This window comes from Argentina silus (assembly GCF_951799395.1).
Source record: "Argentina silus genome assembly, chromosome: 4".
Taxonomy (NCBI): domain Eukaryota; kingdom Metazoa; phylum Chordata; class Actinopteri; order Argentiniformes; family Argentinidae; genus Argentina; species Argentina silus.
The window spans coordinates 6,295,049-6,437,286 of NC_139658.1; the positions used below are offsets into that span (position 1 = coordinate 6,295,049).

Consider the following 142,238-nt stretch of genomic DNA (forward strand, 5'->3'; position numbering starts at 1 on the left):
TTTTTTTCATATGACGTAATCTAACAGATTTATATGGTGTGTCCGATTTGTATCACCCAGTGCACCGGGTGCGGGATTTCCAGTTATTTAACCGCTCCATTGGTCTTAATGGCATGTCTATCTTTGTTTTGAAATAAATATTTAACAAAAACATACAATTTTTTCAATTTTCAATTCTATCAAAAATATTTGATTCCAAAATAAATATTTTGCAAAGAATACATATTTAATAATATATTATATTATATATTATAATATTATATATGAGGTTAAAGTAGAGATTCTCAACTTTTATTTGATGGTATTTGTGTAAATATTGGTTTCACCGTTCAGAAATTACACCACTTTTTAATGCATAGCCCCCTTTTTCAGGGTACCCAAAAGTAATGGGACAGATTTATCAAATGTAAAAATGAAGCACTCATCTTTAGTAATTGGTCAACAATCTTCTGCATGCAATAACTGCCTGAAGACTGCGACCCATTTACCCCACTGGACGCTGGGTATCTTCTCTGGTAATGCTTTGCCAGGCTTGTACTGCAGCCATCTTCAGTTGTTTGTTTTTAGGTCTTTTTGCCTAAATTAAATGCATGTTCAATTGGATTTAAATCTGAAGACTGACTTGGCCAGTCAAGACCTTTCCACTTTTACACCCTGAAAAACACCCTAGCTGCTATGGGTTATTGTTTTACTGTACGATGTAGCGCCATCCAATTAATTTGGAGGCATTTGCTTGCACTCGAGCAGACAAGATGTTTCTGTACACTTACAGAATATATACTGCCGTCAGCAAGTTCTAGTGGCAGCTATACATGCCCAAATCTAACACCCCCTGCACCATGTTTCACAGATGAGGTGGTAATCGAATCTAATTTTTGATTCCAAAATAAATACATATTTCTATATATTTCATTTTTTTTATTATCCAATATTAAGATATCATTTAAATATGTAATTTTTGCTACATATTTATTTCAAAAGACAGATTTAAGATTGTATGTAAATGTGTAAATATCTTAATTAAAAAGACCCGGCGCACTGGGCGAACTTCCCAAACCTGGAAATGACTGTACTGTAGGTTACACTGTATCTTAAAGGTAGATATGACGTCACGACCATGAAAACAGAACAAATATATTGTAGTGAACAAGAGCGAACGAGAGCATCCACTCATTTCATTGGCCTCCGACATAAGATCGCAGAGCGCATGTGCTAATCGCATTCAAATCTATTTGCTCTATTCTTTAGCCTATTGCATCTAGATTTTTAAAGCTAAACCTTTAATGAATGATTTGTATTTATTTCTTATGAGTATCCTACAAGCAGACTACTTTTGGGTGTAAACGAAAGTCATTCCGTAGGTGTTGTAGTACCCCCACCCACCCCATCCCTCCCACACCACAGCACACACCCACATTCAGGCATCACATATTCTCGCAGCGTACTTTATTTACTGCACAGTCTTTTTGCACAGGCGATGTCTCTAACCTAAACCCATGATCTGGCAAGCTAGACTAAATGCACATGAGGGCCTCTTGGCATAGAAGTTTGGCACAGAGTTCATTGTCTACTGCAGATCATTAATCATCTATGACATACATTTTAGTCTATACAGTATAACAGCCATGAGAAGGGAAGGCGTGTAGGAATAATTTGTGGGTAACAGTGAGGGTGTATTGTTGAATTTTTGAATAAATGAACTGAGGTATAAAGAAAGCATTAAATGGTCTACTGTGCTAGCACAGCCAATTAACTAATTATATACAGTAGCTAGTTAACTAATCTAAGAAAAGAAGAATTATAAAGGAAATCTTTCTGTGTAATATATTTAGTTGTATGACAAACTGGTCAGCACAATTTGTCACTTTTCATTTTCCAACAGATTTGTGTTTGATTTGTAAGTACCCACTAGTTCAAGTTCACTCTCTTATACAGTGCAGGCCTACTTTAATTAGTACCAGCTGACAGGTTGATGAACATGAGATACACATGAGAAAAAAACACACATCAATGCACACACAAAGAGGGGATTTTAGTTGTTAGGCTTAGTCCATCATTCTTGCAGAAGCTCTGTAGTGTGTGTGACACTTAATTATTATACATTTGTGGTGTTTAGGTGTGATGATGACCTGAATCAGTGACTAGGATTTTATTATGTGTGTGTGGATATCCACTCACAGTATTTATTTGATTTCACCCTTATTTTACCAGGCAAGTTGACTGAGAACATATTCTCATTTGCAGTAGGCCTACATGGTATTATATATGATGTTTAATGTATTTATTTGTATGTTAAAAAATATGTGTGAGGTTATAAATATGAGAGAGTATGTGTGTGTGTGTGTGTGTGTGTGTGTGTGTGTGTGTGTGTATAATGTATATAATATTGGCCGATGTGTCACATCATTCGTTTTAGTGTCGAGAGTGTGTGTGGTATGTGTGTGAGTGTTGCGTTGTGGGGCTCATGATGTTCTCAGTGATGTATGCCACCAACAGGCAGATGATGACCAGCATCACGCAGATGGCTCCTCCCACTGTTGTCATGGCAATCACAATGTCCTGCATCCCCAGGGGTGAGACAATGAACTCTACACAGTCGCCCAGATCGTTCCTCTGGGTGGATCCTGAGGAGGCCTGTGGAAGGGGTACCAGGGTTGAGGTCAGGGGATGCAGGCAGATTCTGTAGGGAACATTCTCATGCAGCTCACTCAGCAGGAAGTCTCTGCAGCCAGAGCCAAGATGGATACCAGTGCACTCAAACTGGGTGTAGCTCCCGTTCCACCAGCAACGTAACTCAAACCCACCTCTTCGGACCTGCCATCCACTGGACACCTTTGATGGGGCAGTCAAAAACCTGTTCTCATCCCTGGACCCCGTCCTAGGGGCCCTTCTCTGTCCCTCCACTCTTGTTTCTCTAGTTCCTGTCCCTTGTTTTTCTAGCTCATGTCCAGCCGTGTTCCCTTTGGTTTTCTCTTGAACCTCTCCCCTAAAACTGTCATGTGCCCACTGTAGCAGCACACTGCCATTGGTCAGAATGTTTGCCACTAGGGACCCTCCTATGGACCTCACAGTCTGGCAATCTCCATGACACCTGAACCCCACCTGAGTGTGTTGAAAACACAGCCGTCCTCCAATGCCCCCCTCCATCACACGGTAGGCACACATTGGCGCCCCTCCTCCCTCCATGCTCCACCCTGCTCTGCTTCCCACACGGTCTGGTCTTCCAGATATCACAGTGGTGCTGGTGTTGTCTTTGCTGGTGATGATTGAGGATGTGCCATTCACATGCCTCAGGTCCTCCTGCAGTTTTGGTGTGGTCATGCTTTCATTCATATGAATGCCAATGGTTTCATTCTTGTTGAAATAGTTGTAACTGTGGTTATGGTTTGGGGACACACCCATTTCCCTCTCGTTCCCAACGTCTGATGAGGATGCTGATGGTGAGGATGATTGCGCATCGCGGCCGCCCGGGGTCTGGCTGGAGACCCCGACTGTTTCGCGGCATAGACAGAGCAGCACTGCCCAGAAGGCGAACAAAGTCGGCCGTAGTTGCCTTGTCATTTCTTCCCTTTTTATCGGTTCACTCGTATGTTAAGTGGTCAGATAAAATGGACAGCGTATCTAGAATCTGTCCAGATCGGAGGCGAATAAGAGAGCTGGTACGGGGGAGGGTGGCTGCCATAACAGAGAAGTAGCCTACTTCAAGGAGCGGGCTGTCATCCCTTTTCAACTTCATTAGGTTCCCAGAGCGAGGATAATCTGCGATAAAACAGGGCAAAAAAACAAAACAATCAATCATCCCGGTAGAACGTTACGCATAATGGCCTATGCACAGAATAGGAAGAAGCAAGTCTGATGCATGGCTTTAGGCTATCTGTTTACACATCTAATCATTCTGCACTAAGCTAACCGACGAGCCTATATCAAATAGCCTACATCACTTCAATCACTGTTCATCATTCAAGGGAAAACGAATATAAGCGCCTTTTTGGCATATGAACTTACGCGTCTGCAGTTTTTCGTTCGAGAGCGATCGAGGGACTTACGCGGTTATCTTTTCAATCGCATTTGTATCTTGTCCTCCTTTAAAGCTTGTCTTGAAGGTGAAAGTGTGTGTTTTTGTCAGCGTGTGTGTGTGTGTCTGTCAGAATGTTTGTAGTAATTGCAGTCAATTACATGAGTCCTTCTCCTTCCAAGTCCTCACTGGTCCATTCCAATCTGCTGTCACACCATTTTTGTGTCATATTTTCCCTTCCATCCAAGCCTCCATCCGACCTTCATCGTTGCGCTTTCTCTCCTTCATCCCACTTGATTTTTGTGTGGGCTGCTCAGAGCGTCAACGCTGCCTACATCACAGAGCTTTGGCTACAGCATTTTTGAGGAGACATAGTCTGGAATTTTTTGATTATTATTTATGAACTAAACCACTATTATTTTCAATAGCCTAACAATTTATTGTCTCAGCAATTGTTTTTTTTTTAGGCCTAGTCGTTCAATAACTATCTGTAATGCGTCATTAGGCTCATGTTATTGATGTAGCCGAACATTTGGATCATAGAATCTTGTAGAAAAGTCTACATAGAAAAGTCTTAAGTTAGGAGACAGTGACCTCACGTGGCAATGAATAATAGTCGCCCCCCCATGTCTATCAGCATAGACGTCATTAAACACTGAAATGTCTCCACTGTGATCAATTTGACTCAGCAGTTCTCATTTGAGGTTATCAGAGGCAATGATTATGTACTTTCACAAAAGTAAGAAATAGGCAAGCCAGCAAACAAACTGTGCCAAGGGAGCGGATAGTCCCTGCATAGTTAATTCGAGAAAGTGCAGTATCAGTGGGTTGATTTTAATGAGACCCCTGGGACTCTGAGGTGATGATGGGGGAAATGTGTCTAATGACAATGAGAGCCAGCATTGAGGGGTGGCAGTCATTGGACAGCAAACAAGTAAAACATAAGCAAACACACATACAGTACACACACACACACACACACACACACACACACACACACACACACACACACACACACACACACACACACAAAGGTAATCTTCCACATAAATACTGCCATGGTTACATTTGAAAGGAAGTCCACATCCTTTATTTGCAGATTTGTATGAAATTAAATGTGACAAAGGATAGATATCTAGATTCTGGACTCAATCTGACATGAACAGAATACATGGATGCTCTCATCAGTGTCTGGCCCAATGTAATCGGTTTAATTAGAGTTAACAAGAGAGTTGTGATTGCTGCTGATCACTGTGCGAAAAATCTGCATACCAGATCAGGACAGGATATCTATCTAGGGAACAAATTGTTGGGGTAAATTGACCCTGAGCAGGGTCAGCCCCAGTGAGGGTGCTGAGTTTGTTCTGGGATTGGTTTGTTTGTGTGTGCCTGTGAGTGTCTATAAAAACAGCCCACGATGGACAGGACTGAAGCAGAGGTACAATGGAAACCCTATAGTGTAGTGGTAGAGAATGAAGAGTTACTCTCGCTCACGCATACACACACATATACACACATATGGAATGACTAACAAAGAAACGGTGGCGCCATGCTGAGGAAGATGCAATGTCGGAGGTCCTCACTATAGATGCTATTCTGTTTGGGCTTCTGGTCTTCACTGGAATTCTGGGAAACATACTGGTCATCCATGTGGTAAGGGGAGAAACATCAAAACATGGAATGTTTCAGCTAGAGATGAATTCAACAGTGTTTTGTGATAAAGCTAACATTACAAGTTTATGCCACCCCCCCCCCCCCCCCTGCCCCCACTTCACCCTCAGGTGCTCCAGTCGGCCATTGAGAGTCCGTCTCGTCGGCTCCCTCCCTCTGATACCATCCTGGTGAACCTTTCATTGGCCAATCTCCTGACCTCTCTTTTCCGTACCGTGCCCATCTTTGTGTCTGACCTGGGCCTGGATGTGTCCCTGGCCCCAGGCTGGTGCCGTCTCTTCATGCTGCTGTGGGTGTGGTGGCGGGCTGTAGGCTGCTGGGTGACTCTGGCGCTCAGTGCCTTCCACTGTGCAACCCTGAGGCGCCAGCATGTAGCCATGGGCCCCCTGGCTCAGCAGCGGGAGCGGAGGCGGGTGTGGATAGCCCTGGGGCTGGTCTGGGGAGCCAACCTAGCCTTCTCCCTGCCGGCGCTGGTGTACACCACCCATGTCCACGGCAACGCCACAGTGGAGCTGATGGTGATCAGCTGCACCACCAGGCCCCTGCTAGGCTGTGTCTGGGAGTTCCCTTCAGCGGAGCAGGGCTCTGCCTTCGCCTCCACCTCACTGGCTCTCAATGAGGTGTTGCCTCTGGTGATTATGGTGGGGACCAACCTGGCCACGCTACATGCCCTGGCCAAGCACATCCGGGCTGTCACCTCCGGAGGGGAGGCAGGGGGAGGGAACCAGGGGGAGCTGGACAGGCATGTGGCCAGTGAGAGGAAGGCTGGCCACGTGATCATGTCATTGGTGACTCTGTTTGTTGTGTGCTGGGCGCTACAGGTCGCTGCGGTGACGTACTATAACCATGACGGAGGACACCATGCGGAGGGACTGCTGACAGTGTCACACTTCTCAGCCTCGCTGTTTGTGGGGTTCAGCCCCATGGTGGTCGCCCTGGGACACAGCAAGCTGAGGAGGAGAATCGTTGGAATGATTCTTGGTTGTGCCGATAGGGTCAAATGTCGACAGGAGGATCCAGAGGAGCAGAAGGAGAACAAAGCCCCAGAGACCAGAGGGAAAAAGCTAAAACAATCAGTTTTCGCTGTTCAAAAGGAGACAGAAGTTATCAAAGTAGAAGAGAGAATTAAACAGAATATCAAATGATGAGAAAATGTGTGAATGCATAGCTTTGTATTGAATCATTAAACAAACAACACATGCATATTTCATCTCAGTGTTTGAATCTTCATGTTTGAATAGGTTATAATAAACCAGAGCTTTTTAAGGACTGGAATGTTTAAATAGCTTCTTCATGTGAATATTTGACCTTACAGTGATGATAAGCTCAAACATGCAAGTGAACATTCTCCTTCAACAGAACATCCTGTACAGTGATCTTCCTTAAAATGATACCTTCATTTATTCAAGCCTTAGGAACAAACAATCATGAAAACTGGGCTGTCATGCAAAGGCATTTAATTTGACTTTTTTCAAAAACAAACAAGTCAGAACATGAAACGAAATCTACAGCTAGGAGTGCCCTCTCACATACAGTACATCAAACATGTTCTCTCACTCACAATATGGCAGCTTGCCAGATGGAAATGCCTTGTTGACATATTCTTACTTAAGTACAATCATCATACAATACATTAATTTACAATTCAATAGCACTGCACTTTCCATCTCACTTAATTACAAACAAAAGTAAAACAAGCTTCTATTTTGGGTTTTGATGGGGTAAGACAGTTGAAATAAGCTCATGAGGCATTTACTATATTTTGTATATTCTTCAAGAATCAATGGCTATATGTCATTCATTTCAAAGTAAACATTGTAATTGTATGTACCAATCCCAGATTGCCCCTTTAAAACAGTCCTAGGATGAATAGGATGAAAATGGTTGCCCATGTTAATCTATTGCATTTCAATAGTGTGAGGGATAGACACATATGACTGTAATGTTGAGTGGGAGAATACAGACTTCCCCTTTGTGTCATTTCTGATGAGGATGCAGCAGATTTGTCAGTAGGTGAGTAAAGACCTTATGGCTGAACGTAGCCGTCGGTGACCCACTGTCAGCACAATGGGCGACATGGCGATAAAGATGATGTTGGCGAAGCGAGCTATAACAAGGAGGAAGTCAGTGGAGGAACCACGGTTGTAGTTGAAGTAATTGACAGAGATGATGCTAGTTCCCCAGGAGGCAATGAAGAGCATGATGAGGGCGAGAATCACCTGGAGCGAGGGGGAGAGATAAGATAAGATCAACTTTATCATCCCAGAAGTGAAAATTGTCTAGTGCTGCTCCATAACGTATAAACAATTTATAATCATACTCATGATACATACATTGCATACTCACTATTGTGAATGACCGTACTGTATAACAATGTAAAAGTTTGACATGTAAAAACATGTTTTACTTTTCTCTAAATGTATGTACACATTATAATATCTTTTAAATTTTCAATCCCCTCCTCTCTCCCTCACCTTGGCAGCCCGCCTCTCTGCTGGTACCCTTTTAATGACAGGCGGGTCAGTGGTCGTAACATCGGCTTTGCGTGCCCTGCCATGGGCATAGAGTGTATAGAGGGAGCCCAGGTTGGTAAAGGCCATTAGGAGGATGGGCAAGGTCTCGTGAATCACCATCGAGGAGGTGGCATAAGCAAGGCCGCTGTAGCTGGAGGGGAAGTTCCACACACAGCCCAGCAGGGGGCGCGTGGTGCTGCTGACCAGCATCAGGGTCTACAGTTGAAAGGAGAGGAGCGGAGGGGAGATGAGGAGAGGAGGGGAGGAGAGGTGAGGAGAGGGGAGAGAGGGGAAAAGAGGAGATTGGAGAGGATTTGAGGTTAAATGTGGGTTACAAAAACATAGAAACAATACAAAGAGGGAAAGATGTCATACTGCTTTTCCGCTGTGCTGTTGTTGTATTAGGTTTCCTACCTCTGTGGTGTTGTTGTATTAGGTTTCCTACCTCTGTGCTGTTGTTGTATTAGGTTTCCTACCTCTGTGGTGTTGTTGTATTAGGTTTCCTACCTCTGTGCTATGTTGTTGTATTAGGTTTCCTACCTCTGTCATATTCTTGTCCCCGTTGGTGGAGTAGATGTGTGCAGGGATAGCGTAGAGCAGGTTGATGAACCAGATTAACCCCAAGCCCATCAACAAGGACTTGGGGGGACCACGGGGGCCGTGATGGTTCCCAGTGGGAGGAGCCACACGCCTCAACGTCTGGAAATGGAACGCACTGAGGAAGAGTGTTGACCACACATTTACGGAACGAAGCCACACCCACACCCCCATCAGGAGACGACACCAATCCCCGGAGGAGTACAGCTAGAGAGAGAGAGCGATATAACTCCTACCTATAAATCTAAATCTAATCAGCATATTGAATTCCACAGAAATGAAACATGGTAGGAGAATGTAAGAAATCGGACACAATGATAGACACAGATTCCATACAGTACATGAAACACAGATGTCTAGTCACAGACCACTATGCCACCCATCTCCACCCTCACACTTTTAACAACCATTCCTTGTAAACCTGTCCCATATCTCACCACCAGTTCCAATAATTCTAACCCCTTTACCCTGTAGCACAAATCACACAGCCCAGTCTGGCTGCCTTCCTCCTACTCATATCTCCAGGACCTACTCCACCCGAGACCTCTGCCTCTTTTAATTGCCCTTACCCCACCCCCCCACCGTACCTCCAGTCCTAGGTCTGAGATGACTAGCAAGGCATTCCTCAGCACAGACACCAGCAGGTTGGACAGTGCCATGTTCATCAGAATGATGTCCGAGTTACGCCCTCTGCTGGGATCTTTGAGCACGCTCTCACCGATCACGCAAACCACCGTGGCGTTGCCCACAATGCCCATCAGTACCAGGATGATGTAAAAGGTGATTTGGGTGGGATACACGTTTATACGGAGCCCCATCCCCACGGGTTCTGACACTACTACATTGTCGACCTCCATGATGCCTGTCAGCCAGCGAGTTAGAGATAACCTAAAACAAGACTACTTGAATCTATGTATCATAACACTGAGTCCTGTCCGAAACGTGTGTTTTCAGTAATTGTACTCCCATTAATGGTGTGAGCCATTCAATCAGCATCCTCTGGAAAAGCCATCAGCTCTGTTATTCCAAATGTGAATATCTCTTGGTCAGACACACATACACAAACACACTCATAAGTACATATAAGACACACATACACAAACACACTCATAAGTACATATAAGACACACATACACAAACACACTCATAAGTACATATAAGCCAAAAAGTTCTTTCTGTGTCTGTTCCCCATCTTTTATAGCCACTGCCACTGGTTTAGACACTCCCCCTCTGTAGTTAACAAAGACCCAGCCTCCTGCAGATTTAGGTGTAAAATCACCATGGACACCAGACAATGTTATTCCTGCCATATCCACCCACCTAAAATGACAGCAAATCTACCTTTTATCTGCTAGCATAGCCTCTATAAGGTCACAAGTAATGTATACCCAAGGGTGTGGGCGTTTCATTCAGAGCATCTCAGGACTTAACCTTGGGGAGCTGAGTATGCACACTAATGGAACACAAGAGATTAATTAGCTAGCCTAATTGAAACATGCTTCCTTAGCAGTTAATTTATTACAATCCCACCCTACCTTCCACAGGGAGGAGAGATGCGTGTGTTTGTTTATAGGTGGGTGTTGAGGCTAAAATTGTCACTGGATAATGGCTTATTGAAATTCCCTCTATGACACTCACAACACTAAACAGTTCACATAGGACTTGAGGGTGTCACAAACCTTTAAAATAATACAAGACGAGAGATCATCTAAAATGCACTTTTAATTCAAAAATATCATTATCACATTTCCTACTATGATCTTAGAGCATAGTTTCCCAAATCAGAATGAAATACAAACAATGTACAAAAGTGAAAACTTTGAAAAGTCTAAGAAAAGGGCTTGTATTTGGTCCATGATGAGTTGTTCCATGTGTCATTCATTGTGTTATCTTCTACGTGACGAGGAGTATCCATCTTTCCTTCCTCTTCCCCGCTCTCTCTCACGTTCTCTCTTACGCTCCCTTTCCCTCTCTCTATCCCTGTGACTGAGTTGTTTTTTTCGGTGGATGGGAGAGATGGAGCGAGACTGAGAAGAGACACTGCGACTGCGTCTGAAAGAGAGAGAGAGGTCAGTCTAAGAGAAGACTACAAATCTGTCTGTTTAAGGAATCCACAGACGGGCTGGGTGTCTCTGCTCTACCTGCGTCTAGGAGGGCTGATGGAATGCGTCTCTCTCCTTTCATCACTGCGACTGACCTTGGTCTTCCTGAAAGAGACAAAAAGGAGGAGAGAAGGACAATCAAAAAGAGCCACAGCAGCAACATTTAATCCCTTTATTTAGTCAGACCTTCTAAGATGCAAAGAACAACTAAACAACTGTTCAACAACCTTCAACTGAGAATTGCTGTCCATTTCATTGATTCATGTTGATGGCCAGAGCAAAAACAAACAAACACGGTAACTGATCAAACCCTAAAGAAAGGACATACCCATCCCCGTTCGTGAGTTTTCGGCACACATTTTTCAGGGCAACTTGAGAAAGAGGTGACTCTCGATTGGGCGGTGCTACAGCAGGTGATGCTAGGGAGAGAGAGAGAGAGAGAGAGAATGAAAAGTAGGACTTTAAGGGGACTTAGTAGAAAGAGATGCTTCAAAACTCAAAAGGATGCTACAGAGGCTGCAAGAGGATATGAGAACAATAGAGAAAAGAGAGCCGTAAAAAACAGGATGCAAAAGCAAGGGGCAGAGAAAGAAAAAAATATTTCTTTGAATAGAAAATGTATCTAATCAATTACATAGTGTGTGACACTTAAGACATACTAACTACAAGGGGAGTGGGAGTCAGAAACCTATGTCTAACCTGCTTTGGAGGCAGGCGAGAAGCTGGAGGGCGCATCTTGGGTCGGGGTTCCTACGGCCAGAAGTGACCCCCCTTTCAGCTTGGCTTTAGCAGTGACAGCGTCCAGTGCCAGACGACACTCGTCCACCTGCCGCAGGAGGCTGGAGAGAGAGACGGGCGGCAGGGAGTACAGCCTCAGGATCCGGCCACCGATCTCCCTAAGCTCTTCCTCTAACGCCCCAAACAGCAGGAACCACGGGGGCTGGTCCGGGAGAGGGATCTGCAGGGGAGAAAGGAGGAGTGTCACCCATGTCTGTGCAATGGAAACCTGTGGACTACTGCACATCAAACCTGAGTCAAACACTTGGAAGTACTGTTTGAGGTGCGCTTGAGAGTTTTGGGTCTACTCCATAGGTTTCATTGTACAGAGCAAACTACATCAAGAGCAGCTCAAGTATTTTACATTTACATTTAACCCAGGTTTGCTGTGCAGAGCGATGCCTGGCCCTATTATAATTTTTGTATAGTAAAATCCGTATTACATGCATAACTTCATTATGTCTGTTGGTGTATGTTAGAGAGTGTGTGCTTCTGTGAATGTTTTTGAATGACTGGTGCCAGTGTATACATACTGTACATTTGTATGGCGAGCAGAGGAATATGTACCTGTAGTGATCTAGAAGACAGGTAGATGCATGCACAGGCCACTGTCTCAGCACTGAACCTCAGAAACACATCTGTCCTCAGACTATCATTCATGTAGTTCCTGATAGACAGATATGATGGCATTGAGAAAAAGTCAATACATACAAAACGTCCTTTGTGTAAATCTAGAGACATTGAGCATGGCAAGAAAATACCCACCAAGCAGTCTGAACCAGCTTCGTATCCTTCTCACACTCAAGCACCTGAAGGTACATCACGATGATCTGTGACAGAGGAGGAACAGAAACCACTACAGTTAGTTGTAGCAATAAAAACCAGACGTTTCAAACTGACATGAGTAGAAAACTTGCTGAATCAGCCAATGCTGCAGAGATTGGGTTTATTTGATTCATCGTGTGAGGGGTGATACATTGACTTGCTCCAGTGAGTGTATGAAAGCCGGGGTAGTTGGGTGGCTCGCGCTTGCCTTGTGGGGGTGTTTGACGTGCACACAGAAGCCCAGCTCCTTTAGCACCCGCCTCTCTGCTTTGATCACCTGAGCCTTCTTACTGATGTAGCTGGCATCCAGAGGCATGGCGACCTGGGCCCTGAGAGAGACAAGAGACACAGAGGGTTAGGGGTTCACATGAGGCAGACAGAGTTAAGATGGTTGGGCTTGTTAGAGACAGAGAAATCCATTTGGAGAACCTACCTTCCCCTGCTGTGCTTGAGATGGTAGAACACATTAAGCACATCTCGTACCCTCCGTGGTTCCTCCTCGATCTTTGAGGCCAGGTGCACACATGCCATCGCAACCATCTGGAAGGGACGACCAGCAGGGAAAACAAGAGGGAGAAAAATGGGCATAAGTTGCAACAGAATGTAAAAATATCAACAAATAATTAAGGGCTGAATTTGAGTGTATTTAAGAGTACTTCTTAAGAATGTTGACAGTGGCACTGTGAATGGTAGAGCAGGACTTTTACCTCTGCACAGTGCCGGACAAATGACTTGCAATAGTAGAATCTCTGGAAGAGGATCTGACCCGTGGCCATGGCTACCTGGAGGAGGGAGAGTAATCCTATCATGATTAAACCATTGAATTGGCATGACAAAGTAATCCCTGTCTCATTGGTAAACAACTACTACCATATATACCTGTAAGGTTATGTTTATGTAATACAGATATCGCTGAACCTTTGGATGCCAACTGTATGTGGTTACAAAAATGGTTACAGAAATCCACATGGTTATTGGCCACCGATTTTGAATGAATTATGATCACAACCACGAACAGCTCTATTCGATTCTAGTCATTGTTTGATCCGCTACCTACCACAGAGCTAAGCCACTCAGATCAACTAGCTAATAATATACTGAATTTGGCTGTCTCTTAGAAGGTATGAATTTATGATATATTATGCCATGCATGTCTCCACACATGGTTCTCGACACAGTAGTACCAACCTGCGGGAGCTTTAGTAGTATCCCCGCGGCCTGTATCGTCTCACAGCCCCGCATCCGCAGCTGCTCTTCCGTGTCCGCGGAGAGTCCATGTTCACCAGACGGACTTTTCTCCAGTCGCTCCGGTGACAAAAGGCAGTTGTCTAAAGTTAGGGACACCCCAGAGTATATTCTATCTCCTATAAGAATTCCCTCCCCGGGAATTCTTAAGTCTCCAGCGGCCATCGCATTATCAACAATTGGTTGCATTATCAGGCAAGACCGAGGCTAAATCCAGGCCAGCCCGGGATACCATTGCTATCTCTGCGATTGGCTGAACTGTACATTGAGCCCGCCTTGTGCTGATTGTGATTGGATAATGTGGTCTTCAAAACCAATCAAAAAAATACTCTTCGAACCAATCATGGAAATGCCTTTCAAAAGTGTTCGATTTAGTTAATTGCAAGTCCCGGTGGCGCACAGCGTCGAGTAATTTGCGCTCATATTTTATGGTGTAAAGTAAAATGTACATTTATGCAGAGGGGCAAATAAAGACACACATTTTGCAATGATTAGAAATGTGTCTGTTCATTCCTTTTACATTCGAATACAAATGTTGCCAATTATCACGTAGGATGACATATGTAATGAAACTTGTTTGTAAATATTGTATTTTCCATAAAAAATAACATACATAAATCAGATTATCACGTCAATTGATCGATATGCCTTACAGCCTTCTGTGTGTTCGACGAACGCATTGCTTGAATTAACTTAATTAATTGAAAATATACTGTAATTAATTACACAATTGATTTACCACTCTAGTACACCAAACCAACTGTTTATTACTGTCGCACAAATACACATCAGTATAATATTGACAGTGAGCACATAGTTTACAACAACATATATTTTATTTAACCTTTATTTTAGCAGGGAACCCCATTGAGACCAAGGTCTCTTTTACAAGGGAGCCCTGCATACACACAGTTTACAATAATAATAAAACACAATAAAGAAAAACAAGCACATTTTTCAATAAAGAGATCCTTAATCAAAGCTTTAAACTGCCCTAGCGGCACCGGAGCAACCAATTGAAATGTTCTTCTGCAGATTGTTCCAGCAGTGAGGTACACCACAACTAAAAGCGGATTTTCCCGATTCGGTGGGTACGAGTTGGGTAATTGATGTTTTTTAATTTCTATAATGATGTAACCTGTGACTTTATGCAGTAAGGCTTTATACACAAAAGGGAATGTAATGCAAAGATCTACGGGACTTTAACAAGGTCCAGACAACTTTTTGATAAAAGTATGCAATGATGAGTATTAAAACTATCACCTGTGATAACGCGAAGGGCGCTATGGTAGATGGCATCCAAAGGTTTAAGAGTAGTGGCTGCTGCACATCGGTAGATTACATCAACATAATCAATCACTGGCATGAAGGTTGCCGCTGTCTGCTGTTCAGGGAAAGGCAAGATATATTCCTATATAAGCTTTTTAACAAGCTCCTCTGTATGTTTTCTGAAAGTCAAGTCTTTGTCAAACCAAATGCCCAGGTATTTATAAGCAGGGACACGCTCAATGGGGGCACCATATGATAATAAAAGGGACGTTAGTCCTATTTGTGTGATATTGTCACTGATTTATATATGAAACCAATACAACCAAACCAATCCATCAATGTTAAATTAGACCATGTGCTTAGTTCTTGCATTTTATTGTAAAAAGTCCAGTATTCCAAAGTAACTGTAGTAATCAATGATCTACATACTGTAGTAATACTGTAATAATCTGTGATAAACATATGGGCCACTAGATGGCATTATACACAAGCATGTTGACAGTAACCACCGACTTATGTGGTTAAGACTGTTGACTGTATTTGTGTGAGACTGAGAGGATGTGCACTTTGCAAGTAAATCGTTGAGCTCTTGTTCATGAATTGTTGAAGTCTCTTCAAATCAAATCAAATCAAATCAAATCATTTTATCAAAAACAATTAAAAAGTCAGTTTTATCATGTGCAATGATTATGCTCAGTCATTATGCTCATGAATAATACTCCACTGTCAGACCAAAATCATTATTATGGTTAATGCAAGAGAATAGATTTAGATAAATCTAATAAATAATCTATGAATTTTAAAATAGTTTATTTGATGTGGTTATGTTCCTTTTCTTTATCCAACCAACTCTTTTTACGTTATAGTCCACTTGATGTATTGCTGCAGGTTCCAGCTCAGGCTATGAAGGCTGAATGGTGTGCATACACACAAGTGGTTTGATGAGATGACAGGAAGTGCCTGATTCCATTATACCGGGGATGCATTAAAACACCAAGAGTTTCCCTACTTCAGCTCCCTGATTGCTGTACAGTCTCATCGACAGCCCCGGTGTACTGCCTCTAAAGGAGAGGGTAAGAGGGAGAGAAAAGGAGAAACAGAAAGTGGTCTATTACTAACTGCAAGTGTGCTCAACATGAATTAGCACCACACGAAGAAAGCAAACCTCATTAAATGTATAATTAATGTACATTGTAAGGGTTCAATAAATAGATCAGTCAGGGTTATTTAATAATGGAATGCAGGACTCTGTTAGGGATAACACAGGGATATAGTATAGCAAATAACCGAAGCAAATTATTATCATTAAGGTATGTTATGTCTGGTTTTTGTGGCATTTTTCTTTTTATACAATATATTCATTTTGTTCTGTCTATTTGAGGGTTGGTGGTCGTAATTGTGTTTGTTGTCTTGGTTGTTGCTGTTTTTATGTTTGTTTTTGCTTTCTCACACAAACATTAATTCTCATATAGTACTGATATTCACTCCGTGGTAGTAGGTCAGGGTGTGGGAGCAGAACTTCTCAGCGACCCAGATCTACTGCCGTCGGAGGTAACACATACTTATACAGGGGGGGAAGGGGTGTTTTGTGTTTGTTTAATCTATTGTATGTGGAAAAAATTGGAAATAAAAAATAAATGCAAATAAAAAACAATAAATTGGTCAGTTTAAATGTAAGGCTGTAAAACCTGTCTATGTCTGTGTAGTGCAGCATATCCCATCTCCTCGGGCTGATCTGTAGATGGGGGACACACACACTCGACTGCTGGGGGCCATGTGTGTTAGCTGTGTGGAGAAAGAACCAGGGGGCAGGTACAGGGAGGAGGATGCTGGGTTTGAGGGGTTCTGGCTCTCGTCCCCCTCCCAGCTCAACCAGTACCCCCGCAGCCCCTCCTCATGGGCCCGCCACTTGACCTGCACCGCATTACGCCCCACCATGGTCAACTGGAGGTCAGCCAGGGCAGGGAGCACTGGGACAGAGAGATTTCAGAGATTTTGTCTTTCATTAAAAGGACAATATCATTATTTGACACCAGAAAACAAAATATAGTTGAACAATGGCAAAAAATGCATGAGTACGCACGCACGCACGCACGCACGCACGCACGCACGCACGCACGCACGCACGCACGCACGCACACACAAACAACCTTACCCTCTTAGCCCAATCTTACCCTCTTGAGTGCAAGCCCTGACAGACATGGCCCTCTCCTTGCCACTCGAGTACAGGGCACTGACTGTGACCAGGTACTGAGTGTCAGGCTCTAGGCCAGTGAGCAAGGTGGAGTTCTGATGTCCATGTAGCGTCACAGTCTGGACAGTTCCTCTGGGGATAGCTCCATACTCAACCTTATACCTCCGAACCCTCTCAGGCTGCAGTGGACCCCAGCTCACACGCACTCTGTCAGGACCAGAGTCTGATACTGTGACAACTGCTGGGCTCAACACTTCTGAGATGAGCAAAGGCAAAGGAAGAGGGGAGGAAGATAAGAGATGACAGAAGATAAGAGATGACGATATAAATAGTAGTAAATATGTTTCTACATGTTGATTTTCAATAAGAACATTCACTGTTTTATCTCTGCTCTCTTATTTCTATGCAGTGGCTCAATAACTCAATACCCTTCCCACTCTAACACCTCTATTCCTCTCATTCTATTATGTATCCCTCCTCCTCTTCCCTATATTCTCCATCCCTCTCTCTCTCTCTCTGTCTCTCTCTCTCTCTCACCAGGCAGTGTAGTGAAGCTGACAGTGAGTGTGTTGAGGTAGTTCTGGTTGGACTCAGGGGTGATGGAGGCTGTGTATGTGGTGTCTGGCTGCAGGCTGCTCAGCTCCACCCAGCTGGAGTCCCCTGGGAGGGTGCGTCTGTGGTACTGTCCACCACTGGTGCTGCTGTCAGGCTGGGTGTCTCCTCCCATTATCCATTCTGAGTTGTAGCGGAGCTCGTAGAACCCAGAGTCGGCACTCAGGACAGGACGCCACTGCAGCACTGCATTATGAGAGGACACCTGCACCACCCACAGTCGCTCCGCACGGATCAGCTCTGAGAGAGATACAGAGAGAGAGAGAGAGAGAGGGGGGGGAGAGAGAGAGAGAGAGGGAGGGGGGGAGGGAGAGAGAGAGAGAGAGAGAGAGAGAGACAGAGACAGAGAGACAGAGAGAGATGCAACTTAACAGTGGGGTAGAGTCATCACACACTCTACACACTCTATCATCTGTGATTACACTGCTGTCTAAAAATACTCGAGTCTGACGCCTCTGTTCGGTACCTCACTAGCAGCACCATCTCACCTCTCTTGAAATGTTGTACTTCTGTTATGTGCTTATTTTATACAACCCTTTGGCATAAGTTGGGATGAAGGATGGTTCTTATCCTATCAAATATTTCCTATTGATCAATATTTCCTCAATATTACCACACTGTATTATATATATATATATATATATCTTTTAAAATATAATATATATATATTTTTCTCTTTCTTTCTCTCTCACACACACACACACACACACACACACACACACACACACACACACACACACACACACAAACACATTTACACACCAATGATGGCCTCCCTCAGGTCCTCTGTGATGATGTTGATGTCATCGATGTCCACAAAGTACAGGTGGGACTCAATGGGCGGGGTCACCACCCCCCGCAGCACCTGGTAGTTCCCATGTCCCATAGAGATGGCCAGCACGGATACTCCCTCTTTTCTCAGCTCTGCCATTGGTCCAGCCACAGAGCCGGGCTGCACTCCATCTGTTAGCCACACCAGAACCTTTGGGACCTCCGTCTCACCCCCAGCCCCAGCCCCTGTCCCTGGCCCAGCCTTGGCCAGCAGGCCCTGGGCCAGCTTCAGGGCAGCCTCTGTGTTGGTGTCCCCCTGGAGCTGCTTGGTGCTTAGCAGTGCCCTCTGCAGGTCTGTCTGGGTACTGTAGGTATCCAAGACAAACTCCAGGTGTGGTTCTGTGTCTACCTGCAGTAGAGCTACCCGCACCTGGCCCCGCCCCAGGGAAAAGGGGCGGAGCAGCTCAGACAGGAAGCTTTGCAGGCGTGTGAACTCATAGGATGACACACTTCCTGAGGAGTCCAACAGGAGCAGAATGTCCCCCTCACAACAGTTTAATACTGAAAGAGAGAAAGATACATTGTTTGCCATTGTTATTATCTGGTGTGGTTCTTTCCTTTCCTAATCTCACTGACTTCAATGAAAATATTAGCATGTACAATGATCATGCATGTGAACCATGACTGATTTAGACCAAAATTAGGGAGCAGAGCTATATAATACTGGATGAGAAAGGATATAGAGGGATAGAGAGACAGAAAGAGAAAGGAAGAAAGGAAGTGAGAGATAGGGATAAAAAAAGAGGATGCGAAAGAAAACTGGCACAGATAGAGAGAGGGAGGGGGTGGGGGGTGGAGGGGGGGGGGGTGGAGAGAAGAATGTGTGCCAGTCTGCTATCTTTTAAAATACCTACATATAGCATGGTAGACAGATCCGATAACATTCCGATCAAAATCCGACTTGATCGTCTAGAACTGTCTGAAAAATGAGACCTGGCTAGAATGGGGACACAATGCCCATACAGGCAGGATTCAAGTGACAGGTGTGAAAAGGCCACTTACTGTGGACATAGTAAGATAACTTTCAACACAGGGCATCCCTGTAAGATCACGATAGACTATGTAAAAGCACGATGTGCTAGCTTTCCACAGACAAGCATTGGTTCTGGAAGTGCTGCAGGCAATGGTCCTCTATGGGAGAAGGCAACTGCTGTGAAGAGTAAATTCCACATGGTTAAGTGTACACTTGAGTTCTATCGGTAGGGTATGCTGGGCATGTACATAGTTGAATCATGTCTAGCCTGAACCGTTTTGAAGATGTGACGCACATCAAATACAGGGAAAGGCTTCAAAAGCAGCCTACTTAGACCCCGTTTACACCTTGCATTTAAATGTGTCCTGTGATCGGATCACATATGATCCGTATGATAACAATCGGATTTGGCCAGCTCGCATGTCTGTCTACGGTAACTTAGTAGAACAATTTTTTTTTAACTGTTTCCTATAAGAGTAGGCTAAAAAGCTTAATATGTATTTTTAATGCATATGCAAGTTATCTATCAATTAGTCTATTCAAGTGTCAGGCAACTTCTGACACTATCTCAGCTGGTTGGGTTTAACATTTGACACTACAAACCACAATTCCTTTACAATTACTTGTAATGATCTACGAGTGTGGGAATTTCAACACATTCAGGCACAGCATAGACATTCACATAATATGAAGCAGTAGATTAGATTTTATGTCAAAGGTAACAAACTGGTTGACTGCACTCACTAGCCTTGACTACCATTGTGAGATTCCAACGCTCCAGCTGACCTAACAAATGCCTATGTTGTATAGGTTTGATATGCCTGTTGAAGGAACGGGGGCATTTTAAAGTGGTGTTTTAAAATGCTGTTTTTAAAAAAACAACAGCCAAGAACTGGTTTATTTGTGTTTGTTGGGGCACTGTGCAACAGCCAACCGCACATTGGGAAGCATCGCGACAAGGTTCTGCCCATAGAGTGAGTAGCATGGGCATGCTACAAAAATGTGCAGACGTGCAGGTAAAGCAAACCTGCTTTAAATCAGGTTTTTGAAACCTGCAGTCATGCAGGTAAAGCAAACCCTGCAAAATACAGGTTTATGGGTGTCTACCTACAGTATACGTGCTATTTGCAGCTTCCATTCATGAGGTTGCGTTGCGTGTGCAGAACAGCCTTGATCTGGGTGATGATCACATTATAATGGTCAGTGGACCTCACATCTCATTTCTCAAAAACAATTGAGCCCCATTTTCTCTTTAAACCATCTAGATACAAATACTGTTTCCAATGGAAATAGAGTCACTTCTACTAACCATCTACACAACACACGTGCAATTGGATATTCATGAACTTTAGGTCTGAGGGGTGGTACTCTTCCTGACAGCCATGTTACTAGTATGACGCAAAATAATAGGCTTGCCATACTGGTGACATGATGCTGTCAAAGCATCTGACACTTTGTGTAACTTACTACTGCAATTTACTGTAAAACAGCAGATATATCTCAGGCCTGTTATAACAGGCATATAACCCTTGCAGGAATGTTAAGCAATATAATGGGGATGAACTGACATGCTCTGCCATACTGCATGTGCTCACACACAATTTTTCTTTTTGTTGGACATCCTAATATACATATCATGCATCAGGGGAGAGGCGCGTCAGCCAGTGGCTGAAACAATGATTATAATAACTAACAGAGATAGAAGTGAGAGAGAGAGAGGGAGAAAGAGAGCAAGTGGTTAAAGAAGGCAGAGACAGAAGCTTCAATAAAAAAACATATCAGGATAAAAAATAAGCTTGAGAAGAGGATGGGGACTTTGAAAGTGTCAGAGTGTTAGCCATTTAGGGAGAAAAAGAGAGGGATAGGGAGAGAAAAAGGAAAAGGGATTAGTGTTGACACTTAAGACATAGAGATGTAGAGGAATGCAGCTCTGTAGTCGTCTCTGCATTCCAGACAGAGAAGTTGTGGGTCTGTGTGTAAGAAAGAGAGAGAGAGAGTGCAATGTGATAGGTAAGAAATATTGCATTCCCTCCATTCAAGTTAATTAAAGCTGCCAGAATTGAGGTTTGTTTCTACCTTTGACCTGAATCGTCAAATGGCTCTAAAACCTTTGCTGAACCACTAAGTCATAGATCCAAATATTTACTTTTAATTAGTTGGGCGACTACCATGTTACGTCTGAATATATTATTACAGCTATTTAACTCAAACTCTGCAACAAAATATTAGGCTACGATGTTTCCAGGCAAAACGTTGCCAAAGTCAGCATAGCAAATGTTTTCCTTGGCGATAGCAAGTCAATTGTTTATTGCCTTTCAACTATAATCCAAACAGCTCTCGAGTCTCTCACGCACACACACACACACACACACACACACACACACACACACACACACACACACACACACACACACACACACACACAGAAAAAAAAAGTAATTTTATGGACAGCGTCTACCTGTATGAAAAACAACATAAGTCTAAATGTCACTAGGCCTACTGTGCTTCTCGATGATCATATGGCAAAAATGGAAACATTCAGTTAGTACACATGTTTGGCGACATCTGTATGTAAACACGGGCATTTAATTAGTAATCTTGAGATGTTACTGATGTTAATTAGTATCCAAATTGTAAGCGCTCTATAACGTATCAAATCGCAGGAATTACGCACAGGCATCCTCCAGACCGTGACTCACCTGTGTTAGGTACTGCGATTTGCGTGTTGCACGGCCGCAGTAATATGCAGAGCAGTAAAAAGGCAAATCCAAGCCACTCCATCATACGACAGATCTCATCTATAAACTTTAACGAAAACAAACAAACAGTTAAACACCTGAACGGGATCTTCCCATGCCAGTGTCGATAGCATTGCAATTAAGTTATCTCTCCCTAACATTCCTCAGGGATCCATGGTCAAAGAATCCGTCCGACTTGAGGTACTGTGCTGTACTGCATGGATCTACAAGGCTGAGAAGTCACACAAACTGTACCTACGCACGCGCCACACGCACGCGTGCGTAGGTACTCGCGCGCGGGTAGGCTATACACACACAATCAATGGTTCCCTGTTAGTTCTTCAACGGCCCTTCACAACAACAAAAAGGGTTAGGTTTTACCAGTTTCATTGTTTACATTCTATCCACGTTCGGTTGGAGAGAACAACTTCTTTCAGACAAAGTTCAGGGACACCTGCTTCTTGCGCAATCACCGACGGCTCTGCCACAGTCCCGCGCATGGTGTAGTGTAGTATAGTGTATATATACCCCTTCTTCGTGAGATCAACTGATAGTGCTTTTTCTCTCGCATTTCCTTCTCAGCTACTGTTTCTCTCCCTCAAGAGACTTTTGATCGCCTCCTTCCCTTCTCTCTTTCCCTTTCTCCAGCCTCCTCCCCTCGCATGTCAGGATTTTCGGCGTCACTTTTGCTGGACTTCAGCCGAGTATCGGACCTTGTGCAAGGTGATGAACATCACGGTGATACTTGCACTGTTCTTATTTAAAACTGAAAACAGTACCGTCATTCCTCAGCCCCCTTGGGTGAGAGTTATGCATTTTACTAAGGACACAAGGTAGTGTCTGGGCATGTCCTGTGTATAGACAATGCACCAGGCCTTGAGTGGCAGCACAAACCATTAATTCAAATAATCAGTCAATTACCATTAATTACTGTAAATACTACAGCTGCTGCATATCAGAGAGGAGATATCTTCTGGGACCACATATGCTTAGTTGAAAAAAGTTACAGATGCATTTTGTGTGTGTGTGTGTGTGTGTGTGTGTCTGCGTGTGTATGTACTGTCTGTGTGTGTGTGTGTGTGTGTGTGTTTTGCCTTCCCTCAAACCTCATCTGCTCTATATTATCAGCTCATTGTCCTTGGAGGACAGTGAAAGTGCAAGTTTCATTTAAAGACAGGAAAGAAGGGAGAGCGCAGTCCCCTCTCACTTTCACTCATAGCGTGAGACTGGCTGTTACACAGTTATATTGAATTTAATATCACTTTCATTTTATCATTTTATGTGTGTTGTATAAATGCATGTTTATGTTTGTTTATGTTTGTGCTTACGCCCTTAATGTATGAGTATGCATGCACTCATTTCTATTCTTGCTGTGATGTCTCTATGAAGTGAGGTTAGAGAGTTCAGCCAGCAATCGATAGGTCGCTGGTTCAGTCCCCACCTCAGGATGGAGTCGGATGTGAGCTGGTGCTGGGGGGTTGCGCCAAAGTGCCTATCACTGCCTGCTTTATTTGTATTATTAACATAGCATTCCTGTATCCAAAGCTGTTGTACTATACTGGGTGAAACAACCTGAGCTAGATTGCAGAGCATGTACATAGTAGAGGAAGATATGCTGTTAAAAAGCCATTTTATTATTAACATGTTGATTAGGTCTCCTACTGCAAAGGAGTCGTGATTAACTTTCAGATTAACGTGCTGTCATCTTTGCTTTCTCCCCTGTCACCATGACAAACGAGTAGAGGATTAGTTTTTCATATAAGCTAAATTACACATGATGATTTGAAACAGTGTGACCTGTTTGACGATGAGCTTGAGGATTCAGAGGTAACACATTGAAGATTTTTGAGGCAGCACACATAGTGATATTGAAGCCATTTGTGTTGTTTCCTTTGGTGGTACCATTACAGTATAAAACAAAATCTGTATGAATTGATGTAATTTATTTTCTAAGAGGACACACTATAGCATCCTCATATTAAATGTCACTGACTTTGATGGAGCCCTGAAGGTAATTTCTGAACAAAATGTCCTTGTTAAATTGGAGAGAAATACCACATGCTCTAGTGAGCGCTTATGCCTAATCACTGGTTAGAGGCAATGGCTCTGAAAAGAGCATTGCCTAATGGAGGGATAATGGAAACTTCCTACTCCATCTCTCCATCTCTCCATTTAATACCTGTCAGGGCCTGTAGAAACCCCACCCCTTCCAACACTGGATGGAGGATAGAGAATGTGTGTGTGTGTGTGTGTATGTGTGTGTGTGTGTGTGTGTGTGTGTGTGTGTGTGTGTGTGTGTGTGTGTGTGTGTGTGTGTGTGTCAGGGGATAGGGGTGCAATGTAAATGCTATTAAGACAAAGCCGTCATTGACACTAAGTTATTTATGTATATTTCCATGCAAGGTATAAGATAACTGACATCTTCTTTATGGTATGTTGTAACTGATGTTTTTGTTAAGCTACAGTCACAGTTCCATTATCAGGGTAGCATATAGACTTACACTTGCAAAAAGAAAACAATGGTAGTGTTCCGTGAAGTTTACTTGGAAAAACAGAAATACACATAATCCTGCATTTCCTTTTAACACAGCAAGGAAAAGAAGGGAGAGGCAGGGGAGAAAGAGAGTGAGTGTCAGTGTGAATGAGAGAGAGAGAGAGAGAGAGAGAGAGAGAGAGCCTGTTGTGAAAGTCATCGAAACACTTATGCCATTTCACAGCATTGGCATCTGTACTCACTCTCCCGATACAGAGGGTTGTTGTATTGGGATTGGAAAGATCCAAGGAATCTCCAGACTGGAGAGAATGAGTTTTTTCCGGGGCACAAAGCCCTCATTGACACAAACAAACCATAAATGCAACCCAATCTAAATGTCAAAAGTGTGAAATAATTCAATCATTAGTAGCTGGCATTAGTGGAAACACAATCACCATTTTCAGGGCTTCAAATGAGGACAACTCCATGGGAAAAAATGACGTCCTACTCGTGTCAGTCCAATGAACATTAACCTTCAGCTGCCTCATAAAACCCAGCAGAACCACCAAATGTGTTCACTCTTGGTTGGTTTGTTCGCTTGGAGTAGTTTGCTAAGTTATTCACACTGCTTCAATGGCACACTTGACTCTTGACTCTCTAGAAGGCAGATTTGGTTGAATAAAAGGTGACAGATAAATAGAAGGCTTTTGATGGACATTTAGGCCGTGGTGCAGTTGAAGTCATTATATTACATTTTTGATCAGATAGATGAGTAGAAAGATAAACATCACGGTGGAAAGAGAGTGTCTGAAAACAGGGTCTGGAAGGAGATGAAAACGGAATAGAATGGGAGAAAGGGAGTGTGTTAGAGGAAAATATGGAGGAAGAAGAAAGAGGAGATGACTGAGTTGCTCTCCTCTGATGTCATTTAGACCTGTGAAGTCTGGCAGAGCAGGGGAGTGGGAATGGAAAAGATCAGCGGAGGAGGAGAAGGAGAAAGGAATGCTCCAAAGAACTGTGTCAGAGGACAATATGGGATTGTATGCTTTGTCATTCTCGGTGGACTTTGCCGTGACCTTTATTAAAGGGCAGATGACATGCAGAAGAAACTTGTGCTTCATTGGCTATTATGCATTCCTGTCACTGCATGGTCTGGTTATGTATCATTGGCAGGCCAGAGGAGGCTGATGGAGGTAGAAATCAGAAGACAGGTTCATTGTAATGCATGGAATGGAATGAAGAATGATATCAAACATGTATGGTTTGATACCATTCCTCATTCCCATTCCATGCATTACAATGAGCCTGTCTTCTGATTTCAACCTCCATCAGCCTCCCCTGCAAGACATAGACTGTTCACTTGCCCATTGTACCCCTCTTCATTCTAAGTCTTCATTATCAGGGGTTTAGGCGACCTGTTGTGTTTCAATGCACTAGTAGATTCACCCTGAGCAAGGGCTACGCTGTTAGATACTGTGTGCATGCGCGCGTGCACGTGCGTGTGCATGTGCATGTGCACTCCTATGATACCATTCCTCATTCCATTCCATGCATTACAATGAGCCCATCCTCCCGTTTCTACCTCCACCAGTGTCCTCTCAGACATTCATTGTGAATAAGCTAATTGGCTTCAGAAAAGAGAAAAATCATTTCTAGAACACCATCACTCTCACTCTGTCCCTATTGTATTCCAGAGGGGAGCATAGGGTTCCAGACGCTGATGGCAGGCCTACGGCCCAGTTTCCAATCCAAACTGTCCACGGGGTAAGCATACCTTCTCTCTGTGGTTTTTCCATAGGAAATATTCCAAAGTTCAGACAGATAGATTACAGCAGATAAAAGAGGGATGTGGAGCTTGTCCACTTTTCCCATTGATGCTCTTGTTTTCATGGTTGTTGTTCACATATTATTCATATACATTCAGCCACTTCAAATCACATACTTCTTTTTTTATCAGTTTATGCTTGAAGAAAATAGAAATGTCCATTAAAAGCACACTCGGTAACCAGAATTCAGCAACATTGCTATAGATGAATGAATTAATACTGTATATCACAGTGGGAAAGAGAGATCGGTTTAATGATATCAGTGCTGTATATCTCACTGCTCTGGGCTGTTTGCTCTCAGAGGACAAGATTGTAAGGTTGCACAGATTCATTATTCAGTTGAAAAAAAAAACCCAGGAGATATCTGGATGGGTAGTAGAATACATGTGTCTCTAACCATAACTGTCATACAGTAAGTACATTTCCAATTCTCAGCTTGCGTTGCTGATGCTATTTCACTCTGCTCTACAACAGAAATAAGCATGTTCTATATAATTATATAAGGCTTTTGCTTGTGCCAGACAAAGCGCTGAATGTCAACTAGATTCAGGTTCAACTGTTCAGGGGAGATTCTACACTCGCATTGAAATCGTTATCACCTAAATCTGACCTTTTTCTGTTGTAGGCATGCCCACCTTATTTGTGCCCTACACACACACACGCACACACACACACGCACACGCACACGCACACGCACACACACACACACACACACACACACACACACACACACTAAGCAAATCAAGGCTGCTTAGGCAATGTTTTACAAAGCTTTGTGAGAAATGTGGTGTAACAACCATTAAGAGCATAACCATCAATAACATCATAATGTTCTGTCATGCCCTGTCTACATTAGACACCCTCATAAAACTGATTGATGTGTCAACAGAAATGTTTGATGATTGTGTTCAAGTACATATACTTGCACTGGTTTGTTGTAGGAGCGGGCAGCCAATCATGTTCAAGGCAGTGTTATAAAACGACAGCATGCCCACTCCACCACCTGTGACACAAATGAAGCAGAGTTTGAGATGTACAGGCCTACACTGGGCAGTCTATGGGCATCAGTGCATATGTGTGGATCTTAACATACTAATCTTGTCTTTATTCTGAGAGTGTTGTTGCATGTGGTTGCTAGGGGTGCTGTTACACAAACCAGTTACACAAACGCATCTGTGTTCAGACTCATAATCACTCTGACCTATTTGTGTCAGACTGTCCAGTCCAACTTATGGACTAATAATGACCCCAAAGGCAAGCGCATTGTGATTCCAATATTCAATTGATCATACTGTTAAGAGGTGTGAGCTGCAAACAATGTATGAATAATTGATTATTATGTCCTGCTCCCACTGTTCTCTGCCACCTCTGTCCCTGTCTCTCTCTCCTCTCTCTGTTTTTGTCTCCTCTCCTCTGTCTCTGTTTCTGTCTCCTCTCCTCTGTCTCTGCCTCTGTCTCTATCTCTATCTCTGTCTCTGCCTCTGCCTCTGCCTCTGCCTCTATGTCTCTCCCCTCTCTCTGTTTCTGTCTCCTCTCCTCTCCTCTGTCTCTGCCTCTGCCTCTGCCTCTGCCTCTGTCTCCGCCTCTGCCTCTGCCTCTGCCTCTGCCTCTGTCTCTGCCTCTGCCTCTGCCTCTGCCTCTATGTCTCTCCCCTCTCTCTGTTTCTGTCTCCTCTCCTCTGTCTCTGTCTCCGCCTCTGCCTCTGCCTCTCTCTCTCTCTCTCTTTCTCTCTCTCTCTCTCTCTCTCTGTCTGTCTCTGACTCTGGTCACAGACATCTGTTCTGTCCAGCCATTATAGTGCACACAGCCCTCCTCAGGTCCTTAATGCATTCCTGTCATTTAATTTCCTCATGTTGGCAGTTTGTGGTCTTGTTTATATGTTTCATAAGCCCTGTGTTTATTTGTTTTGTGCTAGCCCCAAAGTTTCAGATCTGCTCTCCTCTTCTTGAATTGTTGTCTGTACTTACAGTGGCACACTCTTGCCAAGTTTCCTCTAGGCAAGTGCCTGTGCAGATATAAGGAAACTAGAAAGTCACTTTAAAGTGTTTTCATACACACTTTCCCCACCTGTATCAGTGCTCCACACTGCATTACGAGTTTGTGTTTACTTTGTATCTATGCACATGGGAGAAGGTGTGTTATTGAGTTGTGGTGCTTTCATGAAACGTATGCGTTTATGAACATACTGTATGTCTAGCACTGAAGTGTGTCCACACAAACAGACAGCATAAAAGCAGTATGAGTGTGTCTACACACGCATGAAAGCTGTGTGTGAGTGTGTGTATGTGTGAGAGAGGTTGCAGTAGGTGTGGCACACCTGCTCTTGTCTCCAGGTGTGTCCAGGGATGAGGAGTGTGAGTTGTGTGCATACCTGATGACAGAACGATGACAGGTTACCATCTGGTGACAGACGGGACTCTCTCATCCATCCTTTCACTTTCCTCGACTTCGCTCACTTGCTTCTGTCATCCATCACCTCCTGTTGTCTCTTCTCCTCTCTTCCCCCTTCTGGCCCTACGCTCCTCATCTAGTTTTCTCTTTCATCTTGTGCTCTCTTCTCCTGGGGGGCTGAAGAGTCTGGCACTCCTCTCCTCTCAGAGTGACAGCGCTCAAGTGGGATATGGCAGGGAATGGATGGTGTTTGTGTGTGCATGCATGCGTGATTGTTTATGGGTGTTTTCTGCTTGTCTGTGTTGTGTTAGTAAGGATCTCCCCAAGGCTGTGTGTGTGTGTGTGTGTGTGTGTGTGTGTGTGTGTGTGTGTGTGTGTGTGTGTGCGCGTGTGCGTGTGCATGTGTGTGTGTGTGCGTGTGTGTGCGTGTGTGTACCTACAGACAGGCAGGCGTGAGTGTGTGTACATTGACAGGACTCCCCTTTGGGCTATGTTTATCCTGGAGTACATGAGCAACTCCCTTGTCAGTCTACCTGTCCCAGGCTGCACCTAAATACACACTGCCAGTCTGTGTGGATAAATCCTCAATCACTGACAGTTCAGCACAATGGGCTCTATCTACCCTCGGGAGAATTTCATAGGAGTGTTAGGGTGCTGTAGTAAAGTTCTGGTGGAGAGAGTTGTCTCTCTCTGTATATCTGTGGGTGTTCGTGTTGGCGTCTAAGACAACATTCTGCACGTCATGTCTGGATCTGAATGTCATTATGAGAGAGGAGCCTCTGAGCCTCATGACAGGTAAATATTATCATGCACTGTCAGTCATTGAACCCAAATGAGTTGGTCGATTCACTCCAATCACCTCAAATGATGGTCCCCAGTGTCTAGTTATATCATCACTGTAATGGTAAATGTATCAGTCTGTATCAACTATTTCCTCTGTATATTTCTTTGTAGGTTTGTACTATGTGCATTTGTGTAAGGTTGTAAGGTTGTGGCTGTTTTTAGATTCTCTGGTTCAAAGTGAATTACAGTACAGTACCTCATTAAAATTCCAATCGTTTTGACCAATGCCTCTCTTCAGTCTCCCTGTATCTGTATGCGAGGCTTTACATTTCATCCTAGCTTCATATTGGGTTATCTAGTTTTAAAATTAGAAGAGCTCAAATCATTTGTGATTGCAATATTTATTTGTCGACTGCTACATGCTTGTACACTGGAGCAAATCAGTAACATTTACGTTAAGTTGCTTAAATACATGGGTAATTATTCCATAATTACTCTGGTAATGACATTATACTGTATGATGTTGTTACGTAGTTGTTACTCTGTAATTGTATGCTATGGGCCTGAGCAGTTTCTGGATTTCTATCTTAACGTTAAGTCTAAAAGTCTACAACTCGACAACATCATGTAAAGAGGGTGTTGATATCTCAGATATAATCCTCTTTATGTCGGACATCAGGATCTTCTGTGCAGTTGAGACTGCAATGAGATCCTATTGAAGCTTCTTTTTGACAGCCAAGGTTCACCTGCTGAGAGGCAGATTAATGGCACCTATCTCTCTGACAGGCTTGTATGCTTGTCAAATCTATTCATCTCAGAGCCACAGACGGTAGGGAAAAGCTTGTAAAAAAGGGACACTAAAAATTGATTTTAATTTTCAGAAAACGGGCTAGAGAATGGATAACATTAGACTGTTTCATAAAGGGAGTCAGTATTAAGCTGTAAATTGAAAGCAAGTGATGAAAGGGACATTATGAGAAGGAAGGAGGAGAGAGGGATTACACAATATAACAGTGTGAAAGCCTTTCTCCCTTCGGTGGGGGGTAATGAGAAAGTGAGCGTGGCAGACACAGGGGGTTGGATTCCATTGTGTTTCCAGGTATAATTGTGGGTCTAAAATCAGGAAATGGCTGGCAGGGAGGCAAGCACATGGACAGCAAGGGATATGTGGGCAGAGAAAAGATTCTGCAGGACAAAAATCCACATTCTCTAAAATGAGGGAGGGAAGATGGAGAGAGAATGGGCGAGAAAATATAGCAAAAGAGGTGAAATTGAGAGAAGGGGTGCTAGGTGACTGAGAACAAGAGAAAGAGGTGAGACAGAGGGACCAAAAAAGCAGTTGCGGTGTCTGTAAGAGAGAGACAGAGATAAAGGGAGAGAAGAAGACTTTTTGAGAGAGGAAGGTCGGTAAGGAGAGAGAGTGGGGATGGGAGGTAGGAATGGTAAATACTACAATAACAGTAATTTTCTGTGCTGGGAAATTGGAGGATGGGGGCAGAGAGCAGGCAGGAGTGGAAAATGGAGTGACAGAGCATTCTGTACACAGCCCACATGGCAGATTCATTTTCTAAAAGAGAGCAGTGGAGAGAGGATAATGGGGAAAGGGAGGGAGGTGGAGAGGGAGAGAGAGCAATAGAGAGAAAAAAGGGCAGAGAAAAAGAGAGAGAAAGAGAAAGAGATGGAGCTGGGGAGATGAAGGACACTCAGCAATTTCCAATCTGTTGGACTTTCCCATCCTTTTCCATAAAGCTTTTTGTTTGTGGTGGTGATGAGTGATTTTGAATATCTTTCCAGCTTATACCATGATCTTCCTGTAAAACCAACCATATAGTAATATATACTATAATTGCAGTCTGAGGTACATGAAAAGCGTTACATCAATTTGTCTCGCTGCTATCAAGTACAGTACAGCATATCATCATTACTTGGAATTGTGAGAATTCTGACTGCAATTTGCAACACCTTTGTATCCTAGAAGCTGAACATGATTGCCTATGATTATCGCCTATAAATCAGAATAAGATCAGCTGATACTGTGACTGCAAATCATAAGAACTGTAAGCATAATCCGCCTGAGGAAGCATCAGTGTAGTTCATTATTATGGGATGTTGGATGTTCTCAGCAGTGATTGCAGCACAATGTTGAAACAGTGTGTATATTATCAACAGTGATTGTTAGTTGACGGTGGAACACAGGACCTCAGTACTGTAGGTATGGTTGTGACTGATATTTTGTGCATCACTGAGCAGAGTGAGCAATGCCTGTGCTGTGACCTCTTTCATACAGTTTGATACTTGTTGCAACTGAGTGAGCCAGGCACTGTATCTTGGCAGTTCGACTTTGCCTTTCGCAAGGTCTCCCTCAAGTCCCCAGGGTGGATCTATAGTACTCCTACATGGCATGAGTGCAGAATTGCAAGAGTGGATACATAAACGGGCCTCCATCATTATCCCAATTAAGACTATTATATATATATATATATATATATATATATATATATATATATATATATAATAGTCTTAATAATATCCCCCAGAAAGTGTTGTCTCCTTTGACAGCCTGACAGCATGGCTCACTGCCTATCTGATTTACTAAGGTAATTATCAGTATGTAGCACCAGCCCATTATCAGCCCTTCAGCACCACAAATTAGCTAGCACTGCATGTGCAATTTCAGAGAAAATGGAATTTGAATTAAAATGTGCATCAGTGCTGGTATACATCTGTGTACAGACCCAGAGGCTTTACATTTCACCGAGGCTTTACACCCAAACGAACAGGTACTACACACACACACACACACACACACACACACACACACACACACACACACACACACAGACACAGACACAGACACAGACACACAGACACACAGATACACAGACATACAGATACACAGACACAGACACTGACAGCAGCTGGTGGGAAATAGAAGAGAAATAGAGAGAGAGAAATAAAAAGTGAAATAGAAAGAGACTGAGAGTGAGAGAGAGAGAGAAAGAGGGAGAGAGAGCAAAAGAGAGCTTTAGAGAGAGAGAAAAAGAGACAAAAGAGAGAAATAAAGAGGGAGAGAGCGCAAGTCTAAATTATAATAATGAATAGCGCCAATGTTTCCTGCTGCAATGTGTTCAGCTGAAACGTCGTCGTGAAAGATACAAAAAATAGCACTCCACCCCGAATACAACACAAAACAAAACATGGCTTTAAGCAAGAGAACGGAAAAGTCCATTGTGTGAGAGGACAAGGGAGGGTCAAGTGAAAATATTTTTAACGTTGGGGAGGGGGGTGCATTGTTTTTCATGACACCTCGAGTTGGACCCTCCTCCCCAGTAATGATTATGTTTTAATTTTTCATTACTGAGACAATGATAACTCCAGTGTATTACAGATTGTATTGTCTCTTGTCAGACTGCCATTCTACTCATTCTACCCATTCTACTCATTCTACTCATTCTACTCATTCTACTCATTCTTGTCAGTCTGCCATGTCAATTTCCTTGTCACACTAATTCACAGTGTTCCAATGTGTTCTGATAAAAAAACAAAAACACCTGCAGCCTTATTCTTTTGTTTAAATGACAACACAGACAAATACTCTGGATGGTTCCTTTTGTTAGTGCACGAATCACTTAAACTGTTTCAGGAACCGAGATATCCTGCCTGCTTCTACTCTTCAGTACAGAATGTGTTGCCATGACAAAATGGTTCAGTGTTAGGACGCTGTACAGCATGTTGCTTTACGTGTTACCAACGCGTCAACTTGTCTCCTGATCTGTGCTGTTTTCATTCTTGATTGCCAAGCTATAGGGGTGGTACTGTTCCTGGCTCGGCTGTACTGTTTGTACTGTGTGTTGTGGTGCAGTAAGCTATGGCAGCAGACATCTCCAGTAGAAATCTCCATTATTTAGAGCCATTTGCTGATAGCTGTGCTTCAGACAGCTGTGATATAAAATGGCATGACAGCAAACACACACACACACACACACACACACACAGACTCTTCACACACACATACGCACACACACGTATACACACACATGTACGCACACCATAATCTAACTGTTTAGCTCTCATGAGTTGACATGCCCACACCAAAGACAGTTCAGATCCCAAATCATTGGAATGTGCATGCTACTCTCTCTCTCTCTCTCTCTCTCTGTAACGTCTCGCCCTGTTCCTTAGTTTCTGTTTGTCTTTGTTATTATGTTATTAATTTATTGTTTCCTGTTTTTTTTTTTAATTATTTGTTTTTTTTGTCTCTCGTTTCAGACACCACTTCCTGCCCCGGTGTGTTTCCCACCTGTGTGATGTCTACCCTGCCCTGATTGGTGTCACCTGTCCCTCATCATCCTTCCCTCTCTTATGTATTTAATCTGTGTGTTCCCCTGTCTCTGTGCCAGTTCGTCTTTGTCCTTTGTGCCAATGGTACCAGCGATCTATCCTTGTGTTATTTGTTTTCCAGTTTTTTTTTTTTTTATCTCCGCTATTTCCCTGACTCTGCCTGTTGTCTTCTCCTTATCGGATTATATGCCTTACCCTTTGACTGCCTACCTGTGTACCGAACCCTGTTTTTGGTAAAGACTTTTGTTTTGATTCAAGATTTTTGTCTCTGAGTCGTGCGTTTGAGTCCTCTGCCTGCGTACTACAGTCATTAAACTCTCTCTCTCTCTCTCTCTCTCTCTCTCTCTCTCTCTCTCTCTCTCTGCAGATGTTCAAGAGTGTGACAGGGGGGTCAAGGAGAGGAAATGCAAAAATGAGCTGCAGTATATTATGTGTCAACCATTTTATCAGTATCAGTGGTGGTTATTGCATGTTAATTTTGAAATCATTAATCAGCATCCACATACCCCCCCCCCCTCCACACACACACGCCATCACATGACCAAAAACTTCTTTCCTTCCCATATAATTTTGTTGCCATGGCAAGTGGCCAATGACTCTCAGTCGCCATGGTGACAAATCAGTGTGGGGTCTGGATGGAGAGGTGACTTCAAATGTATCCATGTATTCACAATAAATCCCTTGGCCTTGTAATGAATAACATTTACATTTTTAGTCATGTACTGTTCTTATAATAAATAATATTAAAATGTTTTGCCATGTCACTGTTCTTACAGTTAATTAGTCCACACTCTATGTGGTGATGGCCAGAAAGCACTACTTGAACATTTTCACTTGAATTATGTCCTCTATATAACCCTTCATAACCATTATTCAGGCCAGAGAACAGTCTATTAAGCTACTCAGTCATCAGAAAATGGGTCATCCTAGTTAATACGGAAACATCTGGGGAAAAATGTATAAGTGCGTGTACAGTACAGTACAGTACAGTCACCATAGAGTCACCCAGAGTTTGTGTGTGTTTGCGTGTGTGTGTGTGTGTGTGTGTGTGTGTGTGTGTGTGTGTGTGTTTGCTGTCAGGCCATTTTATATCACAGCTGTCTGAAGCACAGCTATCAGCACAGCTAACACATTCTGTACTGTAAGTATATATATATATATATATATATATATATATATATATATATATATATATATATATGTAAACAGGCAATAAATATAATAGGCAATAAATATAGTGGCAACCACAACAAAAGCATTTCTATTCTTTAATACTTAGTGTTTAACATGAGTTTACACAGGTTGGAATCCATCAACTGTTCAGATATACAATTCAATGTTCAAGAAGTAAAGTGAATAATCAGTTCACTTTAAAAGAATGAGATACTTTACGTAGTTGAATTAACAAATATACACTATGGCTGGCACGAGCAAGTGTGTGTGTGTGTGTGTGTGTGTGTGTGTGTGTGTGTGTGTGTGTGTGTGTGTGTGTGTGTGTGTGTGTGTGTGTGTGTGTCAAAGAGAGAGCATTTGCATGGAGAAATCTCATGTGACAGCTGGATATCAGTAAAGGCATCTTTCACAGAGTAGCTTCTTCAGATCTCTAATCATCAGTGATTATCATACCATCTAATAAATGACTTAAAGCAGAACATATTGAGGGGAAAAGGGGCTCTATTTATTATTGTCATGTATAACTGGCTCCCAAGAACAGATTCTGGAATGTCTGGACACACACAAATGGTGCAATGTATCACTAATAAGAATACCACACATACCCAAGTCTAAGCATTGTAGAATTATATTAAAAAGGCTATGGGTTTTAAACTGTATCTCTAATCTCAAACTTTGAATTTAGCCTCCATTAACCTCCATTATCTTTTAAATTAATCCTTTGAGAGGTAATCAGCCAATAGACCCACCCACAGTCAAATCAAAGGCATTGCATTTTGTTTTTAATTGCCTTGACAGTGGCCTCAATTACTATAAGTATTGCTCCCAATTACTGTTTAATTAATTACATTATATTAATTATTATTATATTATATTACATTATATTTATATTACATTATATTATATTGGCTTACTGGTACATAGATTTAGACTTACTGTAGAAATGTTATCATGACCGGATTTGATACACAAGCAGCCAATGGGTAATAACTGCTCCCAATGTAAATGCAATGTACTTATTATATTTCGAAGGGAAACGAATGTCCTACTTTAAATGTGCAATTGCACTCCAAGACCAAACAAACAAAACAAAGCAAACATGAAAATGAGTGCTACCATTCTGTTTCATTCCATTCACACAGGACTAATTACATTACGTATATCCATACCCTTGTTACTGTAGTTATATGTAGGGAGCTTGTATGGCAAGGAAAATGATTTTAATGAACAAGATCTATCAAATATTAAGGCTTGTAAACAAACATATCTATGCACTCTTTTAATTTTAAACATTTGAGAGTGACATTTTATTAAATATCTAACAATTCTGCTACATCAGATACACAACCATTTCCATAAGTTCATAGATAATGGAAAATACATTACCAATACAAAGAGAAGAAATGCTAGTCCACTGTCCATTCCTTTCCACTGTCTCCTCCTCTGAAGTTTAATACATTCCCTCTGTTCAGCTACCCTCTTGAAGCTACTGGCCTATGTACATGTAAAGCTCCTAGTCTTTTAAACAACTAGACTGGATCGCATTGTACCCACATGATCGTAACACATCCATTACTGTTAGGAGGTGACACTGCAATTCTTCACTGGACCCTTCCCTGACCTTTGACCTCTTCACCTTTACTCTCTCCCGGTTTTGTCAAAGCTTCGGTCCATCAGACCCAGGCACGGACATCGCCCTGCCAGTTCAAGCCCTGCCCACGGTACCAAGCACGTGTGATTGGCTGAAACAGCAGCAGGAGTCTCAGCTTCCGGAGAAACCCACAGAAAATGGCCGCCGCTACCACCACCAGTGGTGACATCATCACGAAGCCCAGGATGATAAGAGCGGAGCAACTGTTGTCATCAAGGTAACGGCAGATAGGAGAGGGAGAGTCTAGGACCTGTGGAGGTAGACAGGGAGTTACATAACATTCAGAGATAGAGATACTCCAGGGATAATGACGTTTACATTGATAGAGTACAGTATGGGTTTGAATTGTAATTGTTAGTGGAATGAAACAAAAAGCAAATGTTCAGGCTTTATCTTTTACTGAACAGAACTGAGGGTGTGTGTGTGTGTGTGTGTGTGTGTGTGTGTGTGTGTGTGTGTGTGTGTGTGTGTGTGTGTGTGTGTGTGTGTGTGTGTGTGTGTGTGTGTGTGTGTGTGTGACCGTGTGGCACAGAGTAGTGGGGTGTGACAGACTTTCTACCAGTTCAGATAAGAGGCAGCCCAGAGCTGTCAATAAAACCCCTGAGCTGTCAATCACCTGTGAGGGCCAGAGAGAGAGAGGGAGGGAGTGGTAGGGGGAGAGGGAAGAGTGAGACAGAGACAGAGAGAGGGAGCGAGAGAGAGAGGAGAGGTTGAGAGGGAGATGGAGTCAGAGAGAGAGAGAGAAAGAGAGATAAGAGGCCTTCCATGCAAGACTGGATTAAGAACCTGACAGCAATGCTAATAGGTGCCATGTACAGCCATTATCACATTCAGATACATGGGACATGCATAGAAACTGTATACACACATACACACACAAACACACACAAAGAAACACATTTGTCTATTAAATACAAGTATCCCACACTTAAGTATTGTCTTATTAGGGCTGAATTCTCTGAGAGCCATTTGCCTAAGCATTCTCCTATTGTCAGCATTTTCAAGAGGAATTTCTCCTCCCATTTCTCCTCCCCCTCACACACTACAAATAAGCCTATACAAATAATACACACACACACACACACACACACACACACACACACACACACACACACACACACACACACACACACACACACACACACACACACACACACACACACACACTATATTCCATTCACTGTGCACATTTTCTCCTCACCCCACTCATGATATATTGTCTGTAGGCCAAGGCCCTGCTGGGACTCGCTGGCACTGGCACTGACTCCAACTATCATGTCTTCTCATGAGTATGGCCTCTCACTGTCCCATCCATCACCACTAGAGGAAACTGATGACTAAGATCCCCTACACTGGGAGACGAAGGGCATGTACTGTACATACACCTGTTGTACTCTACAGAAACTATAGAAATTATTCACACCCTTTATTGGCTCACAAAGGTACCCTATCATTTGGCATTTTCCACATTTAAATCACTTTATGATTGTTTTAAGTGCTACTTCTACTACTACTGCAAAGTTATATAACTGGTATTAAGAACTTATTTTCCAAACCAAGAGGAAAGAGAAATCAGAGTGAGTCAGCGTTTTGCCTACAAAATTCTGCCAAACCTTTAAAAAAAGTGAGCAAGTGAGCTGTAAAAGAATACATACAATGCAGAACCAACAACAGAGCCACATTTCATTGTAACATTCATAATCAGGACTTCCAAGCAAGGCCACTGGCACAGAGCCAACTTCACCCGATGAGGAGGTGAGGAGATATGGCCACTGAGCGCTGTCAAAAGGTGATTTGGGAGGCATGCTCAGCGCCAAGGGCAACAGCAGCTGTAGATCTTAGGAGAAAGTTTGGCATCAGACTGATGACTAGCATTCAATGATGCATCAGCTTCATCTACTTGGTCTTCATGAGGGGCATGAGGGGAAGACCGCCTCGGAATGCAGAACATGATCCTTTTCCAGACATTCTAGAATCCAATTCTGTCTAATTGCATTCCAAGACAACTTTTTGTTTTGCTTTAGGGAGGCTTGTGTGTTTTTTTTATTGGGCACAGCGTAGGGTAGAGTGTTTTTTCCCTGGTTATTATTTACCCTTTTGCAGGTTTTTCTATGAGTAACATAAAGTGAATGAATAAACAACAGACAGCGAACCATCAAATTGGTGAAAAGGAAAATATGGCTTCTCCCTCGCTCCGGGGCTCCCATCTGCTGCTGTGTGTGAGTGAGTGTGCTCCTCCCCCTCGTCCTCTCAGTCAGCATTTGAGGGGAGAAAAAGCGCTCTCTCTCTCTTTCCATTTGTCTCCAGGCGATTTGTATATTTTCCCTTCCCATGCTTTGTCTTGTCTGAATTAATATATATATATATATATATATATATATTATTCCTCTGTTAGATGAGTGTTCGCTGATTTGCTAAAGAGTTGCTGTTAATGGATAAATGTTCAGTTTTATGAAGATGAGAAGTGTGTTTTGGTTTAGTTAACTCAATTAATTTTTTACAAGGGAAGGGTCATGAGCAAATATTTTCAACGTTGTATTTACCAGTAGCCAATGGTCCCTTACCAACTTTCCAAGGGAATAAGTTAAACTACATTGAAGCACTCTTGAGAGAAATGTGGTTTGTCAAACTAAAGCTACTTTGAAAAAGTATTTTGCAACATCAAAACTACTTCATTCAACACACAGTCCATTCTGTCCATGTGACAAAAACCGGAGACTGAAAGGCTCTGTGACAGAAACTGGGGACTGAAAGGCTCTGAAATCAGAGAGAAACACTGAGGCAGTGAGGGAAGACATTTTGGGAAAATGTTTTGAGTAGTGACAGTAGCTTACTACACCGCTACATGGCAAACTACTGGAAACAATAGTAGGATTTGAATTTAGTTTAACTATCACCACACTACTGCAAAATGCAGTTAAACGGATAGTTGAACTACTCCCAACATTGCAAAAGAATGTGACTCATGTTAGCAGGGGCTTCATCTCCCTGAGATGTAGGCCTAGTGATGTGTCTGCCTTTGACCCAGGGTGTTCCAAGTGTCTATGCCATGATCTCACCATTTTTTAATGACTTGGGCTTGTTGTGCTTTGTTGAGTAGGGAGGGGCAGGAGCGAAACATCTTTCATGTAAACTCATGTTTAATAACTTACATGTTGGGGCACAACACTTATTTGCACGTGAGGTTCCTTGACACACACGTAAAGGTTGTTTTAGCTCATTTCATATGCAAATCAGATGTTATTTACAGACAGAGGGTTGCCGTTGGTAATAGGGGCTCAACCTCAATGTCTTTGAGATGGTTGGCCAATCAACGGTGATCCTGTGTCTCATGTGGTTCCCTGACTGACTTACTGAGTCGGTGTTCAGTTAAGCATCTGGTGACATATAAACCAGGGGTGGGAGTGGCTTGGTGTTGACTGCAGTTGCTCTGTGACCTGAATTTTCAGAAATGAAAACCCACCAAGGATCAGAAAATGGCTGCCATGAGAGCTGGCAGCCAATTCCACTGTTCAGTCTCTCCAGCCCATGATCTCATATAGCGCTGTTGTGCACTCTGAGGAGTTATGCTCTTGGCCTCGGCAGCAAGGCAATTAAGGACAGAATGGGAATTCTTACCACAGCACTCTGATCAAACATACACGTACATCAGACATTGGGAGTAGGCAAGGAGTGTTACCTGACCAGTAGAAATGTCCACTCCCTTGTCATAGGCTACTAACTAGGGTCAACCATGTTTCCTGGTCAAGTCACATGGTCAGGAAAAAGGTGTACAGTAGTGGTAGCTACTCACCCGAGAGTGGCAGAGGAAGCCAACATAGAGCAGTAGAGAGGCAGGCAGCAGTACAAGGGCAAACACTATAACCAGAACCACAACACACACCACCGCCACACCAACGTTCCACAGCAGTAGCCCCACACCGCAGGCCATACAGGCACACCTCCCCCTGCGGCTGCCCCATGCACTGCCCTCGCTGTGAGCCGGAGGAGGGGGCAGCATCCGCACCCCCTCGCCTATCCAGAACTCATCCTCCTGCTCCTTCTCCTCGTCGCCAGAGCCTCCCTCATCCAGATCCACGTCCACACCACACATCCTGATAAAGGGAGAGAGAGATAGAAAGGAGAGAGAGAGAAGATAGAGAGAGAGTGGTAGAAAGAAAGGAGACAATTTATTGAGGTTTTATCGTGTGGAAGGTGGATGGTCCAGTGAAATTCTCCATTGACAATGAATAATCCCGCAGTTCCTACAATCACATCTATGTTGTTTGATTTCCCACATCATCACTCCTTTACCCACGGTCCAGAAAGGAAATGGAGAAACCACACAGTTGTCACGGAGCAAAAGTCAGATTTGTGACTCATCTGACTCATTTGGTGGTAAATCATAACGAAGGGTGTTCCACAAGGATAAATTCTTGGTCCGGTTCTAAACAATATTGGATTATCTGTAAATAATTGTAAACTGCATCTATATGCTGATGACACTGTTGTATATGCTATTGCCCCCACGACTGACCAGGCTCTTTCTGAGCTACAGTCTGCATTCACTGTCCTGCAGAGAGCATTTGTTGGGCTGAGGTTGGTGCTTAAATATATGTTATTTACCAAATCACAGAAACATTTATCTGATTTATGCATATGTACTTTGGGTGGTGCCCCCATTGAGTATGTCCCCGCTTATAAATACCTAGACATTTGGTTTGACAAAGACTTGACGTTCAGAAAACATATGGAGGAGCTTTTTAAAAAGCTAAAATTTAAGGTGGGCTTCTTTTATAGGAATAGATCGTGCCTTTCCCTGAACAGCAGAAAGCAGATTGTGCAATAAACCTTCATGCCAGTACTTGGTTATGTTGATATCATCGACCAAAATGCAGCAGCCACTCCTCTTAAACCTTTGGATGTGCCCTTCACCCTTCGCTTTATCACAGGTGATAGTTTTAATACTCATCATTGCATTCTTTATCAAAAGGTTGGCTGGACCTCGTTAAAATCCTGTAGATCTCTTCATTACTCCCTTTTTGTGTATAAAGACTTACTGCATAAACTCCCGGTTTACCTAACCTCATTATTAAAAATTCAAGGACATAAATTACCTAACCCATTCTCAGAATTGGTTAAGTCTTGAGGTTCCTCGGGTCTCCACCAAATTGGGTAAATCCGCTTTTAGTTATGGTGCACCTAACATGGATATACAGCTTGTTAAACAGTCTTCTCAACACTCAGGACAAATTAAGTATAGATTTGGTGTAAATTAAGTATAGATTTGGTGTAAAGCTGTCTGAGCTGATATGACATATGTCCAAATTAGATCAGAGGGGTTTGGGAAAACCTCACTTTCCTCCTTTTCTCTTAGGCAACCTTTCTAGTGATTTGCAATTCAAGCTGATTTTTGAATCTAACCCTAGCCAGGCCATTTGGACGATGTTTGCTGCTGTTAATGCAGTTTCTCATTGTTTGGGTTAAGTGCCAGTTACTGGCGGGAGCTGTGCATAAACTCCAACATCAATATTTCAAATCTCATTAAAACACCATCAAGCGTATGTGTGGACTGATACTCAGCAGGTCTTTTTCATATTACAGTCAGGATCCAACTTTGTACTTTAGATGTTATATCCTAACACATCATTGCCTGACTTATTAGTGCTCAGTTTGAATCAAGTTAATATTTTCTGTCACTGCTCTACATCATTTATATATTACCTGACATTAATTAATCAGACAAAGCCTCCATTAATTTTGAAAAGAGAAAGAGTGAGAGGATCAGAAGTGGAGGGACTCTTGAGAGACATAGAGATGAGCTACGTAGGCTTACGTACAAGTATGTACAGTAGGCATGTATGTACTGTATATATACACTCACTTAACACTTTATTAGGAACACTATACTAATACTGGGTAGGGCCTCCCTTTGCTCTCAAAACAGTCTCAATTCTTCGTGGCATTGATTCCACAACATGTTGGAACCATTCCTTTGAGATTTTGGTCCATGCAATTCCTGTAGATTTTTCAGGTGCACTTTCAAGCTGTGAATCTCCCGTTCTACCACATCCCAAAGGTGTTCTATTGGATTCAGATCCGGTGACTGGGAAGGCCACTGAAGAACACTGGAACTCATTGTCACGTTCATGAAACCAGTTTGAGATGGCTTTTGCTTTGTGACATGGTGCATTATCATGCTGGAAGTAACCATTAGAAGATGGGTAAATTGTGACCATGAAGGGATGCACATGGTCAGCAACAATACTCAAATAGGCTGTGGCATTCAAGCGATGATTGATTGGTATTAACAAGTCCAAAGTGTCCCAAGAAAACATTCCCCACACCATTACACCATCTCCACCATGAGAAGGTGTACAGGTGTTCCTAATAAAGTGTTCGGTGAGTGTATTTGTATGTATGTAGGCTACAGCATGTTGGCCTTTGTATAACAGTATAGTGGAGATGTACAGTGAAACATAGAATAGGACAGCAAAGTGCTTGAAATAATTTAAAGTGGACACAAACAGTTTAACTTTAATCCTTTCCCTACAGAGATTGATAAAATAATACCTAATCTAATTTGAATGATAACATCACCCAAACACGCACACGCACACGCACACAGTAAGTTAACACATTACAGTAGGTTAAAATCCGGACATTATTGTGCCTCATCTCCCCAGGTAACAGATAAGATGCTGTTTGCTACCGGTGCAGCTAACCCATGCATATGAATAAATGCTTCCTTGTTTTGCAATATGCTAAATAATGAATAATGGGAAGGAGGGCTGAATGTGTGTCAAAGGGGGCACTAGAGAGAAAGAGAGAGAGAGAGAGAGAGAGAGAGAGAGAGTGGGAAAAAAATAGAGAGAATGTAGCCTAATATCAAGTTTGTTGGGCCACAAAATGCAACATACCCGTGGCACATATGTAGATCAAATAGCATGTCCAGTGCAGTGTCAATAAATATTGATAAATAGGCAAACAATAAATTACCGGCCCCAATGCCTCCTCTCACCCCCATCCTGTCCCATCATTGAATCAATAACGGAGATCGATCATGACTCTCCTACTCGGCCAAGACTGATTGATCTGTCATTCTGAATTCAATCAGTCAGACACCTCTACCGACCCGCCGAAGGACCGGACAGGATCGCAATCGCATCACGTAAAACCGCTACTCATTCTTGGCATAGTCTGAACTAAAATAATTCACGGGCAAACATTGTGATAATAATATTTATAATAGTTAATAGCCTAATATCCCCGATTATGTTTGTGTAATTAATTCATTTTTTTTCCCCCTGCTTCAAACAAACTCTATTTTACGTTTTCCTTTTATATTATTTCTCATATTTCTCAATATAAAAGCATCAGCTGTTTTCCGTAATTACCAAATACTTATACATATACATATTTAATATGAAAATTGCACAAACCTACCTCGAAATGATTTCTCGGAAGTGTCCCTTACAATGGTTGACTTCTCAAACTGGTGCTGATGAAGTAAACTCAGGTTTGTCAAAATATTTGTTCGAATCCCGATGCGTCCATTGCTTTGCCTACGCTACAGTGTCAGAGCGGTGCGTGCGTGCTGTGTGATGGTGTGTATGTATGTGAACCAGTGCTGTAAGTCTGTGTGGAAGTCCTGTCCACATCAGCACTGTTGGACACACCGCGGTGTCCTCTCCCACATTAGTGACTTCACGCAGGCAGAGTGAGAGTGTTTATTATGGGGACGCACGACGCATACCAATGATTCCATTATTCGCCCGTTTTAATGATTTCCCTATTATAATTCCATGAAGCCAACTCTTTCACAACAAATCCTTTTTTCCATTTTATTAACGTTTTACCTCATTTTGAAGGCTCATCTTTGATATTTTATCCCACACATAAATATCCTTTTATCTAAGTTTAGCTCCCACCTCCTCCCCCTCCCCCAGCATCTCATGATCATCATCATCATCACCATCATCATCATCTTTCTCATCACTACATCATCAGCACCCTTCACACATCTTCCTTCACACATTTTTTTTAATTTAGATTTTTTTAATTAAAATTATGAGTCTTTTATATTTATTTAATGAAAACCCTCAGCAATTGTACATCAGACACAGGACCAAGAGCCAGGGGCAGCACAGCACACACCCACCATACAGACATCAGTACTGAGGGGGGATATGGAGGCAGTGCTTATTTATCACTCTATTTATCCCACTGCCACATCAGCCAAACATGAAACAGCCCTACCCATCATCCCCATTCAGTGGACAAATAAACAAGCATGCAAGTAGGGTATGACAAACAGGGCCTGGACACTCCCCATATGTCACAACATAACAGCTTCTAAACAGCACTGAATGCATCTCTGTCCTCTTCGCACATTCCTCCAACACAAACACGTCAAACACAAATACAGCAACAGAGAAAGTTGTCTCTGAGGAAAACTATGCTGTGAAGGAATACTTCATTATGGCATGATGGAGGCTATACAGTATATTCCCTAACAAACATCTGGATGAATAGAAAACTCTCTGTATGTATGACCTCTCTCTCTCTCTCTCTCTCTCTCTCTCTCTCTCTCTCTCTCTTTCTCTCTCCCTATCTCCCTCCTCCATTGACAGTCAGTGTGAGATAAGGAGTTGATCGATTTGTTTTGCACCAGAGAGACAGACAGCCAACCTTCCCATTTTATCTGTGATAAACCTAATCAGATGGAACAGAGAGGAGGAGGGGGGGGGGGGGGTAGAGGAAAAGAGAGGAGATGGAGATCAATAAGAAAATTAAGTGGTTTCTCTTGCATCTTGTTTTTGAAGAGAGTAATAAGAGGTAGGATTTGAGATAGAAGATGGAGATAAAGAGATTCCGAGATTAAGTAGGTTTAAAAATACCGTTTACTGTAAAAACAACTCAGGTCAGTCTTTCCCACTGATATTGATTAGAGCTCCATGCAGTCATACTGACATCTGCTGGTATTTTTGGTTATCATCTAAAACATTGTATTTCAGGTCTTTTTTGCTCACTCTAATTATGGCGATAACCTGCTGGTTCATTCATTGAAAGGTTTCAGATCAAGGATATTAATGACCTTATCCTTCTCTCTCTCTCTCTCTCTCTCTCTCTCTCTCTCTCTCTCTCTCTCTCTCTCTCTCTCTCACACACACACACACACACACACACACACACACCCCTCTCCTAATTCAAACCTTTTCTATATCGGCCTGCATCTCTTGTCATGGTAACTGCCACCGCCTACAGTAACTGTGGGCAGCCCACTTCATTAGTGTCCATGTTTGGAGCCATTTGAGTTCTCCCCACAGACCAGAGAGTGGACCAAGCCGTACTAATGCACCACTGGAGGCTGGTGGAGGCAGAAATCAGAGGATGGGCTCATTATGATGTATGGATGGAATGAGGAACACGTTTGATACCATTCCTGATTTCATTCCATGCATTACAATGAGCGCGTCTGCCTCCACCAGCCTCCACTGGTGCATTAGTACGGCTTGGTCCACTTGGTCCAGCCTCCCCTTTAATGGACCTGCATTCCCGTCTCTTTCTCTCTCTCTCTCTGATGCTCTGCTCAGCCAGGCTTTTAGAGTCAGTGGAATGTCTCGTCCTCTTTCTTAGTTTATGTTTGTCCTTGTTATTCAATCATTGTTTCCTGTTTATTTTTGTGTTCCTCACCTTGTCTCTTGTTTCAGACACTTCACCACCTGCCCTTGTGTGTTTCCCTCCTGTGTGATGTCTACCCTGCCCTAATTGGATTCACCTGTTCCTCATCATCCTTCCCTGTGTATTTAGTCTGTGTGTTCCCCTGTCTCTGTGCCAGGTCATCTTTCTACCTTCGTGTCATACGTCCCAGCAATTTTCCTAGTTAAGTATTCCTGGTTTTTGATAGACGATTGGTTTTCGGACTTCGCCTTTTTGCCTACCCCTTACTGGATTATCTGCATACTCTTTGACTGCCAACCTGTGTACTGAACCCTGCCTTTTTGGAATTAAAGACTATTCTTTTGGAATTAAGTTTTTGTCTCTGAGTCGTGCAGTTGAGTCCTCTGCCTGCGTACTGCAGTCATTACAGTCAGCCCCATCTATTTACAGATGGTCACTAAGGGTTGCCATGGCATCTTGACATATCCCTTAAATGGCTTAGATCAAAAGCACTTTGTCATGAAATGATCAGATGGCTTATAACCTTTATCTAGAAGTAGAAAAAGGTATATTAGCGTTATGAACACACATAATGAACACAGATGACAGAGCAGTTAATGGATGAGAGGGTGTTCTGTAATATTAATACTGTGACGATTGATACGTTGTTTATTCAATCTCTCTCTCTCTATGTTTGTGTGTGTGTGTGCATGCATTGGAAAGAGTTTTTAATGAGCACAGTAGTGTGTGTTGGTTTAAAGAAAGAAGTCTTGTTTTAACATGTTTGATTTGTTTGTCATTTGCATTAATAATCTTTTCCAGAAATTATAATGTTCCAATATTACTGGTGTCCATGGTGACCACCTTGGGCTGAGTGGAGCTATGACACAAATCATAAGAAACACAAAGGTGTATAGTCCACAGTCAGTTTATAACACACACACACACACACACACACACACACACACTAAGCCTCTGGACTTTTGTATACTTCAAAAATGCCAAGGTTTATTGATGTAAGTTTTTTCAAAAATGAGATCAAAAGTACTTTATATTACTTCATATGGGGTTTTTACACTTCTGAATCAAAATGCTCTTTTAGCTTCTTACAAAGTCTCTTTCATCATTTAACTATCCAGTATGAAATGTCTATGCTTAACCCAACAGCAGACACTCCACCACCATGAAGCTGTTTTCTTGCAGTACATCTTTGCACCAGCAGAGGGCAGCATGATCTATCAAATTAGTGTCTTGGAACAGATGGGCAGCTGACTTGTCCTGGACCACGTTCCCACCACATGATGATATTACACCACAATGCCTTAACTGCATCACTGCAGATAGAGCTCTATTGATACAAATGCAACAACAAAAGCTTTATTCTTTTGGAAATATCAAACATCAAAAGGCAAACTCCAATATGTCAGAAATAGCAGTCATAGTCTTGACATAACATCAAAGACAAAGCATTTGATAACACATTGAGACAATAAAGTTTTGTCTGTAGCTCTATGATTTATTGTGTCAAAACAGATTTAAAGGAAATAGACTACAGCTTCAAAAGTCTATAGTCGTGTCTGGGTGCACGTGTATGTGTGTGTGTGTGTGTGTGCGCACGTGCGTGTGCGCGTGTGTGTGTGCGCACGTGCGTGTGCGCGCGTGTGTGTGTAGGTTTATCAGAAGGTGGATAACAAATAGTGTAGGCCTAAACAAGCTAGTGTGTTTGTGTGTGTTCACCTATAGGTTTTGTGGCGTTTGGAGAGTGACAGCATGAGTGACCATCTGGTTGTGTACATGTGCATTTATAAGCCTATAAGTTTTCATTTTAATTATTTACTTTCAAAGTGCTTTAGAGTGTTGAATTAAAAAAGAAAAGAAAAAAAGAGGTTGGATGGGAGAGAGAGGGAAGGAGTAAATGATGTTCTGTTGGACAGAAAAACCCTAAGGACTGGAGGAAGAGTTTGGAAGATCAATAGAGAGAGAGAAAGACGAAAAGCACACACACCGGGCGAAGGACCTACCCTCCGTCAGATGTGTGTGTATGTGGGTGTGGCTCTGAGTGTGTGTGAGCATGCTGAGAGTGTGTGTCTGTGTGCGGGTGAGTGTGTGAGTGAGTGCCACTGTGACCCCCAGGTAGAGTTGAGGGGTCCACTGCACTCTCTGATGGGTAGAGCTGCATCAAGGCCCCCTCCTGGGCGCCCTCCTTACTGCAGGACTGGCAGCTGCAGTGGAGGATACGCTCCACCAGTTTATCCACACGGGGAGCCTCCTCACTGCTTGGGCAATCCAGAGTTACCTACACGCGCACGCACGCACACACACACACACACACACACACACACACACACACACACACACACACACACACACACACACACACACACACACACACACACACACACACACACACACATTTTAAACAAAGTCTCATCATCCTCAACAATGTTCCCCTGTTTTCATCCCAAATGATCAGTATTTGTCAAGCATGACACAGCTGGCAAATAAACAATGATACTGTCAAGGCTGAAAAACATTTAGAAAATAAATAAATTCACACACTGTTATCCTCCCAGAAACAGTTTAGTCAAGAAAATGAAAATCCTCAGAAATGCAATCGGAGACAGTCCTTTGATATTAGGGTTGCATGAATTGAGAATAGATGGACTCACGATCATAATCAAAATATGGACTGATCTGGAACATGGACTGATCTGGAACATGGTCAATTCATTCCCAATATGTAGGGGCAGATGTACTGTACAGTGTATCAGGACTTTTCTCTTGAGGCATGAAGTCACCTCACCTGTGGTCCTACCCTCCTATCCAACCTGGCTGCTCTCCAAACTACATACACTTCAACACAAGGCCTTTGTTGTTCCAGGACTCTGGAATCTCTGGCTATTAAACAGTGCAGTTTAAAGACAGAGGACAAGGGCAACCTCAAATAAAATAGATGTCATGCAGGACATGATTTTTTTTCTTTCTCATCCCACAGGTTAATATATTGTGTGTGTGTGCGTGGGTGTGGATGTGGAGGGGGATTGGGGGTTGTGGTAGAACATGTTTATACTGAAAGGTTAGCGTATGTGTACATCAACTGGTGTGTGTGTGTGTGTGTGTGTGTGTGTGTGTGTGTGTGTGTGTGTCTGTGTGTATTAAACTTACCACTTCCCACTGTGTCTGTGCAGGCATGCAGGAGTCACAGTGCACCAGAGACTCAGTTGACTGCGGGAAGGTGTTTGGGACGCTGTAACTGAAGCACTGCCCCAGACAAGCCCTTGGAGGGGAGAGGGTAGGGAGAGAAAGAGTGTTGAATGCCTGTTGATTCTCTTTGGAAGTGGTCCAGGTACTACAGTTCAATCCAACTGTAGTACTTATCAAGTTGCATATAGGCTATTATATTGCTGTTTAGTTAGTAAGTGACTCTCCTGGAAATTAATGCCTCTGCACTTGTTAGTTGAATAGACTTTAAACTTTGCATTTGTATCAGAGGTGTGTGTGGGTGTGTGTTTGTGTGTGTGTGTGTGTGTGTGTGTGTGTGTGTGTGTGTCTGTGTCACAACAGTCAATGATGGGAATGAGGGAGAGAGAGAGGGGGGGGGGGGGGGGAAGAGAGTAGGGAGAGAGAGAGAGAGAGAGAGAGAGAGAGAGAGAGAGAGAGAGAGATAGAGCTCTCCATACTGACCTGTTTTGGATAGAGCGAGGCTGGCAGCCCGTGTGCCCGACTATCTGTGTGATGTTCTTGGCCTCGCACCAAGCGCTCTTGTCAGGGAAAAGCGCCAGACGGTTGATGTGTGCGGGCGGTGCCGTCGAACACAGCGCAAGTAGTGCGCAGCAAATCAGAATTCTTTGCCACATGACTTCACCTTAAGGAGAACACAAAATATATTGTTTTCATAACCACCTGAAGTTCAGTTACATGGACTTCTAAACCTGATGTATCAAAGTGTTGGATAATCATTTGGACCTATAATTTACGCGCCCAAGAAACCCAATTTTAACTGTCGTAGCCCTAATTTGGAGGAAAAAAGTGTGTATTAATAGCCTGCTCTATGCTGCTTTGTCCCTTCGTATATCCGCTTCTTCACTCATCCATTTAAACACAGAGGCGGTCATAGTCTACATACATACTCACATGGCTGAATTGGCTCCTTCTAACTAACCTCACTGACTGGAGAGGAGGGGTGTTCCATACCACCTGACTCTAATAAACTATCAACGTCCACAAAATCCTCTCTCTGTTGTTTCTTTTGAAAACTGCTCAGGCCAGTCACGTCATTTACAAACTTCTGGGCCTACAAAATCCTGTCTCTTGGCTCATATAAAAATGGTTGGTCACGAAGCCTAACAAGGTTTCCCCCATAAATACCGTAGACAGATTGAGTCTTTTTTCTTGTGTGTTACTATTGAGGATGTTTTGCAGTGTCCTAGGGCAAATAACATTCCAGAAGGATTCAATATCTCTGTCAACTAACGAATGCCCCGTGGCTATAAAACAGAGCGTGAGAGGCGATTGGAAGGGGAGCACGGAGCGTAAACGCTGGATAAAGAGAATTGAGTTAGGCTATAATTCCATGACGAGCCATTTCAATTCGGCCATACAATGATATCAATGATTTTGCTATGCACTATTATTGCATAGAATTAATTATAACTTTTTGGCTGTAGGCAGTTTGTAATAATTATAACCAGGTCACATTGATTAAGTCAAACGCTTCCAAAGTACTGCGTAACGAATATAATTGTTTGTCTAGATAAAGTAGGCCTACTGGATTATATTTATATTTGGATGCTGTGTTGACAACATCCAAATGTACATATAAATATCGCTTAATCCTAGTCACAGATGGGGCTAAATTAAACCATAAGGAGTTTACCAGGTGACATTTTGTATTGAAACAGTTGAAACACTTGAAACAGTCTACCATCTCTCTGGAACAGTATAAGGAATAAAAACGAGATCGTTAAATGTCAAGGACCATGCTTACCGTTGCGAACTGCCGAAATGCCTGTTGAGTTGACCGAGGCACTGTATCCCGCTGAGACTCCCTCACCAAAGCTTCAACGCAGTCTCTCCCAGCACTCTCGCCACCCGCCCAGCAGGAGACCGGAGAGACGATGGGGAGATGCGTGGAGTCGAGGCGCTGAAGATGATAATCAAATGGAAAATATAACTGGTTTAGGAGAGGCGAGGATTCTTCAGTTTTTTCTCCAGATTTAGGCTACCACAAAACAATTACATCATCCGGTAGAGAGAGAGTGAGAGAGAGAGACGGTCAGATGAGAAGAGTGAGGAGATAGTGCGCATTAGTAACCCAATCTGTCTCTCAGTCCATCAACCCATTCGGTCCCTCCCCTCGGTCCTCTTATCTCTCCTGTTCTGTATGTTTCCACCTCTTCTCCACAAAGATCGTAGCAACGGTAGTCTGCTTCTTGTTTGCATGAAGCAGTTCTCCAAGTTCTTTCAAACTTAATCTCGCCCGTGCTTTGGTCACTTTATTTGAGTATAGGCGCGGCTGCGCTTCCAGACAGGGGTCCCGCTGTGCCGTTGTTGGACGAATGAAAACGGGAGGGGAAAATGAGTTTGGCAGGTCTGTAGTTTAACAGCTCTCCGTGAGCATAGAGAGACCTTCTCCATTTCAGGTCATACAACACCGTAGAGGCATCAAGACCATATGTACACGATTTAGAATACTCAACCATATAATGCTGCTCTCTTACATTTATGAGGCAACTTGGAGTAAAATACAGAAAAACAAATTGTCTGGAGTGAGAGGCCAACTTCATCACACCCCTCCAATGCATATAGCTTATTAATAATTAAAGAATAAGATCAAGCTGGATTCTGTATCTCTGATGTGCATCTTCTCAGGTGTGAACTGGTACAAGAAGTAGACTACTGGACCTGAAGTTGATGTATTCTTTTCTATTGTACCTTAACCTTATCATTACCCCCTGTCTGCAATACTCATCCTCAAATAGTTCAATTCCACTCTAATCCCAACTGGGCTGCTCTCCTCCCCACACTCTTACCTCCATCTTTTCACCATTTACAGGAACCCTCATGTAAGCTCTGACTAAAGATCAGAAGTAATGCAAGATCAGAAGTAACTCAACTGACTGTATGTTTTCTGATTAGTGGCTATAATTAGTGTGATTATGATTGTGGACGGGAGAATCTGCCAGACAGGCACAGACAGGTAAGGATATTGCTAGAAGTACACCCCCCCCCCTTCACCCACCCTGCAGGTGTGCAGCTTGGATTGTGTCCGTATAAGCACCCCTACCAGTGTTCTGCGCTTCACTTGCAAACAAATACTTTGATAGACAGGGGAAGAGTGAAATAGCAGAACCATTTTTTGAGAGGATGTCAACATATGTGCCTTACTTTGTGACTTATGCATTGCAGAATGTGCATGAGCGTTTATATGTCCAAGAGTGTCTTTGTTGTGTCCAAGAGTGTCTGTTTATCTTTGTTTGTGTGTTAGAATGTGTTTGTTTATAAGACTGACAGAGAATGTACTGTGTTTTGAAATTGTGTGATGTGAACATGTGCATGTAGGCAACATATCTGGATGTGTAAGAGGAAATGTGTATAGTTTAGACTTATGAGAGATCAGAGGAGTATGAGTGAGTACATATGTATGTGAGTGTTTGAGTGTGTGTGTGTGTGTGTGTGTGTGTGTGTGTGTGTGTGTGTGTGTGTGTTTGTGTCTGTGTGTGTGTGTGTCTGTGTGTGTGTCCAGACGTGCACAGTGCAGTACTCACCTGTTAGTAATAAGGACTGAGCTCCAGTCCAGAAATGGCATTCCAGAGCATTCCACAAATTCTGCTGCACCAGGGGGCTGGACAAACACACTCTCACAAAACATGTTCAGTCGCACACACTCACACACACATACACACACACACACACAAATGATCTATCACAGACTCGCACAGCCATTCCACACACACACACACACACACACACACACACACACACTTATAATCACTGCCAATGAACACACAGGCATATAAAATTGCTCCGAAAACACACACAAGCTAACCTGATCACTCTAAGCCCCTACACACAAAGTCACTGCCAACACTGTTCACTTCCAAAACACACACATCCATTGTCCACCTCTCAAACACGGATGAGGACAATGTGCATAGCAGGGAAGATAAGACCTGCACCTGGAACACTTATGTTGGACCCTCCTTGCTGTGTGTGTAGCTTGTCTTACAGTTCTTCTGACCTCCTCATGCTTGGTGTTATAGCAGAGATTACATTTATTGCAATATTGTCTATTTTCATAAACTTATTAGTTGCAAGATGGTTTCTCAATCTAAACATTTTTCTTCTCTCTTTTTCAACCTGTCTGAATGTTTAGACATAATTGTCCCTCTTCAGCATCCATATTTTATCTATGCCTTTATTTTGTCTCTGAGCAGTCTTTTTTCTGCTTTCACTCTTTTCTTCAGGGATGCAGGTGCTGAACCTGGCTCCCATTCCAAAACAGCAGGAGTTGAACTCTCCTACTCATTAACACGCAAAATACTTTTTCCTCTCTCCCCCCTTAACACACGCAGCATGCCAAAATAATTTCAAAATACACATGTTCTTTGTAAGCACTCAATGACTTTATTCTCTCTTTCTCACGAACACACACACATTAAATCAGGGTTTTATGTCAAACTCTTCATTATTGTTTTATGAAATATACACTGCCTTGTGAAACACACAGTAATTACACATTGAGTAGCTGAGGAAACTCCATAGAGTGCGAGATCAAAAACAAGCAGCAAAAGACGAAACAGCAACTTCTACATCAGCGAACCCACATCAGCCATCTTCTACTGGTCCTGAAAGACAATAAAAAGACATACAGTTATTAAATGGCATACCATTAATGTATCAGAAATACAACGTTTAGATATCATGCTGTGTTGAAAATCTCTAATGTGTACATACACCCAACTTTTGTTATGTGATTTACTGACCTTAACCATGTGGCCGTGAAGCAGGTACGGTGACCTGAAGTCATGTTGGCAGTTGGAGTAGCCCATGCCCAGTCCCACACCTGAGCCAAATGCTACAGGCCATGTGCGCCCTGGAGAAGACAAATACATTAACGTCTGAAGATAAATAAATATTACTTACAGATTCAGCATTATCATTTATCAATCCGGAATTTTAGTATAGTCTAAGTATCAAACATCAAATGGAACTTTAACTCCCCTCAAAAAGAGGGAATAAAAGCACAGATTACTATAACTCTTCTCTGGTGCGTCTTAAGCAATACTCACTTTTGAAGAGGAGGACTGAGAACACAACGCCCATGCCAAGGCCAGTTACTAAAGAGAGGGGAAAAAGAGAGAAAATGGGTGGGGGGGGCACATGAGCTATGTTACTTATCCACAGTGATAGAAACACAATCTGCAGCTCATACTATGATTAAGTATTTAGGTAATGCACACACACAGGTATGGAACTCCCTGGTGTGCACGGAAGTAAATCGTCTCTAACGATGTGAGGTGGGGCACATGACCTTTGACCCAAGAACGGGTAAACAGCACCTGTCAGCCAGACATTGTTCATTAGAGAAAGAAACAGAGGGAGAGAGAAGAGGAAAAGGAAGTGAAAATGAACTTGAGACAGAGGCAAAGAAAAAAAAGGTTGGAAAGCAAAAAAGTGTGACAGGGTGCACCAAATGGAGTGAGAGGGGGGAGGGAGAAGTCTGAGTAGGAGGAGCTAGTGCAGTGGGCGAAAGGCACAAAGGAGGAGGACGCAGTTCTAAAGGTAGGAGGAGAGATGAAGGCGATAAGCAGGACTGGTGCTGCTATCTAGAGATCTGGCAGGTGTTGTGAGAGTGAGGGTCCAGTGTGGTCAAGTGTCAGGTGGAGTCATGTGAATCCTCATGGCCAGGGCCAGGGGGTAGACAGGTGAACAGACAGACAGACAGATAGACAGACAGACAGACAGAGTTACGCAGACCAGAGGGGGAGCTTGAGGAGGAATGTGTTTGTGTGCTTTGGTTCACCTCGCCGTGGGCTGCGCCCCACCCAGCTCTGGGCCAGCCAGCACAGAAACACATAAAAACAACCGTTTGGGCCCCTCCGCCTCTTAATTGGATTCAGAGAGCTATGCAGCATGACCGATACGCCACTGCCAGAGCACTCAGACGCTGCTCTCGATTACACAACTTACAAATGTCAAACAAGACCACAAAAACAAAAAAACATCCCACACATCTTTATTACTGCTGACATGCAACAAATCTTTCTCCTCTTCTGCCTCTCTCTCTTTCTTTCTTTTCCAGTCCAAGTACAAAGATTTACAGACGTTTCTGTCTCTTTAGACCCACTCCCTCTTTCTCTCTCTCACCATTTCTCCTCCTCCCTCTCCCCCCCTTCCCCTGTGATGGTTGCTTAAACGCAGGAGAGTTGGCCAAATATGAGGGGCAGATCTGCAACAGATTTACTGTTATGAACCTCTAAATACAACCACACAGTTTTTATTCTCTCTGCCTCTACTTTCCCTTCACCTTTTCCTCCTTCTCTCCCTTACTCCCCTGCCTGTGGATCTGTCATTCTGCTCTCCTGTTGTTCCTCTGTTGTTCTGCAGCTCGATCTTTCCTCACTGGCATGCTATTACAGGCTCCCTGCTGGGGGTAATGAGATTTCACAACTTTCGGGCCTATAACAGTGTGGAGGGGTGGATACTTGTAAACCCAGATGTTGTCAATCCATGCAAATACAGAATCAGCAATGTAAAAACAGTCATCATGGTTTGGAAGTCAAAGATCCAGGCCAAGATCGTCGGCCTCCCTCTAGATTTCAAAGTGGGTAATCGTCCCTGCTCTTTAAGCTGAAAAGCTACTTGCCTTGCCACCAATTTACCTTAATCTCTGGGCAGTTACAGGCACCAGAACACATTTGATCTTTATTTCAACATGACAGACAGTCACACTCAAATAGAAACTACTTGGCTGAAATAAGACTATTCATGTAGACCTACATCATGGCTATGCCTATTGTGGAATTGAAAGGGTGTTTTTTTTTGTTTTTTTTAAACTTGTTAAGCATATTCATGGTGCCAAAGAGATACAAGTAATAATCACGCATTATTAAACTGTTTAAAAATGAGGAGCAATGAGGCTTGAGAGGACAATTCTTATGACTAGCTTATTATTACTATATTATCATAATGCTCGATGACTCTGATATGTTATGCTTATAACACTGTAAATAAAAAGTGACCGAAAATTGTAAATTGTTGGCATGATAAGCAGGCTGTTGGTAAATTACTAGTGACCATGTGTTGTGACCACATAGGTGGTGAGATATGTTGCTCAAATTATAATGGTGAGCAATTGTGGAAAAAATACACCGTATTTCCTAATCCTCTCCAGGGATAGTGGTACATTGGGCAACTGCATTATAACATGCATAACCCTCGGAGATTCTTGAAGCGGTTATCAACGCCATTAAATTGTATTGGTTGCTGAATAAATGCTAACATTGCATCAAATCGCTAAAATGTGGACGTGAAGGGCACGAGAGCTGTGTGTGATGTAGCTACGTAGCCTACTGCAATGATATCATGTCATGTCAACCTACAACACAATTAACATGCGCATAAATGATTAGATGCACGACAAAAGTAGGTTATTATTTCAGTGTCAAGTTATTTGACAACACTTTTAGGCAACAATCTAAAGGTTTTACAATTGACCTCACCGGTAAACCAACGGCCCAAATGACAGGTGAGGTGTCCTGGTTTGGCCGATTAAGGTTTATCTAAGCCCCGGCTAAAACTGCGTTGTGTTAGGTCATATTCGGAATCAACGTGTCGATTAATTGCTTCATCAAAATAAGAAAATTACCTAATTTCACGGCGCTATCAGCTAGGCAACGGTCCCATTTCCGTCCGTGTTCTCCTGCCATGTTTTCGGCTGCTGAAATTATCGCGAGATGCAGGTCATGTGATTCTCCAAATCGCCTCAGCTAGTGCCATGGGCAGCGAATGTCAACAGAAATATGCCTAAAACAAATTAATTTCATTATTCGCCCAATTCCTCTTCTTTCTACAACCTATCTAACATTGCACTTTATTTTGTAATGTGATGTTCTGTGTTTTTTATGTGCTTGAATGTGTTGATTATTATTGTATGTATGTGTCACCACAAACGAAGTTACTTGGGGAAAAATAAAGTAAATCTAATCTAATCTAATCTAATTTAAATGTCCCCACTGAGTTTGAGTGCAGTGGAGCTGTTGTAGGTCGCTCTCACTGACTGCCACCTTTTGCAAAAACATCAATTGAATAAGATAAAATAGATCAATGATTATATCAAAACCAAAGAACCTGATATATAGTGATATCTCACTCTTTGTGTGGAGTGCCACTTTATTAAATACTTTTTTTTAACAAATGTACTGTGATGCCTATGGGCAATAATGTATTGTAGGCCTATATATTTTTAAGCTTTATAGAGAAAAAATGTGCAGGTTCAGAGCTCTATCGCCCTCTCTGTTCATCAGTCTACTTTTGCCCTCACACCACTCCTCTTCTCTTTCCATACTTGGCAATGCCTTACTTACTCCATTGCGATTGGCTGTTTGAGAGAAAGAGTAGAGTGACCCGGATGTGCAATCGTCGCTTGTTTTCTCTCCCCGTCCCCCTTCCTGTACCCCGGTTGAGGAAGTGATTTCGCTGACAGGGCTGGGTTCCGTGAGGGAGGCGAAAAGAAACATCATCTACTTGCTGGGGATAAAAACAACAATAGTACAGAAGAACAAGTCGTGCAAGCACAATTAAACGAAAGTGTAAACTCATCGGTGAAATCATATTTCCCCTCTGAGATCGCCACCGAACGCCGCAGACATGGTAAGGGGGCCGCGGAGACGAGCTGGAGGAATGGGGATGGGGTAGTTTTGGTGGGGCTGCTAAGGGATGTTAGCTCGCTAGCTACCTTGCTAGCTGCCCTTTTATAGGAAGTGCTGTGTTGCGATTCGATAGTGGCATTTCAAAGACATCAATTACTCCAACGCCGTATGTCAGCTAAACAATTTAGCGTACTGGTAACGGTAGTTTGAAATCGTCATCTAGCTTGCCACCTTCATTGCTCACAGCGTAGAATAAAGTTCCAGGATGTTTTGGATTATCATAAACTAGTTCGTGGATTAGAAGGGGTCTCTCTCCCACTCACCACCCCCTCCTCCGGTAAACACACACCCCATGGTTAAAATAGTACAAGCGCCGGGTTGCCTGTCGCTAAAACCGGCCTGCTCCGCCCATTCCCACCCATGGATTGAGGCGACGTGTATCCACGACTCCCAACTTTTCTCGGACCATGGTTTGATATCGATTTATGGGTCCAGATAGGTCTCTTGTTGACAGTACTGACATTGCTTCTATTACTTGTTGTAACACATTGGATAGAGATCACCGTTTTGCTACCATAACGTCACTTTTTAAACATACATTTTATTATTTGGAAAAACATTTTTTAATTTTCTTCCACGTCATGCACTATTTTACTTCGTGCAGACGTGCACCGGAAGAAAGACAGAAGAACACTAGTGTCACACAGGCTTATTGCACGTTTGATGTACAACTATATTTTGATCCTATGTATTAATTGAATATCATTAGATTTGCAGTCGTTTGTTGTCAGCCTTGTCACTCTTCACCTGACTAGTTGCATTCTCACTGTTTTGCACTCCTCCACTGACCATCTCCCTTTTAAAAGTCTCACATAATTGAAATGATTTCTTCTGTATGGTTCAAGACCAGATGGTTTGCTTCCTCAGCCGCCCACTCTCTCTCCCCTGACCTCACCTCATCCATCCTGTTGGCCCAGCCTCATCGCCTCCACTCGGCCCCCGGGGTAGTGGGTCTGTGCCAGTGTTTACATCGAGACAGGGGCGTCGGTAAACACAGTGTCAGGGAGTGTAGGTGTTAGATGGACAAGACTGATTCATCGACTGAGAACGTTTTTGAAGCAGCCTAAATACAGTACAACCCGAAAGAGTGTTAGACGGCGTGCAGGACATGGTCTGAAAACCCCTGCTGTGTTCAGGAGAACCCTGAATAAAGTTTGTTTAGGGAAAGAATGATTCGTGATTCCCCTCTAGCCAGCTGCTCATACCATACATGGCTGTATATGGCGGTAGATGATCTTGATTATTTCTGTTGACCAGGCATTGAACCTTAACTGGGTGATGGGCATTGATTGCGAGTCCCAAATATTCCCTCTTAGTCTACTGTTGTGGGGAAACAAAAAAATCCCTAAATGTATATTTAGTTTCCCTATCGTTGTCACGTAGGCAATTTCATATTCATCTCATTTCTGAATTGCCAACACAACACATTCTAGGCTAGTATAGGCTATATAGCTAGTCTGAGCATCTATCAAACCTCTTAAATGCCCTATTTGACCTAAAAAACCGACCCAAACTAAACTGCTTATAACATTAGAAATATGATGATCAGATGCAAAAGCAAGATGCCATCTGATAGGTAACACCTTGACATTTTGTGTGGATATGCTCAGATTAGTTCAGAATAACTACACATGACAAGTAGATAAAGTAAATAATAATGAAATTAATAATGAAATGAAAGCAGAATTTAGGCCCAATTATGGGCCCGTGGAGCTTAAGAGGTTGGTTTCACTGGATGAATGCCTGATCCGCACTCAGAAGACACATGCTCTAATCAAACTGCCTGGAGGTGACATGAAATTGTTAGTTTAACCGAAAGTTATCATCAATACAAGTTTTGTGATGCTTTTATGACTCATTTACAATGAAATGAATAAGATTTAAATCACACAAAAAGTTCTTGGAATTATTCTTCAGTAGACTTTCATTACCTTTGTAGCAACAATCATAGTTATTGAACATTTTTGTTGACCCCTCTGGCATCCCACTGTATTAGGTTACAACTCCAGACTTATCCCAACTCCAAATCTTCCTGAATATTTCTTAGTGGTTTCATGTTGTAGCTGGCCTGTCCTGCCGTGCACACTGATATCATGCCCCACTCTACATATTTAAGTGAGAGAACACCCTCAGGGAAGGCTTAGCAATGTGGCCTTGTCTGCTCTGCTCCCCCCAGTTACACACAATTCCCTGTACTACCACTAGATCGCCTTAGTGAAAGCGTGCTTGTGGAGGAATCAGTACATTTTCTCTAAAATGAATAAAAAATTAAAAAAAACAAAAACATTTTTCACAACCCAAGCTTTGACAATTCTTCATGTGCTGGAAATGCAGTTGTGTGGTCTCGCCTGTGCGATTGAAAAATGTTGACATTTTTGGAAATGTAAAATAACAGGCCTTGGTAATCAGTCAAGTTTTTGTTGGGCCCCTTATGTCTAGGCCTATATCTAGAACCCATTCCCATCAAGGTATCTGATGTTACACTTACACACCAGTGATTTCAGACCCACAAATTGGGAAATACTGCTGTAAACCTACATGATATCACATGCCGGATAGTTAATAGCTATTTAGGAGTAAATCCAGAACTTCCTTGCTCAGGCTACTTATTTTTACTTTGTTAATAACTAATTTGACTGAAACTATGACTAGTGCCATAGGAAAAGTGATGGTTGCTGTAATGCAGGATGCAGTGTTTGTTTGCCGGAGTGTGAATGCTCCCTACACCTCTGTGCTCACCCCTCTAGTATCCAGCTACAGTATTTAACATGCATCCATCACTGACTGCCCCCTCAATCTGGTGTGGACGTGTGGGAGCTTTTTGCTCTGTTGTCATCTCTATAACAGTCAAAGTGTGGTACTATTTTGGTACATCTGGATAAATTGCATTGATAGTGATGCATTAAAAGGATTTAAATCCGAATCCTTATCAATGAAATGCTGCTGAAAATAGTTCAGTACTGATAGGCTAATGAAAGTTAAAAAAAAATTGTGCAAATCCATGAATTATTGTGATTTAGCAGCTTGTTAAGTGCTTACTGTGTCAACATTTGTGTGTTGAAGTTGGTCTCACCCACTGTCGTGTCTGTGTCTCGTTTCAGAATGACCAACAGCTGGACTGTGCTCTGGACTTGATGAGGCGTCTGCCTCCCCAGCAGATCGAGAAGAATCTTAGTGACCTCATCGACCTGGTGAGTCACTGTCTGATAACACTCAACATATTTACATTTATTGGTTCAGTAGGTGCTCTTATCAACAGGAAATGTATAATACAATCTGTCACAATATACACACACACACACACACACACACACACACACTGCTTAACTGCCAGTTCTGTATTTGATGCCTCATCTCAGCCTGACAGATGAAGCTGAATCAGACAGAAATCAAACCACACTTTCTCCAATTGTTTGTTGTGCACCTTTTTCTATGTACATATCCGTCTTTCCCTCCAGACCCCCGCCTGCTCCCCTTCCTCTTCTCTCCCCTTTGACACCTTTCTCCCCTGGGCTCCAGCTCTCTCCTCGCCCGCTTTTATGTGTCTGGTTGTTAGCGGTCATTAGCAAAGCTGCCAATCACTCTTGGCACGGGCACATTTGGCTCCGCCTCTTCCTTGCTCTCTCCTGACTGTTTTGAATCACCTGAGTTCACCCCCTCTGTCGTCCTCTACCTCTCAATGTCCCTCGTCATTCCCTTTCACCCTTTCTACCTCTGTTCTACCCTCTCTACTTCTCTTTCCTCCTTTTCTCTACCTCTGTATCCCCCCTCCTGCCACCGTCTGTCTCTGTGTCACTGTCGGTTGCCAGGTGTGTGGGGCTGTGTCAGGGGAACAGGGCTGCCTTTGTGTCTGTGTGTTCCGATGGAGGGTGGGGGGGTCCATGTCAGTCTGTGGGAAGTAATTTGTACCCCTTTATCCCTGCAACTCTGTTTCCCTTTGTAATACCTTCAAATAATGTCTCTCATCTCCCTGTGTTGCCCCTCTCTCCTCCAGTTAGCAACTCTAATCCCGGAATAAGGAAAAAAACGTCTTAACCTTATTTTCACCACACATTTATTCAAGGATATCATATAGCAGGTTCCTCTTGTCTTCTCGTCTCATCTGTTTCTCACGCACACTGTGCTCTCCCTGGCTGCCCATGCAGTCTAGCCCTCTTTCTCTCAGCATAGTTGGCATCTATTAAAGGTGGATTGAATTGCCAAAAACAACCTCTTTGTCTTTCAGTAAACCCACGGCCCCCACTCCCCTGCAACACACACACACACACACACACACACAACCCTCACCCTAACTGAGTTTTTATTTATTCCAGTGTTGTTTGTCTATTTGTGTCAAGGAAAGTGTGCTGGTGGGGTGTGCATATAGAGTAGTGTTAGTTAGGCCTGTGACGGTCATGGAATTTTGGGTAACGTCTGTTGCCATGCATATAATCGCTATAATCGTCATAACCGTTTCACAACATGGACACAACTCATAACGCATGACAGAGCCAGAATAACCTTGTGGGCAACCTCCTGTTGCTATTACTTAATAACTAATGAACACATCCAACGTTTTTAAGAAGATCTATGTATTGATTCAACAGAAAGCAAGAACATCAGGCATAAAATAAAGTGCACACATATTTAACACATTTTACGTAAATAAAATAACAGGTAGCTGCCGCTTGATGAATAGAAAAATTAGAAGCACAAAAGACACGCTAAGCCTTCCGTAGTCAATGCAAATAGACTGTTGTGCGTGTCCTTTGATAATAATAGTCTAAGAGAGCAAAAATAAATACGTGCTATTTATTAGGCCTCTTCCTTTACGTTCCGTGCCAGGAATACAAGCATATTTACGCCGTCCACCTTGAGGCAAGACGTATTAAAAACTCTCTGAGGCTGTGCTCGTTGCGCACATCAGTGGAGTCCAGGGGCTCTTCTTGTCTAAGATGACTTGGTTTTGATTTATTCAGGCCTACCCCCCCCCCCCCCCCCCCCCCATCATGTTGGTGAAAGCTCTCTCTCTCTGCATCTCTGTGTTCAGGTTCCTAGTCTGTGTGAGGACCTGCTGTCCTCTGTGGATCAGCCCCTAAAAATCGCCCGCGACAAGGTAGTGGGGAAAGACTACCTGCTTTGTGACTACAATAGAGACGGCGACTCCTACAGGTGTGACCTATAACTACAGCCCTTTAACTTCCCTCCCACCAACACACATAATTTCCATATTCTCCTTCTCAGGAACTAAACTTGTCAGAATAATAATTATGGCAGTAAATAGTATGCTAATTTTCATCTGCAGTCTCTGGGAAGGTTAAAATGGATACAAAACACCATCAATCTACCAGACTAATAGAAATATTACATAAACAATTGTGGAGTTGTACAGACAACCTTTTGGTTACATTGGTAACATCACCACTGTTCTCTCTGGTTCTTTAGATCCCCATGGAGTAACAAGTATGAGCCTCCCATCGACGATGGCGCCATGCCCTCTGCCCGCCTGCGCAAACTAGAGGTGGAGGCCAACAATGCGTTCGACCAGTACAGAGATCTGTGAGTACCAGTACGCCCCTAGCATTACACCACCAATTAAGCCAGCACAGAGACACATCAGCACCAATATAAAATGTGTATGGCACTAGAAAACCAGTACTGTCCATGAGAAACATATCAGCCATGAACAAGCTATCCTTATATCAGAGACACGTCATACAGTAGAAATGTGATTAACAGCCTCACAGTATTACCGTAATATCACAGTAATAACACAAGTGTTATTATTTACATCCCCATGACCTCTGTCTGACCTCTGTCTGTGGCTGGCAGGTACTTTGAGGGCGGGGTGTCGTCTGTGTATCTCTGGGACTTGGATCATGGCTTCGCCGGGGTCATCCTCATCAAGAAGGCTGGAGACGGATCCAAGAAGATCAAGGGATGCTGGGACTCCATCCACGTGGTGGAGGTGCAGGTGAGGATGAGTGGGTGACGGTGGAAAATGTAAACTGATAGATAGATAGCATAGCCTCTCGAATAGTTTTCCAGAGAACAAGATATGCTACGTAGTGGCATAAATAACAACGTGGTAGCTTGATGTATGAACATAGAATGTTATCATGATAGCGTGAATGGTTTTATTGTAAGGTAATGATAGTTAAACTAGGTCAAATGTTCACTTGTCATGTCATTGATATATTCCCCTGTCACGACCCCCTTCCCTGCGGTCTGTGTGTCTGTGCTGAATGCAGGAGAAGTCCAGTGGACGTACTGCTCACTACAAACTCACCTCCACTGTGATGCTGTGGCTCCAGACGACCAAGACGGGCTCCGGCACCATGAACCTGGGTGGCAGTCTTACAAGACAGGTGTGTGTGTGCGTGTGCGTGTAATGCCCACAAGCAATCTCTGTTGGCTTCTTTGCTTCCTTGTCTCACATGTACTCCTCTACTCAAGTGTACAACCCCCCATTACCTCGTCCCTTCATGCTTCTCTTCTTACAGATGGAGAAAGATGAGACGGTTGGAGAGTCCTCCCCACACATCGCCAACATCGGCCGCCTGGTGGAGGTGAGTGGAGCTGCAACCCTACCCCACAAATGCGCAAACTCTTGTGCATGTTCAACCACTGATATGATTGACTATATATGTCAGGCTGAGTTCAATGTATGCTGTAAGTTACAATAAGATCACTGTAGTATATTGATGACACATTCATGAGTTCTGGCCTCTGTGTGTCTTTTCATGCCTCAGGATATGGAGAACAAGATTCGCTCCACCCTCAACGAGATCTACTTTGGGAAGACCAAGGACATTGTCAATGGCCTGAGGTATTACATGTCCTTACACACTTCCACTCTTCAGCATATTATATTCGTTAAAAAAGTTCTCATTGGTTCCCTTAGGTGTTTAAGTTGCTGTAGTCACTGCAGCCCCACAGAATCAGGTTATCTTAGCTTCCTGGGCTGAAGAGAAACTACTGGGCCTGTGAATACACACTCTTACCCACATACTGACAGTTATAGAGTGATCGTTGGTGAAGAGAGTAGATAGGTCTAGGGTTTTGAGTTTTAATTGGTGGAACTTCTCATCTGAATTGTAGGTTTCAGTTATATCAGTTCTGATGGATTGTATCAGTCAAACATTCTCATCAAGACTGGAACTCCCAAGACTTCACAGTCACCCTTCTGCTTTTTCAGTTTTACTCCTTTTACCCTGACCTGTCTTTATCCTTGTACACCATATTTCTCTATCTGTTGCCTTTTGTTTTTATCTTAGATTTCCCCTCATTTGTCTCATCTCCTTCCCATGTGTATTTACCTCCCACTTATTCCCTTCTTCATTTTCCTCATTTTCTACCCTCTACCCCCACCCTCTCCTTTCCCCTGTTTTACCCCTGCTTTTTCTATCTTTTATTTTATATCCACTCATCCAACCACCTCATTTCCCTTGCCAACCTCTATTGCTTCCCTGTCCCTTTTGTTGTGCTCCTCTTCCTCCCTCCTTGCCACCTCTCCACTGTGCTCCAGATCTATTGATTCTTTGCCTGATAACCAAAAGTACCGGCAGCTCCAGAAGGAGCTGTCTCAGGTCCTCACTCAGCGCCAGATCTTCATTGACTAGGGCCAGAGGTACAGCCTGGCATGGGAGAAGTGTGTGTGTGTGCCTGGGCACGTTTGCGTGCACGAATTTGAGAGAAATTAGGCAGGCATGTATGTGCATACGTTTTTGTATGCTTGCATGGTGTGCGGTTTTGTTTGCGTGTGTGTGAATGAGTGTGAATGAGAACCCATTGCGTCCCCCAGTTTTTGTTTTTCACTGAACGTTTATAGCAGCTAAGCCAGTAGTATACCAATATGCAGCATATCAGCAACAAATGCATGAGGAGAAGCTGTAGATGAACTTACCAGACTAAACATTAACACTTTGCTCTCAGGTAGTGTGTGGGGCGTCTTATTGTTATTTAACGTGCCTTAATCCAACCGTCTTCCCTCTACAGTGAGAGAGATTTGGAGACAGTGTGATTATCCTCACCTCTTACTGTTTCATATTCAATTTGGTTTCTCTCACTCTTTCTCTCTGTCTGTAATCTATCTAAACCATTCTCTTCTCTATCGACCCATCTACGCTTGCTTTCTCACAAACTCACTCTTGTATAGTTTTTCTCTTTTACAACAACTGTATTTAATAATGCATACACTCACTTTTGCTCTCTTTTGTTGTCTCTGTTACAGGAGTGTTCAGACCCTGGCTGACAAGTCGAAGCAGGAGGCTCTGAAGAACGACCTGATGGAGGCGCTCAAACGCAAACAGCAAAGCTAGAGTTGCTATTGTTCTTTTTTCTGTGTCTCTCTCTCTCTCTCTCTCTCTCTCTCTGTCTGTCTGTCTGTTTCTCTCACACTCTCCACCTCTCTCCCGCCATCTTTTTTCTGTTTTTGTTTGTACGTCTCTCCTTCCCTGTATGCCTGTTTCAGTGCTGCACTCATTTGTGGAAAACAAAAAAAAAAGGAGAAAATGCTTAGCTTTTTATTTGTTTTTTTTCATGCATTGTTTTGAGGCGTCAAATTCTCTATGAAGCCATTCATTTTCTCTCTCTCTCTCTCTCTCTCTATCTTGTGTTCTGAATAATATGATAGTATTATGACGGTTAATGATAATCTTACAGTGTGATGGCAATGTTTATAATCCCTATAGCTCTCACAGTTGGTATGTCCTGGGTCATTTTAAAATGAATGCCAACCGCCCTACTCAGAACTCGGACAGGGGCACAGACTAGGCTTTACTGTAGGCGGGGTAGGCTTGGCTAGGCTATCAAATAGTCATTATTTACACCAACTTTTTTTTTTCTTGCACCCATTATATCAAAACGTCTATGCCCACCCCCCTTATATATCTGTATGAAAATATAACTGTCAATATAACTGTCATTTTACTGGTTGATGTAGTGGCGGGAGGGAGGGGGTTGCTCTAGATTTGTATTGTTAAGATTGGTCAATGGTTTGCTCTTCATCCCACTCTATCCGCATGCGTGAGTCTGGAGAAGCATGGGGCTGAGGAGATTGAGATAAAACATGGGGATGGACTGTTAAATTCACTGTGTATACCCATGTCATAATGCCCCCTCTTACACTGTGTATAACATGACGATTTGCATCCCCCTCTCTATGTTTCTCTTTCCGTCTCTTTCTCTCTCTCTCTCTCTCTCTCTCCGTCTCTCTTTGGTCTATGTTGGGGGTCACAGTTTGTCTTTGCGTCTTGTCGGAAGCTTCTGACTGTTTTCGTTTTGGGGGAGGAATCTTTTGTTGTATTTTGTTTTGTTTTTATTTTGTAAAGCTTATGATTCATATTGTATTAGAGCCTCCAGCAACAATAAAAACAGTAAAAAGCTACAGTTGTCTCCTATTATTTGAATATTTTGACATTTTCTACGTCAGCATCATGTCCTTGTCAAAAGTCATAGTATTGTCATTATGTACAGTAAAGTACAAGATGGAGGTCCTTTATTAGCCACACAATCGAGGTGGTGGAATTAGTTTGTGGGGGGTCGCACTGCTTTCACACACACACACAGTCATGAGTCAAGACATACAGTACTCATTGTACACAACATGATGTACAATGAGTGTGCAAGATGCAGTAAGGTGTTCAAGACCACCAGGTCATTTTACTTTTAAGTCATTTAGCAGATGCTTTTATCCTAAGCGACTTACAATAATGTCTAAAGTTGGTCACAGTGATTGTAGAATATGTTTTAAAATATAGATTGATGTATCTTATCCCTACAGATTGATTATGGCAAAGAAGAATAAAAGCATCAAGTCTCATCCCATGGCACGTGCTCGAAATGGGTTTCTCTGATTCCTGTCTGCAATAACACACATTTACCAGCAGGTGTCAGGAAAGCAAAGCAAATGTGGTTCACACTTGTTTTCACTTCGCAATGTGGAGATCAAAATACAAGAAGGCGAATCATTTTGTGACCACACCATAAGTCATTGATGATGAATAGACAAAAGCATAACCTATTTGAGATCTGATAAATATATATTTAAATCCTTTTTGTGTAGCTTTGAAAAATATCAAAGTGGCCGTTTCAGACAATGCAATACAAGTTGGTATAAACCTGACTGAGAATAGGGTTAGAGTTAGCATCTTCTGAGCAGGATCCAGAAAAGTATGTTTTGATTAAACTTGATCCAATAGTAGGCTACTCCTCAAAGTGTGATGTTGTCTGTTGGCATTTAACCTGACCGGTACAGTACTGTTCATATTCCAATGCAAAACAGGCAATGATGGCATGAAGCATCTTTCAATTGTGTAGGAGAATGGGTAGTGTAATTTCACCAATATGCTAACAGAAGAGACCTTTTACGCAAGACAGTAAGGGAAACAGTATTTTATCTGCCTTGAGGATGTGAACTGTCACAGATGCAGAGTTTGAGCTGTTGTTACAGTGTAAATTGAGGTTTAATGCAATAAACAGACGTTTGTTCATCCTGAGTCCTTGATACATTAGACTAGACAATATAATTGAATCATTTGCAAAACTGCCTCTGTAAAAACAACAAATGTGTCTTCCACAAGGGGACCTAAGAGATTGGTCATCTCCTCAGTGGCTCCAGAAAGGCCCCTTTACAATTTTCTCTCTCTCTCGCTCTCTTGCTCTCTCGCTCACACACTCGCACACATACACCCACACACTCACTTACTCTCACACACACACGCACGCACGCACACACACACACACACACACACACACACACACACTGAAACAGGTTTATGATAATGAGTAGCCTCCAGGCGCAGGGGTAGCTAGGAGCCATTTTAATCATTTACGTGAACGGAGTGGAGGTGTCGGCGTGTTTGGATGGTGAGAAGCTTTGGCAAGGTGACTGCGGTTTCTCTTCTCTCACTGTTCAATTGGATTAGCTACTGTGGAGTAGTGAAAGCATGGATACGCTGCAACAAAAGGGAACGACCAGACGGAAAGTTTAAGGGAAGGCGGCAGTAATTACGTTCAAACCGGGTGAACATTATCGAGGAGCAATGCCCGTCATTAAGTGGGATTTGTTGTTTATTATTTTCGGGTGGTTAAAACTAATTTCACTGTCGGATGGTTACAGTGTACACATCAGTGAGGATGCGGAGCCGGGGACACTCATAACACAAGTGGAACAGAGCGGGGCATGCACTTTGGATCAGGTAATCGCTCCTAAATTCTCAAAGACCTTTATTAAAACCGATGCCCCGGCGGGTATTGTGTTTGTTTCGGACAATATAAATTGTGCCTCGCTCCGCTCCAACCCTTTTCCCGTGTACACTATTGTGGACTGCATAAACAATGTCCCCGGGTCTAGGCACCTTCTCACAAGCCAATACGATGTGCATGTCCACGGCAGGAACTGTTCAAATAAACATAAAAGGAAATCTCAATGGGACTTGGAGATAATCAGTTTGTTTAATACACATAGTCATCAGCCAGAATGCCACGAGGCTGGTTCTGCACTTCTCCCAGTATGGGCTCTACTACCCGGCTCCCTTAACCGCGGCATTACGCACTGCAAGGTGACCAAGAGCTCCGAGTTCTACTTCTCGGAGGGGCAATTGTTTGTGTCTCATACGCTGTGTCTGAAGCACGACTCACTCGTTGAACTAGACTTGCATTGTAACCAATATACAGCAAATGAGAAGGAGGCTAAAAGTAACAGCATCTCAGTGCACTGGCGAGTGGGTCAGGGCTCCTTTAGACAGGGCCACTTGGGGAAGTTATTAGAGAGGGCTGCCCAGTCTGAATCAGGCATTGTGAGCAGGAGGAAGAGGAGCATCAACAGTAGCCCCCAGTTCCAACCCCCCATGTACCAGGTGTCTGTGCCAGAGAATAAGCCAGCTGGAACCCCTGTTGTTATTTTGAAAGCAGTAGATGTGGATGAGGGGGAGGCAGGTAGGCTAGAGTACTTTATAGAGGCTTTGTTTGATAGTCGCTCTAATAACCTTTTTGTTGTGGACTCTATCAGTGGAGCTGTCTCTACTGTGGAGGTGCTTGACCGTGAGACAAAGGATACACATGTGTTCCGTGTGACCGCGGTTGACCATGGCATGCCCCGTCGTACGGCCATGGCCACCCTCACCATCACAGTTAGTGACACGAACGACCATAACCCCGTTTTTGAGCAGCAGGACTATAAGGAGAGTGTTAGGGAGAATCTAGAGATAGGCTATGAGGTTCTGACCGTCAGGGCCACAGACGGGGATGCACCTGTCAACGGTAATATCCTTTATCGTGTCCTCAACAGCAATGGCTCCAATGATGTGTTTGAAATTGACCCCAGGTCTGGAGTGATCCGCACCAAGGGCCCAGTTGATAGGGAGGAGGTTGAGGCCTACATGTTATTAGTGGAGGCCAATGACCAAGGTCGTGACCCCGGTCCCCGCAGCGCCACAGCAACAGTTCACATTCTTGTTGAAGATGACAACGATAACGCGCCTCAGTTTAGTGAAAAGCGTTACGTGGTGCAGGTGCCAGAGGATATGACTCCTAACACAGAGATTCTGCAAGTGATGGCCACCGACCAGGACAAAGGTAGTAACGCAGTGGTTCACTTCAGCATCATGAGTGGCAACACCAGAGGCCAGTTTTACATCGACGCCCAGTCAGGCAAGATGGACCTGGTGAGTCATCTGGATTACGAGGCTAACAAGGAGTACATGCTGCGTATCCGCGCTCAGGACGGGGGACGCCCGCCGCTCTCCAACATCAGCGGACTGGTAACAGTGCAGGTGCTGGATGTCAATGATAACGCTCCCATTTTTGTCAGCACCCCTTTCCAGGCCACTGTGCTGGAGAATGTGCCGGTAGGTTACTCCATCCTTCACATTCAAGCTGTAGACGCAGACTCTGGCGACAATTCTAGACTTGAATACCACCTCATTGAAACCACACTCAACTGCCCCTTCTCCATCAACAACAGCACAGGGTGGATTGTTGTAGCGGCTGAGTTGGACAGGGAGAGTGTGGACTTCTACAACTTTGGGGTGGAGGCACGTGATCATGGCCAACCAGTCATGTCCTCCTCTGCTAGTGTTAGCATGACTATCCTTGACGTCAATGACAACAACCCAGAGTTCACCCAGAGGTCATATAACATGCGTCTCAATGAGGATGCTGTTGTGGGAACGAGCGTGGTGACCGTGTCTGCTGTGGACCAGGATATCAACAGTGTGGTGACTTATCAGATATCCAGTGGAAACACAAGGAACAGGTTCTCAATTACTAGCCAGAGTGGAGGGGGTCTCATTACACTGGCGCTGCCCCTCGACTATAAGCTTGAACGCCAATATGTCCTGAGTGTCACCGCGTCAGATGGCACGCGCTTTGACACTGCCAAGGTGTTTGTCAACGTCACTGATGCCAACACCCATCGTCCTGTGTTCCAAAGTTCCCATTACACTGTCAACATTAATGAGGACAGACCTGTGGCCACCACTGTAGTTGTGATTAGTGCCACGGATGAGGACACCGGTGAGAACGCACGCATCACCTATTTCATGGACGACAGCATCCCCCAGTTTGACATTGACTCAGACACTGGTGCTGTCACCACTCAGATGGAGCTGGACTATGAAGACCAGGTTTCCTACACACTGGCCATCACAGCCCGAGACAATGGCATTCCACAGAAGTCTGACACCACCTACTTGGAGATCCTGGTGAATGACGTCAATGACAACTCCCCACGGTTTCTCAGGGACCATTATCTTGGCTCTGTGATGGAGGACGTGCCAGTGTTTACCAGTGTCGTTCAGGTCTCTGCTACAGACCGAGACTCTGGGCTCAACGGACGTGTGTTTTACACCTTCCAAGGGGGAGAGGATGGTGATGGAGACTTCATCATTGAGTCCACTTCAGGCATTGTGCGCACATTACGTCGCCTGGATCGTGAGAACATGCCCATTTACAATCTACAGGCCTTTGCTGTGGATAAAGGTATCCCTGCACTCAAGACCTCAGTAGATATTCAAGTGACCATTTTGGATGTGAATGACAATCCCCCCGTGTTTGAGAAGGATGAGTTTGACATCATGGTTGAGGAGAATAGCCCCATAGGTCTTGTTGTAGCACACATATCCGCCTCTGATCCAGACGAGGGGAGCAATGCCCAGATTATGTATCAGATAGTGGAGGGAAATATTCCTGAGGTGTTCCAGCTGGACATCTTCTCTGGTGAACTGACTGCCCTGACAGATCTCGACTACGAGACGCGGGCTGAATATATCATTGTTGTCCAGGCCACCTCAGCGCCTCTGGTCAGCCGTGCCACCATACACCTCAAACTAGTCGACAAAAACGACAATGTCCCAGTGCTCAAAAACTTCCAGATTATTTTCAATAACTATGTCACTGACAAGTCAAGCAGCTTCCCTACAGGGGTGATCGGGCGCATCCCTGCTCATGACCCAGACGCCTCAGACCAGCTCCAGTACAGCTTTGAGGCAGGGAATGAGTTGAACCTGGTCATCCTCAACCAGAGCACTGGAGAGATCCGCCTGAGCCAGGCCCTGGACAACAACAGACCCCTCGAGGCCTCCATGAAGATATCTGTGTCAGGTGAGACCATTCTACAGTTTATTTATCATCTACATCCCTACATGCATTCTCAATTAAAGTTAATATAGCCTAAATGTTATGCAGAGTGAAGGCTGTACCACAGATCCATTCATTCTGTGTGTTTGTTAGTCCAATTTTTTGTCGTTTAAGGACAATTTCTAGATACATTACAGTGTTTATAATACTGTGATTCTCATGGTGAAGTAAGATTTGAATTATGTGAATTTCAATGTTATAACAATTATACAATGTATTGGCTCTCTCAGCTTCCATGTCTCAATATTAAACTTTCAGTATTTCAATATTAATCAGGTAAAATTAACATTCAGTGCATCATATGTGTTAGCCACCTCAAGCCATATGTTTGATTTAGAGGGAGTAGCCATCCAGAAAGTTCTTTGGATTATTCACAAAGAATTTCAACTGGGGATAGATCTGTCAGTGCATGTTGTTTCTTTAGGTTCTGTTGAGACCCACTTCTCTGTTATTTATTTTGTTTGTCATCTTGTTAAAGAGCAGGCTGTCCTACACAAGCCTGATGTAGATCAACGTGTTGTGATGAATTTAAATAGCAGTTTATCTAAGCATGTCTGTAGCCGGATGGCCTGGTCCTAAGGGAGTCACACACCAGTGCGTAGAATGAACATTCCCTATAATTGCCCAGCATAAAACCCCCATTTTCTGCTAGTATGAAAGCTTTAATTCAATTATGGTCTGTTTCATAGTAGATGATGAGGAGGAGGATGATTGATTTCGAGGATAAACAAATCTTAACACATTGTAATAACTGTTATACACAAACAGGGTGAGATGATTTTTCATTCAGAGAATGATGTTCATGGAAACCTGTGCATTGTCTCTACTAACCTGCTGTTTGTCTTAATTGAGTCTGCACTCTGCCCTTATAATTTCACCTGTCGGCACAAATTACAGAGCATTTAATTTTCTCCAGAAATGTGACTGAACCTGAATCGCTCTCGGGAGAGAAAGATTTGTGACGCTTTCTGCGAGCTAGTTTATGACACAGTGTGAGTCATAGTTCTGTAGATCTAACTCCTCTGTGACCTTGGTTTCAATTAGAAGAGAGAAGCACTACCACCAGCAGCAACGTCTAATGGTATTTAATTGAGGGAAAAAATAAATTCAACAAGGTAGATAAAAACGTGGCCCTCATTGATGGATCCAGATGTACAATAGTAAGTTTTTCAGTGTCATTTCATTCTTGGATTATTTTGAATATAAATGTAATATTCCTATTTTGAGCTTGTTGCTTGGCCAATGGATAGGCTAGAGTTGGTCCTGAGTGCCATATACTATATGGGTCAGCCTGGGTAATAATTATAATGTATTGGGGTGATGCTTTGTTTTTTTGGTTTGGTTTTACTGCCTTGCCTCCCTTGAGTCTCCTTAAAGAGGAGGGGTCCCCAGTGACAGATGAGATAGCTGTCTGTCTTTCTGGGAGACAATGGTTAGTGGTCGATTCAGAGGCAGGCCTCAAGAGCTCATGCTAGGCCCTGTTTGGGGGCAACAGCTGTGACTCTACCAAGAACCAATTAGAGGGCCTGTTTCTCTGAGCGTCCCGCACCTGCTGGGGTATGTGTCAGTACCCCTGCGGGGGAGAGAAGGAGAGGGAGAAGGAGGGAGAGGGGATGGAGGAAGAAAGAGAGGAGGGAGAGGGAGGGAAAGTCATGTTGGTGTTAGATGGACAGAGCATGTGAAGAGAGAGAGAGAGAGAGAGAGGTGGTTGAGATGATTAAAGTATGTGGAATGGTAAGGGTGGGCTCTGGGAGATGTTGTTGACCCTAATACTAAAAGCTTCCATCAAGAGACTTCAAGTCCTCCCATTATCTTCATTTCTCATTTATAATGTCCAATATGATGGATGACTGAGTGCATTCTATTAGCCTCAGTTATTCTGAGATCAAGACATCACCTGAAATACATCACAATCATCACATCACTTCCCATCAAATGCACTACCAACTAAGGCACAGATTCAGTTTTTCATTTTAGAACATACAGTATATTGCATATTTAAGGAGTTAAGAGAAACAATAAAATGTCTGAGAGTATATAAGAGCTATACCCATGTATACTATTTTACTTCTGTGGTTATAGCTAGATACCAGGTTTTAACATATTTGGCAGGATGGGTCTTTCACCGGCCGTAGTGTCTGTGCTAGCAGCTCTGGCAATTACGTTTGATTAATCCTCTCCTTAGCCAATTAGGGAGCTAGATTTACTGCATTGGTGGGCTGGGTATTGGGCCTGCCAGTGAACACAAGTATGAGGGATACCCCCAGCTAATGGGCTGGATTAGACGTTCCCTCCCACTGGCTGTGGGAGTACAAGTCTCTGAATTAATTGCTTCTGCCCAGATTATGGTTGTAAGTACATCTGATTACAGATTTGTGGGGATTGTTGGATCCTCTTCCCTCTCCCAGTCCCAGGAACAGAACTGACAACAGCCCAGCCAAGAGTTAGGATCATTTAGCAGTTTGGGGGCACGCAGCAGTTGCTTATGAGCTGATCTACTGCATGTGTGTGTGTGTGTGTGTGTGTATGTGCGTGTGTGCAATTTTTATGATGAGGATTTATTTGTCTTTCCTCTTATCCTTGAAACTGCTACTGAGTTTGATTGAATTGGGCCCTTTGTCTTTCACTTGGAGATGATTCACAAATCAGCACCATTTTCTTAATCTTGGCTTGTAGAAAAAAACAAAACCTTACGTACTGCACATAACCAGTCTTATATACTAGTACAGAGGATAAATGATCAAACCCTCCCCTTCAATTAAATATGGCATGTTGATTTGCCTTTCATCACACGACAGGTTATGCAGAAGCTCACAAATGACATGCTAGGAAGCATGCTATGTTCTCTACCTGGGTGGTCTCTGCCCAGAAGGTAGTCTATCACTGCATATATCATTGGTAAAGGCTTGAAGCATTTGAGAATTCAGGACCCCTCCCCCCTAAGCAACACCTCTGAGCCATCCTTCTTGAGCTAATAGTCTGTGTGTACTACCCTTGGTCAACTCCCTATGCCATCAGCCCACATAGTAATTAGTTCCACCAGGATTAAGTAAAGTTCCGAAATTTGGATTATTTCTTCACAATCAGACAACTACACTGTTTTGACTGAGATTACTGCTGACACAGAATCTGTTGATGTATATGTGATAATCTGACACAAATCTTAGTTTAGACTTTTATACACTCTCACAATTGTCCTTGTAAACATAACAGAATGTTTCATTTGTTTTCTTAAGCCTAGCATAAGTCCAAATGCATCTACAATAGACCGCTTGTTTTGAATATTCAAATCTCTTTTTTGAATGTGAGACAGCTCTCCCAACCCCACACAAGCAGGCAGTCCACAGTGTGGTTGAATGGTGTTTGGTAAGGGGTCCATTTTCCCACTGTCACCATCCTTGCGCAACGTAACAGTACAAGCGAGGAATGTTAATGGAGGAAGCCACTCTCGTTCATCACATCTAAATCGCCATGCCTGTCCAGTCTCTGTAATTGCATTACAGTGTATTAAGACTGTGTGCACTCTGTGGATAGAGTCCCTCTATAGTTTGTCTCTGTCAGAGCCTGGCTAGTTATAACATTATAATGGCTGCACAGTACTAGGATAGCTGAGCCTCAAACAGATGTATAGATCAGTTTTCTTTCCGCACTTTGGTTAGATTGTGAACCTGATGCTTTTTGTCCTCCTCATGGCCGTCTTATATGTGGACCTAGGGGAGAAAAAGAAGTGTGTGTGTGTGTGTACCTGTCTGTTTATGAATGTGTGTGTGAGGTGAGTTGCCTGCTGCAGTAGTGACTCATACCTCAGATGCCTCCCAATAAATAAGGCATTAGTCACAGCCTGGCCTGTGTTGACTGTTTGCACTTCTACACTTATCTTCCCCTTCTCAGCTAATCTTCCCTAACATCACCTATCACCTTGACTCTGTTTACTTCCCTCTGTTCTATGTGCTCGTCACCCATCCCTACTTTTCTCCCTGTGTCCATGGTTCTCACCCCTTCAACCTCTCCACTGCCCCCTCCCCACCCTTTCAAGCTCCTCCACCCTCTTTCTTTTCTCCCCCCTTTCTCCTTTGACTGTTGTTCCCTCTCTCCCCTGTGAAAGGAAGAATGCCTAAGAGAAATGCTTTGTTAAGCACCAAGTTGTCATGGTGACCCCAGCAATGCCTGAGAAATTCCTGGTGGGTGGGGACAGGGGGGAAGGTCCCTTTGTGCAGGGAAGATGGGGGGAGGGGCAGCGCGTAAAGTTCTAAAGTGCAACAGAGCTACTTTTGAGCCAACTGTCCCCCTCTCTCGCTCCTCAGTGAAGTATGTAGTCTTTTTTAGGACAGGGGGGGTCTGCGAGGCCAGCCACAACGACCTGTCCTACTGGTTGACTGTTCTCTCTCACCGTTTGACCTTTTTGTATGGGCCAAACTTTTGAGAGAACTATTGATACCCACAATTCGTTATGCCTTTGTGTTGCATTCATTGTCTGTTATTTGCTGAGAAGAGGCAAGAGATAGATAAATGTTATCCTACCTAAAACACAAGCTATAAATATTATCCTTGCAAAAACACATCTTAAATTTCTTTCATAAAAAGCATTCTTAAATTGATAGACAGTCACTTTTTGCACTAGGTTGCTTCTTCAGCTGTTGTCATTGTTGATGTTGACAGAACCAGAGCTGACGTTTTACTGACACCAACAGTTAGGAGTTTTGTTCCTCTTCTTTTTAACCATTAAAGTAAAGTAAAGCACAGGGAGGGATGGTTGTGTTGCCTAAGCCCTTTGATTTGTGACACAGATGTGTCGAGAGGGTATCTGATTTCCTGCCGTTGGCTTGTTTCTCAATAGGAGTGTCTCCATTGTGGCACTAGCCTCTCTCTCTGCTTTGTTGCTCCGACGGTCAGGATGTGTGGGGGGGGGATGACATCATCTTGGAGGGGGACAGTGTTTGGGATTAGGGGGGGCTGGTGGATGGCTGGGGTTAGGCTTGGTGGCGTTAGCACATATCTCAGGGTCGTCATGTATTGTCCCCACTATCACCGCAGACAATGGGAGGGGGAATTTAGCGGGCTCTGTCTGGGTCTGTACCCCTCCGTCTTTGTCTCCCCTTGTTTGCCCTGGCGCAGCAGTCTTTAAGGGAGTTGAATCAGGCATGTTATTATTAAGGCATGAATTAGTTATTAACAAGTTATTGTATGGTCTGATGGAAATAGTTCTTTGTCTGTCTTTGTCTTAAACTTTTTATTTTTTGACTGTTTTCTTAATTGAACCGCTCTGCATGCTTCAAATAGCCACGTTTCTGAGTTAGGGTATCTTGTCAAATTATACCCTCCTTTTTTTTAGCTGTGTGAAATTTCACCATTGTACACTCAAATCTCCAGTGGAGTAAAGATTCATCACATGAACATGTTGTGGTGTTCTTTTGCAGTGAGCAACAGATTTGTTTATTTAACAGATCGCTGGGTTACAAGCTACATTGCACTCATTTAGCATCAAATCATACAGAGTGATTTCACAGTGACCTGGTTTCACGTGCAAAATGTCATCATTTTGGCCTTCAGGCTTTGGTACTAAGCGTGAAGGACGCTAACACGGTGCGTAAGGGGAGCTGAATTTCATAAGGTTTTATCACTAACAAGGGTGGCATGATAATGATCTGGGGCCTTCCAGCTAACTAGCCAGATGGTTTCTTCTGGAGGCATGCCAGCGATGGGGTTGTGCCATCTAGGTTTGGTGGCATTGTTAAAAAGATGGCATCAATCTGACACTTCCAGCTGTTCTAATTAAACTGTAGACAGATATGTTTTGCCAGCTTCGCAGCCATGCCATGGACTGGGCATTTAGTTATCTAGATGAGATTGTTATACATGTATAGATGGGATTTTTATGACATGATTATCGCTTTCTCTGACCCACCTAAAGCTACATTTCGTGTGGCCTAATTTCAAACCATCTTTTTAAGCCTTAACTCTTTAGCCAAGGCTTAGAAGGAATTAGTTGACTAGCCAGCAGTAGTTCATTGATCACTACTTGAGAATCACAGCTGAAGAAACCTCTGTGTATGTTATTGGTGATTGTTACAGTTTGTCTTCATGTTAGCAAGTCTCCAGTTTGAGTTATATGGCATTGATCATCATGACTTCCATGCCTACATACCACATCCATATCGAATGAACATCAGAACGCTTGAGTAACAAGCCTTATGCTTGGTCACATCTCTGCATGCTGATGTCTCTTTACTATTGCGCTGACAGCAACTTTCCTTTTAATATGCAAATGTATTGATTTGAACTGTTGAGATCCTCTTCTTTGGCTCTGAGCCCTCATACTAAGGAAAAATCTCTGGAATGCTACAAGGTCGTTTTGAAAAGAGGAGAGTTTTCTATAGGCAATGTGGTAGTAATGGCAGGCTGCAGTGCTCTCCACAAACCAGTAGAAATGGCCCAGAGCTCCAGAGTGGCCAGCCCCCACCCCCCCCCCACTCCACAGGGTTGTGAGACCCTTGGTTATGTGCCTGCACCAGAAATCCTCTGGATTAAAATGCCTTGGTTTGACATTGAGCCCAGGCATTAATAGGAAATGGAGGATTTCTAGATTGTGTGTGTTGTTGTTATTGTTCTTTTTTGCATTTCAAACCCCTTATTTCACATCATCCTGAACACGCACACACACACACATACACACACACACACACACAACTCAATGATATGCAAATACACACAACTCAATGATACGCAAATACACTAGCTAATCCATTACCCATGACTTTATTATGATGCTGAACAAATGAATTCATTTTGCAAGATTTAATGCCTTTACGTCATTTAGAAATGAATAGCAGCAAATCTGTTACGTAGGAGTTTGAAAATGCTCCAATCATCCCTCCTTCGTCCCAGTGAGAGAGCCCAAGTGGGCGTGCTGTGATATATGAAGTGCTCATGTTAATTTGTGCTTAATCTCATACAGCAGCTGTCTCACAACAATGGGTCCAACCCATTAACCCCCTCACCCTGCTGGAGGCCCAGAGCATTGTCTAAAACCAATCACCAATCTGGAACTGCCCTGTGCTGGTTAATGTTAATATGCTTAGATAATGACGTAAACCACCACAATTGCGTAAGAGTAAAGTGAGTGCTAACGATTCGAAAAGTTTTGTCCCGCTTTTTAGGTTTGTCTCTGAGTTACTCGTGTATTCAGAGATGATGTGTCTCTGCTGCCTTGTGTGGTTTATGGTAAAGTTTGTGTGTTAATAATGAACAACATTGTAGGGGCTTTGAAATATCGAATCTGCTACCATGCTGTGTCGTCTGAGCTTCAGTCCATTACAGGGCTGTCAGACTCACATTGGCTGTATTGTGAGGTCAGACTGAGGGGTTGTGGACAGTAAGCTGGTTATGTGAGCCGTTGTAGGGGAGTTGCTGGCTTGATTGGGGGTGGGGGGGGGGGGGGGCGTTGTTAGAGTAGTTTATCGAGGAGGGGAGGGAAGCTTTGGCCGTTGCTTGTCCTGCGGGGGGTCAGGGAGGGGGAGGGGTGAGGAGTGGAGGGAGCAAAGCACCAAGTTCCCCCCACCCCCCTCTCCAGCTATAGCCCCCGCCCCCCAACTACTAACCATCAGTCTCCATGCAAGGAGCAGTCCAATGCAGCCTGTTTCATGTTTCAGTCCTGGTTAATTCATCCAGCGCATTCCCCAATGACGTTTTTATACCTCCTCAAGAGCCACTTTCCTTTTGATCGCTGGGATTTTAAATTTCAGCTTTTTAATTAAAAGAACATCACTAAGCGGGCATACTTGGCAGATTTAATGAGCAAGCCTACTGATTAGCATGATCTAACAAATGGCTCTCTTGCTGGTTTTACTACCCTCACAGAGCATCAAACCTCTAACTGCTTCTCTGCTAAACTGCCCCTTCTATAAGAGCAGCATGTGGTAAACTTCTGCCCCCCCCACCCCAGTATTTAACCTACATCAACCTCACTAATGTCTACAGAGAACTGACTTCCTTACTTCTTTGATGGACTTCTGATTGGATTTAGATTGTTGCTTGCTGATTGGCTCGTAGTTGTGGATTAAGCCTGTTGTCCTGCTGTGAGCTCTCTGTTCCTGTATGTCAGTGTTCAGGTGGAAAATAACTTTAGTTCAGTTCCCATGACACCCCCAGAGGCCAGCCTTCAAAATACTTTCTCACAAAATACCCACTTTGTTGGAAATCACTCTGTGATCCCTGACAAAACAGAGGCACTTTATCGAAGCCAATTCTGATTTTCTGAAATGAAAGGTTCTGGTTTACCTGTGCAACAGTTTGATACCCTTGACACAAATATCCCCTCAGATTCAATATAGAAAAGATATTTCATTAGTACACTTGACTTTACTGATGGCATATTCTTATCAAAGGGTCCCGTTCTTATGTAGCCATGGGTTCCAGCTTGATCAGTAATTAATAGCAACTGCAAGAGAGGCCATAATCCTGTCAAGGTGATGGCAGAACAAAGCTGCTCTCTGACTCTCAGATCCCAAAGGCTCAGGAAGCAGTGAACACGAATAAACTGTAATAAATTGGCCAGGGTTGTCCAAGGGCAGCGGAATCCCAGTAATTCATGTATTTAATTACCACAGTGTTCCTATGCCACTGCCTTCAAATTAATTAGATTAAACTGTGTGTATCCTGTTATCGCCCCCAATGGAACTGTGCTCCCAAGGTCAGGCTGTCTGACTTGCCTGTTAGTTGTTAAGATCGATGTGCAGTCACAATGTGTGTCTTTCGTTGGAACGCTGATGATTCGGTCTTTGTCAGCAATCAGTACTTGGTAAACGTGACGCCCCAGAAAGGAAATTTGCTTACACAAGCAGTAGTTTTAGGTTTGAAATGCCACTGCTGCAATGAGTAACTACAAAAATCGGTGACTGCCACTCCATCTATTTGGAACTTCTGCATCTGCCCAAAAGTGATCACTGCTTTGGTTTGAAAATAACCTGTTGTTTGAAATGTTCTTTCAGTGTCCACATTTTGACATACCCACCTCTGTAGAAACTGGCAGCAGTTACGGCACTAAAATAGTTCATTAAATAGCTTGGCAGTTGGGGTTTGCAAAGACATCCAAAGCCTTTTCCCTTCAGAAATGAATCTTTAATTTATGACCTCAGTCACTATTGATCTTTGGAATGGGACCATGGCTTTGCTGCTCTCTTTGATGTACATATTCAGTACTGCCTGTGCGTGCTTCACATACTGTATATATCGGCTGGTCTTGAATAACTAAGATAATCTCTGCTCAACCTCATTACCTACTTACCCTGAGGTGCCCTCCCAACATGGCACACTTTTTTAACACACATCTGCTGCTTGGCAGTGTGCTCTGGATCAGGAAACAAAATGGCTGGCTAACACATCCCTACTGTACATAATGACACCAGTGTGATGTATGACTGCTCTGAGATCTGTTTGAGCGTGATTGTTATTGTAGAATCTGCTGTCAGGATGACTAATGCGCGGCTGTCTCTTAGCCAGGGCTCCCTTGCAACGGAGATTTCTATCTCAATGGAACTCTCCTGGTTAAATGAAGAATGAATAGATAGGGGTATTATGTCAGTGGGCTCCAATATGTTTGCCTTCTAGCTGGAAGTAGCTGGAAGTAGCTTGAAGAAGGCATTAGCGAATTAAGGTCTCATCTACACCTATAAACTGTAAATACTGTATATATATTTAATTAAAACTCGATAGTTGTTTTGAATGAAGCATGGAATGATTAAGCTTCAACACCGGCTGTCTTAAGTCTTTTAGGAGGGACTGAGGAGGGTCCCAGCTGCTGTGGCGTGTCACTCCCTGTAGGGGTAGAGGGACGGGGGGGGATGGTGGTCCTGCTATGGGGGATGTCTCTGTTCTCAATGCTGTGTTCACTGCCCACTTGATCCTGATCCACCATGACTCTCTTGGCATTTTTTGGGCATCGCAAAGGAGATGGGCAATGCAGTGCCCTAATTAGGCCAGTCTCGTTCCTTTAAGAGCTTGCCCCTGTCTCTCTCACTATTTCCTCCTCCTCTCTCTCTGCGCTCTCTGTCACATGATCTGTCTCCATCTCCATCCCCTAACCTCCCACTCACTCTGATAATGGATTGTGAAATAGTCACTGTTATTGTCAGGGTTAGGGTCAGGGTCAGTTCTATTTATCCTTCTGTCACCTCAATGAATTAAACACATTATTTTCCAGCTCTGAAGCGACACTCAATCGCCCCCATGAAACATCCAAAAGGCTGCTTAATATCCATACAAATTAACTTTATACCCGTCATTACCCGAAGCCAGAGTGGAAAACTCCAAACATCATGGCATTCCGCATTTCAGCATAATGTGCAGGTAAACCAGAGGTGGTTGGTTTAATGGCATAATTGTAAACGAAGAAGCGGAAATGCAATGACTAGATGGCTTCAGGTAATCACAGGTATAAAGTTAATTTGTACGGATATTAAGTGGCCTTTTCCATATTTCGTGTGGCCGATGAAAATCTCTGATGATGTAGAGTATGTGGATACTTTTAAAACTGGGATAAGTGATGCCAAAACAGGTAAGGGTACTCATGGTTGAATCAACTCACAAACTCCGACAAGCCAATACCATGACACTGTGTGTCACGTTTGAGCTAATTATTTTCCTGAACCAATGGTGGGTGAAGTTAGTTACTGCCTGCTCATTCCCTTACAGGCTGAAACCCAGACTTAGTAGAACTAACCTACTATCTCCTATCTATAGTATTGCTGTGTTGAAATCGTCCAATCCTTTAGCCTTCTCATTGTGCCTAAGTGACATTTCTTCAGTAACCTAGTGGACAGAGCTGAATCTGTGCCATACATGATTCAGTAGATGGTTGAAACATGTTCCCATTAATATTTCAGAGAATGAAAGTTGTGCATCTCCTTCCCTAACCCCCTGCCTGATATTACATGTTCTCTGCTGTATGTAAGAACAGACACACTGTGACACAGTCTAGTTTATTCCAGTTTACAGGAAGAATGACAAGCTCAGATTTAGGACATTTACATTTATATTTTTGACGTTTAGCAGACGCTTTTATCCAAAGAGACTTACCACATCTCTCTAGTGCAGTATCTATGGTATTCCAGTATATAGAACATGTAAGATACATTTTATGCATGTAGTAGTACACATGTTAACACCCACAGAGCTGTCAAGCCGTATCGGCATTCAGTGGTATCCCACCTCGGCCTGTCGTCATAAGAGCTAAGGCCAGGGGGTGATAAAGGTCAGCATCATGCATCATAAGTTTGTGGGTGACTCTACCTCAAAGGATTGCTCTCTTTTACATGATGTGATATAATATGGAGCTTTTGTTAGGGATTTTCACTGTAGTCTTGCTAGCTATGTACTGAAGATGCTTTGTCCTACGCCTGAAGCACACACACACACACACACACACACACACACACACACACACACACACACACACACACACACACACACACAATGCTGCCCTGGCGCTCATACAGGCGCAGTGTGTGTTTAATCTCTCCCTGGCGCCACTTACTAGCTGAGAGCATTCCTGGCACCGGGACCCGGGGGGGTCAAACACAGGGCTGGCAAGGGTGTCACACTCCAGACCTGGCACCTTGTCTCTTAACCATCCTTCCTATCCCCAACAACCCCCCTCCCCCATTCCTAAGCAGAGGATCCTTCTATACAGAGTGACCGCTTTGAAGGATAGTCTGGTTTCTTTTAGAGAAGATTCTCCTTGCACACGGTTTCTCAGCCCTTTGTCTCTCATGGACCTCTGCCCAAGCCTGAATCCAAGAATGTGATTTGGCAGAGGCCATAATTAAGGGAATGTCTACTATCTGTATAGATAGCTTAACCTTAAAGATTCTTACTTTCATGTGATTTATTTCTGGTTGACTGGCCTCTGTAGCATAGAGAATCAGTGGTTACATGATTACCTTTTAATAGACAAAAAAAGAGCAGATCCTTAAATGTCTTGAATAATTGATTGATTTGTTTATGCAACTCACCAAAGCTTGAGAATGCCCTCTGACAGACATGTAAAACATACAATTCACAACACAGATGTCAAAACTTGTGTAATTGCCATAGGTTGAATTGGCTAAATTTAAGCTCGATTTAATCACTGTCTTTACTGTTTCGATAAAAATAGTACTAGTGCCACTTGTTATTGGCAAAAGGGATATGGTGGCTTGCTAACTAAACATTTCCACCAGGTGAATTAGTGATTGATGCTATTTATTCATGTTTGGTGCCCAAGACACACAAGAACTTTGGACATTTTTATTTCAGCTGTAAAAAGGTCATTTAAAGATCAATACGAGGTGTGCCAATGTACACAGCTAAGTGGAAAATGTACTGTAGCACTCTCCACAAGCGTCTGAGGTTAAACGTTTTAGTAGAACCACGTCTCTACAGATTTGTACCTTTTTTTTCTAAAGCATCTTTATTTCAAAGTTGTGTGTGAGAATATGTGTGTGAGAATATGTGTGTGAGAATGTGTGTGTGAGAGAGAAGTTGCTCTTCTTCCCTGTCCTCCTTCCAGCTCCTGTTTCCTCTGCTTAGGGCCTGTAGTGTTCCAGTGCTGGAGTGGCTTGACTGAGAGCATAAGGATTAAAGCCGTGTCAAACATGGAGCTCTGTCTCCTTTTCTCTCCCCTGCTCGCTTTTCTTCCCTTCTCTCTCCCCCTCTTTTTGGCGCTTGGTGTTTAAACTCGTTCAGCGCCAGCTGGGGATCCGGTAACTTCAGCACTGCTGTTTGTTTGTGTAGATTCTGTTCCACCAGAGCTGAGGGGTTCTGTTCTGGCCCATATCCAGATCCTCTAAACAAAGGGGTCTATTGATTATTGTGGGGGGAAGAGGCTGGGCCTTGTTTTCACGACAGGTTCGATTTGATTAGACGTGTTTTGTGTTTGCCCTTCAGGCAACAGTAGAGCAAACAGAAGCCTACAGGCCAGCAATGAGACACGCTACAAATAGACTCTCTCTCTCCTGTGAACTTAAACACACAAGTCTGCAGTTAGATGTGTAAGAGAATAACAATTATCTTTGAAAGTATTTTTGACAATTTCATCTATAGAGTTTATGGTATCATAGATTGGAGAGGGAGAGAATCAGGAGAGAGAAAGGGCAGCCTACATATCAACACAAACCATCAGTAAAGAACCTTACACATTTGTCAAATAGTTTATTTGAGTTGGTGAGAATGGTGGATGATATGGTAGAGGGGTTGATTTTTGTGTCTGTAACCAAAATAGTTTAGGAACATGGGATTTTATTGAGCTAATTTTCTGGTCTTTGACTACCTTAGCAGTCTGAGGGCAAATTAGTTTTCTGTTTTCTGTTTCTAATGGAGGCCTTAGTTAGAACTACCGCTGACATGGTACTGCTTATGTCCGTTTAGATTCCGTTATTCCTCAAATTTATGAGACTTTTCTGCTTGTTAGCAACATGGCTAACCCCACTTTTTGTTTCTTGTTATTTCTGATTAGTCTGTCTGGGCTCTTTTCATTATAATTTCACTCTTCAGTAAGCAGTCCTTTGAGTGCCCCAGTCAGACGCACTTAAGCTGATATTTGCTGATAAGCAGTTTTTCCTTGCATTGTCAATGTGGTTTACAGTAAAGGAAATAAGAACTGAGAGTCATCCTACTTAGTGCATCGTTCAATATGGTTTGAAGTATATTGGATAATTTGGGCTGAAATGTATTTTGTAAGGCTAGGCCGTGGGAATGACTGGATAATGGATTTACGTCTGAGGGATAGAGTTTCAAAACAACATTATCAAAGGCTATTGAAGGGTGAGCCTCCAGAGATGAGGCATCTTCACTAAGGGAGTTTATGTCCTTTATGTGCTAGAAATCCCAATCGCTTTTGTGATTAGCTTTTCAGTTTTATCCAAGCATGCATAATAATGAGGTTTGCACAGCTTTGGGCCCTCCTCCAGATATAGGGAGATTGATGTCTTGAGTTGTGAATACAGGCATGAAATTGCTGATAGAAATGGTGTGAATTAGAGTGTAATGATCGGTCTTAGTCTTTGCACACATACTTTACTGTGAAATATCTCTCTCTCAGGATAGGTTATGAGTGGACATGATAACCTTGATGAACATCATTTGTAAACACAGTGTCCCCTGCTCCTCCTCTCCTCTCAGATGGGATCCACTCGGTGTCAGCCCAGTGTCTCCTCCAGGTCACCATCATCACAGACGAGATGCTCTCCAACAGCATCACGCTTCGCCTGGCCAACACCTCCCAGGAGCACTTCCTGTCCCTGCTGCTGGCTCAGTTCCTGGAGGGCGTGGCCCGTGTCCTGTCTGCCGCCCGTGAGGATGTGGTGGTCTTCAACATCCAGGACGACACCGATGTCAGTGCCCGCATCCTCAACGTCAGCCTGTCTGTGGCTGTACCTGTGCCTGGGGAGGGCCCTCGGGCTGGAGGAGGGGGCGTGCGCGGGGGTGGCAGGGTTGGTAGAGGCGTGGTGGGCAGTGGAGGGGCTGAGTTCTTTGGCTCTGAAGAGCTCCAGGAGAGGCTCTACCTGAACCGCAGCCTGCTGGCCCGCATCTCCTCCCAGCAGGTGCTGCCCTTTGACGACAACATCTGTCTTCGCGAGCCTTGTGAGAACTACATGAAGTGCGTCTCTGTGCTCAAGTTCGACAGCCTGGCGCCATTCGTGGCGTCTGACACCATCCTGTTCCGGCCCATCCACCCCATCGCCGGGCTGCGCTGCCGCTGCCCCACCGGGTTCACAGGAGACTACTGCGAGACGGAGATCGATCTGTGCTACTCCAAACCCTGTGGAACCCACGGTGTGTGTCGCAGCCGAGAGGGAGGCTACACCTGCGAGTGTCTCGACAACTACACTGGTGAGTGTCCTCTTTTGTAAATGTTTTATCATTAATATAGAAATCTCACGTTCTAGGCACTAAATTCAGTATTTCACAAATGGCTTACCAAATGGGAAACCAAGAGGTGATATGAATTTGTGTGTGCATGTCTTTCATTTATGATTCATTGTGTATTCTCCTCATATGGATACAACAGTGTGTATATAACAAACAACATAATTCTTGCAGAGCTGTCCAAAAGTTAATCTTCTTGCCTTATACCCCATGGGAAGTTGTATGTTTAGCATACATGTCTCCACTCATACCCTCAGGTCTATATATTGAATGTGACCGTTTACTGGACTATCTAGGGGGCCATACAGTGATGACACCCACTGAGCTGGACAAAGACAGTGTGATGAGTTATTGATTTAATAATCCCTGTTCCAATGAGGCAGGACTGCATGCACAACCTGTCAATGGTTCCTACCCATGCTCATGGTGAGGGACAGACTTACGTACAACTATGATATTTCAAATATTTGTGCCGTGCAGTGCATGTTTAGAACTCACTATAACCAACATGTTTTGGCTTGGATGAGTTGCCTTAGAGTGAGCTGTCTTACAAGGCAAGCACTATTAAGGAAAGACAGGACCATCTTGTAAGAGGCTATTACCTTCCTGAGGCTGAAGTCTTATCGTTGAGGGAATATTACTGTGATGAGTGTGTCTGAATTGGAAAACAAAAGCAATGTGGTCTGTCTGTAGAGAAGCTCTAAGAGGAATAATGGAAGGAAATGATAAATTATGGATGGCTACAGATGGAGAATGTCTCTCACTCTGTAAAATGCCCCCTGGTAAAAATACCTTGGGTAAAAAGTGTAACACAGCTTACTCTACTGTACAGAGACTGTTGGCTCAAAGGTTTGGTGGAATTGAATAACTTTTTTTTAAAGCTTCCGTTTTTTTAATCTAATAATGAGACTCTCTGATGTTATTCATTACTATCCAAGCGCCACAATCTCAAACACATCACTGGTTTGCTTTTAAAACCATTTTCTTCATCTAAAACAGATTTAGGAAGGAAGTATTATGTAGTCAGTGTTCTAAAAAATATGCATATCCTAAAAATAACAGATTATCCGCTTTCTTCTTCTTCTTCTTCACTCTGCTTAAAGTGATAGAGCTAGAGAAACTCAGAGAGGGAGGAAGAGGGAGGGGAATGAAAATATGCTAATATGACAAAATAACAAATTGTCCTCTGCTTTATAAGTGTTATAGGATCATATACGGGTTGAATTCATTTAATCCCTGCTCTGCTCTTGTCCTATATTGCAGGCTTTACAGTATGTTCTTTGAAGTGCTATACTAATTAAAGGCATGTGACTTAGTCTAATTTCACACTTCTCTGTAGAATGATTGAGTCCATTCTGTCTGTTGTATCAATATGGGATTGTAAATGCGTCAATATTATTGCTGTTCATTGCACACTAAGGTCAGTGGGTTAGCTCTGCAGTTAGAGTATATACAGTTTAAAAAGCATATTCAATTTCTATGAATTAGCAAATCACTATTCTAATATTGACTGGCAAGCATTGCATTGTTCATTGCATTGGTCAGTGTTTCTGGAGCACAGATGGCATCGAAGGCAGAAGACTAGATGGAGATTAGAATGTCCAAATTGGTTTCACCAAGATATTCACTTCAGCCCAGTGAAGCGCCAGTAGTCAAATGGGAGACTATCATCTCCCAAACCTTTTTTTTTTTTTTTTTTTCAATTTGATATCAATTAACCCTGAAAACTCCATACCAATTATATTTTGGAAAGAATTCCCATTTTTAGAATTTGCCAATGTTTGTGGATATCGTATTCCCTTTGGAATTGCCTCCAGCTCTGTGCAACTAATTGGATGAGCCAAAAGCACTGATTTACAATGATGGTCATTTATAGATTTATAGTTGTAGTCTTTGGTGTGTTCCACACCGAGGGTAGCAGGGTAGTTCATATCATGCCATATCTTTGTTAAAAGTATTTAGGTTAGTTGCATTTGTCCCACTTCTCCTGGCCTGTCTTTGTGTGGGAGGCCATTATATGGTGTGCAAATGTGAGTGTGTGGGCTCAGTCCCTCAGAGGTCCAGGTTGAGTAGCACTATTTCACATGCTCCACTCCGCAGTGGGTGTGTGAGAGCTGAAGTGTGTGTGTGCGCGTGTGTGTATGCGTGCGTGTGTGTATGTGTGGTGTAGGAGGAGGCTTTCATCAATCTCACTTAGATCTGGTACTAACGTTCGGCCCTGTTCAGTTACACTCAATCTGCTGGGCCCTGCCGGGTTGAGTTAATCAGGTTCCATATGTTATGAATCAGGCTTTGTCTAATACCTGTTCAGACGAGGTGTCTGAGAGAGCATGCAGACTGTGTACCTAATAGAGTGATACTGTGCTCAGATCTGTCTACGGCTGCTTTAGTTTGATCAGTGTTCCTCTGCATGTAATCTCCAGCCCCTGCTGTTCAGCCTGAGTGAGCGTCAAGTTCTCCACTCCCCACTGTGCTGAGAGCCACTGTGTATGGGGGTGCTCAATTGGCTGCTGTTTGTGTGTTAGAGTGTATGTACTGTATGTGTGTGTAGGTGCTGAATTGCGTACTCCACGTGGGTGAAGTAAGTGCTGAATTGCTGTGTGTGTGTGTGTGTGTGTGTGTGCGCGCGCCTGCTGGGCCCGTAGGCGTTGCCAGATGGCAGTTTGATGGAAAGCGAGAAAAATAACAGAACAGCCATCAATTTCACTCATGTTCGGAAGGACTGGGCGAATGATTAAGCTTGGCTGAGTCAGACTGCCTATATGGGACGAATGGGCTGAAAACACTCTATACACTAACCTACATTCTATACACTAACCTACACTCTATACACTAACCTACATTCTATACACTAACCTACATTCTATACACTCACCTACATTCTATACACTAACCTACATTCTATACACTAACCTACATTCTATACACTCACCTACATTCTATACACTCACCTACATTCTATACACTAACCTACATTCTATACACTTAACCTACTTCCTTCCATCCTCTATTTCTCAGCATTCATCCTTTATGAAAATCATTTCCAGACAACAAGATTTACTGTTTACTGTTTCCTGGATATGCATATTTTTTAGAACACTGACTACATAATACTTCCTTCCTAAATCTGTTTTAGGTGAAGAAAATGGTTTTAAAAGCAAACCAGTGATGTGTTTGAGATTGTGGCGCTTGGATAGTAATGAATAACATCAGAGAGTCTCATTATTAGATTCTAAAAATGGAAGCTTTAAAAAAAGTTTTTTCCAAGCAAAGTGTGTATGCCCTTTTGGTGATAATTTAGCAATGCTTTGTATTTGTGTGTTTAAAGTCTGAGTTTATTTCATTATTCAATTAGTAATCCCATAGAAATCCCATCAGAAAATAAGCATGTCACAGTAATACACAGTATTTTGTTACATATTAACACTCATACATTGCTCCTGTTTATCTCATCATGTTGGTCCTCCACCAGTTGAGTAGAGAAAGAAGCACCATCATATATGCCTAATGTTTCTCATTTCTGGTCCAGGTGCATCATCTGACCTCATCACCTCAATTATACCACTCTGTCACCTTCACAACTAGACACTTCATAGTATGTTTCCATACAGTATTTGTAGTCTGTCCTTATTCATCTTTACTCCTGTTTGACATGGAAACCTGGGCTCATGTGGTATTGTCACACCAGGTTATCTGTGAGCTGAAACAAGCAGGAAGTGCAGTACAGTACATGTATTCTCACAGCAGGTTCCTAGTCGCAATCTGTTCAGTGGGGGTAGGTGTTGGGTAATCCCTTGTGTATGGTGCCTGAAACGAGTAGTGTTGTTGAGTGGTCCCATCTTTGGGTTCTCCTAGCTCTGTGCCTTAAGCATGTCCTGAGGGAGACTTGTACGAGGGATCCCACTCCATTACACTTAGGAGGGGAGATGATGCGTTTCTGTTACCTAGCAGCGTAGAAACACACGTTTCACTAGGATCTTCAAAGAGAAGTCAGCACTTTTATACTCCCCACATATTCACAGACAGTAGTAAAAGCAGCAGCCGCACAGTTCCACGAGATTTACATTTATGGCATTTAGCATACGCCTTTATCCAAAGCGACTTACAACAAATACATTTGTTTAAGTACGTGAATCTATCAGGACCAGGGGCTATTGGCAGTCACAATGCTAGAATGCTTTTTTTATACAGGAGAGAACTTGCACACGGGGGGTAGTGGGGATGAAGAGGTCTTTAGGAGGGACAGTTAAGATGTAGCCTGAAGAGATGGGTCTTCAATCTACGGTGGAAGATTATTAGATTATGTGTTTGTTACATTTGAGTCAGTCATTTCAAATGAATCAATTGTCAGCCATTTGAGGTGATGTCAAGATGAGTGGATATGAGCAGTTCCAGCTCTGAGCTGAAAGAGCACCTTATCTGTGCTCTATTCTTACAGTGATTCTTATCCATTCTACCACATTATTCACTCTGTGTAGAGTTTGATAACTGGTTTTGGATCACCTCTGTCTGATGTTTGCTTGAGATGAATTATGGAAGGGGGCATGTTTGGTGCATAAGGAATTAGGTTTGAATGGCAGAACACATTTGCATGTGCCTACTTTTCATGGGGAGAGCAAGGCTAGTAGAGACTAGGTAGATGAGGCAAGGCATCAAGAGATTTGTATTAATTATGTGTGTTAGTATGTGAGTATGTGAGATTGCATGCGCTGGTGTTAGAGAGCATTGTAATTAGGTTTAATGAGGTTACCCTTTCAAGTCCCTCATGAAAACATTTCATGTTAATATATGGTAAAATATGAGGAAAAACATGCTTTCATCAAGGGGGGGGTGTTTTGAAATGCCTGTAATTCAATGTGCCAGATGATTTTATAGGTCAAATGATTGATCATGGCCTCATTTTGTACAGTTCCCCACAGAAGAGCATGGTTTTATAGTCATTTAATTCTAGCCCCCCAAAATGTAATATTGCTATTGATATAACATTGATATTCATCTTGAGGAGTTAAGAGCAAGAATTGGGGCCTTGAGCACAGCACATGTGAGTGCAAGAATACCATAGACGTGTGTGTACAATACCAGAGCATCTCATCCTACCTAAAATAAAGGGATCGATCTCTCCACGGTCCCTGCACATTTTGACAGTCTTAATGGCTCATGCTGGTGGTAAACAGAGAGTGAGGGAGGGGTTTTAGAGGGGCACAAGTAGAAACGAGGAAATGCTGCCTAAATAATTGATTGGTGCGTTCTCTGGAATAGTGACTGTTGAACTGGTGAACTCCCCCTCTCCTCTCCTCTCCTCACCACACAACTCACCTAGCAACCCCAAGCTGTTATTCTGTAGCCCTGCACCTGTGGCAGGAAGCTGTCCCAGAGGGATGCCTGTCAGAATAACACAGGCAGTGTTTACTCTCAGGTTGCAGTCCAGACAACAGAGCCTGGCTCAGGTGTCTACAGGGCGGAGACCGGATGCTCAGACCATTGTCTGTTCCTGGGTTCTGTACACTTTATCAACTCTCTACAGTTAAAGACTCTATAGTTAAAATATATGTTGCAGAGCAAGTAGATGTTTTCAGCTTTACAGAACGATAGCAGAATACATGTGACTTGGTCCAAGAGGATTTAATTTATTGATGTTACAATTTGGATAGCACAGTATCAAGGTGCTGATTTTCAAGATCCTTCTCTTTTAATCAGTGAAGCACATTAATCATTTAATAATGCCATTATTATAAGAATACTCCACATTGACATTCAAGCTTCCTCTGTGAGAAATGAGGCCAGGGTGAACCCCAAGGTGACTTTAGAGGAGATGGTAGAGGACGAGTATCCCTGTGTCCCAATTTCATACAGTACTGTTGGGGGAAGCAATAATTGACCACAGGAAGATGTGACTGAACCTCACTTCTCCTCATGTGCTGGAAGATACAGAAGTAACATTTGTCTCCGGCAATTTGTTGATTAATTTCCACACAGTGTGTGCTAATAGCAAGTCTATGTTTGGGTGACTAGCAGTGTGTCCCCAAGTGCCATCAACAAGAAAATGGCAACACATTGTCATGGGTTGCCAGGGCAAGGTGTTCATCTGCCTTTGTAGCCAACAGTACATTACTGACTAATGTAGTGGCCATGCATCATAGCATAATGCCTCGTAGCATATTTATCAATCTTTTGACTTCCTCACATTTTTTTTGGTACAAATACTACGGGAGCGTCTTTTTAATTGAGTCAGACTAAGAATCCTGTAATTAGCTGTAGTAGATAAAACACAACAAGGCCTGTGTATTCACTGTCTATGGAGATGTTCTGTCTCTGTTCTGTGTGTGTGTGCCAGTGGTACAGTACAGTAACACTACACACACACACAGCGGAAGTGTTCCATGTTGCTGAGTGGCTCTGACACAAATTCCAGCTCGTGCAAGGAGGCATGCAGTCTCGCCATAGCAACTGCTGCAGCCTTTCATCCAGAGACTGGAGACAAATAGTACATGTGAGGCGGGTTACAGGGTTGTGGAGCATGGAGGCTCACAGTGACACAGTTTCCCCATGCAATAGCTCTCTCTCTCTCCCCCCCCTCTCTCTCTCTCTCCCCCCTCTCTCTCTCTCGCTTTCTCTCTCACTCTCTTGCTTTTTTTCTCTCTCTCCCCTTTCTCTCTATCTCTTTTCTCTTTCTCTCTCTCATTGTCTGAGTCTCTCTCTCTTTCTGAATGTCTGCGTTGATCTCATCTCCCCTGTGCTCCATCACACTCCCTGCCCCCTCCTCTCCCTCACAGAGTACGCTCCTGGGGTAAGTGCTGGAGGCGTAATGTATCTTGTCATGCCCCATATTGAACAGTAGCAGAGTAGTGAATAAAGACACTAGCCAAGTTAACTGGAGGGAGGAGATTGGTGTGGTGTCCCAGTGGTTAAACCCATTGAGACTGTCCAGGCAAAGCCATTTGTCATGTCGATGATATCTGACTGCTCTCTCTCTCTCCCTCTCTTTCTCCATTTTTCTCTCCATCTGTCTCTTTCTCCAGGTGAGAGGTGTGAGCTGTCATCCCGCTCCGGGCGTTGTGCCCCAGGCGTGTGCAAGAACGGCGGCACCTGCGTGAACCTCCTGGTGGGCGGGTTTAAGTGCGAGTGTCCGTCAGGCGGCTATGAGAAACCCTATTGTGAGATGACCACCCGTAACTTCCCCCCACAGTCCTTTCTCACCTTCAAGGGCCTCCGCCAGCGCTTCCACTTCACCATCTCTCTCTCGTAAGTACAACGACCCCCCCCCCCCCCCCCCCCCCCAAACAAGTGGCATATGACTCCCATCTCGATGATTCACTCTTGTTCTAGCTCAACCACCCCCTGACAATACCGTAACTCACACCCTCTTCACTGCTACCCCGCTCTTTCTCTTTCTCTTTCCATTATCCCCCCCCCTACACACACACACACACACACTGTTTCAATGATCCTCCCTCTGCATCCCACAATTTCACAAACAGAATCGCTAAAACACCTCGGACTACTCAGTCACAGAAGTGACCTGGTGTTCCATAATCAGTCATCTTTAATAGTTCTTCCCTCCTCTACACCGTATCTGGTTGGCTTTTGGTTACCATGAATATGGTGAGAGTATCAGAGAAAAAATGTATACATGCATATATGGCTAGAGTAGAGTATTGGGAATGCCTGAAAGGAGGTGGATGATGAGCAGTTGCCTGAGGAGCTGCTGCTTTTGGACTGGGGTCTTGTGTAACTGTGGACATTCATCCTCGTCCCAGGAGTCGGATCTTATTACACTCATTGGTCACTTTGAGCTGTGAGTCAGTGCTTGGCCTATTTCTGTACTGTCTCTCTCATCAAGGTGAAGCTGTAGATCTGCTACCCTTAGGGCTTGTGTGTCTGTGTGTGTCTGTGTGTGTGTCTGTGTGTGTGTCTGTGTGTGTCTGTGTGTGTCTGTGTGTGTCTGTGTGTGTCTGTGTGCGTGTGTGTGTGTGTGTGTGTGTGTGTGTCACAATGCCCTCCTGATTTACCCAGATATTTTTGCCTTGGATATATTTGCTCTAAATTGACAACCATACAGTTATCCACAATCCAGTTATAGTCTGCAGCAAATAATTTGTCTCCTACAGGTATAGCAAGTTGTTCTTCAACTCTAAGATCAAAGACTGGTAGCTTGTCGGGATGTGCCAGGAGAGGGAGGTGCTTTTGAATTAATCAGACAAAAGTATACAAATATTGAACACAGTTAGTCACAGCAGGACATACATGTAAATAAGACAGCTACATTTATCTGAGGAAAGTGCTTCAAATTAAAAGTGTTTGATATCCATCATAACAAAGGCTCTACCTCTTGATATCACAGAAAAACACACACTGCCATTTTGCATACTTTTGTGATCCTTGTCACTTTATACGTGCTTGGCAGGGCTCGAAAACGATCCGTTAAATGGTAGTGGTGATAATGATACGCCTTTGAGTTTTATGGAAGTGGCTCCCTTGCTTTGAATGTGGCTTGGATGGCAGTCTTTTGGATAGAGAACTGCTCAGACCTGTTTCTTAAAAGCCTTGGCCCATATTTCACAGTTTGCTGACAGAGCTGTGAAGTAGGTGGTGTGTAACACTGAGGACATAAAGGCTAGAGCCCAGCAGGCTGTCAAGCAGCCCTGTTGTTCCCTGAACAAGGATTGATCAAGTTTCTGTTGTAAAAGAGCTTTTTCTCATGGGGAACATCTCTGTGAGATGGAGCCTGAACACTCTATTGCAGAAAGAGTGAAAAGTGTATTGAAGCCAGTGTTCCTCAGGCCTGGTCCTGAGGACCCACAGTGTATGTAGGCGTTTGTTCTAGCTCACGTCAGCATACATGCACACCCTGTGGGTCCCTGTGACTGGGAATGAAGGACACTGTAGACTGTAGTACAGAGAGGAGTGAGTAGAATGTGTGTCTATATTCTGTAAACAGAGCTCCTACAACAGCGACATTTTGAACAGTTTTTAGGAGCCAATACTTCTCAGACTGCCATTTTCTTCTGATTGAAATGTTAACTGCATGCTTATCTGTAGGTTACTGCACGTCTCATACGTTGAAATCCAAGCTTGCCATGATACAGTCCCTACTGTACATTATGGCAGACTGGTTGTTATTTTTGCTAATGGCTGCCTAATGTGACATATATAATGAAGTCAGTCGAGTGTTTTGTTATGGTTGATTACACTCACAGTCCAGGTTGCCCTAGGGGCCGGGAAGAAGCCTCGTAAATCTATACGCTGATGACCAGAAGGCTAAGTCAGACATGTGAAAGAATGCTAGTTCTAAATAGTAATTTTCATTCTGTAAGATGAATAGTTAGCTATCTTTTATGTTGAGTGTGTGATAATCAGTGTGTGTTTTTCTACTCTTCACTCCCTTCCGAGGTCATGATTATCATTCTGCTCAATAAGCAGGTCAACAGTGCTGTGCCCTATGGCTATGCTCCAGCTCTGAATAATGTACACACACATACACACACACAGGCGTGCAAACAACACACACACACAGGCGCACACACAGGCGCACACACACACACACACACACACACACACACAGGCGCATACACACAGGCGCATACACACAGGCACAGAGGCACACCCAGGCACACACACACACACACACATATTTCAGCTCTGGAGTCATCCTCATATTAAAAACAAAACAACCAGATGCAACCATCTGACATGGTCCTACCTATCTACCAGGCAGAGGTTCCCGTCTGAAAAAGGCTACAAGCTCCAACAAGTCACACAGATGACAGAGTTCGCAATTCTCAGAAAGATGTTCAGGATATCCCACATTGAATACAAAGCAGATTCACTGTGGACTCTAGGGAGATGGATCAGGGGATCATTTGCTGGCATCACCATTTCTGGCTTCATAATTTCTGTCAGACTGCATCTGTGGTTCCTTGATTCCCCCGGTGGCAGTAGTTATTGTGGCTTTGGCTCTCGATGAGAGCCAGCAAGGCAGTGATGCACTAAGGTGTTCAAATGTGTCTAACTGAGCATAAATGTGACAGTAACAGACAACACACTGACCCCAGGCATCCCAGACTATTTTCTCATGTCTTGTATTAAAAGTATTAAATGCAAGTTGTGGTTGTTTAGTTGCAGCCTATTTTTTATGCTCCACTGTCAGAAGACATCAAGCGCATACCATTTTGTTTACGGTGAATCGTTTCTGTGTTCAGCTCTGCTTGTAAAACGTTACTGAGTGTCCTCATTGCGGCAATGATCATTATTATTCAGAGCGTCCTGTTTTGGTCGGTATTTCCGTATCATAGTGTAAGAGGTTTCTTTCTCTACTTAAATGTTTTCCATGCATTTGGTTACTTGCACTATATCTGTAGTATGCTTTGCTTTAGCTTTGAAATTGTCCCAGTTTGTCTCCTCTACCAGAATGCTTTTTCATCTCACTCCCTGTAGTATCTCTTTATCCCATGCTATTTTTGGGTTTATAGTGCATCGTTTGCTGTGCTTACGCTGCAGATATGACTTTGTTTTGTAGTGCTCCTCCCTGTCTCAGTCGAAGCACTGTGCTTATGGTTAATCCTGTTGGGTGTTCAGTGATCTGTGTAAAATGGCAACGTTGTTAAATCTCACCCTCGTGCCCCATTGGTGAATCGCTAGGCACACTGCATCAATACCATTTTATAGTCATCCAGTTTGAAAGGAAAACAAAAGGAAAGAGAGGAAAAAGTTGTTTCCCCTCTCAAATTCTTTTCCACTGTGAAAAAGTCCCGGTCTCCTCTGTCTCTGTCTTGGTGTTTTTCGTTGTGAATAGAAACTGTTGAAGAGCCCTGCTTTTTTTTCTGTCTTTCAGATTTGCCACCAAAGAGCCAAACGGTTTGTTGCTCTACAATGGCCGCTTCAATGAAAAGCATGACTTCATCGCCGTGGAGATCATCAATGAGCAGATCCAGCTCACCTTTTCTGCAGGTTGGAGGAGCTTCTGCACCAGGATGATGAAAACAGCCATTTTAACCTCCAACCTTTTAACCTGTTTTTGTAATTGTGGCAACATACAGTGAATATTGTGACAGGCATATGTTGCCACTCTAGCACTGCTCCAAGGATGTAAATAACATTTCTTGATCTTTGATATCTTTTCACTTTATCTAGGCGAGACCAAGACTACCGTGTCACCCTACATCATAGGAGGCGTTAGTGATGGCCAGTGGCATGTAGTCCAAATACACTACTACAACAAGGTGAGAGGGAACATATTTAGCCTCAAATTGATTTATATATGTTGTGAAGTATTTGTAGGACTGACAATGTTATCAATATGTACATCACTGGTCTATTTATGATGAGCAGATGTGAAGAATCAATTGGCAGCCAATAGAGTAATGGCATTAATAGATATGCTTGGGCCACCCTTCTAGAAAGAGCAGTCTTCTATGAACTGCTGCTGTGTCATTCCAACAGAACCAACTGTTGACGGAACAGTGGATTGGGCAGGATGCCAGACAGACAGACAGAAAGAGAGAGAAGGAGGATGGGCAGTAGAGTTTGTCTGACAGAGAGAGAGAGACTAAAATGGGAGGGTTGTTTTCACAGATGTGCTCATAATATATATTTGAAAGAAGAGAATTTGCCATTTTTCCACGATGAGGGCTTCACAACTTTGTTATTTCCATATCAATCAGTGAAGAATGCGTGGACCTATTAACCCCCCCTCCCCTACCCATCCTTTTTACAAGTTTCCCACCCCTCCCTCCCCCATACCAACACACAGGATGTTACATTTTAGTCTATTCAGGAAGTCACTTTGCATCATAAAGCTGTTGCCAGGCAACCCCCCTCTAGTGTGGATATTCTATTCAGTGGCTATGATAACATGGCCATGTCAGATTCCAGCCAGCAGAAGTAATGTGAGGGAATTCAACATCTTGTGGACTATTGGTGGAAAACTATTTGGTTCCCTTCCAAGAGGGACATTATATCCCCATTAATCACTTTGTTACAACCCAAAAGTCCAATGAAACTCCCCGTCATTAATTTTAACATTGGCCTGGTAGTTTTACATGTATGTCTACAACGACCCATAGAACTGTTTGCTTTTGTGTCTCCCCTCTATAGTCTATATATGCAATGCGTGTGATGATCTGCTTTTCATGGTCATACTCATGTCGGTAGTCTCCTTCTTCTTCTTCTGATATTCTAATGCATTCCATACCCATTTAGCACAATGCATAGCATCAATTAAGAACATAGAACAACCTCAGAGGCCCGGGACCATGGAGTGCCCAGCCCAAGGGGCACTGCACAGATCATTCAGGGGCCTAGTTGAACTAATCCCATCCAATCAAAATTCTCAGCCTGTGCAGTCAGGGACTTATTGGTCCAGATCCGGTGAGTCATTGAGGTAGAGCGATAGCTCCTCCCCCTTGAGGTATCCCACGATGGCCCACTCTGGCCTGTCCCTGTCCGTGGGGGGTGGGGCGGGATGAGGTGGGGGGCATTTTAGATTGAAATGTGCCTTTCAGGGGAGAAGGGAGTGTGGAGAATGGCAATGACCGCTGCCTTTGTGCTCCACTCTGCCTCCAATGGGACCATGGGCAGTGAATGATGCGGCCCCGGGGAAGGTGCCTCGCTCTCTGTTCACAAGCAAGGGGAGAAAAGCAGGGCAGGAGAGGACCAAAAGGAGGGAGAAGAAAGGGGAGAGAGAAGTATTGACTCGGGCTGTGAGCGAGCACCCTGCGCTTCAGGGCTAACCCCTGTGGTTGCTATGGTTTTCCAGTCAATCCCAGACCTCATATTACTGTTGTTTGCTCCCATGCTCCTCCTGTCCATCCATGTCATAATGGGTGTCAGTGAACTCATATTCCCATGATTCCCTGTCATCCTGTTGTAACGAGGGGACCAGTGTTTAATGTGGTCCTGAGTAAATATGTGCCTTCCAATCAGCTTTGACAGGACTGGGCTTTGTGTAGCAGACAGAGCGCCTGACAGACATTAGCAGAGAGTCATTATTGGAGAGTCAACAGCCGTGACTGATAGGGTCTGTAGTTCAGGGAGCCAGGGGCCTCTGGGAGCGATAGTCCAACGCCTAAGTCAGTGAAAGAACCCGCAAATCTGGACCAGAGTCTGTTCCAGACCTTTCTAAACTGAGAGGAACAGTGTAAAGTGGCGTGTCGGGTGATTTGGTCTGTGACAATCCTAACAGACCGTCTCATACGGCAGGTTTGTTAGTTTCATAGTCACAACAAATTAGTTTCCCTCTCTCTCACCAGGGGTCAAGGGAACAAAAAAAGCAATTTAATCCAACATAGCCAACATAACAGTTCAAGAATAGTACATTTAGGGATTATTTTGAAGAGATTATGTAGCCTTTTCTCATCCTGATAAATCTTGTGTTGTGAATAGTAAAAAGCACCAGGGTGTTTGATGCTTGAAGCAACTATGCACTCAACTGCATTAACTTACTGCACATGAGTCGCCATTGTTTAACGCATGAATTGAGACTTCAGTTATGATGATACTTTGAGCCCCCAGTGACTACAGAACACGTGGGATATGTTGAAGGAAGATGGCTGGTATTTCATCAGTGCAGTGGAACAATGTAGTTTGTTTCCTAGTCACAAACACTCTACAGACAGTGATCACAAGACAGAATGTACACCAGCGTTGGACTCCCAGCCACCCCTTAATCAGACAGCAGTATTAATAGCTCACACAGATATGATCTAATCTACTCAATGGAGACCATTGGAATCAAAACCATGTGAGGGAAATGTGGTCTGACAGCAGAGCCTCTGCAAAGCTGCGGGGAGATGGTATTTTGTCATGACCTCCAATCCTACAACAGCAATGTCTGCATGTTTGAGGCTCACCTATGCCCAATTTGTCTGGTTTCTTTTCCTGGACCCTTTTATTGAAACGATTAGACTGCACAGCAGTAATATGCACAGAAGTCTGTGGCTAACATTAACAGGAGCTTATGCTATCAATACGCTGATCTTATTTGATATGTTGTCTAAATATAGTAATAGATGGATTCAAAAAGTGTCTGCATTCCTCAGCTTTGACCAACCAGGCCACCCAAGACAGTGCATCACATCCTGCGTTTACACTGCACATGGAGACTAATCCTATCTGGTTTGTCCCCAGCTCAGTGTCCACCCCCCAGGCATGGTCAGTCAACAGTGTTAGCTCAGGGAGGGTGGCCACCCTACTCAGGGCAGTGCTGCTGCTGACGCAAGCTTATGGTCAATATGAGCTCTGTGTGACCTAGGGAAACGCTCCTGTTTGAAACGGGGTTATGACCTTTATTGACAGGATAGTTATTCTCCCCCCTTCTGGCCCTCCTCCTCTTGTTTCCCCCTCCATTGATTCCTCAGATAATGAAAGAGATCCTTTGTTGGGAGGAGGATGGCCACTGTCCTGCCAGTCTCTGTCTTTAACGGCGGGTGTTTGGATTTAAATTATGAAAGCTCTGAATACAACTATGATGAGCTAAATGAGGTCGGTGTTAAAGACTAGGCCGTAATATATAAGACAGTGGGATTTTTGTTTCTCACAATTGATAATACATTTTTATTTAAATTGAGAACTTTTCTTCAATTCTAAAAGCCCTTATCTTCAGGCTGATGTTTCAATGACTAAGCAGATAGTGTGCTTTTTAAAGTCCTAGTTTTATTTTTTTTCATGTGCAAAAATTGGTCATTAATATTTCTAATAGACGCAATGAGAAATAATCCAATGCAAGTTTTGAACACTGCGTCTAGCGTTTCCATGATATCAGACTGTTTACAAAAACTCCAAACCATTGTTAAAAATTACAAAAACCATTGTTAAAATCAAGCTACTATAAAAATCATGTTGTATAGTATTCTGAATGGTAAGGTATTTCTTGCTCTTGTCAGCACTATTTGCTGAATCAAATTGGAGCCCATAGTGTCTCGGATTTGAAATAGAATAGAATTGATAGTGTCTCAAGACATTTAAGATTGGTGGTATCATATAGTTTCTTCAATGTTTTTTTCTCTGATTGTTCATGTGTGATTAGTCTTAGCCACCCTAATTTAGTCCTATTTATAAATGCTGCCCAACCAAAAATACTTAACACTCATAGTAAATAATAGCATAGATATTCTGAGACTGTCTGAGGTATTTGTAGCAGAGAGACCAAAGTAAACTTGTATTTGCCCTTTCCACTCCTGAATGAAGTATTTTGAAGAAACAGCATATTTTTAGCGTGAAGCACTCCTTGAAATCACCACAACTCGTGATGTTCCTACAACAAATCATCCTCTAGATTTCCTTACATTATTTATGCCTTAATGCCCAGCTTGAATGTGTAACTTACTGTCTGTCTCTCTCAGTCTATCCATCCATCACCAAACACAACATTTCTCTGTCCACCTCATTCCCAAGCACAAATGCCATCTATCTCCCATTTAGAATGTAAATGTAATGTGAATGTAAATGCTGTACAATTTGGAGACACACACTGTTGCCTGCTTCTATTTGAGTAGATTCATTTCTGTGCACAAAGCTTTGTTTGTTTATTGTGGATTCATTGCTGTTCATGTCTTGGTTGCCTCCTCTCACCCCATAGCCAATCCTCAACCAGGCTGGCCTCCCCCAGGGTCCCTCTGACCAGAAGTTCGTCGTAGTAACTGTGGACAACTGTGACACCTCTGTAGCACTGAGATTTGGTCATGTGATTGGGAACTACACCTGCTCTGCCCAGGGCAGCCAATCAGGATCCAAGAAGTAAGCATATGGAAGGGGCTTACTAGTATTTCTGTGGGCACTGTTATTTGCTAGAAGTACAATTAACCTTGTGGAGTGAACAATTCTGTTTTGCTGGGTTGCCCCAAGCTGAACATCTTACAATCTAGGCTAACTGTGTTGATTTCAAGTGCAATAAATCTTTTCAACTAAAGTTTTCCACCTCAAGCATGTTAGTTTGGTTCTGTGGAGTGTTTAATCTTTTTTCATCTGACGAGCTGAAAAATCTGTCTTTCTAATTAATATTTTATGAAGCATATACCAGTGTTTATGATGAGTCTTGGTGGAAGCATGCAGGAACTCTAACATGTGCCTGTGTTCCGTGTTCTTAGATCTTTGGACCTGACAGGTCCGCTTCTCCTGGGGGGCGTGCCCAAGCTCCCTGAGGACTTCCCAGTCCAGAACCGCCAGTTTGTGGGCTGTATGAAAGACCTGAGGATCGACAACCGCCATATTGACATGGCCAGCTTCATCGCCAACAATGGAACTCTGCCAGGTAAGTTGCACATTGTCATTTAATGTTAGAACTTTAAAGTCACTGCTAAATGGTATTTTTCCCATACATCTGATTTGATATTTTTTTGTAATGTGGTCAACCATTTTGCAGGCCTCATCCCAAGTCTGCTCTTGTAGTTGAGCTCAGTTTGAATTGTATTGGAGAAATGGATTCACTTTGATTAACTTTTTGCCTGGTGTTATGAATACTTACTACCTTGCCTCAGAGCTGGCCTAAATAGGTGGGATGAAACTAGGACACAGTCAACCTCTCATTTCCTCACCTTCCTAGGATGCTCTGCCAAGAGGCATTTCTGCAACAACAACCCCTGTCTGAATGGCGGCACCTGTGTGAACCTCTGGGGCTCGTTCAGCTGTGACTGCCCCCTAGGATTTGGAGGCCGTAACTGCGAAAAGGGTAAGTGAAGTTTAGCTAAGTGAGGCATTGCAGAAGAAGCGGCTTCATATGGTTAACGTGTGAGATCAAGCTTGGTTGGCCCTATGACCTACCATTATACACCCCTTTTAGTGAGGAGGTACAGGCATACATTAGGACTAAGTGAGCCATCAAAAGGACAACAACCCCCAGCTCACCTACAGTAGGCTTTCTGTAGTTGATGGACTGTATCGTAAATCTACATCAGCTGGTCCCTTTTATGTGCCTTTTCTTGTAGCTAGTGTGGTGGTGTGAAAAGATAGTGTCTGTTAAGCAGTTGTAATGCCATTTTGAAACCTTTCTGAGTATAAAGCGGAGATGTGAGGAAGAAATATGCCATAAGCAACATGGCGTGCACAAAGGGGGATATGATTCAGAAGACAGGAGTTGGCAGAGCTGTAAATAGCTAAAGCAGGTACTTCAATCAGCTAAGAGTTGAAATATTTCAGCACTGGCTCTGTCCTGACACAGATACATAGTTAGTCATATTGTATTCGCTGACATGATGTTTTCATAACCATGGCTATGCGTAGAGGCCTGTAGTGTACATTGAGTGAGTGTAACTGTTTCATGAAGGCCATTTGACATAAAGTGTTAAGAGTATCCATTTGAGCATTTGGTATTGAAGTGAGGTCTTAAAGCATTTACAGACCTTTTATGAGAGGGAACCTGTCAAGTTTATAGAGCTATTTGTTTAAACTTTGGCTGTTTGTTTATGACTGCTTTTATGATTGAAATTTTGAAATGTCACATTGAAACAGTTTAAGATATACAATTGATTTTTTTTAGGTTGACAGAGCTTGTGTGTGTGCGTGTGTCGGCAGTAGTGTCAATTTCTCTTCAGTGCTCTGCAGCTGTCTGACTTGCTGATTTACAAGTAGGGACAGCTTGAGGGAGGGAGTGGAGGAGGAGGAGGACAGAGAGGGAGCGATGGCCGATGCGAGGGAAAACAAAGGATGAAAGAATGAAGAGGGGAAAGAAATCGGACAAAATGTGAAACTCCTAAATGGTCCATCAATAAAAAAGCTTCACAATTTTAATTTTTGATAAAGAAATACTTTTTGTCACACATAGAGGGTGGTTGGGAAAGGGGGGATGGAGTAAGGGCAAGAGGTGGATGGAGGGAGAAAGAAAGAAAAACAGAGGATGAAGAAAAAGAGTGAAGCGGATTAACCCATGTGACTCCTCTGAAGAAGAGAAGGAGTGTGGAAGGAGAAGGAGCAGGCACGATGTAGTCTGCTACCATGCTGCTTATCTTTAATTTAGATTCAGTGAGCTTTGATAGCAGGCATATGTAATGTAGGTCAATTAACAATACATCATAACTACGGAAGGTGACTTTCAAATCACTAATGTTAAAACTAATGTACAGTATAATGAGAAACATTTATTATTTCATGATAAACATGCATATTGTATACAGTATAAACATTTGTCTTTGGTCCCTCTTGGTGGCTACTAGCCTACAACTAGCCTCAGGTAACAGAATGTCACCGGATCAGGTTGTTCTGGAGAGAAAAATCTCCATCTTCCATCATCATTGCTGAAGTTTGGCTCTGGTTGGGGAGGAATGAAATAGACTCCAAAAACCATATTGATTAATATTAATCCCAAACCGAGCTTTTCCTTAGTACCCCACTCAGGGATACATTTTAGTGAGAATATCAAAAATGTTCCCCAGTACATGAGACTGTTTTAAATATTTGTGTTGCTTTCGATCCTGACTGCACCAAGATTGATGTTCAGGACTTGACTTCTCTCTTTTCAGCCAATGACAATGTCCTGGCTCTTCTGCTTGATTTGTCATACATTATTGATGGGCATAGTCTGTGTGATTCTGGGTGTTTTGCATCGCTGTGAAGAGTTTGACATACTAATGAGAGAGAAAAACATGTCTAACACCCAGCAAGTGTCACACCCCCCCCCCCCCCCCCCTCTCTCCCTGACATGAAAAAAGGACAAAAAGCCTGTCAGTCACAATGCAGAGACTACTTGTCATACACACACGCCTGAGGAGACGTTCATCACAAGTAGTACTTGGGTGATGTTAAAGCATCTCTGGTATTTGGCTCTTGTAGCCCTTGTACAATTGTTGATACAACAGGTATTATGTTTCAAAATGCCACAAATACTCAGTTATATACAGTACATGCTAGATTCATATAGTGAAGCTACTCTCCCCACTAGAGATTAACGATTGAAGCACAGACTTAATCACAGAACGTATTGCAATAAGAGAGCTAATAATGACTCATTGTCACCCACTGTGAGATATAATCCATTTCCTCATTCCTATCTCTACCCCTCTGTCTCTCTTTCCTCTCCTTCCCTGTTTTCCTCCTTTTCTCTCTCCTTTTGTCTTCCTCCTTGATTCTTTATTTTTTCTTCATCCCCCTCTCTCTGGTTCCCTGTGTTGTAGTGATGGCCAGCCCGCAGCGTTTCCTGGGCAACAGCCTGTTGCAGTGGAGTAACCTGGCGGCTGTGGTCACTGTGCCCTGGCATGTGGAGCTCATGTTCCGCACGCGCCAGCCCAGTGCCACCCTCCTGCACGTCATGGCCGGGCAGCACCACAACCTCTCTCTACAGGTGAGACACCCACACACACACACACCACACACAGAGTCTCATCCACAGAGTCTAACCCTGACTTGTCTAACCCTTGAGACTATGTTACATCATGCATTCATAACCCTCCTAAGACTGGCACAGACACAACACTCCAACTACATTACCCAACAGTCACCACATGACCCATTCTCCTTACAGGTGAAAAAGAGGTGTATACCAGGCCTCATCATATTTCTGTACACAGATTAACATAATAACACACTGTACGCATCACATGGCTGGATTGTACCATGAGACCTGGTTTATAGTGAAAAGCACAATTGAATAGCTTTACTATTCAATTTTGATTGAGAATTTGTTGATTATAGTGCTAAAATTTGTCCAATTCAGATTATGAATCACTCACTCAGTGTGTGATGGATTAGATCAGTGCATCAGAGCATGTAACCCAGCACGTCTCCTCCTGGCTTTACAGACAGACTTTTTTTTCTTTTTTTTTAGAATAAAGCTCCAACTGTTGGCTGTTTGGGTAGCAGCATGATTTTAAATATTTGATGGTGTTGAGACAAAGCATGCCAAATAACAAGCGGCTCGTCCTGAGATCTGAGAGCTGCTGTACTATTTTAGACTTGATGTAAGGCTGCTGTTGTTTTGTGTCTAGACTGGTGCCTGTTTGAAGTTGCATAACTGTCCAGCAGCTACTTTACATTTGAAACTTAGCGTACCTTTACGACGGGTTGTACTTTTGAACCTTCACTGTAGATTCTCTGTGATTCATGAGAAAAGCTTTCATCTCTTGAGCCTGTGAAATGTGATACTCAACTAGACTCTCTCTCTCTCTCCCTCTCTCTCTCCCTCCCTACCTCCCTCCCTCCCTCCTCTCAGCTGCGAGGGGGCAGTGTGGTGATGGCCCTGCAGAGGGGTGAGGACTCGACCCTGTCCCGGGTGGAGGAGGTGACGGTGAACGACGGAGACTGGCACCACCTGCAGCTGGAGTTGAGGGGGGCACCAGGGGCAGCGCCCCGCCACAAGGCTGTGCTGTCCTTCGACCACGGCCTCTACACGGTACACGATACACTCAGCAGACATACATACAGTAGGGTTGGCGTTGTACTGCGGCGTGGAGGCAGACAGGAAACGGAGTGTGTGTGTGTGTGTGTGTGTGTGTGTGTTAATGTGTGTAATGTATCTGTTCAGGCGAGTATGGAGGTTGACGCCAAGCTGAAGGGCGTGAAGCTGAAGACTGTGACTGTCGGGGGCGTCGCTGGGGCTGACGGGAAAGTGCAGCATGGATTCCGTGGCTGTGTGCAGGTCAGTCGTCCTTCCTATTCGCAGGCTCACCCTCACCAACAGACATTTCAATGCTGTGACAGTATACCGTGTGGATGGACTGTGTATTTGAGTGTGTTGTTGGTGCTGTTCCTCAGGGTCTGCGTGTGGGTGAGACCTCCTCCAGCCCAGTGTCCCTCAGCCTGTCTCAGGCCAGGAGAGTGAACGTAGAGCAGGGCTGCAGCGTACCAGATCCCTGTGTGTCCAACCCCTGCCCCTCCAACAGCTACTGTAGCGACGACTGGGACAGCCACTCCTGCACCTGCCTCACCGGTCAGTCTGCCTCCACCGTCACTGCCACCATCATTACCCTCATCACTGACACCATCACTACCACCATCACTACCCTCATCACTACCACCGTCACTACCCTCATCATTACCCTCACCACTACCCTCATCATTACCCTCATCACTACCACCATCATTACCCTCACCACTACCCTCATCACTACCACCGTCACTACCAGCCTCACTGCCACCATCATTACCCTCACCACTACCCTCATCACTACCACTGTCACTACCAGCCTCACTGCCACCATCATTACCCTCACCACTACCCTCATCACTACCACCATCACTACCAGCCTCACTGCCACTATCATTACCCTCATCACTGCCACCATCATTACCCTCATCACTACCACCATCATTACCCTCATCACTACCACCATCATTACCCTCATCACTACCACCATCATTACCCTCATCACTACCACCATCATTACCCTCATCACTACCCCCATCACTGCCACCATCATTACCCTCATCACTGCCACCATCATTACTCATCATCCTTAGCAGCACAACACATAACCATATCCTTCACTTGATCTCTCCCAGGCATTCTTCATGAATTTCTATTGTGTTTTTTTCCCTGCTATTAGGTTACTATGGTGATAACTGCACAGACGCGTGTTCATTAAACCCATGTGAGCACCAATCGGCTTGCACCAGGAAGCCAAGCTCCTCCCGTGGTTACACCTGTGACTGTCCCAGCAACCACTTTGGCCAGTACTGCGAGAAAAAGTAAGTCAAGGATCCTGTGGTATTTCATCGTTAGTCAGTTCCTCTCAGTGAATGTTTGTCTGGACAGTGTGTCAGAGTGTGTCTCTGATCGTGCGTGTGTCTCTTCAGGACTGACCTGCCGTGTCCCCGGGGCTGGTGGGGACATAAGACCTGTGGTCCCTGTGACTGTCAGACAGACAAGGGGTTCGATGCGGACTGCAACAAGACCATCGGGGAGTGCCGCTGCAAGGTCAGCATGCTGCCTGTTTACCGATCCATGTCAGGCGGTTGGTTGTTGGCAGGGATGATGGGTGAAACTGAACTATGTGTAAATATGTGTTTGACCTCCCTCTCTCTCCCCCCCCCCCTTCTCCCCCTCTCAGGATAACCACTACCGCCCTGGGGCCAGTGAGGCGTGCCTGCTGTGTGAGTGTTACCCAGTGGGCTCCTTCTCCCGGGCGTGTGAGAAGGAGAGTGGCCAGTGCCAGTGTAAACCAGGTGTCATCGGGCGCCAGTGTGACCAATGTGACAACCCCTTCGCTGAGGTGTCACCCAATGGCTGTGAAGGTTAGGATGACCATACGTTACCATATGTTAGCATTAGTTATACTCTCCTATCTCTAGGCTGATTCTATGAATAGCATCAATCATTTGATGAATTTATGTGCATATAAGCAGATTATCAAGTCAATACATGTTTTGTGGTACTAAGCCAATATCTTAGACACTCATAGTGTCTGACGTATGACTCATATCATAGATTAGGTTACAGTCCCTGGACAATTGCGTTAACAGCTTTTCTTATCTCTTCTGTCTCTCCTAGTGATATATGACAGCTGTCCTCAGGCCATTGAAGCAGGGATCTGGTGGCCCAGGACTAAGTTTGGTCTGCCTGCCGCAGTCCCTTGTCCCAAGGGATCTATCGGTACAAAGGCTTTCAGCAGTTTCTCAAATTACCATACATTAATGGAAATGTTTAAAATTCGCCTTGAGCTTCTCTTTCTCTCAGCTCTATTTTTTTCTCTATCTCCTACATTTTCTTTCTGTCTTTCCTAGGCACGGCTATCCGCCACTGTGATGAGCACAAGGGCTGGCTACCCCCAAACCTCTTCAACTGTACCTCAGTCACCTTCACCAAACTCAAGGCCCTGGTGTGTACCTCTCAACTCCAGATACCCTCATTTACCCCTGATTGTAGCTCTTCTCAATGACTAATGATATACAAATGATCAAACCCTTCAATCATATATATATATATATATATATATATATATATATATATATATATATATATATATATATACATAATTTTTTTATGTTTAGATGATTTTATTGTTGTGATATACAGCAAGGTGTGAACCTTAAGTCGATTTCAAGTTTTTATATAACATCAAATATGTTTTAGATGGAATCAAAAACGGTGCTATAAGGGTCTTTCTCCTTTCTCTCCCAGTCAGAGAAGCTGGCTCGCAACGTGTCACTCCTGGACTCTGCACGTGTCCAGCAGACGGCGGCCATGTTGGCCAACGCCACCCAGCACACGGTGGAGTACTACGGCAGCGATGTGAAGGTGGCCTATCGTCTCACTCAGTCTCTCCTGCAGCATGAGAACAACCAACAGGGCTTCAGTCTGACCGCCACACAGGACGTCCACTTCACTGAGGTACACAACAATAACACAAAACTCTACTATACCAGACACACACACAAACAAACACACACACACACACACATACACACACGGAACAACACAGCATAAAGCGGCACAACACAACACAATATACTGTAGCACAAGAAACATAGAACAGCTCAGAACAGTTAGATGGACCTCATCTCTGCGTAGTCTAACCGAACATGACACAGAACATCAACGCTATTAATAAAAGGCTGTACAGGCAACTCAACATGACACACAACACTATGCCCCACACCAGACCCCACAGCATTCTGTCTCACTGCTTCCTCCCCGTCTGCTGCCCTGCTCTCTCAGAACCTGGTGCGCGTGGGCAGCGCCATTCTGTCCCCGGGCACGCGGCCACACTGGGAGTTGATCCAGCAGACAGAGGGGGGCACCGCTGCCCTGCTGCGCCAGTACGAGGAGTATGCCAACACCCTGGCACAGAACATGAGGAAGACCTACCTCAGCCCCTTCACCATCGTCACCCCACACATTGGTGAGCGCTGACACACACATGAATTGCGTATGGGAAGGAACGGAATATGTTATTTCTTTACCCAGATTAAGATGGACAGCAATATAAGACATACAGTACAGTAGACTGTATATATCAGTGGGATTAAATATAAACAATCATTATTTATCCTAGAGGCCAGGACATCTATCCATCTCTTATTTGTGGTTGCTTGTCTGATGTCTCATTTGCCCTGCCTGTGTGTGTGTTCTTCACAGTTATCTCTGTGGATCGGCTGAACAAGATGAACTTTGCTGGAGCCAAGCTGCCTCGTTACCAGTCCCTGAGAGGCCCTCGTCCCGTCGACCTGGAGACCGCCGTCACCCTCCCCGACTCTGTCTTCGAGCCGGCCGTGGAGACCAAGAACCACAGGCACATGGACACCTTCCCAGAACCCACCCAGAGGAACCACACGGCCAATCGAAAGAGGCGTCACCCTGACGACAGCGAGCAGGAAGCCATTGCTAGTGTGATTATTTTCCATAGCTTAGCTTCGCTCCTGCCTGAAAACTACGATCCTGACAAGAGGAGCCTCAGGTAAGAGAAAGAAGAGAATAAGAAAGCGAATGACAAGAGAGGAGAGAAAGACGACAAAGAAGCTGCAGGGCTGCTGTGTTTTGTGTTCATGTGTTGTTTTGTGTGTCCTCTACCAGGGTGCCCAAACGGCCTGTCATCAACACGCCGGTGGTGAGTATCACAGTCCATGACAACGAGGAGCTGCTGCAGCACAATCTGGACAAACCTATCACTGTGCAGTTCCGCTTGGTCTCCACCGAAGAGCGCTCCAAACCCATCTGTGTGTTCTGGAACCACTCCATCCTGTGAGTATACATACAGTACACACACACACACACACTCTCTCACACACTCTCACAAGCACACATTTAGCGGAAGAAACAGAGGTCTCTTCAGGAGTAGGTTGGAAACTATACCCACACAGCACCCATTTTTACTTTTAGGAAACACAGGATTTTATAGCTCCAGGTTTTCGGGTTCAAACTAAATGAAACTGTTGCTTATGTTGTTTCCAGTGCGGGGAATGGTGGCTGGTCAGCTAAGGGCTGTGAGGTGGTGTTCAGGAACAACACTCACATCAGCTGCCAGTGCTATCATATGACCAGCTTCGCTGTGCTCATGGACGTATCCAGGAGAGAGGTGAGTGGCACTACATACAGTGTACAACACACCATACATTACACACAGCACATCGCACAATATACACACCTCACCATGCAGAACTGATGTTATAGGCCTCACATTGCTGACCCAGCATTTAGACTCCCCACAAGAGAAACCACATTACATTATGGAAACATACATTGGAAACTTTACACAGGTTTCATATCATAGTGTCATAGGAACTTGTCGTAAACCACTCCAAATAGTGTTCACTGTAATAGTCAAATTCTGCTTTCTGTGTCTTCCTCTCTTCGTGGGGCAGAATGGCGAGATCCTGCCAGTGAAGCTGGTAACATGGAGCACGGTGGGCGTGACGCTCGGCTTCCTCTTCCTCACCACACTCTTCCTCCTCTGCCTGAGGGCCATGCACTGCAACAAGACCAGCATCATCAACAACGGAGCTACCGCACTCTTCATCGCTGAGGTCATCTTCATCGTCGGCATCAACCAAGCAGACAACCCGGTAACCACTCTTTTTCCTCTACCTCCCTTACCTCTTTTTGCATCCAGTCCCTCTCTACCTCTATTTCACATTGGAATGTTTTATTTATCCTACCCTCCCTCTCATCTATACTTGGAATCTTTAGTGTCTGTCAGTTTGGCCTGATCAAAATAGTGGGAAAGATAATCTTAGCTCAGCCTATTTTTAGCCTGTCATATAATATACACTATAATGATTTTCTTTTTTCTCTCTCTCTCTCTCTCTCTCTCTCTCTCTTGCACTCTCCCTGTCTCCCTGTCTGTCTGTAGTTTTTGTGCACAGTCATTGCCATCCTGCTGCACTTCTTCTACCTGTGCTCCTTCTCCTGGCTCTTCCTGGAGGGGCTCCATGTCTACCGCATGCTGAGTGAAGTGCGTGACATCAACTACGGCCCCATGCGCTTCTACTACATGATTGGCTGGGGAGTGCCTGCCTTCATCACAGGTCTGAACACACAAACACACAGACACATGCACACACACACACATAGGCATTGCAGAGTTCAATTCTTGGCTGTTGGACTAACATTATTGGACTAATATTATTTTCTCTGTCTGACTGGCTTGTTTTCTAGGCTTGGCGGTAGGTCTGGACCCAGAGGGTTATGGGAACCCAGACTTCTGCTGGCTGTCCATGTACGACACTCTCATCTGGAGCTTCGCTGGACCCATCGCCATGGTGGTGTCGGTGAGTCCACCTCTCCTTGTCTGAGTTTTTACTGTAATATGGTTTATTGTGGTATATGTGTCTATATGGTTGGTAGTATAAATAAATAATGAATACATTTTCCCAGTAGAATTGTGTTCTTTGTCAGTAGTGTTGTATAGTATGGACCAGTACAGTGATTCATTGTGTTTTGTGTACAGATGAACATCTTCCTGTACATCCTGGCCTCCAGAGCATCCTGCTCAATGAGACATCACAGCTTTGAGAAGAAAGAGCCCCCTGTGTGAGTGCCCTGTTACTGCCTGACTAAAAACACTTTGGAAACTACACTCTTACTGCCATTGACACAGGCATACTGTTGTACCCCAAGGAAACACGGCCACATCACTTTATGTTCCCCACAACAGAGTGCATTGTCTTTCATTGAGTTGAAAATAGAGCTACTCATGCATTCCTGTTGTTGGATCCACTGCATGTAAGGTCAAACAAATATTTCTCAACATTTATCTTGTCCTGAACATCCCAGACTAATCTTTATGTTCTCTCGTGTGTGTGTGTGTGTGTGTGTGTGTGTGTGTCTTTCTAGCTCTGGGCTGAGGACAGCATGTGGAGTTCTCCTCCTGGTTACTGTCACGTGTCTGTTGTCCGTGCTCTCAGTCAACAGTGACATGATAATCTTCCACTACCTGTTTGCTGGATTCAACTGTGTCCAGGTAGCCTCTCTTAGTTCCTTTGTAACAAACCCCTAGAACATAGCAGGTTTAAAGATGCAGGATGTAACATTCAAGCATTTCTAATGATTCTAAATTATGTTTAATCTGTAGTGATCGGGGAATAAGATCCCTTGAAAGAAATATTTCATTGACCAAAGCTGTTTTGGTCCCAAGAAGCACTTTCTAAAATAAAGTGTTTGTCTATCTGTCTCTGGTGGCTGCTACTTCAAAATTGTTTCAACACTAAATGTTGAGTTGTTTGGAAATTTGAAGTGAATTTAGCCTTGGTGGCCAGAGGTGGCAGATTTCTAACAGACTTACGCACAGCACCTTTAAAAACATGTTGGTCACCGGCCTGACTGAACCACTCACTATGCCTCTTCTTCTGATCTGTCCATCCCAGGGTCCCTTCATATTCTTCTTCCGCATCGTCTTCAACAAAGAGGCGAGGAACGCAATGCGCTACTGCTGCAGCCGCAAGCGTCCAGATCACATGATCAAGTCCAAGGCCTCGGTGAGTCTCTCTGAACACACATTATCGACTCTGAGCATCTAAACGAACATCCTGGAGGGACTTGGTAATCTTCAATCATCCTCTCTTGTTCTAAACCACTTTAGAGCAGCTGACCAGTATAACCTCAAGACTACAAGACATGGACGAATCTTAGGCCTTTTGAACAGAGGACATTAAACACTGTCAATAAGAATGATTATAATTATGATGATGACTTATTGCTAACTTTTGCCTTTTTAATTTTTTACTCCCTCCATCTATTTTTCCCTCTCACTCTCTCCCAGTCATACAACTGTAATACCAGCTATATGGACGGGCGACTGTACCATCTTCCATTTGGAGACTCCAGTGTGTCTCTGAACGGCACCCTGCAGAGTGGCAAGAGCCAGCAGAGCTACGTACCCTTCGTCCTCAGGTATGGCAAGCCCAGAGGGACAATGTAGGCCCTATTGACACTGCTGATCAAGGCCCTCTCTGATCCACATTTAAGAAGCATTGAAACACTTTGTGTGTTCTATGCAGTTGTAACAAGTGCTGTTGTCTATTTCAGGGAGGATGGTGGATTGTATAACAGTCAGGCACACATCGCTCTGAACGACCATGGCTCACTCTTCCATGAAACCAAAGAGCATTTGGAAGGTATGTCTCGTATTCTAATGCCACTGATTCGCTGTGATGGTCTGTCTTTAAAGCTCTAGTATGAACATTTTAGCTTTAAAATAGTGATAAATGGATGATAAATCGGTAGCCATGAAGGAATCAGATCATGATGGAGAATGTTCACTGAAGAGTATTTCATTGCGCTGTATTAGTCCAAACAAAGTGTTTTCTAAAATCTGGTGTCGGGTAGGACACTGACCTTTACATGCCTATTTCATGTTTGGTGTGTTTACAAAGATATGCACGTTTAGCACTATTAGAAATCGTAGCATATATACGTTTTAAAATGTTTTGTGTGGCCAGCTGGGGCAGCAACACGCAAAACTACAATTAGTTTACTTGTTAACATGTGTGTGTTTGTGTGCGTGTAGATCATGACTCCGACTCAGACAGTGACTTGTCTCTGGAGGATGACCAGAGCGGCTCGTACGCCTCCACACACTCGTCCGACAGTGAGGACGAGGAGGGGCCCTACCCTTCAGGGGAATGCTGGGAAAGCATGGCCTCCAATGTGGCCAAGAGACCACACCCACATGGTATGTGACCACAGCAAGGTCACTCTACTGTATGACCTCACACCTCCTGGATAATATCTCTCCTAAACTCATGTTTACACAGTTGCAGTTGTGTAACCGTTAGACAAATACATCCAATCAATCAAGAGACTACACCCACACTGCACACAAATACCATTGTCAAGATTTACAGGACAAAACAGAGGGAGATAATAAGGATATGAAGAAGGGTGTTCAAATCTCACTTTACATTTATTATGGATGAGAATGCTTACACAATGTGGTAATGCATCCAAACACATGATATTCAGTTCTATTAAAAGTTATCTGTGGTTGTTTTTACCTAGATAATAACCTGAGTAAGATGTACTGGCCTGGAGAGTTTGTGGGGACGGCCAGTGACAACGAGGGCCTGGGGGGTGCAGACAGGCTGAAGGTGGAGTCACTGGCCAACCCTGAGCGTTCTGGGTCAGACGACAGGCAAGGGGAAAGAGCAGAGGGTTATGGGAAGGACAACATGATGCTGCTGCTGCCCAGTCTGCCCAACCTCAACGCACACCCACAAAAAGGTTAGGAACAAAACGCAAAACCAAACCACCTCTATTAAAACATTCCAGATGTTGTTGGTTCCACCTCATGTCTATCTAATGCTCTAAAACGTTGGCATTTTTAATGAGGGGATGTCTACTCTTTCCAAAATCAGGAATCCTAAAGAAAAAGCAGCTCTCCCCCATCGCAGAGAGAAATGGTATCAACCGCATTCACAATGAGCTGTCGGAGAACGCTCCGGGCCTAGCCTCCTCCCAAGGCTCCTCGTCCAGTGAGAGCAGAGGGGGTGGGGTCAAGCCCAGTTTACCTGATCAGCTGAATGGTGTTGGCATGAGCATCAAGGCGGGGACGGTGGATGGTGATTCGTCAGGATCAGAGTGAGTATCATTGCAATCAGAGGACCAAACATGATCAGGAACAAAGCACAAGCGAGAGCAGATTTAACACAGAACCATATACAACACAGTTTCATAGAGTCAAAGCAACAGCCTTTGTGTAGATTGCATTTGAGCTCAGTCTCAGTACTGATGTATTCAATATGTTATTTCCCGTTTGGAACATATTTCATAATTTCTTTTCACCATTCTACCTGTTTGATGTGAAATAATTGATGATCAACTTGAATGCCTTTCTGCTGTTGTCAGTGTCTCCCCATGTCACCATTGTCTGTAGTCTGTCTCCTGTCCTCCTTTGCTGAAGTAGTGTTGATGTTAGCATGCTAGTAGCCCAATACATACAGTACCCATCACATTCTCATCAATGGGTTGAGAAGCCAATGTGGAATGATCTCAAAACAACTCCCATGGCCAGGTGATAAACCCTATTGGGAACAGTGTCAGTAGTTGACACTGGGCAGAGAGACATGCAAGGTATTACGTTTTAGCTTAGTTTGGCACCATGAAACAAACTGCTACACATTGCGAGATAAATGTCAATGTTAATGCAAGTGTTGATTATCAGGAAATGTCAATCTACTATGACTACAGTGTTTACAGCATTTTCTAGCTTACTAACCATCCTTCTTTATCCTTTCTCTCTCTCCAAAAATCATAGATTCTTATTCTTTAATTTTATTCACTGAAGCACTTGATCCTCATTTGAAATCAGGATCACTGTCTTCAAATCAATTGATCATTCAGCGCCCTTCACTCTTTTACAACCAAATAAGAATCCCATAATGTGTCATAATCACCTCAGTCACAGTGTGTGTATGTAACTGTGTGAATCATACTCACTCATGGTTTGTTTTCTGTTCCTTCTGTTTCCCTGTGTTGTTACATTTGTCACCAACAACCACCCTGCCCATCCCAACCCATCTTCCCTTCCCACCACCACCCTGTTTCCCAGCAGCCACCGCAAAACCTCCATGTGACCCGGCTGATGGAGGGGTGTGTCTTTGCAGGTCATAGAGCCTCGCCCCTCAACACCATACCCACTTTTATCTGAGTGACAGGAAGTGATGTCAGAGGAGGTACACAAAGAGCGTTGGACTTTCCTCAACCTGGAGAACGATGGAGTGCCCTCTCCCCCTCATTATTTTCAATAGGAGTGTGTCTGTGTGTGTGTGTGTGTGTGCGTGTGTGTGTATGTGCGTGTGCACGTGCATGCAGGTGTTTCTGTGTGAGAGTGCCAAACCTCAGGAGTCTCTGCACTGGCCCAGGCTTGAGCGCACTGATAGAAGGAGTCTCTCTCTCTCTCTTTTTTTTTTCTTTTTTTTTTAATCATTGTTGTTTGTTTACATTTACTTGAAGCGATGCACTTTTTATAATTTACACTACCAGGCCAGATGTGTTGGTAGTCAGCTGGAGCTGTTAAGTTTTTTAATGTTTTTTTTTTCTCTTTTTTTTTGTCTTTCTTTTTTTTGTTTCGAACTCCGAAGATAATGGAACTATGAAGAAGTCCTCCTTTGGCTGGGTCATTTAGCTGTAAAATTGTAAACGTTCAGGGAATTTACTCATCACGCTAGTTTGTAATATTGGAAAGGGTCGGCTGTACAGTTGTTGTTGTTGTTGTTAGATTAATGAATAATTCTGCTGAGGGATGGCGCCAGAGGTTTGTTGCAGAAAGGACTCTTGTTTCGTCTCAGGTTGCTGCGTTTTTGAACAGAAGTTACCCTGTGAGCCTGAGATGTCCAACAGGAACCGCAGAGTTGAGCAGGTCCATAGACTGAACAGGTCTTTAAAGAGGAGAGAGGGACAGAGTCGTCCTCCCTTAGAAACCTTCTGAACATTTGTATCCACCTGAGAACCATACTGTGCACTGCACTGGAGGAAGGGACTCATGTTGGAAGTGTGGGAGGAGAACTGAATTGGGGGACAGAGAGAGGGCACAGAGTCACTGTATTATAAGCTATGCCTCATAATGGACTTTCTCAATAAGCTGTTTCTCTCACCAATAAAGGATGTTTATAAAGGCAACAGTGATTCACCATCGCCAAGCTGTTATCTGCATAGACCTGAGGGAGAATGCCTGCCTTCTCCACCACTTAGCCTTCATTTTCTAACATCATCAAAGGAGAAAAAGAGCCTGGGTGTCCACAACTCACCAAACAAAGACTTTTGATACATCTTGGTTTTTGTAAATTGTTGGGAGCTCATTTTATATGGACAATGAAATTGCTCTCATTTTTCAATGTTTTTGTCCAAGGGATATATGCCTTCATTTGAATCAGTGACTAAACTACTTTGTATTTTATAGATTAGGTATGAAGGATGGTTGTTTTGTAAAATACTTGCTGAAATACTTGCAAACTTGTGCTGTAATACTCTTTGAAATGTATTCCAATTTTACTGTACAGAGTTGCTTGTAAAAAGAAATACACTAATACTTCATGCAACATATGTTCAATTGAATCATCATGCATAAATTCACATAGTCAGTCCACATACATACAGTACACGCCCTGGGCCACTACTGTTTATCTCCACTAATAGCAAGCAGTGCAAGCAATTTCTTCTTGTGTAGGAAAGAGAACAGTCAGTTATTTTTTCTCACATTCATTGTTACTGTTTGCAGTCCTTTTTGATGTTTAATTTTGAATTGTAAATAACATTTTTTATCAGCCTTAAAGTCTTGTCACTAATGTAACTATTCCACAAGGATGAACACAGCCTTTTTTGGAATAATGTTTTGGAATAATGGAAGATTAAATTCAACAAAAATAATATGATCTGTTTGCACTGGTACCCCCATAAGAAATTACCTGTTTGAGAGCATTCTCCATGTTACCTCAATTATATCTGTACTGTGCCAAGTCAAGTAAGGGTTATTTCTTAATTGCCAATTGTTTCTTTTAATATGTGTTTTGCTCTTTCCTTTTACATTTTGTACTACTCTGATATCAAGGTGTATACATATTGAGCCTTTGTAATGGTTGATGAGTTATTGAATATTATTCCTACAAAAGAGAGCACAAGCTCTCACTCTCATATTGCAACCACAGCCCCACATATTATTGAGTTTCAATTGAATCAGTCTGTTACAACTAAACTTTGAAGTGAACCAGAGATACATAAAAGGCTATGAAGCTTCTACCAATATGTTTCATTGAACAGAACTTCTCGTATTTCTTTTCCTTAATCTGATCTGTAATAACAGTTCATATCATTGGAGCGCCAAGCAATCAACTGCTTAAAACCAAGACCTGTTGTAGGTAACTGATGTCAAAGCGTTAGTGATACAGGGTAGTCTAGATATGGCTTGTATTTTTCTATGTGACTGCTTTGTAAAGGAATTCACCAAAATTCAATGAGTAAAACAGACAGATATGCTTTTAATACACTGGCAGTATTGTGTGTTTTCTTATTCTTGAAAGAGAATCACCCCCCTTGACCTATTTGACAAAGCCACACAATCCATTAAAAGCGTTCCATTGTGATTTTCAACATTGTGTAACATGAACATGTAGGCCTATGCCCATCATTTTGTATTAGGAAGACAAGACATCTCCGCGACGTATGTGGGAAATCCAATCCAGTCCTAATGTGACGCTGCTGAAAAGAAATCCATAAAGGGTGCCACGAGGTGTAGGCGCGCAAGTTACACATTTGCTCTGCAGCCGGCACAAGCTAAGGGGACGCCCTTATAGTGACGAAGATGACGTAACCTTGCGGGCGTGTGGCACTTAGTGGTGTGTACAAGGGAGTCCTGTGTCCTCTGGTCACCTGAGACATCTGGTGGCAAATGTGGGGAACTGCTACCAACAAGAAAGAAGGAGAGCCGCACACAATTATTTATTGGACCAACGTTTCGATAGCAAGCTGCCTTCTTCAGGGTTTCAATCAAGAAGGCAGCTTGCTGCCAAAACACTGGTCCAATAACCTAAATAATTAACATCGGAGCAAGAGTATGAGACTCTTTCTTCCTTTTAAGTTTCACCTGCCAGCCTGCACCTTACCAAACTATGGTGTGCGTTTTTTTTGTTTTTTTTTAACAACGACCAACCAACATGAAGCAGTTCAAGTAGTTTAACGTTGTATTGCCATGGAATTCTTCACTTAAACACAATAGAACATCCCATTGGACCAGATGAGGAAACATAATGACATCAATAAAAGAGGCGTGTGAATGAAAACATCTTTGAGTGGACATTCTTCATTTATAAGGAGTTGAGCAGGTCCATAGACTGAACAGGTCTTTGTATAGCCATGACATTCTCACTGGCAAGGTCTCCACTTAAACAATAGAACACTGTAGTTGCACAGGAACACAATCTTAACACACAGATTAAAATGAGACAATATGAGACATGTTGCATGAATAATTATCACTGTCACAATTACAGGTAAGTCAACAGTTAAATCCTCATAAATGAAGAATGTCCACTCAAAGATGTTTTGATTCACAAGCCTCTTCTTTTATTGATGTCATTATGTTTCCTCATCTGTTCCAATGGGATTCTTTTCTAGGTAGAATGTTCTCCACATCTGCTGAGGCTCCAGCGCTGCCTGTCAGCATTGCAGACAGTGCACTGCCCCACCTCCACAGGGATCCCAGCACCCCTCCCTCTGGGGCTGACTGGCGGTCCCCAACTTTAGCGGACACTTGGGACCTTAGCCTCTCTATACGCTCCTGGACCTCTTGAGTCAGATGGTGGCTTGCACCCACTTTGCGCTTGTAATCTGAAGTAAAACAAAGAGAAAGAAGGACATAGAGATTGAGCACATGTTTGATAACATAAGATACAAACACAGAACTTGATATCTGGTGTCCTGGATGAGATGAGGTTAATGTGTCTACATTTGCAGATGCTTTCAGAGACAGGTAAGGTACTATGAGCAGTGGATCTCTGGGATTACCTTTCTCAATATTCTCGAGAATCTGCAGGGCCTCCCTCTCGATCATACACACCATAGGAAGGGGAATCTGCACAAGAGGATAGTTGCATGGTGACACACACAGACACACACACACACACCATTCACTCAGCTATCAAAAATCTACCATACATACAATAAATCGGTCTTGTTAGCTACACTCGCCAGCAGCATTTGGGGTTCCTACCATGGTGCAAAAAAGGTACGGAGCAAGAAGAGGGCTCTTACACTGGTTTTACAGTCCAGCTCCTGCTGCATGAGCAGAGCCTTGCGTGCAGAGTCGCTGGTCAGGCAGTCGATGTGGTAGCCTCTGCGATGGGCCATCTTCCACTTGCTGATGTACTTGGTGGTGTTCCATATGGACAGGATGCGGGCAAAGTCTGTGGGCCATAAGAAGTACAAGGGCAATTACCTACACTAATATGACTCACCTTCTGTCCTGGAGCATCCCAACACAGTACACCTCAGTTTGAGCAGTAAAGCGGACAGTGCTGAAATTAGGTGAAACACTCACAGTTGGATTTGGGTTGGACTGCTGCTCCCTCCTAATGGGAGAGGGGAACACATTTACAAATGTTTTGGGGCTGCTCTATAATTCCCCCCATGATATCAGACGTAATTTATTGAAAGTCTTTCAGTTTTCTTTTGGACGAAATCCACCTGCATAGGCTACCTCTTCCTCCTCCTCCTCATCTTCATCCTCCTCCTCATCCACACCATCTGCCTCACTCTGTCCCTTGTCAGACTGCCCGCCTGAAACCCCAACAAACCCTTCATCATCCTCGTCTTCCGTTTCCTCTTCATACTCCTCCTCAGAACTTTGTGAAGGACTGCGTCTAGTGCAGGAAGATGGAGTTACTATAAACTGTATTCCGCTCATTTTGGTATTCAATTTTGTGTGTATGAAATGAACAGTTATGTTTATTTATAATGTACAGAGGCAATAATTTTAGGTAATTTTTTATTCTATAATCTTTTAGAAGGTTACCAGTGGGACTAGATTAACTCAGAGACCAGGGGCTATATTTTAACAGCATAAAAATGTAGCGCAAATGCGGGCGTTATGGGGTGTGTCTGAAATATTGGTGCTATTTTCAAGGCCAGCATTTTTCAGCGCAATTGACGGCAGTTGACCTGCTCATTGTCTTGAACACGCCTCTATTACCGCTACTCCACCACTTGAGGGCAGGCAATATGTGGTATTTTCACCAGTTACCGCCTACACATATTGCCAATACGCCTGCGTTTGGATTGAGCCCTAGATGCATTCAAGACTATTCTCTCGGTTGGCGAGACTACACTTACTCCGTGGATGGCTGCTGTGCTGTATTCTCTGTCTCTGTTTTCTCCATCATTCACCACAACCTCGGGTGAAAATCACATGAGCTTTATTCCAATAATATACAATTTCTACTCAATATACCCCAAGACATATGCAGTATTTATGGAAATATGCGAGTAGTTATGGGGAAGAAATGCTCTTAATGTAAATAGGTTAATCAAAATGCTACCATGTGTTGTTCATATACAGTATATATTATTGACCACAACCACTAGCTAGCTACATGTATCTTACCTACAGGGAAAAATCCAATGCTGTGATATAAAGTGTCTCTTAAAAAAACAGCAGGAGACATGCAAAACACATTTTTGAATGATTACACAATAATGCATTCTCTTGGCTACCAGTTCTACCCCACTTAAATCACACTACTCTCTACCGGGTAGAGTCTATCCACTCCACTGAACTACCCATGGCTCTCACAGTGAAATTGTAATAACATGCACTCTTTCTATCCAAATTCCTTCTTTCATTTATGATTGATCTCTCTCATATCTATCCACTCTGTCTTCCATCATCATTTCTTTATATCACCAGTCACTGTAGTCCAAAGGCCACCCTCTCCTATCGTGTTGTCTTATTAACCTCTTCTACCAGTAAGCCTCAAAACAGGATGGCCAAGTTACAGTTTGCTAAAAAGTACCTAAAAGAGCCTACAGAGTTCTGGAAAACCTGTGGACAGATGAGACAAAGATTATGTACCAGAGTGATGGCAACAGGAAAGTGTGGAGAAAAAAAGGAACTGCCGAAAATCCACTGCATACCACCTCATCTATGAATACATGGTGGAGGGGGTGTTATGGATTTGGCATGTATGGCTGCCACTGAAACTGGCTAACCTGTCTTCATTGATGATGTAACTGCTGATGGGAACAGCAGAATGAACTTACTTGTACTCTGACTCTTGGCCCCCTGCATCCATGGTAAAGGGGAGACACCTAATTCTTAGTGGAAAAAATACATAAACCCTCTCCATCAAATACTTAAACCCTCTCCTTCATGTTCCGTTTTGATTTTGATCAGTTGAATTGTGTCGATGGGCAGAAAGTAAATTTTTTCTGTTCTCCACAGATTGGGTGTCCTGGTCAAAGTAAATTTCCCCACAGGTAGAAATGAACGTCCATTCTTTGGTATCAGACTCAAGCCCTTGAAACCGCTCTTCACCCTGACTGGTCCTGAGCTCTTGCTCAAGTTGCTGCTGCCTAGGTGGAACATCCTTTACCAAGACCTCAAGACCCACCAAGAACTGCTGGGGGTTTGGAGATATGGACAGAGAACGAGATAGATGATAACATGAGGTAGAGAATGGAAACACTGTATGCTTCTCTTATGCTGTATGATGATTTTTCTATGTTTAGTTAACAACTATGCATACATGTGTCCTGTGAAAAACATACTGTACCATTACATTTTGCTCCCCCTGCACTGATTAATATACCCCTTTATACCCTGATTTACAGATCACTGGTTTTGCTTGATTCTGTCACCACGCGTTATGTCGAAGACTGGCACCCAAAATACACCACCGGTCACAGGGAAAACGAGATAAAACATCTGTACTGGTGACTGTTTTTACTTCATTTCAAAGAACAACACAACACACACGTAGGATATCTTGAAGCAGGTTTTTATTCACCGATAGGGTGCGGTGGTGTGTTTTTCTGTTTTCGTCTGTGTATTTGTGTGAAGCAGTCAGGTCGCAGCTGTAGCTACTCTCCACTGTGCTTGTGCTTATCTCTCTCTTATCTCTGTTGGTCCTCTAAGGAGGGTTTCGGTTAACATAGCGATATTGTGGAGACACAAACCTGCTCTTTGTAACTTTATCTCAGGTTGGACAACGATGTCCAGTAGTCTTGAACACGGGTATTCTCCTCCTTTAAACGATAAACTTCTTCCTGGTATTGTACTGTAATTTTTTTTCCACTGCCCCAAATATCTCAATAGCCGCCGCTGTTAATCGTTGGGGGACCATGTCTTGAAACAGCTGTAATTTAGACATATTGTATATCATTACTAGCTAGCTGTCATTGCGTGCACAGTGGCGGTGATGTAAATAACGATCACTTCTTCTCTGGCCTTGACTTTCTGTGCATGTCAATTAATTACTGCCATCTGCTGTCCTGGAGACATAACAGATTTTCCCCCAGCATTAAGCGTCCAAAATAGTGAAATCACAGAGTAGCTAATATTTTCCTGATACCAGGATACCACTACCACGGATCTCGTGAAAACATAAGCGCCAAGCCAAATCCTTGGCCCTCTTCGGTTACCACCGTCTCTGTGTAACATGGTTATGCTTCCACTTGACACTTCAGGAATATGTATTATAATGGTTATGTATTCAGATTGTTTGGTCGAATTTACATATCAAATAAGGTGTAATGCCATTGGTCATGCTTGCGGATTGGGGGAGGGTTGCGTCAATTCTTCCCGTCTACAAGCAGTCACGCATTGCAGTCTATTGATGTTATTGTCCCCCACCAATGAAATCGGAGAGGGGAATATGATTCGATCTTTGACCAGTCCGTTCGTATGTAACAGGCTTTTTCTCCGACACCACTAGGACCATTTTTATGAAACTTGGGTGAATGATGTGTCTTGCCATACAGATGGGACACTTACGAAATTACACTGATTGGTCCAATTTTGACGAAACTACGGTGAAAGATGCGTCTTGCCATATAGATTGTTAAGGAGTTTCGAGGTAACACCGATTCATCATTAAAAACGTCATAATATCTCTAAGAAGCAAGACTGATAAACTGATTAAATTAGCACTACAGATTTATGGCGGTGATTTTTCATTCGGGCTACGAATGCGGCTGTAGAAGTGTAGCCTAATGCAGTAGACCTATAGTCTAACGAATTTGGGAATAATATTTTGTGAGTGAAGTCTGTTATGCAAATAAAATACCAAAACGTGGCCTATATCAATACGGAAACCAGAGTTGTGTCACCTAGGTTTATAGCCAGTAGCATTTGTAACCAAATATTTTATCTTAGCCTATTGGTCAAATTTGTGTTTAAAGTAAAGGCGTCTTATATCAATAGAGTTAGAACGATAGTAGCCTAATGGTGCCCTAATTTTTTTTTTCTCTGGTCACAGAAAGTGATCGCAAAAACTGATTGTAAAAAGTTTATGAATAAACGCCTTGCTTCATTCCATCACTCTCCTTTTATAGAGGCGCTGCATCATTCGTAGGGCACAACATGTTTACTGTACACTAGTTTACTATGTGTACACGTTATTTGTGTACTTTACCTGGTGTATAATATATGTACAGTACCCTGTTAGACACTTTGAACGTGTGTGATGTCATTCTAACGAAGGTTGTTGTTATTATTGCTGTACGAGCGATTAGCTGAAGCTGAATACGTTTTTTTGTTGTTTGCTTGCGGAAGGCATGTGCTCATTCTCATCTATTGTCAGGTACATATTGTTGTATTTGTATTGTCATGCTGATTAATGCCCAGTTTACATGTACAAGCAAGCTATCTATACTACACAGCAGTCAACATCCTGGTGCATGCTGCATCTCATGTGCTTATTCTTGTCGTCAGAATAAAGACACAGAACTGCGATCGTTGGTTGGGCAGTCGTTCATTGATTACAACACAACGCGGGAGTAGAAGTATGAACATACATCTGTTACATCTGCTCTGCATTCTATTACAATCCAGTACAGCAGGTGGCGGTAGAATATCTCAACAACAGTTTTTGCTGCTCTATGATGACCGGTTCATGCAGAGAGAAGAAGAATGTGAACGAGCTGTCATTATTCCATTAGTGTGTGAAGAACGACTTTCTTTTCTCCATAAACAATGGCTAAATTAGAGTTGCTGAGTTTGTTTCTTACCGAAAGATTAACGTCTGCTGCTCAGGAGATTTATAAAATGGTGGAGGAAACGGTAGCAGAGTACCAAGCAGAGATCACGCACGTGAAAAGAGAGAATGAACGTCTACAGAGACAGATGAATGTCAACAACATTCTCAAAGTAAACGTCAAACCAGGTTTGTAACCCTAATTGGAACAAAACGAGATATTTCCTGAAATTAAGCGAGATATTTATTTCAATAATAGCCAACATTACGCACCGAGATGATCAGCCCAGTACTCACAACTCTCACAAAATGTATGTGACTAGCAATGGAAGACACATTTTCTGAGTCTATTACTAGTGACCTGCCAGTGTACATATGAATCATTTATAGCTAGTAATGCTTTTACAGTACTGTAGGTTTAGGCAAGCGCCACCAACATGCCATGGTATCTCGAAATACATGATGACTGCCTCTGTCTCAGCAGCTCTGAAGCAGCAGCAGCAACAGCAGCATTGTAAGCAGGAGGGGAGCCCCTGTCGGGGGCATAAGGACCAAAAGCCCGCACAGACTGAAGAGAGTCAAAAACCTAGGTCAAGTCAGGAGGATGAGCAGAAACCTAGGACAAGTCAGGAGGAAGAGCAGCCTCAAGAGTCTATACCCACTCCTTGCCGTCAGACCAGTGATCAATGTCAGAGGCCACCCCAGCTTCGGCCCTCAACCCAACCACAATCTTCAACCCTACCCCAGCCCAAAGCTCTACTCCTGCCCCAGCCTTCACGACCCTTCCAAACTGTGCAGAATCAAGCTATTGTGCTGTCCCACCAGATATTACCTTTGACCATTTTGAAGAAGTCATATGTTTGCAAGGACTGTGGGAAAACGTTCAGGTACATGAGTCGCTTGAAACAGCACACGCGTATGGCACACACACAGGAAAAGCCCTATTGCTGTACATTATGTGGAAAGTGCTTCCTCACCTCCAGCAAGTTAAAAACACATCAGCTGATCCACACTGGAGAAAGACCATACCTCTGCAATGTCTGTGGGCACTGCTTCAATCAGAGGTCAAATTTGAAAGTACACATGCAAAGAAAACACAAAGACACTACATCTGTGTAAAGTGGATGAACAGGGGCAGAACATACTTCCCTACTTTCACTACATCTCTCAGGATGCATACCTGCATATTGTGTCCCAAATTAAATGTCTTCATTAAATAAGTAATGCATTGTCAAGCTCCTTTTCCCTTTATTTTTGTTTTCTAAATCTTGTCTGAATACACAGATATAAGAAAGTGCAATTTTGGTTGCAGCCAGCCTGCCACAGGTCTTGTATGGCCAACTCAGTTCAGAAGCACTGTTGACTGTTCATAAGGGAAAATCTTCTTCACTTCAGTCCAATGCAGTTCACTAGTCCCACTATATATTATTTTAACTTATTAAGGATGTATGTACCTTCCAGTTTAGTGCTTGCATACAGTGTTGAGCTATTATATATGTTTATTTTCTCTTTATGCCAGTTTTGGACATTGCAATAGGCTTATCCTATAAATCCACAGGTTCAATGTTTCAGGTTTTGTGAACAGGCTCTACATTGACACTGTGGACAAGACTTGTCTTTAGTAGACAAGTCAAAGAGGGGAGCCCAGAGGACCTCTATATAGATGTTAATAAGGGTTATTATATATATATGTCATGTCCAAAATAAAATTGTATTTATATCATGTTTTTACTCAATAACTATAAAAAGGCTCATTATAATAAAATGTTACCCGTCCTTACCATTGTCCTGCTCAACTTGCTAGAAGCCTGCTAAATATTTGTCTGTCTGGCCCATGACATCAGAGAACACAAGAAAGCTGGTCTCACGTTCGCTTCATTACGGTAACAGCGGGCTTTCCTTGTCACGTGATCTGCCCGAGCATCTTTTTGGTCCATTTTGGATGATAGTGAGAGCCCTGTAAGACATCCGAAAATGACTAAACTACAGTTTTTAAATGTCTTTTTGACCGAGCGTCTAATGCTGGCTGCTCAGGAGATATATAAATCGGTCGAAGACACGATTTTGGAATACCAGGAGGAGATTGCGCTCAGGGAGAGGGAGAACGACCATCTGAGACGTAGGCTGCGAGACGCTGGGATTGAAATATGGCCAGGTTAGTAGCTAACTAGCTACTACTAGCTTGCCAGCCAGCCAAAGTTAGCGTTGAACGCACATAAGCTAGCTGGCAAAACAACTGTGTACTGGAACAAGTAACGATAAGGCTCTGTAGTCATTATATACATTGGATCCTACTATAAACATGTCGTGAAAACCAGCTAGATAATGTTTTAAGGAGGCTAACATTAGCTAGCTAGCTCCTTCACGTAGCTAGGTAGCTAGCCACCTTTGTTCGTTAGCCAGCTAACTGGAAAGCCAGCCTGCCGACTTCGTAGCTACTAGAGAGCTAGTCAAGATTATCCTGTTCTCGCTCATGTGTTGTGCTTAGGTTTTTCAGGTAATGGAGTGTCTGTGGTGTACATTTGTAGTTAACTTTTGTTTTTCTTGCCACGTCCTTCCCTCTCTTTTCAAGACCGCCAGTCGATGGCGCTTCTGGATGAGGAGGATGCCGAGCATCCACGGCGTGAGTGGAGTCCCAGTATGGGGCACGAGGAGCGACTCCCCATCCAGATCAAGGACAAGCGGGAGCTTCGGTCCAGTCAGGGGGATGAACAGCTTCGCGGGCATGGCTCTTGTAGTACACCAGAGTCCATGTTCACTCCGCCCCGTGTAAGTAACGAGTACCCTCAGGACCCTCCCCACACATCCAGTCTGCCGCAGAACCAAGCTGTGGAGAACAGAGAGAGGGATCCTGGGCCCAGAACCTCGTCTAGGCATGTGAAAGCAGAGAGTGGTGGGGGGGGCCACAGAGGATCTTCCTCATCAAACAGTGCCCCACAGCCTCTTGCCACAGTCAATCCAAACTGCTCAAATGAAAACAACATTGATATCATAGGAGTGGAGAACGGAGGACAGCTGGTGGGGTCACAGTCAAAGGGAGGCGCCGGTGGGAGCAGGGGACAGATCTCCCACACGCGCAACCAAGGTGGGAGTGCCGTGGAGTGTCCAAACCAGAAATCTCCTCTCCAAGGCCACGTCTCGTCTTTCTGTTGCAAAGTGTGCGGGGAGGCATTCAGTCACATTGGACACTTGCACGTCCATGTGCAGGTGCACACACGGGAGAAGCCCTACCGCTGTGGGGTGTGCGGGAAGTGCTGCAGCTCCTCCGGAAGGCTGCAGGAGCACCAGAGGAGTCACACAGGGGAGAAGCCCTACCGCTGCCAGATCTGTGGGAAGGGCTTCACCCAGATGGCTCATCTGAAGGTGCACATGAGGATCCATACAGGGGAGAAACCCTACAGCTGCCCGGTGTGTGGCAAGTGCTTCAGCCGCTCTGACAAAATCAAAAGGCACCTCCAGACCCACAGCCGTGAGGGGACCTACTTCTCAGGGCAATGAAGAAAGAGAATACCATGCATTCATTTACGGGAGTATGAATGCATTACTGATATAATGGGACATTTGTGGAAAAAAAATGCTAAAATTGCTGCCACTAAGACAAGGCTTTTTTTTTTCTTTCAAAGAACTAGGTTTTTGCATTTTCCTTAGAGAATGTTATTTCCTAACACTTCTCTCCATGCCATAGTCTCATGCAATAGGATTTGCATTGCATAGTCAATTTAGTATGTGTCCATTTACTTACTTTTGTACTTGTCACTGAATGAAATAGGATATCTTTAAAACACCAACTTTGATGAGTTATTAGCTAGTATTTCTGAATTATTTAGTCTCTTTCTTTCTTTAGTAATAAATTTAGCATGATAATGAAGTCTTCCACATGCGCCTTGAAACTGAGATGCATTCAGGATTGCAACAATGAGCAGCATTCCAAAACTTGGTGGTCTTGTCTGAGAGTACTTTTTTCATCATTAGGTTGCTAAAAGCAACAATTGTGTTCCTAATTTTGTTTTTATGAAGAATATCACAGCTTTTGAGATTCTGAAATCATTTTCTAGAGTCACCACAGGCTGTTTCCTTACACAGTACACAGCTGTTTTATTATTTTATTTTTTTACATTGGCTAACTGTATGGATAGGGGGCTGTTGAACAGTTGTCCATTCTGTAAGTAACCAAATACCAGGAAAAAGTACAGCAATTAGCCATTATTGCTAGTTAGGGGCAGGGTCAACAATAGAATACAGTGGGCAAATATGTTGTACGGTTAGCCACCCAAAGCCACCCTGACTAACTCAGTGGTTACTGGACATTTGCTTTTCTCTCTCCTTTGTCATTGTTGCAGAGCTGCGTACTGCCACCTCAGTTCGTCAACTGGCTGGTCGTACTATTAAACTGAGATTATCACAGAGGAACCAGTCGTGGGAGTGCGCAACTATTTTGTAAGATAAATGTGATGATGATGATTAGCCTAAGTTCTGTATATGACCACTATCCCTCTCATGCTTATAGAGTTTGTGTGTGTCCTTTTCATGGCCTGTGCTATGGTAGTTGTCCATCATAGTGCAGAGACAGACTCCTCAGTTGAGCCATACAGTATTACCCAGTATCTATCTATGTGCCTCTTGATGAGGGTCGGCCAGAGTAAGGTGCAGTGATGGTCACTAATATTTCTATAGTAAAGATCTGATATCAGAGAATGGAATCTCAATTGAAAGTGTTTTTAGTAGCCCAGGAGTAGGCTTAATCTGGATCCATGCAATTGTCGTGTATTGATTAACACATTGGTTATCTACGAAGCACCTCCCTCAGGCCAACCCTCCTGAACAGGCTTTGTATCTCCTCTCAGGACTGAGGCTACTCCAGTACGTCCTCAAACCCGACCAGCATCCCCCTTCTCACAGTCTACTCTGGGACACCGCTGCTCCCACACACATTACTGTACAGTGTTGTATCATTGTGTACTAAATGTTATTTTTTAATAAAGTAGTAATTGAATATCTTGTTATTGAATCTGTCTGCCCCCGCCACCCCCCCACACACACACACACACACAAACAAACAAACACTAGCTCAGAGAATGTGTGTTCATTATCTATCTGAAATCCTAGTTTGTTTACATAGAATATACATTCTTAACCATGTTTCCACCTCAGCCACATTTTGGCCGTATAGTGATTGAGAACACTATCTACAATCAGTCAAAGGTAGACAGATTACTGTGGATAACAACTATTTGGCTAGTCTCAAGTACAAAATTGTGAAACCAGATAAAGGAAATATCTATGAATGAGGAGGAAATGGATGGATTCAACATATAACATGGATCGTGAGCTAAATGGACCAATTTATTGTATCAATTTATTCCGTTGTGCAGACTTAAAGTATATTGTAAAATCACTGAACCGTGAAACATATTTGTTCGCCCTAGTTTTCTCATACTTACGGTACACTGAGCCTATTTCTGATTACGTCACCAGAAGGCGTCTCGCAAACCCCTTTGGTTTGTTGTGGGGTGGATGTGCCCAGCTAGCTAACGACCTAAACATGACCAAATTACAGTTTCTAAATGTCTATTTGACTGAACGTTTGATGTTGGCTGCCCAGGAGATATATAAGACAGTAGAAGACACAATATTAGAATACCAGGAGGAGATAATCAGAGGAAAGAGAGAGAATGATCAACTGAGACGAAAGCTTCACGAGGCTGGTATTGAGACATGGCCAGGTTAGTAGTAGCTAGCTAGCTAGCAAGATAACGCCACATCTGAATTTTGAAATAGATAGTAAAGATTGTAGGTAGCTAGCTACATGTGATTTAGCAAGATAGCTGATGATGATGATGATGATGGCTAATATGCCCCACAGTGGTCAATTCACTCTTTACATGCTGTACCTGTACATGCTGTAAATAAATACAAATCAGGTCTTTGTGTGGTCATCATTCAACAGTGAGTGCAATGATGTCTAACAAGATTGTATGTCTCTGTTATCTTCAGACCGACAGTCCTTTGCTCCTGTGGAATCTGAGGAGGAAGAGGAGGAAGAGGAGGATACCACTGGGCTGAAAGTGGAATCAGAACCCAAACAGACTGTGGTGGGAACGCAGGAATGTAAGACCACAAAGGTGTGGGAGAAGAACTTTCGAGGGCTGGAGTCAAATTCTACATTCACTCCTCATGGAAATGGTGACTATAGCCAGACCCTACCTCAGCCGACCTCACATCATTTCCAAGCTCAGAATGAGGAGGCTAGGGAGGAAGACTCTCTAGCAAGCTCAACATCCAAACAGATCAAAATAGAGACCGGTGGACTGGGTGTTTGTTCATCAGATTCAACAAACCACCCAGAGACCTTCTGTGCCTCAGCCCAGAGTGAAAACAGTGTAAGTATGATGGGGGTGGAAGGTGACGGACTACTGTCAGGGTTTGAGGCACTGCAGTTACCGCACCCGGACCATGCCCTTCAAGTTCATGACACGGCGTTGTGTTGCACGGTATGCGGCAAATCCTGCAGACATACGGGCCACCTAAATGCACACGCACGCACGCACACCAAAGAAAGGCCCTTCCTCTGCGTTTTGTGTGGTAAATCCTTTGGCTCCTCTGCGAGATTAAAGGGCCACCAGCGAATTCACACAGGGGAGAAACCGTACCAATGCCACATCTGTAGGAAACGTTTCAATCAGACAGCTCATCTGAAGGTGCACCTGAGGGTTCACACAGGGGAGAAACCCTTCAGCTGTCCTGTGTGTGGGAAGAGCTTCAGTCAGTCGAACAAAGTAAAAAGACACCTTGTTACACATTCTCGAGACAGGATGTACCTTCCGGGTCAATGACAGTGACGTTCTTGGTGAAGGATAAGTAAAAACATGCAGAATAGGGTTGCAATTCAGTATAGGAAATATACATTTCTGCTTATTTGTTTTGAGGGTTTTTCAGTATGTCTTCCTGAACGTTTTGCCTCAATGGCAATCAAAAATAATTTGTAAAAAAGTATTGTGCATTACAGTCTACCATTTCAGTTTGATATGTGAGTCAACAAAACGCTCTAAAATGTCAATTGATTTGTTCTCAGCATGCCACCGATTTATTCAGAGGACTGCAATGGTGATGTTGGTGTAAACTGTCCTAGAATAGTTGGTTGTGAATGGGATGTTTGGCACGGATATTTGTTGTGAGATGTATTTTGGTAAATAAATGTCTTAATTGCTGAAACTTACCATAACCCTTTATGTCTTTATTCAGTGATGTAGTGATTGTTATGGATGATTGTGGTCCAAAATATAAGCAAAGATGCATGCCATAGAGTGGTAATTATTGATGGCAATTAAATAAAGAAGAAAGACGATCACCTTTCCACCCTTCAACCTGACATTTCTCAAACTGTACTCGAGATCCCTCTCATTTATGTGCACAAAATCATGGTAGTCTTGAAAGAGGTACACTTACTTTATTGAATAGTTTCTCAATAAAGGTTATTTTGGTTATTATGTACAAATACCAAATAGACGAGATGTGAGAAATCCCTCCTCACTACACAATCCTCTTTGTGCACAGCTTTCACACTGTGAGATCCTCCTGGTATTTATGAATAAATAAATGTAAAATAGTAGAGAATAAATGTTCATATCTTCACTCCTGTGTGGGTTTCAGGACAATGAGAACACTGATGACTTCTGGTGCTGTGTCGTGTGGAGAGGGGGCAAAGAGGAAGTGGAGGGAGTGGTACCCAGTACATGGGTAGTGGGCAAAAAAGTCCTGTGGCCACCAGCCAATGCCAGAAAGGCCATGAAAGAGAGGCACAAGCCAGGACCAAGATGGAGGACATATGATCTAGTTAAGGTCAAACTCTTCTCAGGTAGCCTTGCATACACACACACACACACCCACACACCCACCCACCAGGGGATGCTGGTGGAGGTAGAAATCAGAGGATGGGCTCATTGCAATGCATTACAATTACCCCTCATTCGATTTCTGCCTCCACCAGCCTCCCCTGACACACACACACACACACACACACACACACACAAACGATGTTGAGTTGTCAATAGTAATATGATGTATTACATTGTTTCTCTAATCTTATCCAAAGTTCTCCAAAGTTATGTAAATTAATAGGCTGTGTGCAATCATACTTTTTAGGGATTTCATACATCTGACTGACTGGAGTGTTTCGATGTGTGTCATCACAACTGTATTCTAAGGACGCCTTGTTCGTTTAGTGCCTAGGTATGAAGCTATAATGCTCTTACCATAACTGCAGAAACTCAATGTAATTTCAGAATCCCTTGAGGAGTGTGAAGGGTACTGTAGATCCAGTGACGAGATGACCGACAATGGGGACAGTGAGCCTGGCAAACAGAGGAGGAACAGGAGGAGGAAGAAGAGGAGGACTGGTGAGGGCCACGTCAGCGGTACGTGTGGGATATCCTCAACATAGGCATTCATATGATAGTAATACTCATGCAGAATTGTGAGTTTGGACCCCCAAAGAAGGACCTAGTGGCAATGGAAGAAAACACAAAGGTGAAACAATATTCAGAGAATAATACTGAGCTACTGGTTGTTGCACTTTTAGTTGTCTATTTGTGTATGAAAACCATGCATGCATGTATTGTTCTAACAGCTATTTTGCTTGGTTATCCAAAAGATATGTCAGGTTTATCAACCCCTCCCCCTCAGAAAAAGAGAGTGATGAAAAATGCGGAAACCAGAGCAGATTCCTTGGCTGAGAGTTCTGCTGTTCTAGAACCAGAACCTCAATTGGACTCATCTGAGCTCACAGGGCAAGTTGCATTGCATCTATCTACCAGTGTTCTGATTATTTTGTCACACATTTGAATTGACTCAACATCATTCATAATACTTTTTCTAGTCTATAAAAATGCAATGGTAGTATTTGAGGGGGGGTTGTCCCACTGGAGCACAAATTGCACCCGGCAGCTCTTCACCAATGCTTTATTGGGACATTTTCAGAATATCAATGATGACTTAGTTATGAATATTTTCTGATAAACATATTTTGTTGTGTTAATCCAGTCTTGATGACTCACTCAACGAAGAGAGCTACCTTGTAGATGGACCACACTCATCGGAAGCATGTAAGACATAGGCCACTGTCTGATTGTCCTGTATGAATAAAGGCTTACAGGTGTTGCATTTGTTTCCAATGCCATGTTTATTTCCCTAATCTAGGATGAGTGAAGTCTGGTATTGTATAGATAATAATTATTTTATAAACCATGTGGATCACTCTGTGGATTTCTGTCTTAAATCTTGAAGAGCTTTTGGTGATCATACTTGCTTTTCTAGGGGACGCTGTATTTTCATCATCGCAATCAAGAGAAGGAGCCTTCCCAAGGTACATTATGTACTAAATGATGTGACCTTGTGACTATCACTGTAATGTGACCATGTCATTATCACTTTGTGATACATGTTTGTTTTAGTGGTCCGGAGATGATGGGGAACTTGCTGAATTCGCCCCAAAGTTTCCCTCTCCCAAATGGCCGTGAGTACACAGTTGATTTAGTCAATGTCATCAGTCAGTGCCCTCAGTCACCCATAAATACCTCAATATATAATCTCCTATATAACCTGAAAATTGACTTTATTTGTTTGTTATTATCGGTGAGAAATAGTGACCACTACATTAGAACCAGAGTATGTTATCTGTTGCCACCTCAGGAATGTGTAGTAGTCCTTATTTTCATTAAATTCTGCTACCTCTTGTCTCTTCTCCTTTAGAGTTTCAGGAACAGGTTCTTAGCCTACTGTTGGAAATCAAGCAGTCAGTGAGCGACCTAGGTGGAAGGGTTGGTGTTCTGGAACAGGCAGACTTCCAGTTTGACATGTGCAGAACGTTAGAGGACTTGACCACCCTGGAGAGAGTTCTAGAATCCCCGGAAGCGGCTGCCCAGATGGTATGTGTTCTGGGACTATTGGTATCTAATGAACTATGTATTATGTAGGGTTCTGACGGGTCAGAGAAATTCTGGAAAGTCATGCTATTTGGTAAAATCACTAGCTTGTCATCACTCAGAAGTCAAGGCACATCTGAGAGTGGGAGCGCCAGTATACTTTAAGGTTTATTCATTCTCGCCTCATCTCATATTGAATGACTTTCTGTTTGTTCATTTTTAAGAAACAGTTCCTGAGCAGGATTGGTGGAAATACATTGCAAAACAATGTCACCCGAGTGATGGAGAGGTGAGCACGAGAAGAGAGACACAGCTCTGATAGATAACAAACGTTAGCGACAGTAGGCTTATATCGTAGGACTGTTTATGACGGCTGTAATACTGACTTAAGATTGACGGATGTAAACGAAAAATGTTGAAGTTTGATTGCATCTGCGCGTATCTGAAGTCAATTCCGTCAATAGTGATAATGCAGAAAGGACGTATCAACTGATTGGGCCACACACTTTTCTATTCTCAGGCTGATGTCCAATGAACTGATGAGCAACTTCAACATGAAGGGACGAAAGGGAATCAAGATGAGTTTTCTCTCGCGATCCTTGAGCAAAATCATTATTGGTGAGAGAAGACTTTATATCATCAAATACAAATTGTCTCGTATATTGCCAAAACACGAGAAGGTTTCAGGCCACCAGAATGCACTTGCATGCTAGATGCCATTAGATGAGAGGGAAAGGCTATGTACTAGACCATGACAGTGTTTCTCAACCCTCAGCCTGTATACCAGTACCAAACTGTAGGGTAGTGCTGACATGTCTGTCATTCATCGAAGGAGAGACTTCCTAGCATGCACGTCCCATATTGAAGGTTTGTAGACTGGACTGTGATAATTATAATGATGATGATGATGATGAGTTTCCTGCAGTGATGTTACATACATCTTTGATGTCTTACAACCAGATAAAAACATCCTCTGATCTTTAAATGCTCTCTTCTTTTTGAAGCACTGTCATTCTATACATGTATTTCAGACACCATCATGATATCACACCCTTATGTGACTGAGTCAGCCATCATGCAGCTGATGGCCAATGTGCTGAAGTATGCCCCGGACCGACGCGGGGGTGGAGGCAGAGCACCCAGACAACAAATCACCATCAAACAAGAGAATGACTATTAGTGCATCATGACTTCCAGACTGCTTTACCGTGTTGACCTCTACTGTGTTTATTGAAATAAATGTCCTTTTTTTTGGGTGTGTTATTATTCATGCAATGTACTTATTAGTGTAAAAAAGTACTAATTTCTCTGGTGCTTAATAAAATGCATGCCTTCACTGTGGTGTTTCATGGTAAAAGTCTGAAAGCGTCCTACTGTGACCATTAAGTAATGTGTGACATTATTTTTGCCACTATTCATCATTTGATCTCAAATCCAAATTGCTTGAGTACAGATGCCAATTGTTTTAATTGTGGATTCAATATTCAAATACTTAAGGAGGGCACTGCATGGACAGTGACAGAGAGAGATATGCCAAGCATAATTAAAGGTAAATTGTTAAAGGTCATTGGCATTTTACATCCAATGTACAATGCCAATGGCCTTTAATAATTTACCTTTTATTACACTGTAACATTGTGTCATAATTGTTATCTTTGAAGAACTGCTATGTGGCATGCTTGGAACTGCCCGACTCTTGTCACCCCATTATAATTCTGATTTATAACGGTTATTGTCATTAAAATTCAGATTTATAACCGTTATGGGAAGGGTTTAGATAAGGGTTAGAGCAAATACCATACGCTTTGGTAAGGGTTTAAGGTTAGTGTTTTGGGTAGGGTCGTCCCAAGCATCCCATTTAGCATCTACCCAAAAAACATATCTGTCGCGTAAACGCGGACGTCACTACCGTACAGTACAGAGCAATACGACCAGGGTTGCCATGTCCTTGTTTTTCACGCCAAATTGGGCTACTTTGAAAACGAGGTTGTCGGTGAAAATGTATTGGTTGCGGGGTGCGGATTTTTTTAACTACTAAATTGCACGGCGGCCGTCAGGGCATTTCTCTTTTTCACTCTGACCTGCTGCTGCTGACTGTGAGGCAGGTTGTTGCTGATTGAGTGAGTGAGGAGGGGGTGTGCGTGTGTGTTGAACGAGCGCTGGAAGCTCACAAGTGAGAACAACAAACTAACAGCACTACCTACAAATGTCTCCCTATTAATCAGTTTTGACTCGTTCGTTCTACCCCGACCGCACCCTGAATTATTTGAATGAAAAAAAAGTAAACTGTTTAGGCTTTTCGATTTTTATACTCCAGTCGAAAATAAGATTATTTTAACATTGTGTATAACATGATGTATAACATTTCAATCATGTTTTCTGAAAAAAATATCTATAGTTCAGATTAAATAATTTGGTGTGAAGAACACATAACAAAGGGGCACATGCAAAGAACAAGGTAAAGCAATTTTAGCAGTTGTATTTAGACTCATTATGAGACACGTGGATAAATGTGGCAACTCTGTCTTGCTGCGAAAAAGAAGTGTGCTAAATTTCAGGCTTTATGGGCGGGTTTTGAGTGACCATTGGGCTGGAAATGTTAGCCAAACCTGGCAACCCTGCATACGGCACCGACACATGCACGTCTGTGATGATAATAACTAGCATTAGCTAGCTACAGTAGTGGATGTTGGTTTAAAACCTTCATATGTCCAACAATGACAAAACTACAGTATTTGAATGTCTATCTCACCGAGCGTTTGATGCAAGCTGCCGAGGACATACTAAGAGTTGTCGGAGACACGTTATCTGAGTACCAGGAAGAAATAATCAGGACAAAGACCGAGAATCAATACCTGAGACAACAACTGGTCGACAAAGAGAGAGTTCAACCAGGTACTTTCCTCTCTAGTTTTCTTTCATTGGGGCACGCGCGACTTGAGTAATTCTACCTAGTGCTTGGGTATGTAGTTAGCAAGAAACCTCATTAAAAACCTCATTTGATTGGATCACAGTCAGTCAAATGATTCAGAAGTTTTCCTGTCATTAACGTTGTCATGCTGTAATTTTTGCTGATGTCTTCCCAGCACCTCAGCCCCTCTCCTGGACATCAGAACAGCCAACTCCTCCTGGGCAGCAATATGGTGAGCAGGAGTGGAGTTCCTTTCTGGAGCAGGAGGATCCAGAGTCCACACAGATTAAAGAGGAACAGGAGCTCAGGACCAGTCAGGGAGAAGAGCACCCACAAGAGGAGCAGTCTGAAACCAAACAAGACTCTGTATTCATTCCTCCATGTGGGAAAAATGACTGTGATACAGAGGATCCACCCCATCAGCCCTTACATCTTTACCAAACCCAAACAGTGGAGAACAGAAAGACCAATTCTCCACCTATCACCTCAACTACACAGCCACAGATTAAAACAGAACCTAATGGAGAGGGTTATGGCATATCAGAACCAACCAGTGACTTTCAACCCCTCTCTATAGTAAATCCAGATTGTTCCAGAATCCAAAATGAGAACAATGAAAGTGTTCATGAGATCCTTTGCCCAACGGTGAGACAGAAGGACACACATTCTTGCACTAAGTGTGAAGCAACGTTCTGTGAGCTGTCTCAGCTAGAAGCACACCTGGCAGGCCATACTAGCGATGACCGCAGGCAAATCCTCTGCACGGTGTGTTGGAAGTCCTTCACCTGTCCTAGTTACCTCAAAGTTCACCTGCGCTCACACACCAAAGAGAAACCCTTTCACTGCGGTGTGTGTGGGAAGAGCTTCGGCTACTCAGGGAAGTTCAGAGAGCACCAGCGGATCCATACAGGAGAGAGACCGTACCGCTGCCATTTCTGTACAAAGTGCTTCAATCAATCAGCCCACCTAAAAGTCCACCTGAGGGTTCACACTGGGGAGAAACCATACAGCTGTCCTGTGTGTGGAAAGACCTTTAGTCAGTCCAGCCAGATTAAAGGGCACCTCAGAACTCACACTCGGACAAGGTAGAACCCTCGGGAAAAGTGCCCAACTTTTAAAATGTAACCCTCTGTGTTCACATTGTCCAGCATTTAGGAAGAGAAACTTTCATTTGATTTATATATACTCTAATATGATGCAATAATCGCAGGACTAGAGGTCTAGAGAATGTGAAATATAAAATGTGTGCATTGATAAGGGAGAAGCCAGCCAATCACATGCTATGATGACATGACAAGTCATCCCATTATTCATTACTGCATTAACCATGTGACTCTAACTATGCTACAAAGACCTGTTTTTTTTTTTAGTTTTTTTTTTTACTTTCTTCTACTATGTTTTCATTAATATCAGGAGCTGGTTGCAATGGTTGTTAAGCTTCCATATTGATTCAGTTTGGCTATATATTGAATATATATTTGCATATCTGCACTTTAATTCATCCAAAACACACCTATAGCTGCAGTTATGCAAACATAATCTGGCACATCAGCTTTGAGATGCAGGTCAACCAGATTGTATTTTATGAATGATCAGCTGCTAATAGAACCAGTATTGTTGTAATACCTTGCTTGAACACCAGGTGGTGTACTTATCTTTGGTGTACTGTGAACTGATGATGTTGGTCTATAATGTGTTCATCGTCCATTCTTTCCTTGGGTTGAAGGTTGCAACAGTCTTGTCGAGTATACATGGCTTCATCTATAAACAAATGA

At 43.3% G+C, this 142,238-nt stretch overlaps 12 protein-coding genes across 12 annotated transcripts in view; 6 read left to right on the top strand and 6 right to left on the bottom strand.

The window, feature by feature from the left end:
• Positions 1 to 5,581: 5,581 nt before the first annotated feature.
• ora4 (olfactory receptor class A related 4) lies at positions 5,582 to 6,831 on the top strand (the record flags this gene model as incomplete). The annotated part of the gene is made up of 2 exons (XM_083667649.1): positions 5,582 to 5,668; positions 5,797 to 6,831. 2 exons carry the CDS (start codon positions 5,582 to 5,584, stop codon positions 6,829 to 6,831), a joined length of 1,122 nt encoding a protein of 373 aa, XP_083523775.1.
• An 861-nt stretch (positions 6,832 to 7,692) lies between these two features.
• Positions 7,693 to 9,653, bottom strand: LOC310803014 (olfactory receptor class A-like protein 4; the record flags this gene model as incomplete). Its single annotated transcript, XM_083667652.1, has 4 exons — positions 7,693 to 7,905; positions 8,161 to 8,415; positions 8,740 to 9,003; positions 9,384 to 9,653. 4 exons carry the CDS (start codon positions 9,651 to 9,653, stop codon positions 7,693 to 7,695), a joined length of 1,002 nt encoding a protein of 333 aa, XP_083523778.1.
• An 847-nt stretch (positions 9,654 to 10,500) lies between these two features.
• Positions 10,501 to 13,965, bottom strand: LOC310803602 (cyclin-L1-like). The gene is made up of 10 exons (XM_083668448.1): positions 13,689 to 13,965; positions 13,208 to 13,282; positions 12,934 to 13,040; positions 12,709 to 12,829; positions 12,441 to 12,505; positions 12,243 to 12,342; positions 11,598 to 11,856; positions 11,227 to 11,317; positions 10,938 to 11,003; positions 10,501 to 10,848 (listed from the first exon to the last, which is right to left on the bottom strand). The coding sequence occupies exons 1-10, from the start codon at positions 13,932 to 13,934 to the stop codon at positions 10,683 to 10,685; spliced, it is 1,296 nt and encodes a 431-aa protein (XP_083524574.1). The 5' UTR covers positions 13,935 to 13,965; the 3' UTR covers positions 10,501 to 10,682.
• A 526-nt stretch (positions 13,966 to 14,491) lies between these two features.
• Positions 14,492 to 23,083, bottom strand: LOC310803601 (von Willebrand factor A domain-containing protein 1-like). Its single transcript, XM_083668447.1, has 7 exons — positions 22,744 to 23,083; positions 22,324 to 22,429; positions 18,583 to 19,152; positions 17,746 to 18,060; positions 17,189 to 17,464; positions 16,703 to 16,984; positions 14,492 to 16,075 (listed from the first exon to the last, which is right to left on the bottom strand). Exons 1-6 carry the CDS (start codon positions 22,750 to 22,752, stop codon positions 16,707 to 16,709), a joined length of 1,554 nt encoding a protein of 517 aa, XP_083524573.1. The 5' UTR covers positions 22,753 to 23,083; the 3' UTR covers positions 14,492 to 16,075; positions 16,703 to 16,706.
• Positions 23,084 to 35,462: 12,379 nt separating this feature from the next.
• tmem88bl (transmembrane protein 88b-like) lies at positions 35,463 to 44,557 on the bottom strand. The gene is made up of 3 exons (XM_083668470.1): positions 44,426 to 44,557; positions 40,794 to 41,094; positions 35,463 to 37,250 (listed from the first exon to the last, which is right to left on the bottom strand). The coding sequence occupies exons 2-3, from the start codon at positions 41,091 to 41,093 to the stop codon at positions 37,023 to 37,025; spliced, it is 528 nt and encodes a 175-aa protein (XP_083524596.1). The 5' UTR covers position 41,094; positions 44,426 to 44,557; the 3' UTR covers positions 35,463 to 37,022.
• Positions 44,558 to 47,997: 3,440 nt separating this feature from the next.
• On the bottom strand, positions 47,998 to 52,031 carry nbl1 (NBL1, DAN family BMP antagonist). The gene is made up of 4 exons (XM_083668468.1): positions 51,630 to 52,031; positions 50,327 to 50,507; positions 49,808 to 49,919; positions 47,998 to 48,938 (listed from the first exon to the last, which is right to left on the bottom strand). The coding sequence occupies exons 2-4, from the start codon at positions 50,497 to 50,499 to the stop codon at positions 48,660 to 48,662; spliced, it is 564 nt and encodes a 187-aa protein (XP_083524594.1). The 5' UTR covers positions 50,500 to 50,507; positions 51,630 to 52,031; the 3' UTR covers positions 47,998 to 48,659.
• A 2,220-nt stretch (positions 52,032 to 54,251) lies between these two features.
• LOC310803179 (MICOS complex subunit Mic10-like) lies at positions 54,252 to 57,622 on the bottom strand. The gene is made up of 4 exons (XM_083667865.1): positions 57,513 to 57,622; positions 54,934 to 54,981; positions 54,628 to 54,737; positions 54,252 to 54,489 (listed from the first exon to the last, which is right to left on the bottom strand). Exons 1-4 carry the CDS (start codon positions 57,571 to 57,573, stop codon positions 54,481 to 54,483), a joined length of 228 nt encoding a protein of 75 aa, XP_083523991.1. The 5' UTR covers positions 57,574 to 57,622; the 3' UTR covers positions 54,252 to 54,480.
• A 694-nt stretch (positions 57,623 to 58,316) lies between these two features.
• Positions 58,317 to 67,942, top strand: capzb (capping actin protein of muscle Z-line subunit beta). The gene is made up of 9 exons (XM_083667515.1): positions 58,317 to 58,516; positions 61,677 to 61,766; positions 63,605 to 63,726; positions 64,000 to 64,113; positions 64,387 to 64,528; positions 64,806 to 64,922; positions 65,058 to 65,123; positions 65,307 to 65,383; positions 66,788 to 67,942. Exons 1-9 carry the CDS (start codon positions 58,514 to 58,516, stop codon positions 66,873 to 66,875), a joined length of 819 nt encoding a protein of 272 aa, XP_083523641.1. The 5' UTR covers positions 58,317 to 58,513; the 3' UTR covers positions 66,876 to 67,942.
• Positions 67,943 to 69,599: 1,657 nt separating this feature from the next.
• Positions 69,600 to 118,801, top strand: celsr2 (cadherin, EGF LAG seven-pass G-type receptor 2; the record flags this gene model as incomplete). The annotated part of the gene is made up of 34 exons (XM_083667502.1): positions 69,600 to 73,158; positions 87,349 to 88,059; positions 95,115 to 95,337; positions 98,927 to 99,042; positions 99,226 to 99,314; positions 103,670 to 103,827; positions 104,178 to 104,341; positions 104,633 to 104,758; positions 107,196 to 107,362; positions 108,230 to 108,409; positions 108,542 to 108,655; positions 108,772 to 108,946; positions 109,563 to 109,704; positions 109,813 to 109,933; positions 110,067 to 110,250; positions 110,507 to 110,608; positions 110,740 to 110,834; positions 111,137 to 111,346; positions 111,674 to 111,857; positions 112,094 to 112,412; positions 112,529 to 112,696; positions 112,907 to 113,030; positions 113,317 to 113,517; positions 113,805 to 113,979; positions 114,110 to 114,222; positions 114,402 to 114,484; positions 114,788 to 114,914; positions 115,318 to 115,428; positions 115,713 to 115,843; positions 115,979 to 116,067; positions 116,460 to 116,624; positions 116,951 to 117,172; positions 117,307 to 117,529; positions 118,500 to 118,801. The coding sequence occupies 34 exons, from the start codon at positions 69,600 to 69,602 to the stop codon at positions 118,522 to 118,524; spliced, it is 9,096 nt and encodes a 3,031-aa protein (XP_083523628.1). The 3' UTR covers positions 118,525 to 118,801.
• A 10,776-nt stretch (positions 118,802 to 129,577) lies between these two features.
• LOC310802927 (uncharacterized protein) lies at positions 129,578 to 132,619 on the top strand. The gene is made up of 2 exons (XM_083667547.1): positions 129,578 to 129,787; positions 130,205 to 132,619. The coding sequence occupies exons 1-2, from the start codon at positions 129,607 to 129,609 to the stop codon at positions 131,128 to 131,130; spliced, it is 1,107 nt and encodes a 368-aa protein (XP_083523673.1). The 5' UTR covers positions 129,578 to 129,606; the 3' UTR covers positions 131,131 to 132,619.
• Positions 132,620 to 133,154: 535 nt separating this feature from the next.
• On the top strand, positions 133,155 to 138,882 carry LOC310804078 (uncharacterized protein). The gene is made up of 12 exons (XM_083669170.1): positions 133,155 to 133,355; positions 133,627 to 134,012; positions 135,283 to 135,487; positions 135,915 to 136,046; positions 136,283 to 136,418; positions 136,672 to 136,733; positions 136,945 to 136,993; positions 137,082 to 137,143; positions 137,380 to 137,555; positions 137,777 to 137,841; positions 138,073 to 138,170; positions 138,584 to 138,882. Exons 1-12 carry the CDS (start codon positions 133,175 to 133,177, stop codon positions 138,730 to 138,732), a joined length of 1,701 nt encoding a protein of 566 aa, XP_083525296.1. The 5' UTR covers positions 133,155 to 133,174; the 3' UTR covers positions 138,733 to 138,882.
• A 1,392-nt stretch (positions 138,883 to 140,274) lies between these two features.
• The window catches only part of LOC310804180 (uncharacterized protein), a 2,882-nt gene continuing 918 nt past the window's right edge, over positions 140,275 to 142,238 (top strand). The window contains exons 1-2 of the mRNA XM_083669300.1: positions 140,275 to 140,447; positions 140,639 to 142,238. The exon at positions 140,639 to 142,238 is cut by the window's right edge and continues 918 nt beyond it. Of these exons, the coding sequence (XP_083525426.1) occupies positions 140,315 to 140,447; positions 140,639 to 141,552 (1,047 nt within the window). The 5' untranslated portion in view covers positions 140,275 to 140,314 and the 3' untranslated portion in view covers positions 141,553 to 142,238. The remainder of the gene's footprint in view (positions 140,448 to 140,638) is intronic.

What these genes read in the sequence shown, in the direction of transcription:
- tmem88bl (XM_083668470.1), bottom strand. Translation starts at nt 41,093, where the DNA reads ATGTGTGGTGTGGACGTGGATCTGGATGAGGGAGGCTCTGGCGACGAG. An exon ending in GCTTCCTCTGCCACTCTCGG is followed by an intron (nt 37,251 to 40,793) that starts GTGAGTAGCTAC and finishes CTACCTCCACAG; the next exon opens with GTCCTAGACTCTCCCTCTCC.
- LOC310803602 (XM_083668448.1), bottom strand. Translation starts at nt 13,934, where the DNA reads ATGCAACCAATTGTTGATAATGCGATGGCCGCTGGAGACTTAAGAATT. An exon ending in TTGTCCGGCACTGTGCAGAG is followed by an intron (nt 13,041 to 13,207) that starts GTAAAAGTCCTG and finishes CGTCCCTTCCAG; the next exon opens with ATGGTTGCGATGGCATGTGT. An exon ending in CTCAAGCACAGCAGGGGAAG is followed by an intron (nt 12,830 to 12,933) that starts GTAGGTTCTCCA and finishes TGTCTCTCTCAG; the next exon opens with GGCCCAGGTCGCCATGCCTC.
- capzb (XM_083667515.1), top strand. An exon ending in ACATCGGCCGCCTGGTGGAG is followed by an intron (nt 65,124 to 65,306) that starts GTGAGTGGAGCT and finishes TTCATGCCTCAG; the next exon opens with GATATGGAGAACAAGATTCG. An exon ending in GACATTGTCAATGGCCTGAG is followed by an intron (nt 65,384 to 66,787) that starts GTATTACATGTC and finishes TCTCTGTTACAG; the next exon opens with GAGTGTTCAGACCCTGGCTG.
- nbl1 (XM_083668468.1), bottom strand. Translation starts at nt 50,499, where the DNA reads ATGTGGCAAAGAATTCTGATTTGCTGCGCACTACTTGCGCTGTGTTCG. An exon ending in CCTCGCTCTATCCAAAACAG is followed by an intron (nt 49,920 to 50,326) that starts GTCAGTATGGAG and finishes CTCCCCTCCAAG; the next exon opens with GGCTTGTCTGGGGCAGTGCT. An exon ending in CACAGACACAGTGGGAAGTG is followed by an intron (nt 48,939 to 49,807) that starts GTAAGTTTAATA and finishes GTGCGCGTGTAG; the next exon opens with GTAACTCTGGATTGCCCAAG.
- LOC310802927 (XM_083667547.1), top strand. Translation starts at nt 129,607, where the DNA reads ATGACTAAACTACAGTTTTTAAATGTCTTTTTGACCGAGCGTCTAATG. An exon ending in TGGGATTGAAATATGGCCAG is followed by an intron (nt 129,788 to 130,204) that starts GTTAGTAGCTAA and finishes TCTCTTTTCAAG; the next exon opens with ACCGCCAGTCGATGGCGCTT.
- LOC310803179 (XM_083667865.1), bottom strand. Translation starts at nt 57,573, where the DNA reads ATGGCAGGAGAACACGGACGGAAATGGGACCGTTGCCTAGCTGATAGC. An exon ending in TGATAGCGCCGTGAAATTAG is followed by an intron (nt 54,982 to 57,512) that starts GTAATTTTCTTA and finishes CCCTCTCTTTAG; the next exon opens with TAACTGGCCTTGGCATGGGC. An exon ending in CTCAGTCCTCCTCTTCAAAA is followed by an intron (nt 54,738 to 54,933) that starts GTGAGTATTGCT and finishes TGTCTTCTCCAG; the next exon opens with GGCGCACATGGCCTGTAGCA.
- LOC310803601 (XM_083668447.1), bottom strand. An exon ending in CCTGAGGGAGGCCATCATTG is followed by an intron (nt 18,061 to 18,582) that starts GTGTGTAAATGT and finishes TATCTCTCTCAG; the next exon opens with AGCTGATCCGTGCGGAGCGA. An exon ending in CAGCTTCACTACACTGCCTG is followed by an intron (nt 17,465 to 17,745) that starts GTGAGAGAGAGA and finishes TGCTCATCTCAG; the next exon opens with AAGTGTTGAGCCCAGCAGTT.
- LOC310804078 (XM_083669170.1), top strand. Translation starts at nt 133,175, where the DNA reads ATGACCAAATTACAGTTTCTAAATGTCTATTTGACTGAACGTTTGATG. An exon ending in TAAGGTCAAACTCTTCTCAG is followed by an intron (nt 135,488 to 135,914) that starts GTAGCCTTGCAT and finishes ATGTAATTTCAG; the next exon opens with AATCCCTTGAGGAGTGTGAA. An exon ending in CGGAAGCGGCTGCCCAGATG is followed by an intron (nt 137,556 to 137,776) that starts GTATGTGTTCTG and finishes TTCATTTTTAAG; the next exon opens with AAACAGTTCCTGAGCAGGAT.